General features: G+C 41.7%; 1 protein-coding gene across 8 annotated transcripts; it reads right to left on the bottom strand.

Moving 5' to 3' along the window:
* Positions 1-6,697: 6,697 nt before the first annotated feature.
* rgl2 (ral guanine nucleotide dissociation stimulator-like 2) lies at positions 6,698-99,641 on the bottom strand. Of its 8 annotated transcripts, none has more exons than XM_060900423.1 (21): positions 99,433-99,641; positions 98,439-98,608; positions 58,892-58,939; positions 53,802-53,882; positions 53,037-53,203; positions 51,208-51,261; positions 50,781-50,971; positions 49,333-49,448; positions 45,285-45,500; positions 42,478-42,581; positions 33,201-33,285; positions 29,107-29,163; positions 28,930-29,016; positions 28,817-28,849; positions 28,588-28,709; positions 22,657-22,746; positions 15,858-15,951; positions 15,348-15,575; positions 14,642-14,756; positions 9,470-9,680; positions 6,698-7,551 (listed from the first exon to the last, which is right to left on the bottom strand). In XM_060900423.1, exons 2-20 carry the CDS (start codon positions 98,595-98,597, stop codon positions 9,499-9,501), a joined length of 2,229 nt encoding a protein of 742 aa, XP_060756406.1. In that variant the 5' UTR covers positions 98,598-98,608; positions 99,433-99,641; the 3' UTR covers positions 6,698-7,551; positions 9,470-9,498. The 8 variants fall into 8 exon arrangements, with proteins under 8 accessions (XP_060756406.1, XP_060756407.1, XP_060756405.1 ...); XM_060900424.1 differs by having other exon boundaries at positions 9,517-9,680; positions 99,433-99,640; XM_060900422.1 differs by having other exon boundaries at positions 6,698-9,680; positions 99,433-99,640.
* Between the last annotated feature and the right edge of the window lie 1,996 nt (positions 99,642-101,637).

Genomic DNA, 101,637 nt, shown 5'->3' with positions numbered 1-101,637 from the left:
GCAGTTCGAGTGTCTGTATACCAACAAGGTCGCTTGCGACAGGGGGTGACGTATGCCACTGCACCGGTACTTAAGGTGCGTTCACCCCGGAAGCGTTCTCTTGGCAGTCTTCTCGTCAGCCGTCCGAGTGACGGCCAAGTTCTGGCGGTCATCCGAAATTCATAGAACCGCGGTTACATACGTAACCATCGTTCTATTTCATTTCTACTGACCGCCAGAGGCGGTGCTGTAAGCACCTGGATGACTTATACCAACAGGGTCACGAGGAAGACCTATTTACCCTACGAATGGCTGAAAAGGGTGGCTGTGGCCAGTGGATTGTGCATGGCCACATTTAGCCCTATAAAACCTTGCAAACGTGCAAGTTGAGACCCATGAGGCAGCAGCGCAGATATCAGAGAGTGGAACTCCACGTAGAGCCGCCTATGATGCAGCCACATTCCGAGTGGAGTGGCCTCGGATACGGGGAGGGACCGGGAGGCTGCTGCTAATGGCCTCCACGGTCCAGTTCGACAGTCTGTTTGGACAGAGCGTGGCCGCGCCTATGTCCAGTGTGGCCCACGAACAGTGCATCTGACTGCTGAAATGCAGCAGTCGCTTCGATGTATGCCCTCCGTGCTCGAACTGGGCAAAGAAGGACGCGACCTTGGCCCTGCTCATTCTCCTCAGGTGGTGGTCTGAAGGCTTCCAGGCTGAGGGGCTGATTGGTGTATGAAGAGGAGGAGAAGTTCTTGGCCATAAACGAAGAATTAGGCCACAATGTTACACCCGTGCCATCGGGCTCCATTGTAAGCACTCCCGGCCGATAGATAGGGCGTGTAGTTCACCCGCTCTCTTAGCATTCCTTTTAGCTATAACGTCGGCTGTCTTTAAAGATAGCCACTTGAGCTCCGTCCCCTGTAGGGGCTCAAATGGAGGTTTACACAGTGCACTTAAAACCAGAGGCAAGTCCCAAGCTGGTCTTGGACTGCGTTGAGGGGGTCTTATGCGCTGAGCACCTTTTAAGAAAGTGGCTCACCCATGTGTGGGATCCCACAGTCAGCCCGTCTACCCTGTTGTGCATTGCGGATATAGCCGCTACATACACCTTGATGGTGGAGGGTGCAAGGCCCTCGTCCAGATGAGACTGTTAAAAGCTGAGAATCCCCGGTATCAGGCAACATCCCAGTTCCTGATGTCGTGCTTGGCACCAACTTACAAAGAGCTTCCACCTATTGGCATAGAGCGCATTGGTGGAAGGTGCGCGGGAACACCGGATGGTCCGCACAACGGTCGACTCACATTCTGCTAGCAGTGGGTCAGGCCCTTCAGAGGCCACACCCACAGCTGCAACCGTACTGGGTTCGGATGCCAAATTTGATCTTCCATCTGTGAGAGGAGGTCCATCCGTGCAGGGAGACACCAAGGCTCCTTGTGCAGCAACCCGTACAGGGTAGGGAACCAGACTCTCCCCGGCCAATAGGAGGCTATCAACAGCACCCTGTGACCCTCCTTGAGGATCCTCTCGAGAGTGGGCAGAATTTAGTGGGAGTGGTGGGAAAGCATATAGGAGCTGCTGTGGCCACTCGTGTGCCAGTGCGTCTTGGCCCAAGGGGCTTGACGTTTCTTTCAGTGTAAACCACAGGGGACAATGTGTCATGGCCTGGGAGGTGAAAAGGTCCACCTCTGTCCTGCCGTATTGCAGCCAAATACTCTGCACCACTTCTGGGTGCAGCTTCCACTTCCTTGGACCGGGGTTCTGTTGTGACAGAAGATCCGCAGCAGTGTTCCTCACTCCTGGTGAATGCATTGCCCTCAGGCTCACCAGACGAGGGTAAGCCCATGTCAGTAGGTGCCGAGTGAGCTTTCATCTGACCATATGATGAAATGGGGGAATAAAACCCACTGTTTTGTGAAGGTGGATCTAATGGCTCGATGGCCCCCTTTTTCCAGGAGGGTCATCACTGGGAGAGTGCGGAGGGCCCTCCTGCAGGGATCTGAGAGTGGTGACTGAGCCAACCCTACCTGACGCCTGGCGAGAGTTAAAGACGACATTAGTCTGCCCAGCTCCCTGGACATGAAAGCAAATGCCTGCAGCGAGGCCTCGCTTAGGCTTTGCAGTGATGGGTCTGCTACAGAAGACTGAAGAGCCTGAGACTGGGCCAGGATCAGGTGAGATAACGAATTGCCTATGCGTGCAGCCCGTGCTGCAGTGTCATAGCTCTTCCTGATGAAGTCATCGGTCAAACGACACTGTGGCCGTGGACAGCGAGCGTCGGGTCTCAACGCCTCCATGCTGACCAGACCCTGACTGGACGCATCCTGTATCTCTACAGCTCCTCAATAAAGGGGGCTGAAGGTGGAACAGTGAAAACAGCAGAGGGGGAGTCTAAAAAAGGCACTCTGCATCCGTACTTCAGATGGTGCCGTGTCCAACCCCAGGCGCCATTTTTATCGCGGGCTTGACCATAGTGGAAAGCACGTCCTCCTCTTGAAGCTCCGCGGCCGGGGACAGCACCAGAGGCTGTGGCTCAGGAGGAGTAAATGAAGCAGCAGAGGCAAGAGCATCAGCAGGCTGTGCTTCAGGCGGTTGTAGGTTATAGAGCAAAGCCTTAATCTCAGCAAGCTCTGAAGGACCACAATGGCAAAAGTATTTTTACTTTTGTGTTATCCTCCGTAATATTTATATTTATATTATGTTTACATGTTATGTTTTTACTGCGAAATAAATCAATACAATACAAAAAGAGCCAAGGTGCCCACTTGTTGCGCTAAGGGGTCCACCTTCTGGTACTTGGGCCTACAGGGAGCCTCCCGTGACGGCTGCTTAGGGCGCTTCCTAGACTTAGGAGGCAGAGCGTAGTCGCTCGGTGCTGGGGGCAGTCGAGAGCCCAAACTGCTTTCCAGCTGAGCAAGCCTAGCAGTGCGTCAAGCAAACAAAACGAAATATCCGCGGCAGAGTCAGGCGAACATACTCACCCAACCGCGTTCAGGTAATCAGCAATCAAAGCTGAAAGAAACAAGCTACAAGGCGAGAAAATACCCATGTGCTCGCAGTGAAACTGAAACTTATAATTAGAGGTTGCTGGCTGCCGAAGTCCGAGTGGACTCACTCATAACCGATTTAGTTGAAAATACTTTACTTACCTTAAAGGTTTGAGACAATCAGCACATAAACATGACCGCTGTTTATTCTACTTACCTAAATATGGATTAGGTGATGGTAAACAAGCAGTGTTGAAGTACCAATACAGAGCCAAGCAACCAAATGAAATATCCGCGGCGGAGTCAGGAGCGAACACGCTCACCCAGCCGCGTTTAGGTAATCAGCAATCAGCTGAAGTAAACATGCTACAGTGCGAATCAGAAGCGCACACAAGCACTAATTAAGTATCATACTTGCAACAAAACGATACTTATTAGATCGCTACAAGGCCAGAAAACACCCCTATGATCACAGTGAAACTGAAATTTATAATTAGAAGTTGCTAGTTGCCGAAATCAGAGTGAACTTCACTCAGCAATAAGCTGAAGTAAACAAGCTACCGTGCGAATCAGAAGCGCACACAAGCACCAAATAAGTGTCATGCTTGCAACAAAACGCTACTTATTAGATCGTTACAAGGCGAGAAAACACCCCTATGATCACAGTGAAACTGAAATTTATAATTGGAAGTTGCTAGCTGCCAAAGTCAGCGAACTTACTCATAAATGGTTTCTTACCTTAAGCAAATGGCAAATCGCAGTCTTAAGAGGGCGAAAAAAACCGCAGCTCCAACCCGTTAAGGGTTTGCAAGACTCCAGCGATTTGCTCTTAGAAAATAGTACTACTCGAATAATCTGCTCTGCACGAGAAGATGCAAGAGAACGCTTCCGGGGTGAACGCACCTTAAGTACCGGTTCAGTGACATACGTCACCCCCTGTCGCAAGCGACCTTGTTGGTATACAGACACTCGAACTGCATGCGCATGTGATGGACATCCAGGTGCTTACAGCACCGCCTCTGGCGGTCAGTAGAAATGAAATAGAACTATTATTCTTTGGAATGACCCAAGTGAAAGCAGCTGAAGTCCCTAAATTTTTTTTCTAAAATAGAATCCTGAGAATGCTGATGATTGATTAAATTTCCCAGACTCTGGTTCTTTCGGTCACAAAAAGTGACCAAGACCCGCCTACTTTTACAAAACAACCAATCACAGGTGTTTTCCAGCAAAGGTGATGATTTCTCACAGCTATTTGAAACAAAATTTAAAGACAGTTTTCAGTGAGGGGCGGCACGGTGGTGTAGTGGTTAGCGCTGTCGCCTCACAGCAAGAAGGTCCGGGTTCGAGCCCCGTGGCCGGCGAGGGCCTTTCTGTGTGGAGTTTGCATGTTCTCCCTGTGTCCGCGTGGGTTTCCTCTGGGTGCTCCGGTTTCCCCCACAGTCCAAAGACATGCAGGTTAGGTTAACTGGTGACTCTAAATTGAGCGTAGGTGTGAGTGTGAATGGTTGTCTGTGTCTATGTGTCAGCCCTGTGATGACCTGGCGACTTGTCCAGGGTGTACCCCGCCTTTCGCCCGTAGTCAGCTGGGATAGGCTCCAGCTTGCCTGCGACCCTGTAGAACAGGATAAAGCGGCTAGAGATAATGAGATGAGTTTTCAGTGACTTTTTGTGATTGAGAGTTGTTGTTGCTCTGAAAACTTTTTTTTTTTGGTATTCAAAAGTTTTTTTATAGTGTTCAAGCAGATCCCGTCAGGGTGTTTTCACGCTTGGTCCGAATACAGTACTCGAGTCTGCACTCAGGACTGATTCAGGGCTCGTTTGTGGGCAGGGCTCATAATTGCAGATCTGCGTTCAAGTTGAAGAATTTGCGAAGTGTGGATCGATTGTGTAATTCCGTACGTCGCTTTTGTGCACTAAGGTTCGCAAAATGGTCATGTGTTCTGTTGTTCATCATCAATTTTCCTTTGGTACTAACATTCAAACAGCAAAGAACATGTGGATGTGAAGAACGGCACTTTATGGATGAATGGCATGATGTTGTGCAGCAAAGCCTTCAAGCATGGAGCTGATCTTGTAGAGAAGATGATTTTTGGTTGCACAAAATGGCCATGACAGGACGTGTGTCCTTAGTGGCGCTCTCAGTGAAGAAGAAACCTTTATTTCTCACATGCACACTTCAAGCACAGTGAAATTCATCCTCTGCATTTAACCCATCTGAAGCAGTGAACACACATACACACCCAGAGCAGTGGGCAGCCACACCAGAGTGCCCGGGGAGCAGTCAGGTACCTTGCTCAAGGGCACCTCAGCCAAAGGCCGTCCCACGTTAACCTAACCTGCATGTCTTTGGACTGTGGGGGAAACCGGAGCACCCGGAGGAAACCCACGCAGACACGGGGAGAACATGCAAACTCCACACAGAAAGGCCCTCGCCAGCCGCTTGTTTCGAACCTGGAACCTTCTTGCTGTGAGGCAACTGTGCTAACCACTACACCACCGTGCCACCCATAAATCTGATGTAATTGCAGCACTCTGGTCCTATTACAGTCAAGAACCAGAACAACTCACGGAACTTGGGATGGTGTTCTAAGCACAGCGAACTTCCACACACCTGATCTGGAACCCAGATCACTGGGGATCATTTCTCTGGAATATATCTGTGAAGATTCTCAGTTATCCAGGTACATAGTAATCTGTGGTTGGTAGAAGAGAGCAACTGGACTTGCTTGAAGATTCTTGAAGACGTTTCGCCTCTCGTCCGAAAGGCTTCCTCAGTTCTGTCTGTCTAATAGGGAGTATCGAGTATTTATCCTCTCATGGATCGTCATAGAATCCGAATCAGAATGCTGATGGCTGCATTGTAGGTGGCTGATAGATGTCATAGACACCCACCTCTGTTCAGTGATGGTCGTTCCAGGTTGACAAAAATGAACGATCCTCTCTGGCTAAGATGTCTGCCAGTTTTCTGGAAGTCCTCTCATACTCCCGCACCAGTCTGATTCGGATTCTATGATGATCCATGAGAGGATAAATACTTGGTACTCCCTATTACTCAGACAGAACTGAGGAAGCCTTTTGGATGAGAGGCGAAACGTCTTCAAGAATCTTCTAGCAAGTCCAGTTGCTTTCTTCTACCAACCACAGATTACTATGTAACTGGATGACTGAGATTCTTCACAGATATGTTTCTACGCACTTTGGGATGAGTTCCCTTCGACTGGTGTGGGAGTATGAGAGGACTTCCAGAAAACTGGCAGACATCTTGGCCAGAGAGGATCGTTCATTTTTGTCAACCTGGAACGACCATCACTGAACAGAGGTGGGTGTCTATGACATCTTTTATCAGCCGCCTACAATGCAGCCATCAGCATTCTGATTCGGATTCTATGATGATCCATGAGAGGATAAATACTGGATACTCCCTATTAGTCAGACAGAACTGAGGAAGCCTTTCAGATGAGAGGCGAAACGTTTTCAAGAATCTTCGAACAAGTCCAGTTGCTCTCTTCTACCAACCACAGATTTGTCTGGAATGGTTTCGTACTCAAACATTTCAGCCATTGTCTCAAACTCTGGGCTCGATGAGTCTGGAAAAACAAGATCTTAAAGCATGAGGATAAAGCGTTTCTTTATGAGCTGCTTGTTGGTATCGACACACAGGACCATTGTTGTCATACGTTAATAGTTCGAGTACGTATCATTCATCAGAACAACAAAACACACAGAGCTGAAATGTATCAAAATGAAAATTTATTGCATACAAGAATAGGTGGTATACATTTTGCATAAACCCAGCTTTTATCTATACAGAGGTGAATGTACAACATGAGCTTATCCTGAGCAACACGGCAGAAGCGAGAGCACCTGATGATCACAAGGCACTTCACCACAAAAACGGAAAACATCCAGACAAAAAAAAAAAAAAAACAGACCCGAGACCCGGTTCCTCTGCCCTGCGCTGATCCATGAGCTCGAGTGCTTCAGTCCAGATGAGACTTCAAGAGCATTCGGAGCCGATGCACATCAGCAACGCAGGGTTCATCAGAACACGAGAACTCTGACTTAAAGCTAGAACCCATGCCTTACTGTACATGCTTACATTTATAATAGACTTTAAAATATATATATTTATTTACTTAGTGTTGCATTTCTCAGTGAGTTTTGTGCTCTGTGCATCGAACATCTGTAATAATACACCATCAGATGCTGAATTACTGCTTGGCGATCAGATCGTAAAAGACGACAGTGTCGTGTGTGTTGGTGTTCAAAATGTAAAATGACAAAAATATCCGAGCTTTACTCAGAACCTCAGGTTTGCATACTTGGTTACAAAGTGGCAGTGAAAGTTCATCTTTTTTATTTTTTTGCTTAAAGTAAATTCGCAAGCGGAGATGAATGTACATTCGTACACTCAAGTGCTACACGTCGTTTGGTGCAGTTGTGGTTTTGTAGTCGTTTATCATCGCAGTGTTCTCACGGATTAGCTGAAGCTAATAAAGGTATCGCTCCGTTCGAGGTAGAAAGCCGTAACACCTGCAACGTGGCATCGGCATCGTTCTGGTTCTCATCGTTGTCTTAGCTGAACTTCTGAAATGCAAAAATGAGTGCAGTGTTTAACCGAGGCAGCCGATTCATCTCAACCTCCACTTAATATTCATAATCACGCTAAAGGTATACTCCAGTGAGTTGAACCTCATATCAGGGCCATTCTCAGAAAATGTGACATTCAGCTTTAAACATGAAGGTTTTTTTTTCTCTAAAACCATTAATCCTGATGCTCTATTATATATTTATTTTAAGAAAGAATTTAACAGAGCAGTAAAAAAAAAAAAAAATTATTCAGAGAACTTGTCTGCATTTGCAAAAGTTTTATTGAGCCTAAATATACCAAACTGTCATTACCACCATGTGGATCCTAAATGAGGATTAGTGAACTTTGAATGAAAATAATTCCTTTGTTTTTCATTTTATTTTCACTTTTCTTTCTGAAATATTACCTCCATACCTTCACTTTTTATTGTGAAAAATATCATGATCGTTGCTTCAACGGTTTTTGGTGTACAGCTTCAAATATATGCGTAAGTGTGTACATTTTTTATGTCTTTACCGTTACCCAAACGATAAAATCATGCTGCAACTCAAGGCTTTGACAATAGAGGGCAGTGCAGCGACATGAGGACGGACCAGGATGTTGAAAAAAGCAGCCATTTTGAACAAAAATCACTGGTGCATGAGTGTTGGAATCCAGAACACTGATCAGGTAAATATGAAATTTCGAGATGTCAGGGAAATGAACTGTCGTTGCCGTTATCCCGGAATAATGATGATGCTGCATTTTGAAAAAGTTTCGTTTGCCAAGTAGCAAGTTAAGATGGGATAGTAAACACATAATTTATCTTTTTTTCTGCACTCAGTGACCCAAAAATGCCATGAGATGTCTTTACCGTTACTCAGTTACTCTATAGGGTAACGATAAAGACAACAACTGGGCATTATTTTTTCATCATAATGATATCTCTTGCTTTGTGAATTCATGAAATATGCTTTATTGTCCATTAAATATATTTACAGGGATTGTAATTAAAATTAGTGTGTACAAAAAAGTTTTAAAATGTCTTTACCGTTACCCATCACGTTTTCTGAGAATGGCCCAGAAACACAGTGTGTCTCATAGGTCTGTGATTCCCATGGACTAAAATTTCCTTGTACTGATGAAACAAAGGAATTTTTTTTTAGTTTACTCTAATTTCGCTTGTCATGGAAGTCTAAGGGCAGTTGTTTAAAGTAACAAACCTCCAGCAGATCGACAGAAACAATAGAGTTGTGAAGACAAGACAGATGTGATTGAAATTCTTAGCCAAACAAAAAGTAGTTCCAGTTATTATACACTTTGCTGAAGATATTGTGGTGTTCATGAGCCAACAGAGCTGCATGACTCCTGCGAGCTACAAGCTATTCCATCTGAAAAACCCTAAAATGACAAATAATCAGCGTAGGTAGACAGTAACGCGAAAGAAATACATGAAAAAGAAGTAGTAATAATAATAATAATAATTGGTGCATAATTTTTTTTTTTAGAGCTCATCTGTCAAATTATTTTATTTTTTTTAAATCATGGTACAAGAAAGTGATGAGCTTCTTAACTACTAGCGGACACTTTGTAACGTTTTAACCGGTGTGATTACGGTCACTACATTTGTATGCTAGCTTAAAAGCAGGTAGATATAGCTAGCCTCAAAACACACCCCTTTCTCGCACAAGTGAAGTGCTTTTTTGATAAAACATGCATCGTTGCTTAAGTTCAACATCTGCCCTTAGACTTCCTTCCTCTTTTGTCACTTCAGGGAAGTGTGATGAATTTCTTGTCCGTGGTAATCACACAAAAGCAACACATGCTGTAGAAAGAGATGAGGTTAAAAAAATAAAAATAAAAACCCCAAACACTCGAGTATCCCTTTAAGCGTTTGTCCCACACGATGGGACTTGATTCAAAATGTTACTCCACGTTTGTCTCTGCTGAACTGAAAACATGTGTTAAAAGAGTGTTCGGACCAGCCTCCGCCCCTTGGCCTTGATTCGTGGAAAAGTTGCGCTGGTCTCATTGTTCAGCGACGGCGAGCCCACTGGCATGTTTCCTCCTCGCCTCTTCAACAGGAAGTCCACGCTCGCTGAGCTCATGGCGTAGAACACGTTTCCTGTGGCAGGTATTGTCAGCTCTGTCCGTTGGGAGAAATAAAAGGGAGTCGTGTTAAAAGCAGATTACAGTAGAGTGCAAAAGTTTGTGCACCCACAGACAAAATGAAGACGGGAAACAAACGTGAAAAGTGTGTCTTAGTTTCACGGTTTGTTGGTAACAGGATGGCTGAAGAGTGCATGTAGTGAATTAAAATTAAAAAAAATCATCTCATCTCATTATCTGTAGCCGCTTTATCCTGTTCTACAGGGTCGCAGGCAAGCTGGAGCCTATCCCAGCTGACTACGGGCGAAAGGCGGGGTACACCCTGGACAAGTCGCCAGGTCATCACAGGGCTGACACATAGACACAGACAACCATTCACACTCACATTCACACCTACGCTCAATTTAGAGTCACCAGTTAACCTAACCTGCATGTCTTTGGACTGTGGGGGAAACCGGAGCACCCGGAGGAAACCCACGCGGACACGGGGAGAACATGCAAACTCCGCACAGAAAGGCCCTCGCCGGCCACGGGGCTCGAACACGGACCTTCTTGCTGTGAGGCGACAGCGCTAACCACTACACCACCGTGCCGCCCCCTGTAGCTCATCATTTGTACCTAAAATCGCTGTTCTAAACCCAAATTTGATATATATTTCCTTCTTCAAATCAAGGGACTCGGATGATTTTCTCTTGACTTCTCTTTGTATCTTGGATCATTGGCCCGCATTTTGGAAATTGGAAATAATTTGTAAAATAGAGGTACAATTTTCATTATCTCCGTTAGAGGTGTAAACTTCAGGCTTCCAGATGATACGATACGATTTCAGTTCCTGAGGCAGCGATTTGATATTCACGATACAACTGAATCTACCATGATACGATATGAACCCTTTCATTTCCATTTAGTAGCTTCTGATCAACATACAGCAGGACTGTTTTAAAGCTGGACGGCCTTTCGATTTCATAAAATCAGTGAAATGTAGTTCCGTCTGAAATGTGGTGATTGTGATATAGGACAAGTGCGCTCTCTAACAGGCACTCCCCCAATGTACGAAAACGTATATGGGACTCCCCTTTTTTTTGCATAGTAACGAGTAACGAGGACCTTGATAAAAATGCAGTGGAGTGAAAAGTACGATATTTGTCTTTCAAATGTAGTGAAGTTAAAGTCAGAAGTTTCCAAAAAAAATACTCAAGTAAAGTACAGATACTCAAAAAGGGTACTTAAGTACAGAACTTAAGTAAATGTACTTTGTTACGTCCACCTTTGAAAAAACCTAATACAATTGGAAGTCTGTGATTCGAATTCAGTAGCTTTCGGTCACTTAAGAAAAATAATTGGGTGTCGGGAAAATTCTTTTTATGACCTACACTCGAAAAATCTGAAAGGTAGTTGACATTTAAGTATCAATATCAGGGTGCGATTTGTGAAAAAACCAGAAGGGGGGATGTTTTTTTTTTTAATCATGAAACGTCACAAAACTAAGGTAACAATAGGCTAACAGCTCAATAACATCCGATGATATCAAATGAATAACACTGTGGCAGCGGGGGCGTGGTCAAGCATCGGTCTGTGACAGGAGGGCGGAGTCAGGGAAGGTAAGTGGCAGAATCACTACACCTGTCGTTAATTATTGTGTTTGTGTGTCTTCCCAGTGACCGCGCCCTATTTAAGGCGAGAGAGCGAGAGCAGAGGGAGCTCTCGCCACAACTAGACGACTGATGTGTGTGCGTGTGTGCGTGTGCAGATAGAAGCTGAAAAGCTGAATAAAAGCGAGTTGTGTGAAATCAGTTCTGTCCTGCCGTCCTTCTGTTACAGACCGATGCTTGACCACGCCCCCGCTGCCACAAACACTAAATGAAAACAAACACTAAACCAGAGATAGTAAATTCATCTTCCTATCTCTCTGACTAAATACACGAACACTAACACAACAAAGTTCGCATTGCTTGTCGCGTTGCTGTGATGTTTCTCTCCCTCCGGATTAAATGGACAGTAACTCGAAAATCACTAAAATACATGAATACTAAATGAACAGTTTGCTCTGATGGCGCAGTTCATGTGGCCTTTTCTGCTTTCCCGTCGGTGCGCTATCCGCCGCGTTTCGCCCTTCTTTAATCCACATTTCTGCGAATTTCTCAGCAGGGAAGGAACGCACGTCTGGCCCATTAGTCCGGGAGCCAAAGGCCCAAATTTGGCTGAACCTGGCTTTGTCGGTTAAAGTTTTTTTTTTTGCTGTTTGTTGTTGTCCAAGGTCTACTCATTAAGATAAGAGAGGGTGCCCGGTGATATCCCTTGGGCAATTCCGGATATTGGCCCTTTATTGTTGGATGTGCTGCAGTCATAGCCTAAATTCTGACATTTTGACATTCTTCACTTTATGTTCACCAAAGTCTATATATCATACTTATTTTTGTGTTTGTTAACATAATAGGATGAGTTTAAGGCCTGGGGGTGGGGTTCCAGCCATGGTTGGGGGTGTGGCCATGCAATTGGGGGCGGGGCTTATACCAAAAAGCCCTTTATTACTCTATTACTTTGGTTGTTAATGCGAGCCTTAAATTATTAGGCATACACTCCATTGTCATCCTTGTGTTTACTTCTGCAGGGGCATATGAGGGACACAATTAGCTAATTCAAGCCAACTTGTGTAGCTATCTTGCTAACTCTGTCAATCACACTGCCCCCAAAAGATCACAGCACGCATAAGCTAAGCAGAGAAACTATTTGACTGTAGTCATGAAAGAGCAGTGACATGTACTCACTGCTCACCAGTGAACTAGACCCATAGTTTCACAACACTGGCTAGCACACCCAACTCTCACCTAGTAAATGCTAGTCACTGATTTTTTTAAGCTAATACATTAAGCTAATAGATTGCTTATTTTAACGATATTGACTGTTGAAATAGTAATGTCCCTGGTTCCCTAGTAAAATTCAGGGCATTGTCCCCGATTCACCCCCACTCCAAACCACACTGCTCTTCCACTGACTAGCACGACTTTTAAAACGTTGGGGAGTAAGGTTTACTTAACATTCTCCTCTGTACTAGCTGGCATCCAGTACATAAGCATATTTTTACAGACACTAAGCAATGGCAAAGGGTTTAGAGGGGTTTTTTTTTCATCTGAACTCTTAGTTCTTTCCTTAAATAGTTTTTGTGTTTTGTGTGTGTTTGCATACTGTATGTAATTATTTTACATAATTATTGCTCATTAGTGTGTGTGCATGTGTATGTGTGTGCGTGTGCATGCATGCATGCACGTACATGCTTTATGTACTGTAGTTCTTGTATCAAAATTGTTAATTTTGCAAATTTATGAAAGGGTCAATTACAGGTTTGACTAATTTGAATGACAGTAAAGCGTGAATACTGTACAGCCAATTTGGTTAATTGAAAATCAGTATCTTTTGCTATTCTTGTGTGTGTGTGCGCATGCTGCATGCTGTATGCCATTTTGCATGCTTGATATATTGCATACTGTAGTTTTACATAGTGGATCACTGGTGTGAGTGTATATGCATGCTGTATATAGTTCTATTGCATGCTGTATATAGTTCTTTTACATAGTGGATCACTGGTGTGAATGTATATGCATGCTGTATATAGTTCTATTGCATGCTGTATATAGTTCTTTTACATAGTGGATCACTGGTGTGAATGTATATGCATGCTGTATATATTTCTATTTCATGCTGTATATACAGTAGTTCTTTTACATAGTGGATCACTGGTGTGAGTGTATACATGCTGTATATAGTTCGTTTACATAGTGGATCATTGGTGTGAGTGTATGCATGCTGTATATAGTTCTTTTACATAGTTATTGGTCATTAGTGTGTGTGTGTGCATGCTGTATATAGTTCTTTTGCATGCTGTATAGTTCTTACATAGATATTGATCATTATTTTGTATTAACTGTAGAGTTTATGTAATACTTGTATAAAAATCGCTAATTTGGAAAAGTTATGAAAGGGTTAATTAATCCACATTTGATGTATTTGACAAATGTAGAGAAAAATGTGAATACCTATCAGATACAGCCAACTTGGTGAATTTAATATCAGTATTTACACTAATATTATTTTTTTTGTATTTTCTTCCATTATTTGGGCATATAGGGCATTAAAGGGTTAGTATATTAAATTGCCCAAGGGATATCACCGGGCACCCTCTTAAATCTTGAAGAGCTACCTCAAATCTATAAGATAAAGCAAAAAAAAAAACTTTAACCAAAAATTCCGGGTCCGACCCCATGGCTCCCGGACTACATTGACAGCGAGGAAAAGAAGGCTGTCAGTGTGGATACATTCATTCTGTTGCGCTCATCAGTAAGGACGTGATTCATGGCGCTAAATCCACGTTCACACTCTGGATATTGTTATTATCTACAATGTATCTATTTGCTGGGGATGTTCGTGAACATCAAAGCTGCCACTTCGGGTCATTTTGAAAGTGAGTGCCATGTAGACCATAGAAAACTGTGTCACAACATGCCTGTCATGTCAACTTTTTTTTTGGTTTGTTTGTTTTATTGACGGGGTTGTCCCCGAGGATTTTTTTTCAGCAGAGATAAAAACCAGAGGGGGGGATGATCCCCACCATCCCCCCCAGCAAATCGCACCCAGAATATTATGCATAAATCATCTTGCCTGCCGATTAAATTATTTACACTTCCGTTTAAAAATATGAAAAAAAATTACGCACAAATCTTTTGACAGTTGATTTGATTTTAATGGCCACTTCTTAAATTGATTGACCGATTCAAATCATCTGATTGTTACTTCCTTAGTTTCCATGCAAAAACAATGGGGGGCGGGGGGTTTACAAACTTTTGCTCCTGGCTCTCAGATTTTCTATTCCCTGAACTGATCAGACCTAATCGTGAATAAAAAAGTCTGCAGTTAATTATCAAGGCCTGCTGTTTAATTTTTGAATATACTGTAAGATGTTAAGGATTTACAGGAAGTGGTGTGTGTGTGTGTGTGTGTTACCTTTTCCTTCAGGAAGCAGTTGGATGAGCTCATATTTGGAGGCCTCTCCGGGGTCTTGGTTATGCTTCTCTAACGCAGAGCTGATCACAGTGGGACTTTTGTCATTGCTACTCACCTGAGGACAGAGAAATGAAACAAATTGAAAGAAAAAAAAGACGGATAATACAGGAATAATTCAGTACAGAAACTATCACGTGTCAGGTTTCATACAGGAGAAGGATTTACAGTGCGCTAGTGTTTGTAATAGAGAGAGATTAAAGTGTTTATTCCAGTTTAAACTCATTCCCAATGACACTAATGTACTTGGTGCCTGACCTTTGGCGTTACGAGGCTAGCGTAGCTAAAAATCAACAAATAATTAAGCAGTTTGCTTAATTATTTGCACTCTAGTGCAAAAATAGCAGTACATTTTACATAAATGAAAAGTGACTCCAAGCTTATTTTGATCAAATATCAGCAAATCGTAGAAAAAGGAGAAAAACAACGGTCCACATACTGAGCCCTGTGGTACACCTTAAAAATATTGATGTGTTTTTGAGACATGCTCATTTATTTTAACATGATATTACACCACTGCAACAAACAGTTTACATTTTGTAAAACTGGTGGCTATAAGTGTGTCTTACTTGTTAGCTACATTAGCCTTGTACGTTAGTTACATCAGAGTTTACTGAACAATTCAGTGCTGTGGTGAACGAGACAGTACCAGAATGCTTCGATATAAATTCCCGTCCTGTATATCCATCCGTATCTTGACGATTCGCATGTCTGGCCCCGCTCCTGGTGTGTGCTTGGACGGCGCGTTCCCGCACGAGACGGAGCGCCGATGGGTTTTGGAGACGTTATTAGGTGTGGTCGCTGAAGTGGGGGTGGGGTCATTGGGTGGAGGGGAGGATTCAACATCCAGACAGGAAACGGAAGGGGATTTCACGTGCTAACAAAAACAAACAAAAAAAATGGTGGAGGAAATAAGAAGGAGAAGGATAATTATACTTACTGACATCATATAGGAGGCGAGGAAAGGAAAGAGGAGATAAAAAGACAAGGGAGAGCATCAAGAGTTAAATGCTGCTGGAATGGACCTGAAATATTTCTTTACTGAAAAAATATATATATATTTTAAAAAGTGCTGAGTAGAGACGAGAGGAGGTGATATGACTGTAAATAACGCAGCGGAGCGACAGAATTGAATCACGGCGTGCTCTCTGGTCTTTACCTTGGCAAGCCTGGACAGCAGATGATTGACAGGCGAAGGGAAATCAAATATTCCATCAGCATCCATGCCCGAGCTTGTGACAGGAGAGAGAGCGCTGAGGGAGAGAGAGAGAGAGAGAAAACAGAACAATCTAATTTGTTACACACTGCACTCGGGGAAGCGTCTCGTCAGCGCAGCGTCTCCGGGATTTATCCTGAACAAACAGAAGACGCATGGACTTCCCTGACAAACAGCTCTAATAGCAGGAAGGCTTTAGAGACCACACACTGCACTCTCTCAATGAACACTGTTCTTTTATCCTTCCGCAAAAAAACTACATTAATATAACTTTAGTACACGATGTCTGTGTTTTTAAATGTTTTGATGTGTTTTTGGATTAATTCTTACATCCTACTGGGTTAATGCTGATATAAACTGGTATTTGGGTTAAAGTGCCATTCCACCATTGGATGTATTCTTTGGCATAAAATACAATATATTTTGACAACATATATAAATGGTATCACTAGACAGAGAAATCTTTTAGCTTCAAAATGATATATCAAACATAATTTTTTGACAACGACAAGTATATTAATTTTGCGACCAAAGTCACCTACCCTTTTAATTTCCGCGCGTGATGTCATCGGCAGGTTCCCCTTCTTGTGTACCACGTGACGTGGCACATATTATCAGCAATGGCGGATAGAACGTGATAAAAATAATACCAATAAATTTAGCTAATACCAATAAATCTAGCTAACTGAAAGATTAACTCAAAATTTTTCGCAATTTTTTTGGCCCCCATATACGAGGAGAAATGACTCTCTCACTTTGGGGGTCTCCTGGTCTAAAAATAGACCGACACGTGGTACACAAGAAGGGGAACCTGCCGATGACATCACGTTTCACTACCGCGCGGAAATTAAAAGGGTAGGTGACTTTGGTCGCAAAATTAATATACTTGTCGTTGTCAAAAAATTATGTTTGATATATCATTTTGAAGCTAAAAGATTTCTCTGTCTAGTCATGTTGTCATAAAATATATTGTATTTTATGCCAAAGAATACATCCAATGGTGGAATGGCACTTTAAGATTTGTCGGTGTTTTTCTATTTCAAACTGACGTCCTCAGTATTGCTGTATTTCTATGAGAAAAACACGAATTCGTATGAAATCAGTTTGTGATGTCGTAAAAAATGTCCACCAATCACAACCAAAAGTGACAACACACACCCCGGAAACTTTCAGCCTGAGAACCGTGGCTACGAGGGTACTTCTTCAAAAAGAAAAAAGTTCTCGGCCTCGTTCAGAAAACGTCACAGGAGAAAGATTGTTCTTGTGTTATTTTTCTACATCGTCTCCTTTAACTTCAATGCACTTGATCCAGGCTTCACTGTCCCTTTCTCGAAGAAGGTCACATCTTGAGCCTCCAGATTCTCCCGAACAGCATGGATCACTTCATCATCACTCTGAAAATGGCGACCATGCGAGTGTGATTTCAGTTTGGGGAACAGATAGAAGTCAGACGGTGCCGGGTCGGGTGAATAAAGTGGACGGGGCGACAGTTCAAAGTCACATTGGTCTGTTTCTGCCCCGCCTCCTGTGCTGTGTGGACGGGCGCATCGTCCTGGAGCAACATCATGGAACCTGGAGCCAGTTCAAAATGTTCCTCTCCTTCTTTCTTTGATTGCTTCTTTCATTGGAGTTTTGTGGACAGTGCACAGGCTTTTTATTCTGTCCACATTCACTGGATATGAGCAATCATGCGCTCTGATTGGCTGCTCTACTACTAGGATATCAGCTCATATACCGTGAGTAGAGAAAAACAAAATGGCGGAGCGTGTTGCTGAAACAACCGAGGATGAAATAAAAACTCGAAAACAAATACAAAAATAAAGCAACAAAACATGGAATGAAAGTATTTAATGGTAAGAACATATCTATTTTTATTTTTCAAGAATTATTATTATCGCATTTTTCACAAATTGCTCCGGTCATTTCACCGGTTTGTTTACATTCTAAGCAGAAATGATTTTGTCAGAGGTTTTGAATAAAGTTTTTATTTATCGAATTTGCAAAAAATAAAAATAAAATGCTCTGTTTCTCAAAATCCAGTGAATGTGGATAGAATAAAACAGTTATTCCGCTCAATCTCGTCATACACGGATTATAGACAATTGGGTGCTACGTGTCTCATCGGCTATCAGCTCATGTACGCCTGGGAGTTACGCCCCTTGTTTTTTGAATTTTTGAAGTCCCCTCGTATCTCAGTGTGCACTAATGCTGTATGAGTGAGAGAGTAAATGAAAGCTATCGGTCAAACTGCGCTTGGATCCGTCGACTAAATATTCAACATCCGGTCCAAACTGCAGCTGAAAAGCCGACGTGAAGCAGAAACGGTCCACCAGAGACCTCAGGACTTTTTCTAAAGAGGAAAGTTCAAGATGCAAGTTCACTAAACTGATATAATGTTCATAAACGAGGTTCTTATTAAAAGTGTAATAAATCTGTATTCGTTTTATTTTGTGGTCGAATGCAACTTCTGTCACACTTAGACTTCGAACGTCACAAACGTCCAGTTTATTGTGTTGAAAAAACATCTTTGTTGGGTGTCTGGAAAACTGAGCAAGGTTGCCAGATATGTGTGACAAAAAAAAAATCCCAATTAACAAGCAGATCAATTCAACCAGAACGTCAAGGACGTAGGAACTCATCTGGCCTCCCATCAAAACCACCAAAACATCAAACGGAACTGAAATGTGACAATGTGAGAGAGGACCAACCTCCATGACAAACTGTTTACAACAGGAACATCAACAAAGGACTACATTTTGTTCCCTGATGGAAGATCGACCCAAAACATCCATCAGAACTGAATTTGCATGATAAATAATAATAATCAGTTCAATTTAAGCCAGTATCTCACTGGGCTGCGACAGCTTGCGACAAATTGCGAGCGTCATTCGCGAAAGAGTTTCAAAAGTGTCTTGAAACATTCGCGGGGCTTCTCGGTTTCCTTGTATGAGTCGCAAAGTGTCGCTCCTTCGTTGCTGAAATTTTGAACACGTTCAAAAAATTAGTGCGACAAAATTTCTCTCGAAATAGCCGCAAATGGGGGCGTCGTGGCTCAGGTGGCTAAGGCGCCATACCATAAATCCGGGGACCCGGGTTTGATTCCGACCCGAGGTCATTTCCCGATCCCTCCCCGTCTCTCTCTCCCACTCATTTCCTGTCCTGTCTCTACACTGTCCTATCCAATAAAGGTGAAAAAAGCCCAAAAAATATCTTTAAAAAAAAAAAATTAGCCGCAAATGCATCGCAAAGCCATCGTGAACCCTTCTCAAGTCAGTTTCCGTGAGGCTTCCTCTACTTCCCTGCCTGCCGAGGGAAAGCCGGGCTGCGACAGCCTGCGACTAGTTAGAGACACAACAATTGCGGTAAAATATGCGAATATCAATTCAGTGTGATTCCAAGTGAAAATTGTCGCTAATTTGCATATTTTATCGCAATTGTGTCTCCAACTAGTCGCGGGCTGTCGCAGCCCAGTGAGATACTCCCCTTATATAGCGCCTTTCTCACACCCAAGGTCACTTTACAATTAGAGGGGGAAAAAAAGAGAGGGGGTCCACCAAAAGAGGGTCAGGATGTAATTCCAATGGCGCCACTACCACAGTCCCACCAGGCGCACAAAGATAAATCCCACACCGCCTGTACAGCCGCCGCAACGCCACCGGGCAACATCGCTCAGAACACCGCACCAAGCACAAAAGCACCGCCGCACAGAGTGCTGGATAACCCCGATGTTAAAATAGCAACAAGCTCACTGAAGTCCATAGCAAGGAGCACAGACATCACCCACAGCACACCAAGGCCTGAAGGGAACCGACGCCAAAACTGGGTCCGGAGCTACGCCACAACCAGCGGACAGAAACACTCAAACAAAAAACAAACATCAAACTACACAAACACAAAAAAGAAAAGGGAAAAAAAGAAAAGCTCCGGTGAAAAGCGGCAGCCAAACACGCACAGCGTACTCTCAAGCGGAAATGGAAAAAAATGAGAGAGGAGATACAATTCTAGTCAGAAGAAAATGTGTTCCGTGGCCTAATGACTAATTTGTTCACAAAAAACTGACAATACAACGACCGAGTGTTGTGCAGAAGGCCGAGTTCTTTCAAAGAAAACGATCAGAACTGAAATCCATTGAGAGCTGAAAGAGGGAGGAGATACGATTCAACTGAACATAAACAAAATTGTAAACAAATTGTTTACAACAGGAAAATCAACAAACAAACGACCAAGTTTTGTTCCTCATGGGAAGATCGACCCAAAACATCAACCAGAACTGGAATCGGATGAGAAATCAGAGAGGAGATACCGTACAATTCTAGCGAGAGGCCTGGAAAATTTGTTAATTTGGTCTAATTACGAACTCGTGAGCAAAAAATCTGACAAAACAACAACCAAGTTTTGTGCGGCTTGATGAGTTCTTTCAAACAAAACAACTGGAATGGAAATCCGTGGAGAACTGACGGAGGAGATACGATTTAACTGAATTGTGGATGACGGACGCCACGCCGTGGCAATCAGCCTTATGGACAGATGAGCTAAAGATACATCTTCCTTCAATGGTTCTTTCACCAATAAAAATATTATTAAAAATTGCATTTTCTATTTTCAATCCATTCAATTGCTTTGGGTTTTCTATCCTGACGCTTTGACGTCTTCCTTGGTCGATACGTTTGTTTTCCTTTTGTTTTTACTTGCACCAAGTTTTAGACACCAGTGACTGGGAATAACCCCCATCTCATCCCGGACTCCATGTTTATTTCCTTCTTGAATGAGTTATATAATCCTGTGCATTGTTTCAGGTGACAGCTCTCTTATGAGGCCGGGTTTCCTTTCAATTAGTCAAGTCCAAGGTGACCGCATCATCATTTTTTCCTCAACGTTGACTGAGTGCATAATTTTTCCCCCCAACCTGATCTGTAAAAAAAATCCCATTAATTAGATTAATTTAATGCAATTTGTTTGATGTCGGTTTCACAAACCCAGAATGTTCAGCTATTAAACAAAAATTGTTTTGTGTCATATCTGCGATTTGTTTATTTGCTATGAATTAAAACAGCTGGCTGAAGATCCTCCATATGTGGTGGTTCCAGGCTTGTAGTACTCGAGTCCGACTCGGGCCCTAATTTTAAGGACTCGTGACTCGACTTGGACTTGAGCACTGATGACTCGGACTCGTGCATTAACTGCATCCGGACTCGTAAACTGGAGACGAGGGCTCGGATTTTTTCTTTATTTTTTGTCACATGCCATAATAATTTGCCATAAGATATTTATATCTACGTTAATTTTTATACTAATTTTGTGTAAGAATGTCACACCTGCGTGCCTTGGCGCGTGCATCAGATTGACTCTCGGGCGCGCTCTGGGCAGCGTGCGCTTCAAGCGGACTCTCACGCGTACACCATAAACAACTCGCACCTGCACAGGATTAAGGCACAATCAGCGCGCTGATATAAAAACTGTGAAAACACACTTACTTTGCGAAGTATTGAGTTGCGTTGCTGACACATTATCAAGCCTTATTTCCTTGTTTGGGTTCCTGATTTCCTGTTTCTCGTCTTTGATCCTGCCGAGTCTACGATAGCCTGTTTGTGTCTCGCTCGACCTATCGCCTGTTTCACCGTTTTACGATTTTGCCTGCCGTTCTGGATTGTTTACCGTCTTCACTTGTATTAATAACCACACCTTCTGCACTTCCATCCGTCTCCGACAGAATACTTCACACTCCCTGATAAAGAGAAGCGCATTCACCTGTTCATACGCCATGTTCAGGAACAAACTAAGGTTAATGGCGCTGAAACAGACACCGTCACATGGTGCGGTTGGAGTCTTGGACTTGAAATTTTTTTTTATGACTTGGACTTGGTGGCGGCACGGTGGTGTAGTGGTTAGCACTGTCGTCTCACAGCAAGAAGGTCCGGGTTCGAGCCCCGTGGCCGGCGAGGGCCTTTCTGTGTGGAGTTTGCATGTTCTCCCCGTGTCCGCGTGGGTTTCCTCCGGGTGCTCCGGTTTCCCCCACAGTCCAAAGACATGCAGGTTAGGTTAACTGGTGACTCTAAATTGAGCGTAGGTGTGAGTGTGAATGGTTGTCTGTGTCTATGTGTCAGCCCTGTGATGACCTGGCGACTTGTCCAGGGTGTACCCCGCCTTTCGCCCGTAGTCAGCTGGGATAGGCTCCAGCTTGCCTGCGACCCTGTAGAACAGGATAAAGCGGCTACAGATAATGAGATGAGATGAGACCTGGACTTGAACACTGGGGACTTGATACTGGACTCGGATTTGAGGTTTCGTGGCTTGACTACAACACTGGGTGGTTCCTTAATTTTTGGCAGGGGTTTGTAGAATTATTAGACTGTTATAAATATATATATTTTTATAAATGCACTGGAAGTTTAAAAATGTACCAAATCAGTGGGAAAACAAGGCACCTGGCAACGCTGACTACGTAGTCTAAGGAATGTTCATGATGCTGACGTACACAGTTTCACCAAAAAACTAGACTCCATTCATTTCCTGAAGTTTAGTAAATCGAAACGAATATATCATGAGTCATACTTTTTTGTGCTATCCTTCATTCCTCAAACGCTATTCGATGACAGAGAGAAGTGCACTCATTTTTCACACAGAATGTGATCTAATTACACTCATAAACAGGCTCACAGCGTAGAACATCGATTCCTGAACGGGTCAGAGAGTGGGCAGGTGAATTATAAAGTGTGTGTGTGTGTGTGTGTTGGATGCTTACTCAGGACACTCCGTGATGACCACGGTCGGATGCGTAAGACGTCCTGGACTCGGTTCCCCCTGAGGCTCGATCTGATTGGACAGTCTGTAGCTGCATCAAAAACACTAAATGTCATTATACAGTTAGTAATCTCACTGCAGAACCATCCCGACCCTGTCCGAGTCCCTGTACATATTCAGCACCGTATAAGAGCACCTACCCGTACCTAACCCTTCAAAGTAGGCCGAGTTTCCCTGGGGATTGGAAAACCAGTGATGGACATGATTAGTGTACAGTAATTCCCCGACATTTCAAAACTGCATGCGTAACCCAAGAAGGTCCGAGGGTGCCAATACTTTACTAACCTTCGCAAAAGTACAGAAAAATAAGTGACTCCTTTTGTGTGCCTTCAAATACGTATTCTCAAATCTCATGTATAATGCAGTAGGTACAGTAGGAACTACAGTGCTATTTTGTGGTGAGCGCATACACTCACGGGCCACTTTATTAGGAACACCCAGACACAATGCATCAAATCAAGAGCTTCAGTTAGTGTCCACGATGTTCAAACGCCAGAATGAGGAAAAACTGTGATCTCGCAGTGAAGTGTGACTTTCTTTCTTTCACTGTGGTATGGGTGTTGGTTTGAGCCAGATGAGTGTTTTTGGTTTGAGTATTTCAGAAGCTGCTGCTGATCTCCTCCTGGGGTTTTCACTAGGGCTGCGTACCTAAACGTAACATCAGGTACAGGTACTGGTACAGAGGTTTAGGTACAGGTCCGGACCTGTACCTGAATAATTTGACAAATTAATGTGTTCTTCTAGCCTAGTAAACTAGACCCACCCGCCTAGCGGCCAAAAATATTTTTGCCTAGCGAGTGGGTCTAGCCTCGCACCATATCAACAAAACACCCCGGGCATCAAATCGTGCCCGCCAATCACAACGCAAGGTTTTTGTTTGGATTCTTTGGGCGGGCTTTTGCAGGAGTGACGACAAAGCTGCGCGACGCTGGAGAAAGCACAGCAGGAAAGATGGCTACGGCTAGAGAACAGCGCGCGTTTGACTCCGCTTTGGAATCAGTTTTAGAAGAATTAGACTTGGAGTTTTCGTTGAAACATGAGCAGGAAGAGGCTCTCCGCTCATTCCTTTTCAAGAAGGGCGTTTTCGCTGTTTTGCCGACCGGCTATGGCAAAAGTCTGATCTACCAGCTGGCTCCGCTCGTAGCCAAAAGGATGGGGCTAGTTTGTGCAGTACGAAGAATTAATAAACAGCTTTGAAACATTACTTTTTGATTGTTTCTTATTTTCCCGTTATTTTAAATTTAAGGGAAATTATTTCACCAAACACCACTAAATAAAAACTCTCAAAAACAGTTTAAGCAAACCCATGAAAAACACTTGAAAAAAATAAGAGTGTATGTTAAAGTGCTGATGACACGTTTTTGACATCTTTGGCGATGTTTTATAACATAAAAAGTAATTCCCGATGATCCATATATTAATTCACGAAGGCGCCTATTTTACAAGTTATGATAAAAAACGCGGCTATTTGGGCAAATTTGACGGGGCTGCAGCACCCAGGAGACGAATGAGGAGGAGGAGCTATATGACGTCAGCGAAAGAACCTTCCTCCGAACTTACCAGTTTATTGTTGATGCGACAGGTGTTCAGTTTGTCATTATTAGTATTATTATTATACATTATTTTTTATATATATATATATATATATATATATATATATATATACAGTGGGGCAAAAAAGTATTTAGTCAGCCACCAATTGTGCAAGTTCTCCCACTTAAAAAGATGAGAGAGGCCTGTAATTTTCATCATAGGTACACTTCAACTATGAGAGACAGAATGGGGGGAAAGAATCCAGGAAATCACATTGTAGGATTTTTAATGAATTAATTGGTAAATTCCTCGGTAAAATAAGTATTTGGTCACCTAAAAACAAGCAAGATTTCTGGCTCTCACAGACCTGTAACAACTTCTTAAGAGGCTCCTCTGTCCTCCACTCGTTACCTGTATTAATGGCACCTGTTTGAACTCGTTATCAGTATAAAAGACACCTGTCCACAACCTCAAACAGTCACACTCCAAACTCCACTATGGCCAAGACCAAAGAGCTGTCAAAACACCAGAAACAAAATTGTAGACCTGCACCAGGCTGGGAAGACTGAATCTGCAATAGGTAAGCAGCTTGGTGTGAAGAAATCAACTGTGGGAGCAATTATTAGAAAATGGAAGACATACAAGACCACTGATAATCTCTCTCGATCTGGGGCTCCACGCAAGATCTCACCCTGTGGGGTCAAAATGATCACAAGAACGGTGAGCAAAAATCCCAGAACCACACGGGGGACCTAGTGAATGACCTGCAGAGAGCTGGGACCAAAGTAACAAAGGCTACCATCAGTAACACACTACGCCACCAGGGACTCAAATCCTGCAGTGCCAGACGTGTCCCCCTGCTTAAGCCAGTACATGTCCAGGCCCGTCTGAAGTTTGCTAGAGAGCATTTGGATGATCCAGAAGAGGATTGGGAGAATGTCATATGGTCAGATGAACCTAAAATAGAACTTTTTGGTAAAAACTCAACTTGTCGTGTTTGGAGGAGAAAGAATGCTGAGTTGCATCCAAAGAACACCATACCGACTGTGAAGCATGGGGGTGGAAACATCATGCTTTGGGGCTGTTTTTTTGCAAAGGGACCAGGACGACTGATCCGTGTAAAGGAAAGAATGAATGGGGCCATGTATCGTGAGATTTTGAGTGAAAACCTCCTTCCATCAGCAAGGGCATTGAAGATGAAACGTGGCTGGGTCTTTCAGCATGACAATGATCCCAAACACACCGCCTGGGCAACGAAGGAGTGGCTTCGTAAGAAGCATTTCAAGGTCCTGGAGTGGCCTAGCCAGTCTCCAGATCTCAACCCCATAGAAAATCTTTGGAGGGAGTTGAAAGTCCGTGTTGCGCAGTGACAGCCCCAAAACATCACTGCTCTAGAGGAGATCTGCATGGAGGAATGGGCCAAAATACCAGCAACAGTGTGTGAAAACCTTGTGAAGACTTACAGAAAACGTTTGACCTCTGTCATTGCCAACAAAGGGTATATAACAAAGTATTGAGATGAACTTTTGTTATTGACCAAATACTTATTTTCCACCATAATTTGCAAATAAATTCTTTAAAAATCAGACAATGTGATTTTCTGGATTTTTTTTTCTCATTCTGTCTCTCATAGTTGAAGTGTACCTATGATGAAAATTACAGGCCTCTCTCATCTTTTTAAGTGGGAGAACTTGCACAATTGGTGACTGACTAAATACTTTTTTGCCCCACTGTGTGTATATATATATATATATATATATATATAAGTTATTATGCCTTCGCGTTGTGTTCCCGGCTTTTGCTCCGAAACCTACAAGGATGGGGTAAGTTTATTCAAGTTTCCCAGAGATCCCGAGCTGCATGCGAAGTGGGTGAAGCAAGTCAGGCGCACTCGTGACAAGTGGGAGCCCTCACCAACATCCGTCCTGTGCTCTGAACACTTCGATTTGGATTGTTTTGACACCCTTCCCAGCTTAAAAGAATCTCTTGGGTGTTCAGTTCAGCACAAACATGTGTTACTACCATCAGCAGTGCCTACACAGTGTTGCCAGATTGGGATTTTTCCCGCCCAGTTGAGCAGTTTCAAGTGCATTTTGGTGGGTTTTGAACATATTTTGGGCTGGAAAACGTCAGCAGTATCTGATACTGCTGAAGTTTTCCAGCCCAAAATATGTTCAAAACCCATCAAAATGCACTTGAAACCGCCCAACTGGGCGGGATTCCTCCCAATCTGGCAACACTGCCAGTATTCCGGAGGGGGTCTACTAGTCGCTATGCCGGATCCAAAGACAGTCCTCCTGTCAGAACATGTGTTGTGAAACGACATAAGATAAAGGTACGTAGAGCTATAGATTCTACATGATAATCATAAATGTAATCATAAAGTCGGCGTGATATCAGTCATGTATTTGCTTGTGAAAGCTTGCGGCTTTCATGTAACTGCCGCCTAGCAACGAGAGGCAAAGGGTAAAGAGGGGAGACTATCATAGATTCTATTCGGAAGAGATCAACACAATTCTAGACTCCCAGAAGAGGAAGAGCTAGCACTAGAGAGTTCACCGGCGTTTTCATGCGCCATTTCCATTGAGTAGAACCAGAGTAGAACAGCCAGTGAACCGCAGCGTGTTCTTCCGCTGACGTCACAACATGGCCGCGAGCCACGGACCCAGTTTTCTTGCGCTGTGCAATTAAAAGTTGGATATTTGCGTAACAACAGCTTCTTTTCACGTAATTAGAACAGAAATCTAACATGTTTGCCATGTTGTATAGTTTATTTAAGAAATTGCATAGAGTCATGTTCGTGTCATCAGCACTTTAAGTATGTGGTACAGACTCCAAACTTGTGGTCATTATCTCCAAACTTCTTAATATCTAGAACCTGTTTATTAATTAATACGCATTTTGAAAAATGATTTATTTCAAGGCCTCCCCCACTGCTTTCTGTCGCTCTGACTACGTCACAGTCACTGTTGCGCTGATTGGTCAGAGCGTTGGCCTATACGCACAGAGACAGTTTGAAAGACAGCGGGTTGTTCCTCCCACACCCTTCGGAAATGTCTACGGATCAAGGCCAGACTAAATATTCACATTAAGTCTGGCTTGCCAGGCTAGTGTTCTTCTGAACTTCTTCAATAATGACAGAAACATTAATAAACTGTTGACAACTTGTCAGTATCTTTATCCAAAGAAAACCGAACATAACTAGGTTTCCTGCCTCACTTCTCAGTCACCCTCTCAGTCTCACACTCAGTTAACTTGGGACAAAAAGTCATAAGTTGTCTCACAGCGAGACAACTTGCGTTCTGGCCCCCTGAAAGCTTTGTTACGTGATCCCAGACCTTACTGGTCTTCCTACGTGGCAGGACAAACAAATTCATTCTGCGCAGTCCGCGGCCTTTAACTTACGCGGCAAAATTATACAAAGCAACAAAGGCTGCCAATGCCAGCAAAGGAAAAATGGCTGACCTGCTTTTGAGTCTTTTTGACCAATCAGAACGCTGGATCAGCCAAGATCTCGCAATGTCTCGTGAGAGTGTGGCGAGAGGATCTCAAATCAAAGATGGCTCTGATTTCAAGTTTCAGCGCGGCATTTTATGTCTTTTCCAGTGCTAAATTTTCGTCTTTGTGGTAGGATTTACGCATCTTCAGTCACAAAATAAGCAGATACTTGGTGTAAATTTATATCGGTACAGTACCGGTACTTCATGATCTGGTATTTTGGACCTGTACCGAATCAATTTTCACGGTACAGTACCGGTACGCAGCCCTAGTTTTCACACACAACAGTCTGTAGAGTTTACACAGAAAAAAATGGTGCGAAAAACAAAAAACATTGAGTGAGTGAGTGACAGTTCTGTGGGTGGAAACAAACGCCTTGTTGATAAGAGAGGGTCAGAGATCAGAAAATGGACAGATTGGTTTGAGATTTTTTTTTTTTTTTGCCAGGAAGAAATTCACATATTAACTCATATAATCACTCTGTACAACCGTGGTGAGCAGAAAAGCATCTCAGCATGCACTCCTGCAGCCAAGAACAGGGATCTGAGAATCAACAACAAGCAGTTCCTATTAAAGTGGCCGGGGAGTGTATAGCTGTTTGAGATTGGACCGAATGTCAAGACGAATTCTGGTGAAGTGATGAAAGTGAAGCTCACTGTGATGTAACGTTCGGTAAAAACAAAGCTCCAGCCAGAGACAAGTTTTAAACCAATCAATGATTTGCACTACTTCTAGCCCCGCCCACTTGTCTCTGTTATGCAGTGGTAGAAGAAATGACGAGAAAATTCAGCAGTGAATTTACAGCGGTGGAAATCTAATGACTCATTAGATTAGCGCTCACCTTTCCTCCTCGGTCAGCGTGGGGACGCTGTGGTACCAGTACACGAAGGACTCGTCTGTTCGGAACGTGCTGTTCCTGCAGGACGACTGGAGGAGACGAATTTTGGCCAGAACCTCAAATTCCTTCAAAGACCAAAAAGAAAGAAAATAATCCATTTCCGCGCAAGATCTCAAAAATATGTTCTCAAAACATATTAAGCAACGAAACAGTAAAAAGAAATAAAACTCACTCGTCGCCGTTTGTCGAAGTTGATATAGCCATTCTGAGGGGAAAAAAGTATTTTTTATGAATATTTTATGGATATTTTCGTATCTGATGCGTTCTTCGTCCTGTTTGTCTCACCTCTAGTCTGTCTTTGACTGCGGCGTCCAGCATGGTGAGGTCGGTCAGGAAGATGCCCAGGTACGGCACGGTGCCCTGAGCACTGGACTGCAGAATAAAAACACAGTTTTACTCGTTTCTCTGCGTTTAGACGAGTTTAAAGTGGGAGAGTTTCAGCTTACTGGGATGATCACTCACCATGTGTCTCCTGTTGTTGATTTTAGTGTCTACGTTGGCAGATTTGGAAGTGCCTTCCTGTGCAAAACAAAGGTGTTTTCAACAAGGGGACGTGTGATACAGTTCTGATTTAATTCTGGATTCTGACTGGTCAGAAGGTGTGGATTCATTTTCTCTAACAGCAAGTAATCAGAGGAACTAAATCGTTTTAGTTCCACAGCATTAAATATCAGGCTTGTAGTACTCGAGTCCGACACGTGCCCTGATTTTAAAGGGGAACTGAAGGCAAATTTTTTTTATCATCAAAATTCTATTTATCTCACTTTATTAAATATCGGAATGCATTTTTGATCGCTATTTTGTCGCTGCTATAGCAAGTTCTGAGTGTTTGAAATATGCTCTGTAATATATCAGTCCGTATGTCAAAGCAATGGCCGTAAACGAGATTCGTTGAGACCTGCGCGAGACATCGTAGGACGGAAGTAAAACGTACAGCGGAAATCAAACTGACCAACATCTGCCAACGTTGTCAAAAGACGCGCGCGCCCTCTTTCGAATGCTGACGTAATCAAGCCGGAAGTTTTGTTTGTTTTGATAGCAATCAGGAAAGTTTAAAAAAAGTCGGCAGTAATCGACATTTAAACTAATTTTTGTGCAATATTTTGTTTGGAAAACAGTTTTCAAAATGGCGGCACTGACACCTGGCTGACGCTTCACGTTTCGAAGTCTCGCACAAGTCTCGTGAAGATCGCGCGGATAAGCGACGCCTGCCGTGGACCAAACGAACTAAATTCACCATGGCTAAAAACCGAATAGTATCATATTTAATTGCAATTAGTTGCCAATACAAGCCATGATATAAGGTTACTAAAACCGAAAACGTAATTGAACAACACGTTAATTAAGAAATAAAGCAAGTTTAAAAATGACTTCAGTTCTCCTTTAAAGGAACAGTCCACCGTACTTCCATAATGAAATATGCTCTTCTCTGAATTGAGACGAGCTGCTCCGTACCTCTCCGAGCTTTGCGCGACCTCCCAGTCAGTCAGACGCAGTCAGACGCGCGGTCACTCCTGTTAGCAATGTAGCTAGGCTCAGCATGGCCAATGGTATTTTTTGGGGCTGTAGTTAGATGCGACCAAACTCTTCCGCGTTTTTCCTGTTTACATAGGTTTATATGACCAGTGACATGAAACAAGTTCAGTTACACAAATTGAAACGTGGCGATTTTCTATGCTATGGAAAGTCCGCACTATAATGACAGGCGTACTAACACCTTCTGCGCGCTTCGGCAGCGCATTGATATCTGAGCTCCGTATCAATGCGCTGTCGAAGCGCGCAGAAGGTGTTAGTACGCCTGTCATTATAGTGCCGACTTTCCATAGCATAGAAAATCGCTACGTTTCAATTTGTGTAACTGAACTTGTTTCATATCACTGGTCATATAAACCTATGTAAACAGGAAAAACGCGGAAGAGTTTGGTCGCATCTAACTACAGCCCCAAAAAATACCATTGGCCATGCTGAGCCTAGCTACATTGCTAACAGGAGTGACAGCGCGTCTGACTGACTGGGAGGTCGCACAAAGCTCGGAGAGGTACGGAGCAGCTCGTCTCAATTCAGATAAGAGCATATTTCATTATGGAAGTACAGTGGACTGTTCCTTTAAGGACTCGTGACTTGACTTGGACTTGAGCACTGATGACTCGGACTCGTGCACTGACTGCATTCGGACTCGTAAATTGGAGACGAGGACTCAGATTTTTTCCTTATTTTTTGTAACATGCCATAATAATTTGCCATAAGATATTTATATCTACATTAATTTTTATACTAATTTTGTGCAAGAGAACGCGCAATCACCTGTTCATACGTCATGTTCAGGAACAAACTAACGTTAATGGCGCTAAAACACCTGGAGAGACGCCGCTAGGATTGTCCACTTTGCTTATACAGACTTCTCGTGCAGTGGGAAAAAATGCACTGCTGTGTGTTCCATATGTAGAAGAACTATCGAGGAGACGACGGGGACGACCTCGAACTTCAATCGTCATTTGGCGAGACTCCACCCAGAGAAGGAAGTGACATGCTATGGTCATTGCTCTGTTGATAGTGGGCGGGGCTTGCTGAGCAATGAACTAGCTTTTTATCTGTAGCCTGTTAACTAAAACGGGGCAGTCGAGCAGGAACGTTAGTCCAACACAGTAACAGAGACGCTTTCACATAAACAGACACCGTCACATGGTGCGGGAGGAGTCATGTTCTCGGATTTGACTCAATTTTCTTTAATAGGGGTGTGTTCACACGGCACATATTTGCATCGATGCTGCACCGATGTATTTTGTTGCGATATATCTTACACCGGTGTAAATTTTGTGGAGCGTTCACACGTCACAAACCTGCTTACTAGAGAGAAGCGTGTTCGCACCGGTGCAGCCCCACTTGCGTTCACACGGCAGTTTTTGCGACCGTGCTATACGATAGTAATAATGCAGAAATGAAATATGCGCATGCATGAAAATGTACTTCCTTTTCCCGGTTGTCATGGCATCACCAAGCGCCGGGAAAACAACGTGGATGAAGACACCAGTGTTGCCAGATACTGCTGACGTTTTTCAGCCCAAAATATGTTCAAATCCGCCAAAATGCACTTAAAACCGCCCAATCTGGCAACACTGGAAGACACGCAGTTCTGTTGTTGTTGATATTCGCCATTTTGGAAGCGCAAAATACCAGGATGCAAATTATGCAATGCCCGTATGTAATCAACTCTCCTCACGCGTAGCGAGTCTACCCCTGTAGCGTTCAGACGTCCCATTTTATATCGGTGCTGCCCCGCAAACTAGCATTTACTCCGGAGTCAATTTCTTAAACCACCTCCCGAGCAGGGTTAGATTTGCACCGGTTTAAGCAGCTTTCAGGGGCGACACCGGTATAACTTTGTACCGTATGAACGCTCTACCGGGGCAGCCCCGGTGCTACACCGGAGTAAAAGTTGCCGTGTGAACATGACTCGGACTTGAACACTGGGGACTCGAGACTGGACTCGAGGTTTAGTGACTCGACTACAACACTGTTAATTATTCTCTCCACATTCACTGGATGAGCAATCATGTGCTCTGATTGGCTACTCTACTACTAGGATATCAGCTCATAAACCGTGAGTAGAGAAAAACAAAATGGCGCAGCGTGTTGCTGAACCAACCGAGGACAAAATAAAAACTCTACTCCAAAACAAAACCCCAAAAATACAAAACAAAATATGGAATAAAAGTATTTGATGGTAAGAAGGTATTTTTTATTTCAAGAATTATTATCGCGTTTTTCACAAATTGTTCCTGTCATTTCGCCGGTTTGTTTACACTCTAAGTGGAAATTATTTTGTCGGACGTTTTGTATAAAGTTTTTATTTATCGAATTTGCACAAAATAACAATAAAAATGTTCCGTTTCTCAAACTCCAGTGAATGTGGATAGAATAAAACAGTTATTCCACTCAATCTGGTCGTACACGGATTATAACACGATCAGCTCATGCACGACTCGATTTCGTGGAATAACTGTTAAATGTAACTCCTGTATTAGTGGATATAAAAGTACGATGTGTCCTACTTTTTTACTCAATAAAAACTGCACTCATTGGCAAATTGCTGTCGTTTCAGAGGAATAAAACACTTCAGGACGTGCTCTGGTGTCGCAACAGTCACTCTGCAGCGTTTTGCTCTTTTTTTTTTTTTAAACCGAAGAAGTGCGTCCACGCAGGGAAGTGAATCCAGCGTTCCTCCCTCCTGCTTTTATCATTTTGTCGTTTAGTGAATCGATACAGAAACTGAGCGCCGTATGCAAAAATAACTGCACGCTCAGCTCATAAATCCGAAAGCTCCTGACACACCAGGGTGTTTTTCAGTCTGCGGATCACTCATGCTCACACATCAGCATTTCAAAGCGGGTATTTTTTCCTCCGTTACATCTCTGATTAACACAAAAAGACGCCGCCGAGGCGCTGCGTGTTATTCATCCGTTCACACGACGGATGCGTTTACGTCACCTCCGACACGGTGGGTGTAAATCCGTGTCATGGGAACGTAAGCCGTTGTGTCTGTGGACATGACTCACTTCTTTGAGCAGCTCTCGGCTCTGTGAGTAGTTGTCTTTCTCGGAGAAGATGGAGGCCAGTTCCTCGTAGCGCTTCATCGCCTCCCTGTCAGTGTCACAACACACACACACACAGCTCTTAGTCTTCCTGATTCCAAACCACTTCACATCAACTCACACATTTCTGAATCGATATATGAACGAATAAAAAAAATTAAATATGCCCCTCAAGCCATTCCGTGTTCCTGTTACACACTGACAGCGCGTTAAACTCTCCGACTGTTCGGTTATTCATGTTCAAGCACATTATTCAGGAGCCGATATGAATTATTCAACATCTACATTCAAAGTAATAACAGTCAGGAGCGTGAAGAATGTTCTGAAAAAAAAAATCACACCTGTAGTTTAAGGACGTGAATTAAAAACTAAAAGAGGGCGGAGTTTCCACGTTCAAACGATTCACTGCATTATTGAAATGAGCTTTGAAAAATCTTCCTCTTGTCAGTTTAACAGACTTCCAGCACTTCCTTTAAATACACTGTATTTGTTAAATAAATCACCTTCAGTGATAAGTTACAACCGATTTGCAGCTTTAAGACGATAAATAAAATAAATAACCCACGTTTTGAAAACAGACGGCTTAGTGGATGGAGTTTTTCTTCATCTCTAATTCCCCATCATCGCTCTGATCCTTTTATATTCATCATTTAATTACTGTGACGTGAATAAACAGTGTGAAATGATGACGCAAGATTAATAGTGCTGAATTAATATTATTATTGGTTAATGCAAGCTTTAATTAATATAATTTTATATATTATATTAACATTTCTAACCAATTCGATGAACTTAAAGCTAGACGGCCTATCAGTGAAATGTAGTTCCGTCTGAAATGTGGTGATTGTGATATCTGTTTATTTCTGTAATATCTCACAAAATATCAGGCCATTCTGTGGCTGGGAAGTTATTTAATTTGAAGGGATTAAAGCAAATAATGTGCATGAACTCGCTCGCTTGGCGCAGTCAAGCAGACAGAGGAAGTCCGTGTGCGCATGCGCAGGTTTCCCTTTGAGCGTGCACTGACAGTTCCATCATTCTGTCGCTAAACGAACAGCTGATCACACCGAGGTGCTCGCTGAGCGCCAATATTTATTACTTTGGTCCTGCGTTTCCTTTCCTTCGTATATAACATAACGTCTTTTCTTCTCGCTTTCTTTCCGTTCCTGTAGTCGCTCTTTCACGGTTCATTTGCACACTCACGTCCTCCATTTTTCTCTCCTGTTTCAAATTTGTATCCCACAATGGCTTGCGTGAACGGGGAAAGCCCACCACGGGATGCATAATGCATGACGTAGTATCTTGAATTGCGTCATGGTGAAGCAGGAAAAAATAGAGAATTTAGGGCCACGTGGAGATAAATTCATTAATTGTTCTATTTTAAAAAAAGAATAAAATTGGAAGCCTGTCATTTGAATTCAGTAGCTTTCGGTCAGGGGCGGCACGGTGATGTAGTGGTTAGCGCTGTCACCTCACAGCAAGAAGGTCCGGGTTCGAGCCCCGTGGCCGGCGAGGGCCTTTCTGTGCGGAGTTTGCATGTTCTCCCCGTGTCTGCGTGGGTTTCCTCCGGGTGCTCCGGTTTCCCCCACAGTCCAAAGACATGCAGGTTAGGTTAACTGGTGACTCTAAATTGAGCGTAGGTGTGAATGTGAGTGTGAATGGTTGTCTGTGTCTATGTGTCAGCCCTGTGATGACCTGGCGACTTGTCCAGGGTGTACCCCGCCTTTCGCCCGTAGTCAGCTGGGATAGGCTCCAGCTTGCCTGCGACCCTGTAGAACAGGATAAAGCGGCTAGAGATAATGAGATGAGATGAGCTTTCGGTCACTAAACAAAAATAATTGGGTGTCGGGGAAAATTCCTTTTATGACCTACACTTGAAAAATCTGAAAGGCAGTACAGCTTTAATAAAGTAAAACATTTTTAGAAACAGGATTTCTAACTGGCGCTCTATTTTTAGATCTAAGTAAGGCGTTTGACATGATTAATCACAACATCTTGCTTAATAAACTCACTACTGTTGGTGTTCGTGGTCAAGCACTGGACTGGTTTTGCAATCTGTCAAACAGATCTCAGTCAGTCACTATAAATGGTCCCTCTTCAGATATGATGGAACTATCCCTTGGAGTACCTCAAGGTTCGGTCCTTGGACCGCTTCTTTTTATTGTGTTCATCAATGATCTCCCAAAGCCAATTCATTGTTGCAAGGTTGTTCTCTATGCAGATGATGCAGCCCTGTTCTTTGCTGGTGAGTTACTTTTCAAGGAAAGTCTTCTTGCCCTCAATAACTGGTTTTCTCTTAACAAGCTGAATGTAAATTGTACCAAAACAAAAGTCATGTTTTTTGGTTCTAACCAATGACTTAAAAGATCTCCAAAGCCAGGATTGTCATTCGTAGGAGTTACAGATTCTTTCAAGTCCCTAGATCTGACCTTATGACCTGGCATAATCGTAGTGACGATCTGTCTGGAAAAGTAGCTACCGGTAAAAGATTAAACCTTTTGAGGACGATTAGAAAGTATCTCACTTGCCTCTTTTCCACCAAATCAGTTCCAGGGCTGGTTCGGGGCCAGTGCTGGTGCACAACTCGTTCAACTTGCGAGCCAGCTGAGAACCAGTTTGCTTTTCCATCGCTTGTGGTGCTAAGGGAAGCCACGTCATTACGTCGCTGTATACGTCAGTTACGTCGCTGTATATGTCAATACGTCGCTGTATACGTCAGTTACGTCGCTACGTTTGCATAAACCTTGGCGCGAATATCGAAGTAAAAACAACACGGAAGAAGCAGCAGCAACAGCAGCAGCAACAACAATAATAATAATGGATGACTTCGTGTTTATACAGCTGCGGCTTCTCGTCGCTTAAAAATGGCGATCTTTCGCGGTCTTGTTATTGTTGTTGGTCTTAACAACTCCGCCCCCCCGCTGACGTAAGCGGTTCTTTCCTCTGGCCCAGCAGAGAGTCGGTGCTAGCCTGGAACCGGTTTTTCTGGCCCCAGAGCCAGTTCTTTGTCAGTGGAAACACAAAACCCGGTTCCAAACTAAGCACTGGCCCCGAACCAGCCCTGGAACTGCTTTGGTGGAAAAGGGGCAACTGTGAACACGTGTAACTAGCTTCATGGTTCTTTGGTTCAGCCTCTTTACGAATACCGTGATGTGTTCTGGTCTAATGCTGACAACTTAGACAAGCCTCGACAGATTACTAAGGTTGCAGAAGAGAGGAGGAGAGGTGCCTGCGTTATTCTACAAAAGAAGACCAGAGAAGAACGATCTGAAAGCTTGTTCAGACAGTTGGGTTGAATCCCTTTCACTCATCGCTGGACTTTCTATAAATGCCTCAATAAATGTATTCTAATGCATGAAAGGACTTTACCCATCATACCTCAGGAACATGTTTACCTGCAATTCAGAAGTACGGTATAGAACTACAACACTAGAAACGAATCTAACATTCACATTGTCAAAATATCATCCAAGGAAGGTTATAGGTCGCCATATCAGACGCTCGCTGGTTGTGATGTGAAAATTGTCCATGCAGACGCTCATCTAAGTTTCCAAACCTGTCATTGCTTCACTCTTGAATATTTTCTATCATTAAAAAGCTTATAATCTCTGCTTTCCAAAGAAATGTATCTGGTTAAGATCTGTTCAGGGCTTTGGGAGGAACGGCAGGTTGAAGTCGGTACAACAGAGTAAAAACTCTGCTCGCGGGACGTCGGGAAACTGCCGCTGCTTTTTTTTTTTAGTCACGGGAAAGCGCTCAGGCTCTCTCTCTCTCTCTCTGTCTCTGATCGGTTTTCCACTGGATTACTCGTCAATATCAATCAGATCACTTTTATAGGGATGTTCTCTCGCTCTCACTGTTTCTGATGAAGGATTCAGCAAAATTTTTCGCCTGCTAGTTTTGATGTTATGATTCACGGGAGAGTTTTCATAGCTTTACCTACTTATTTTATCAAATCAAACTGATTCCTGTGAATAAATAACTATTTTAGAATATAACTGGAATTGTTTTGATGAAAAAGATTGAGATCTTAGTGGTCGGAATGAGATTTTAAAAAAACGGAAGTCAGAAACGCGAGTGTCAATTTCAGTTCAGTTAATGTGAATTGTTTATTGGATGCAGATCAGACAGTTTTTTCAAGGTTCACCTTAAAAGCTGTAAATATTAATTGAAATAATCATTTATATCCTTTCATATAAACACTAGTCGGCTCTACTGAGAAATACAAAGACCTACAGAGCACAAAGAGGGGATTAGAAATAATCTTTTATTGCTTTTTTATTTTGATAGAGAATGGTCGATGTGAGACATTCAGTGCTTATTGATACATATTTTATAATTAACACTGATTTCTCCTTCTTTGTGATGTATAAATGAGAGTTAAGATCAACTTTATATTGCACAAATAAGGTGAAACTTTGAAGAAGAGAGTGTACCCATTTAACATTTTACATAATTAGTATAATTAATGCTAATTAAATACTAATTTGCATAATCGTTTTTTACAAATTTTTCAAACTTTGTATTCTGTATACAACCGTCTATGTGCTGCCAATTTCCATGTAAATATCTTTAAAAATAGAAAAGTTATGAAGAAAAAAACATTTGATCTCATTGGTTAATGAGGCCCATTTTGGACCATGTGACCCTCAGACAGAATATTACGGCCGTTTTCGACAAATTCTGTCGGTTTTTTTTTTTCAACCTTTGATTTGTAATATCTCAAGAACGGATAAACGTATTTTAATTCTGTAAAAAGTATGTTGTTCTGAATTCAGTCAGAGCAGTTTCAAGTAAATTGGACTGAATTTGAATTTTCACCTGATCCTTCAAATATTCTGCTACTAAATTATTCAACAGTGTGGATTCTATAGATTAGAAACTCTTAGTGTGTTTAATAATTTTGCTCAAACTACTGGTTATGTCTCATCTCATTATCTGTAGCCGCTTTATCCTGTTCTACAGGGTCGCAGGCAAGCTGGAGCCTATCCCAGCTGACTACGGGCGAAAGGCGGGGTTCACCCTGGACAAGTCGCCAGGTCATCACAGGGCTGACACATAGACACAGACAACCATTCACACTCACATTCACACCTACGCTCAATTTAGAGTCACCAGTTAACCTAACCTGCATGTCTTTGGACTGTGGGGGAAACCGGAGCACCCGGAGGAAACCCACGCGGACACGGGGAGAACATGCAAACTCCGCACAGAAAGGCCCTCGCCGGCCACGGGGCTCGAACCCGGACCTTCTTGCTGTGAGGCGACAGTGAGCGCTAACCACTACACCACCGTGCCGCCCCACTCAAACCTCTAAGTTATTATAATTTTCACACTATTTCTTAAACTTTCAATTGTCAGTACAAATTGCTGTTTTAATATTTTTATCCACATTATTACATTTTGTTTTATTTTATTCATCATTATATATTTGCCTTAATACAAAGAGAGTGTATTAAGAAGGTGGAAAGAGTACTTTGAGGATTTATTAAATGAGGAGAATCCAAGAGAGAAAAGGTCAGATTCGTTGGAGACGGCACGTCAGGAAGCAGAGTTGGTTAGTAAGGATGAGGTGAGGGCAGCCATGAAAAGAGTGAAGACTGGGAAAGCAGTCGGACCAGATGGTATCCCGATTGAGGCTTGGAGATGTTTGGGTGAGACGGCTGTGGAATTCCTAACGAGATTGTTGAATAAGATCCCAGAGAATGAGAAAATGCAAAATGAATGGAGAAAGAGTGCGCTAGTCCCGATATACAAGAATAAGGGAGATGTACAGAGCTGCAGTAATTACAGAGGAATAAAATTGATGAGCCGCACCATGAAGCTATGGGAAAGGGTATTGGAGGCGAGATTGAGAAGAGAGGCAGCAATCTGTGAACATCAGTACGGGTTTATGCCAAGGAAGAGCACGTCGGATGCAATTTTTGCTTTAAGAATGTTAATGGAGAAGTACAGGGAAGGCCAGAGAAAGCTACATTGTGTGTTTGTAGACCTGGAGAAGGCATACGATAGAGTGCCGAGCGATGAGTTATGGTATTGTATGAGAAAGTGTGGAGTGAATGAGAAGTATATCAGAGTGGTGCAAGACATGTATGAGAACAGTGAAACAGCAGTGAGGTGTGCAGTTGGAACGACTGAATGGTTCAAGGTGAAGGTGGGACTCCATCAAGGATCTGCTTTGAGTCCTTTCTTGTTTGCCATAGTGATGGATAGCTTGACGGACGAAGTGAGGCAAGAGTCGCCATGGAACATGTTTGCGGATGATATTGTGATATGTGGTGAAAGTAGAAAGGAGGTTGAGGGTGTTTGCACACTTGGTCCCTTTCAGCCATCTAACCGAACTCAGATCGACGACTCAGCATTTTTTGCGCATATGTGAACACTCCAACCGTACCCAGACCCCTTTAAAGCGAACCGAACAGTACGGTTCGCTAAAAATCAACGGTACGGTTCACCTAATCTGCGCATTGTGAACAAAAAGCGCACCGGGTTCACGTCGCCTTTTTCACTGTAGTTTAACCTTCTTCGTTTGCCGTAGTTGGTCATGTGACTGTAGCAGGGAATCTCAACTTCCTTTTGGAAGCTGAATTGTTGCCAACATCAGACGGTTTATCATTTTTTGTCGCAATGAAGTTCTCTTAAGCCATGCCCTTCTTCTTTGTAGTCTCCTCAGCCGTGTTTTGTGCTCATAGATAGCTGGAATAAATTTATTTTCCTTAATCTGCACTATTTTGATCAAAGAATACAGCAGGGTAAGCATGGCAGCAGACATTTTGATTCAAGAGAAAATTACCCAGAATTCCGTGCACTGGGGGTCTGAGGGCTCTAGAGGACCTGGTGTGAACAGAAAGAGGACTGAGGCCCCATCAAAGCTTAACTGGACCAGAAAGAGAACCCAGTCCTCTTTGTAATAAATTCACAGTGTGAACACAAAAAGAACTGAGTTCTTTTTCTGTTGGTCCACTTTTTGGTCCACTTAAAGAGGACCGAGTCTGGTTCCTTTAAAGGAACAGTCCACCGTACTTCCATAATGAAATATGTTCTTCTCTGAATTGAGACGAGCTGATCCGTACCTCTCCGAGCTTTGCGCGACCTCCCAGTCAGTCAGACGCGCTGTCACTCCTGTTAGCAATGTAGCTAGGCTCAGCATGGCCAATGGTATTTTTTGGGGCTGTAGTTAAATGCGACCAAACTCTTCCGCGTTTTTCCTGTTTACATAGGTTTATATGACCAGTGATATGAAACAAAGTTCAGTTAGACAAATTGAAACGTGGCGATTTTCTATGCTATGGAAAGTCCGCACTATAATGACAGGCGTACTAACACCTTCTGCGCGCTTCGACAGCGCATTGATACCTTCACTCCTGTTTTCCCCCTCTCCCCCGCCCCCCTGACTAGACTGTGTTCCAAGGAGTGCAGGCTACTTGTCTTGGTGGTCACGTTGGTTGTATTGACGGAAGTTAGGGGGGGCGGGGGAGGAAAAAAAAAACAGGAGTGAAGGTATCAATGCGCTGCCGAAGCGCGCAGAAGGTGTTAGTACGCCTGTCATTATAGTGCCGACTTTCCATAGCATAGAAAATCGCCACGTTTCAATTTGTGTAACTGAACTTTGTTTTATGTCACTGGTCATATAAACCTATGTAAACAGGAAAAACGCGGAAGAGTTTGGTCGCATCTAACTACAGCCCCAAAAAATACCATTGGCCATGCTGAGCCTAGCTACATTGCTAACAGGAGTAACAGCGCGTCTGACTGACTGGGAGGTCGCACAAAGCTCGGAGAGGTACGGATCAGCTCGTCTCAATTCAGAGAAGAACATATTTCATTATGGAAGTACGGTGGACTGTTCCTTTAAAGGGGACCAGGTGTGAAAACACCCTGAGTTGGGGTTGGAGAGATAGAGGTATGCATTGGAACGAAGGTGAGCAGCAGCAAAACAGAATACATGTGCATCAATGAGAATGGGGATGAGAGTGTAGTGAAGATGCAAGGAGTTGACGTGAAGAAAGTTGGGTTCAACTGCGCAGGAAAATGGGGGCTGCGATAGTGAGGTGAGAAAGAGAGCGCAGGCAGGGTGGAGCAGGTGGAGAAGGATTTCGGGAGTCATTTGTGATCGGAAAGTCCCAGCGAAAGTGAAAGGTAAGATGTATAAGAGAGTAGTGAGACCAGCTGTGATGTATGGATTGGAGACCGTACCCTTAACAAAGAGACAGGAGGCAAAGTTGGAGGTGGCGGAGTTGAGGATGTTAAGGTTTGCGATGGGAGGTTGGACAGGATAAGGAACGAGCACATCAGAGGGACAGCACATGTGGAGAGCTTGGGAATTAAGCTAAGAGAGATGAGGCTGAGATGGTCTGGGCACATCCTGAGAAGAGATGCAGAGCATGTTGGAAGGAGAATGTTGAGGATGGAGCTGCCAGGCACACGAAAACGAGAAAGGCCAAAGAGGAGATACATGGATGTGGTGAGAGAGGACATGAAAGTGGCAGCTGTGGTAGAGAAGGATGCGGAAGACAGGGAGCAATGGAGACGAAAGATCCGCTGTGACGACCCCTAATCGGGAGCAGCCAAAAGAAGAAGAAGAAGAATGATATATTTGCCCTTAATTTATATTTATGTTATGCACAGCTTTCATGTAAATAAATATCAGATTCTGAAACCCTGTGCCTAATAAAGTTGCTTATTATTATTCTTAACATAAATCTGATCGGTTACATTTTGTTTATATGAATTTCTAGGAGAGCTAATAATTGTGGGCGGCACGGTGGTGTAGTGGTTAGCGCTGTCGCCTCACAGCAAGAAGGTCCGGGTTCGAGCCCCGTGGCCGGCGAGGGCCTTTCTGTGCGGAGTTTGCATGTTCTCCCCGTGTCCCCGTGGGTTTCCTCCGGGTGCTCCGGTTTCCCCCACAGTCCAAAGACATGCAGGTTAGGTTAACTGGTGACTCTAAATTGAGCGTAGGTGTGAATGTGAGTGTGAATGGTTGTCTGTGTCTATGTGTCAGCCCTGTGATGACCTGGCGACTTGTCCAGGGTGTACCCCGCCTTTCGCCCGTAGTCAGCTGGGATAGGCTCCAGCTCGCCTGAGACCCTGTAGAACAGGATAAAGCGGCTAGAGATGATGAGATGAGATGAGATGAGACTTTAACTGTGTATCAACAAAGTAAACTCCCCAGCCCTGGTGGAGACTCTGACAGCTCCTGGAGATTTTCTTGAGTCTGTGTGATCAGAGACGACTCACTCACCGGTCCGTCTCCTGCCACGTCTTCCTCAGTCTGTGGATGGGGTTACTCTGCAGCGCTGACACGATGGCATACAGTGACGAGAAGTTCTTCCTGATTCTGCACGCCTGCTCAGGAGACAGGAAAAAATAATCAACAAAAAATAAAGATATGCGGGGATCACATGAGTCCATGACAAGCACAGAAGATTTTCAGGGCTGTTCAGAAAAGTCAAAAGGAACAAATCTAGACATCTCCAAATAAAAAAAAAAAAATTACAAATAAAAAAACCCTCAACTTGGAATTCCTTCTCAGGACCCAGAGATGGACAAAGTCCCCAACGTCATTACTGAAGTCAAAGTGCAGAACCCGCTGTTCAAATGTGACTCCGATACAAGTGAAAGTTCTCCAGTCAAATTTTTACTGAAGTTAAAGTACTGAAGTACTCGCTTTTAAAAATACTGAAGTATTAAAAGTACATTTTCTGTCAGTGCATCGTTGTATTATTGCCACAACGCTTACAAAACCTAACGCCTCTACCAAAGACAGAAATGTGAATTCACAAAATGAACGCATGCTGTGCCATCATGGTGGTTTAACATTAAGCTAGCTAGTCAGTGAAGCTCCACCTGACATGTGAGCAAACTCTTTTCAAACTCGAAATCATATTGTGTAGCTAACGCTACTAGAAAATAAAGATTTCTACATTCTGTTTATTTGGTAAGATTATGCTAAAACATATTTCTGAAAGGACTTCAGATAAGTTAACGTTATTCATGTTAGTGTAACTCCGTGTTTACATGCTAACTAACAGTGTCCAAGTTAACTAGCTACGGTATGTGTTAACGTTAGCCGTGGACAAGGCTACGGCAACTTGGTCGGAAAATCCATAGAAAGTTATTTGACTAACCAGACTGCATAGCTACGTTTGCAACGTTATCGCTAGCTCTAAAAGCACAGACAACTTCATTACAAGCTTTCTCTTGGAATAAAACGTTTATATCCCTCAATATGCTTCCGCAGGTCGGACAGCGAGTTTTTGTCGGCTGTAATGTGGTTCGTTTTTGGCAAACAAAGCAAACATTTAAAATGAAACAAATTTTTAATCCTTTCAGAAAACTGAAACATGGGTTCGAGGTAAAGCCATGAGTGCGTGCGTTCTCCAGAAGAACCGCCTCCTTCCATTCTGCCATCAACTGATCGTGTTAAATAACGCTGCTGAGAAATCACTGAACTTGATTTTATCCAGTCTATGGACGTGACGTGACCCTAGTGATTACTGATCGGCTCTCAGTGTCACCTGCGAAAAAACCAATCACGTTTTAGAAAAGAAAAGAAAAAACATCCACTTTCAAAGCTGCTTCATAGTAACGAGTAACGAGGACCTTGATAGAAATGTAGTGGAGTGAAAAGTACGATATTTGTCTTTCAAATGTAGTGAAGTTAAAGTCAGAAGTTTCAAAAATAAAACTCAAGTAAAGTACAGATACTCAAAAAGGGTACTTAAAGGAACAGTCCACCGTACTTCCATAATGAAATATGCTCTTATCTGAATTGAGACGAGCTGCTCCGTACCTGTCCGAGCTTTGCGCGACCTCCCAGTCAGTCAGACGCGCTGTCACTCCTGTTAGCAATGTAGCTAGGCTCAGCATGGCCAATGGTATTTTTTGGGGCTGTAGTTAGATGCGACCAAACTCTTCCGCGTTTTTCCTGTTTACATAGGTTTATATGACCAGTGACATGAAACAAGTTCAGTTACACAAATTGAAACGTAGCGATTTTCTATGCTATGGAAAGTCCGCACTATAATGACAGGCGTACTAACACCTTCTGCGCGCTTCGGCAGCGCACTGATATCTGAGCTCCGTATCAATGCGCTGCCGAAGCGCGCAGAAGGTGTTAGTACGCCTGTCATTATAGTGCGGACTTTCCATAGCATAGAAAATCGCTACGTTTCAATTTGTGTAACTGAACTTGCTTCATGTCACTGGTCATATAAACCTATGTAAACAGGAAAAACGCGGAAGAGTTTGGTCGCATCTAACTACAGCCCCAAAAAATACCATTGGCCATACTGAGCCTAGCTACATTGCTAACAGGAGTGACAGCGCGTCTGACTGCGTCTGACTGACTGGGAGGTCGCGCAAAGCTCGGAGAGGTACGGAGCAGCTCGTCTCAATTCAGATAAGAGCATATTTCATTATGGAAGTACGGTGGACTGTTCCTTTAAGTACAGAACTCAAGTAAATGTACTTCGTTACTGTCCACCTCTGTCAGGAAGATCTCGATCTCTTCAACCCAGAGTTCAGCGTATGACGTCACGTCGTGTCAACATGGCTACTCAAATCATCAACAGTAAATAAAACATCACTTTACTTTGCTTAACTTTTTAAGAACGAAAGAACATAATCGTAAACTCATGATCACTAATGTTAGCTAGCTAGCTTATTGCTAACAAAACACAGACTTTCATACAGGCATCCATGACTGTTCCAACGTTATCGCTTGAAAAAATCGATGTTTCCCAGTTCACACTTCAGAGTTCAGTCGACTGCAACACGTGAGTTCATGTTATCACTCATGATGTCTATCATCCCAAATCACATACTAGTGCACCAAACAGTGTGAAAACAGTGTGCTCGGAGCTCTTACTTTCTATAATGAAGTGAATTCTGTGTAGAATGATGTCATATTTGGGACTTTCGGGAATTTTTTTTTTTTTGTCACAGCTAAACTGGTGTATAATCCGAACACATGGCCCGGATCGATAAATCCATTGCTAAGCAGAGAACAAACAACCGAGGATTAAAGTGCTCATGAAGTGCTCGAACCTCGGCGACACTGATCCATTTCTCCAGAAGGCGCGTCCTCTGCTGGGTTTTCAGCTCCGTCTGCCACAGGCACGAGGCGGTCACAGCGTTCGCCAGACGATTAAACTGTCGCACTGTGGCTCTGACCGACCAGCACACGCCCTCATGGCCCTTCTTATCTCTCTGAGACCACAGAGAGCCCAGACAGTGATACGGCACCAGCTTCAGAAACAGCTCCTGGAGGATCAGATTAACGCTGGAAATCAGCCAGAGATAAACTGCCTTCGTGTGAGGTGCTTTAACGAACATTATTTACTGCATGGCTTGAAATTAAGAAGCCGTAACCTCAGGCGTTAATCCATGATAAATAAAAGTAAAAATAATTGACAGTTATTCCACGAAATCGAGTCGTACTGTACACGAGCTGATCGCCAATTAGCTGCGTAGCACCGAGATTGCGTGGAGTAACTGTTTTATTCTATCCACATTCACTGGAGTTTGAGAAACAGAGCATTTTTATTTTTCTCAAATTCGATAAATAAAAACTTCATACAAAACGTCCGACAAAATCATTTCCGCTTAGAATGTAAACAAACCGGCGAAATCACGTCGCAATTTGTGAAAAATGCGATGATAATAATTCTTGAGAAATAAAAAAGATACGTTCTTAACATCAAATACTTTTATTCCATATTTTGATGTTTTTTTGGGGGGTTTTGTTTTCGAGTAGAGTTTTTATTTCATCCTCGGTTGGTTCAGCAACACGCTCCGCCATTTTGTTTTTCTCTACTCATGGTATATGAGCTGATATCCTAGCAGTAGAGTAGCCAATCAGAGCGCATGATTGCTCATATCCAGTGAATATGGATAGAATAATCACAAACGTAACCCCTGTAAGAGTTTAATGTTTGCTTAAATGGTAAATAAAGACACCTGGAAAAATAGAGTAAATTCATATAAACTACCGTATTTTCTGGACTGTAGAGCGCACCTGTATATAAGCCGCATCCGCTCTATTTTTAAAAAAAAATTTAAAAAAAGATATACAAGCCGCACCGGGCTATAAGCCGCAGATCTCTATGTTGAAAAATTAGATATTTACTGCATGTACAGAACGATTTTGTACTGTAAATGCACATGTATGTACCTGAACAGATTCTTTCCGAACAGTGCCTTTTAACACGGCAGCAACTTTGCTGATTAAAACGGAACAGAACCAAGAGAAAATAACCGGTATTTATTTACCTTCATTTCTCCTGTGTTTGAAACCACAAGTCACTTTAATCATCTTCGCTGGATTTGAAAATAATTACCAGTTAGTAATTTGTCGTGCGTGTTCTATCTGCTAAAGATCTGCTAATTCTTCTTTGCATTGATTTTTCGTCTATCTTATTTTTGATTCTACTTCCGGTTAGAGCGCCCCTAGCGGTGGAAGAAAAATCCACAGAATAGCCGCACCTTTGTATAAGCCGCATGGTTCAAAACCTAGGAAAAAAGTAGCGGCTTATAGTCCAGAAAATACGGTATTAAATTCATGAATTAAATTACAAAATGTACTCGTTCTTTAACTATTACTGTTAATACGGCTATTACAATTACTATTACTGCGACTAACTGCGATTTCTATCGCTACTACTACACTGCAACCCCAGTATAACAAACGCCTTGCTTCGAGGGCGTCCAAATAGTTCGTTATACCGAAAAGTTCATCATAGTGAAATGAACCCACTTGTCTCACCAAACACTTACGTTACGTCTGAAATTTTCGGCATATTCTCTCTCTTGATCACGAATTTCTCCTTCCGAGTCACTATCGCACTTCACTGACTGAGTTAAAGGATCACGAACGGAGGCGTGATTGATTTCTTTGTCTGTTTTGGAAATGACGGAGGTTACTGGCGTATTGTTCATTGTCAATGTCCGCCCGCTGACTCATTCTGTTTTCTAAATCTTCACCATTCAGTTCATTCCTGTGTCGCAAATCACTGATGATGCCATTTATGTCGTGCCGCAGGGCTTGGTTGAGCGGGGCGGGGGGTATAAAAACGCCACTGGTGCGCTTTAACTAGGCGTTAAGGTTCGTGGTATCAGCAGTCATTTCGTCAATATTATCAATTCTTTGATCTCGATAATTGTTAGTGATCAGCACCAAAATGAGGCTCGTTAAAGGTCCCATGGCATGAAATTTTCACTTTCTGAGGTTTTTTAACGTTAAAATGAGTTCCTCTGACCTTCTTAAGTCACCCCAGTGGCTAGAAATTTCATAATGTGTAAACCAAACTATGCCCGACATTTGAGAATGGCGCATCAAAACGGCGCGTTGATAAGCTCTTCCCTTTACTACGTCAGCAAGGGAGATGATCCCCACGCCCCCCCCTCTGGATTCCCACCCACTGTATGGATTGCCCCGCCCAGCTCAAAAGTTGCCACCAAACATGGAAGTTGCGCTGTACATGGATGTGACAGCACAGAAAGGAGTCTGTTTTTACTGCCGACAGGAGAGCCCCTGAAGACGCAGTGGCTTAATTTTATTTACTCCAATAATACGCCGTCGAGTCTACCTAAGACGGTGTATGTTTGTCGGAAGCATTTTCCTGAGGAATGTTTCCACAACTTGGGACAGTACAGGGCAGGTTTTGCACATCAACTGTCACTGAAGCCTGGGTCCGTACCAAGCATCCCTGCCGCATCAGCCACAAACACCGAACAAGTAAGTGTATAACTGTTAAGTCGTTTTGCCGTGTTTTAAAATCGGTGCCACGTTAGCCTTGCAAAGGCTACATTAGCTGTGCAGCTAACCGCTTCCTGCAGTTAGCCAGGTACTCTGCGCTACAAAACCAAAAAGCATGCAGCATGCTCTGTTATAATAGCCAATCAAAACAGTTTTTACAAAGACACCCACATTCTTTTTTTTAAGTCACTCGTTCATTTTATTTGTTTGTTTGTTCAGTAAAAACCCAAACATTTGTTGAATTTATTTTATTTCCTCGCGTCGCACCTTAATGACGTCAGCGCGCGGTATTTTTCCCTTCGTGGTTTGTTCCTTCTCTCTCGCCATAGTAAGACACCCACATCCGCTTGTTCTGACCCACTGGAGGTAGCGTCACAGTGCTGTTAGCCAATCAGAGGTAACATGTTTACATGTCATGAATATTAATGATAAGACCCGCCCCCACCCTCTACCCTTCCCCGCCTCCTGCTTCTCATTAGCAAAACGACGCACTGGGAAAAGCGCTGAAATGGGGCTTTCTCCCAGGAGGCTATATCTACGTGCTGAGGGTTCATTTTGAGAAAGGCTGTGGATATAACATCCGGAAACCTCCACGAGCCCGTTTAAAGCATCAACAAACCACCATGCCATGGGACCTTTAAGCCTTTGTTTTATGGCGTTAACTTGACTGTAGACTTGATTCCTTATTGTTTGTCTCTGGTGGGAAGACGAGTGCATGGTTCAGTGTGTACATAAACAGGTGAATGACGGATGTAATTACAGGAAGAGTGTTTATTTACAAACAGGCAGGCAAACAAGACAAAAGCATAACACAAAGAAAGGCAGGGTTGGGAAATGGGCCATGGTTACGCGAGGCACAAACAGAACGGTGGAGGCAAAGACGAAAGGCGGAGTCCAAATACACAAAACAACAGAGATAATAAGGCTTGGTACCGTAATGTGAGACACTTGGTACAGTGTGTATATTTCAGGAAGTCTGTGTGTTTTAAGTGTTTATAAGAGCATGCTGTGATTGCGCGCTAATCTGGAACAGGTGCATGGTAATGTAATTAGTACTAATGGTGCTGTGTGCTCTGAGTACCAACGCATGTGGATGTGACACAGAGATGTTTTTTTGAGGACTCTGACTCACTGTCACTAAAGATGGGGGACACAAACTTAGTTCATTATATGCGAAAGTTTGTAGTAAAAGAGTTTGTTATAGTGAGGTTGCAGTGTAATTCTATTACTACTTAGGCTACTATCACTCCTACTGTTACTACTACTGATGATGATGATAATAATAATAATAAAGACAAAGTGTGCAGGACTGATCAATGTATAGATGGAGAGACTCACCGTTTCGATCTTGGTCAGCTGCTCAGCTATGATGCTCGATGGAAAAGCCAGGATGTTCGTGGCGTCGAACTTTGACGGGTCGGGAGATGGCGTTTGGAGAAAAGCATTTGCAGCATCTAAAACACAGCAGGTATGTTCATCTACGCTGATCAGAAAACCATATTTAAATATATTTAAATTTAATCAAATTTAAAGTTAACACAAAAAACAGGATTTTGTTGTTTTTTTCTTTTAAAAAGTATAACCACATTGACGTGTTGTCCTGAAATTAGAAAGTCTGTAAAACCAAACAACTGGGATTGTGGCGCAACTTCTAAATCTAACCCAAAATTATTGGAACCCTCCATAAATACCGGTATATAAAATGAATACCAGGTGTAATGAACGATATTTGAGCTGTAAAGTGGAGGTTGGACACAGTAAAATTTTATAATAATAATAATACGATTTATCATGTGACCTGTACGGACCAGCGTACCGTACATCCATGCTCTTAATAAAACCATCAGGAAAAGTCACGTGACTGGGCAGATAAGGATTTTTGAATCTGGTCTGGAAAACGCCGTATACGGCCCCGGACTCGTTTCTCTCGTTTCCTTCTGCCATTTTCATTTTATTTATCTTACAGTTGTCGTCATCAAGGTAGCGATGAATACTTTGTGAAAAGGAAGACAAAGTGTCAGGTTGGTCGTTTAAATTTCCTTTTTTCTTCGCCTGTATATAGAAACTACATAGCAAGCTGTCGAGCTCATTCGAGCGGATGACTGTTCTGTCTCTTTCCTCCTGAACTTCATCAAGGAATCTTTTGAAAACGTATTTTCATGTCGTATTTAGTTGTTGTTGTCCTTGTACAAACAGGTGAATTTCTTTACACGAAAGTACCTTTTTTTCATTTCCTTCGACAATTTCAGCTTGTTCAGTGAGGTCTGTGTCTGATAAATCACCTGGATAATAAAATTCACTTTCACTGTGCTCAGCTGTGTCGCTCATTTATCAAAGTATTTGTGGATGTTAGTGAAAAAAGGTCAAATGGTAAAATGCTTACGGACAGAGTTAGGTCGGGCCGGGCGGGAAAATATTTGGCTCTTGGTCATTTGTATTGTACGGACTGAAGCGCGGACTACCAGTAAATATCTTCCCGTCCAGCCCTCCCACTCAGTCAATAAGTACATAATGTTACTGTATGTTTGGGGTTGAATGGTAAATTACAATCTGTAAATGACCTCCTGACGGACGTAGCCTAGGTTTTGGAGAAAACTGTATAATCTCGGCACAAACTGTATTATTTTTTCTCAACAGTTCCTGGATCACTAGTTGCCATCTCAATGCTTATTTAAAGGGTGCCAATAATTCTGGCTTCAAATGTATGCTTTTTTTTAATTTAAAGGTTCTAGAGAAAACATTATTTCTTCATGTTCAAAAAATAGAATAAAAAGACGTCTCTTGACCTGAAGTAGTGTCAGGAATTAAGGACTTGTCGCTGAGCTCCTCGGCGATCTTCAGCAGCTGACTTTTGACCTCTGACCCCGTGTGGTCTGGCAACAGGGTAGTGAGACGGAGCAGGCATGAGGGATCACCCAGCGAGTGGAAGTCCTCTGGGTATTCGCTCAGCCACGTACTGAACACGGTGCACACTGCTCTGAACACGGCAAAGGTGTGTGTTAGAAATCTCTCTCTCTCACACACACACACACGCACATGTAAACAGGTATAAAATGCATAAAAGGCATTTATTAAAAAGTTGTTTTTATTAACAGCTAATATTCCCGGATTAATAATCCATAAACAGGTGATAAAGCGACATGAGGAATACTGAATGTATCCAATTTTTATGGAGTTGTGTAGTACTGAGTTCATTTCAACAAAAGCGCTCACTTGTTGAACGTCTGGCGTGTGGGACTGCCGCTGTCTCCTGGTGGATTTCCCAACCTAAATAACAGAAAATACAAAACAAACATCTCTGTAGATAAACGTCATGCAAAAACACTGACGTTCACATCTGTCCATCAAAGATAAGTGGCACTACAGTGGTGCTTGAAAGTTTGTGAACCCTTTAGAATTGTCTATATTTCTGCATAAATATGACCTAAAACATCATCAGATTTTCACACAAGTCCTAAAAGTAGATAAAGAGAACCCAGTTAAACAAATGAAACAAAAATATTCTACTTGGTCATTTATTTATTGAGGAAAATGATCCAATATTACATATCTGTGAGTGGCAAAAGTATGTGAACCTCTAGGATTAGCAGTTAATTTGAAGGTGAAATTAGAGTCAGGTGTTTTCAATCAATGGGATGACAATCAGGTGTGAGTGGGCACCTTGTTTTATTTAAAGAACAGGGATCTATCAAAGTCTGATCTTCACAACACATGTTTGTGGAAGTGTATCATGGCACGAACAAAGGAGATTTCTGAGGACCTCAGAAAAAGCGTTGTTGATGCTCATCAGGCTGGAAAAGGTTACAAAACCATCTCTAAAGAGTTTGGACTCCACCAATCCACAGTCAGACAGATCGTGTACAAATGGAGGAAATTCAAGACCATTGTTACCCTCCCCAGGAGTGGTCGACCAACAAAGATCACTCCAAGAGCAAGGCGTGTAATAGTCGGTGAGGTCACAAAGGACCCCAGGGTAACTTCTAAGCAACTGAAGGCCTCTCTCACATTGGCTAATGTTAATGTTCATGAGTCCACCATCAGGAGAACACTGAACAACAATAGTGTGCGTGGCAGGGTTGCAAGGAGAAAGCCACTGCTCTCCAAAAAGAACATTGTTGCTCATCTGCAGTTTGCTAAAAATCACGTGGACAAGCCAGAAGGGTGTTGGAAAAATGTTTTGTGGACGGATGAGACCAAAATAGAACTTTTTGGTTTAAATGAGAAGCGTTTTGTTTGGAGAAAGGAAAACACTGCATTCCAGCATAAGAACCTTATCCCATCTGTGAAACATGGTGGTGGTAGTATCATGGTTTGGGCCTGTTTTGCTGCATCTGCCCAGGACGGCTTGCCATCATTGATGGAACAATGAATTCTGAATTATACCAGTGAATTCTAAAGGAAAATGTCAGGACATCTGTCCATGAACTGAATCTCAAGAGAAGGTGGGTCATGCAGCAAGACAACGACCCTAAGCACACAAGTCGTTCTAGCAAAGAATGGTTAAAGAAGAATAAAGTGAATGTTTTGGAATGGCCAAGTCAAAGTCCTGACCTTAATCCAATGGAAATGTTGTGGAAGGACCTGAAGCGAGCAGTTCATGTGAAGAAACCCACCAACATCCCAGAGTTGAAGCTGTTCTGTACGGAGGAACGGGCTAAAATTCCTCCAAGCCGGTGTGCAGGACTGATCAACAGTTACCGCAAACGTTTAGTTGCAGTTATTGCTGCACAAGGGGGTCACACCAGATACTGAAGGCAGAGGTTCACATACTTTTGCCACTCACAGATATGTAATATTGGATCATTTTCTTCAACAAATAAATGACCAAGTATAATATTTCTGTCTCATTTGTTTAACTGGGTTCTCTTTATCTACTTTTAGGACTTGTGTGAAAATCTGATGATGTTTTCGGTCATATTTATGCAGAAATATAGAAAATTCTAAAGCGTTCACAAACTTTCAAGCACCACTGTAAATCAATCCATGTCTACTGTATCTCTACTGTATACGAGAGCGCTGTTTTATTTATTTTCGGTCTTTACCTGTCCGACAAGATGTCCAGCACCCTCTCCGTGGTGGTGAAGGAGCGGTAGGTGGAGAGGAAGATCGAGATGAAGGACATGTCCTCCATGGAGAAGGAGTGGAGGAGGTGAAGGACCAGCTTCTCCTCTGTCCCGGCTTTTACAAACTGCGAGCGGTGACATGACGACTGGAACAGAAAAGTGTGTCAGTGTGTGTGTGTGAATGCAGTGTGTAAGGTTTAGTTTGTTCAGAGTACTCGAGTAGACAAAATGATGAATGCAGATTTCATTTTGCAGCTCACGTCAAATATCTATTGAAGTCAAAGACCAGGAGGTGAAGCTGAAATCCGAGACGGTTGTTACCTCCGCCAAGGAGGTTATGTTTTCGGTAGCGTTGGTTTGTTTGTTGGTTTGTCTGTTAGCAACATTACGGAAAAAGTTATGAACGGATTGCTCTGAAATTTTTTCCAGAGGCGTGACTGGGCACAAGTAACAATCCATTAAATTTTGGCGGTGATCCGGATCACCTTCTGGATCCTGGAATTTTTTAAAGGATTCTTGGCGGAGGGCTGCGCTCTCCGAGTGCTTTTCTAGTTTTAATTTTGCATGAATTGTGCATGGCTCAGATGAGCACAGCAGCATCTCTAACAGCAATCGCAGGATGAAAAAAAAATTTCACGTCCTCAGTTTGTAGAAAACAAGAGCTGTGATGATTCCTGACAGAGCGAAGAGCTAAACAGTTAAACATTTGCTCGTGTATAATTTAGTGTTGTGTGTTGGTTTTACTTGTGTGTTGGGGGCACCGTGGTTTGGCTTCACGATCACCGTGTAGATGATGCCGTCCTCTTCCTTCTCAGAAACTGTGGACTGATACAGAGACGGAGACAAAAAAATTAAAACGCAACAATCACTGAATGTGAGCTGTGGACTCTGTAGTAGAAAAACAAACCGTTAAATATGACATCAAACACGTGTTAAAGGATTAAAATGGCTGAGGAACCATGGCAGGATTCCTGAATAGGGATGAATGTGAATTTAAGGTCCGGTCCCACAATACTGATATCTACAACTATAAAGATAACTATAAATAAATCGTTCTCCTGCAGTTTATGTGGTCGGTGCTCACACCAGACCGATAACGATCCCTATAGCCCAGGCCTGGGTTTATCCATATCGGTGAGATTGCTTCTGGAGTGATTTTTCCAGGCCTGGACCTGATCCCATAAAACATCTGACCAATCAGGTCATTGTGACGCTGTCTTAGAGCACGTGCTCTTTTTTCCTCAGGTATCTTTGTACATCCTTGTTGTATCATGAAGTCGCGGAATACGGATTCACAGAAAATAAAAAATATAATACAAAGCATGGATCTTTTATTCACAGATATGTGATTTTCCATGAAGTAAATGAATAAACATATAATATTTATAATTTATAATATTTTTGCTGCTGCATATTTTAATATACGTTTATATTTAATTCTGTGCTGAGCCAAATTGCAACGAATTTCATTCTGTGTACACTTGTTGCATACTGAATGGATGAGTAGCATGCTATAGATGCACAATGGTGTAACATAGGGAAAAAATAAAAAATTCAGGTTTTGATTTTATGTACTGAAATAACTATTACGGGCGGCACGGTGGTGTAGTGGTTAGCGCTGTCGCCTCACAGCAAGAAGGTCCTGGGTTCGAGCCCCGGGGCCGGCGAGGGCCTTTCTGTGTGGAGTTTGCATGTTCTCCCCGTGTCCGCGTGGGTTTCCTCCGGGTGCTCCGGTTTCCCCCACAGTCCAAAGACATGCAGGTTAGGTTAACTGGTGACTCTAAAATTGAGCGTAGGTGTGAATGTGAGTGTGAATGGTTGTCTGTGTCTATGTGTCAGCCCTGTGATGACCTGGCGACTTGTCCAGGGTGTACCCCGCCTTTCGCCCATAGTCAGCTGGGATAGGCTCCAGCTTGCCTGCGACCCTGTAGAAGGATAAAGCGGCTAGAGATAATGAGATGAGATGAGAAATAACTATTACGCACAATTTTTACAATATCTGTATAAATTAGTTGTTTTTACCCATTTTATCCTTGAAATCAGCATTTTAATGATTACCCATAATGCATTGTTTATCGCGCTAAAACAAGCAAAAACGTCATAAGACAGTGGAAATACTACCTTTACTTCCTTCACGTGGCGTCTTTCTCGATCGCACGTGCCTAGAAGCGTACCTTCTAGAACATTCCTGGGTGGTCACGGACTGTCACGTATCCTAGTTCGGTTGTGAAACTCGCTAGGATGGAGTATTTTCGCGAGTTTAGTGGCAAACTTTTGCGCCGCAATTTCTCTATTCTCGAAATTTGTAACCTGAAACCCTGCAAGAAATGTTTCATAATGTTTGGGATTTTGAAAAATGCTTCTAGCAAATTTATTTCGCTGTATTTTTCCCTGAAACTTGGCATAAATCATCCTTAAGTGATGAGCGTGACATTGTTATTTTGGTATGGGTCACGGAGTTAGTTGGAAGCGGGAGAAATGGGAGTTTCTCAACTACAGCAGCACTTCTTACCATAGATGGCTGGCGTGTTTCACAGCGTTGGGATTTACTAAATCGACTAAATCTCTAGATCTACTGAAGCTACGAGGATATAAATCACCAGGATTCTAATTTACTGGGTGAGAAGTTTTTTTTTTTTTGAAAGGTTTATTTGTGCTACAAGTCCATGAAAGTTGGAATTGTTCGTGAAGGGGTTAGTTAGATTTTGGTAGCGTGACGCGCACAACAAGCAAAAGAAAAAACAAATTTTCTTCCGAATTTCCTTGCTTTATCAAAATTATTTTTTGATACATTAAAAGACTGTGTTTATAATAGTTAAGCAATTTTTTTATAGAGAATATTTGATCAAAACTTTCAAAACAGCATTCAAAGTGATTTTTCACGGGTGTAAATGTAACGCGTGACGTCCATAATTACGTTAAATTTTAAGAACTAAAATTCTGTTAAAAATTCTAGATTTGTGCTATCATTCTGGGGTTTTGTTGAATAATACTTTAGGGAGTCCTCTTACAATGCTAAAAATTCAATGAGTTTTGGTGAAATTCTAGAAAAGTTATTTACATTTTAACGCGCCTGATGGCGATTGTGCTCACAAAGCGTGCTACTCATAATGACGATAAAGGTTGTCTGTGTCTATAAATGCAGGTAAGATATTTTAATTATAAACTTTGGCAGTCCAAACATTTAATTGACTTCAACTAAGACTTCTTAATTTTTTTTTCCTGTGATGCATTTTTTATCCGTATGAAATCGGTAACCATAGTCAAGTGAAGTTTATTTGTATAGCGCTTTTAACAATAAACATTGTCGCAAAGCAGCTTTACAGAATTTGAATGACTTAAAACATGAGCTAATTTTATCCCTAATCTATCCCCAATGATGAAGCCTGCGGCGACGGTGGCAAGGAAAAACTCCCTCAGACGACATGAGGAAGAAACCTCGAGAGGAACCAGACTCAAAAGGGAACCCATCCTCATTTGGGCAACAACAGACAACATGACTATAACATTAACAGTTTTAACATGAAGTCAGTTTCGTTGATGTACTGATATACTGAAACATCCGTGACCGATTCGTGCATGCATTTATTTCCCTGAGTGTCAGGACCAAGCGATATTATAGTGGGGATTATAGTTGTGGTGTTTCTGCTCCAGACTGGAACTAAATGCTACGACTTTCTCTTTCCTCATCAAACTGCCTAATATTGTGGCTAATGCTAACACCAACTTAGCTGGTCAAATTAGCTAGCTAGCTAAATCACGGCTAATAAACTAGCTCACATACGTCACAGATTTCAGTGTCAGAGTCTCAGTTTACACTGTTATTTTAATATAATTGAAGTAAAATCACTCAAACCTGTCAGAATATAATGTTACCATCGATTTTATTCTTCAGTCACATTAGCTAAGTTAGCCACCCAGCAAAAGGATCATGGAGGTCAGAGTATACACTACCGTTCAAAAGTTTGGGGTCACCCAGACAATTTTGTGTTTTCCATGAAAAGTCACACTTTTATTTCCCACCATAAGTTGTAAAACGAATAGAAAATATAGTCGAGACATTTTTCTGGCCATTTTGAGCATTTAATCGACCCCACAAATGTGATGCTCCAGAAACTCAATCTGCTCAAAGGAAGGTCAGTTTTATAGATAGTTTTCACTGACGTCACGGCATTCCGGGGAACGCCCCCCAGCCGCCATCTTGTGGGGCAAACAAAACGGACCATCGCCACTACCGGCTACGTTATCTCAGACGAATTTATGAAGTTATATAGTCAGTTTTCTAAAATAAAGATCAATGTCGGCAAAATCAAGCAAACGGAAGTATATGGATACATTGGACGACATCTCACGACAACGGTATGCAGCCAAACTGGCCTTGATTGGGGGAATTGACCCCTACGAAGTGGACAAAGATGCATTTTCAAGTGACTATGCAGGGCTGCCATCCATATCGTACCCTGATATTGTGAACTATTTCATGAATAGTAAAAGTGCCTACACACTTGACGACCTCAAAGCATACAAGTCGCTGGAGTCATACAATTATTTTGTCTGTGGCTGGGTCCGTGAAGTCCACCATATAAAAACAAGTGAGAGCCGTGTCCTAATTACAGCCAAGGTATGTAAACATTGGAACTTTAGAGCTCTCAACACTGCATATAAATATGTGTGTGTGTATAATATCGAGTTGATTTAAGACAAATTTTACATCCATTAGTGGTGTTACAATACCATGTCAGTATAAACTTTGTAATATAATTAACTGGTATGTAGGCTTGTTACATTTTGTGTTTGTTATGATAAATATGACAATTTATAGGCCAGTAATAATCATATGTTTGCAGCCTTGTACCAAATGTATGCTGTTTCTTTGTTTGCTCGCCTTCGTGCTCCCGTACAGTGGGAATTCCATAAAAGCTCCGCTTGACTTCATCATTTGACCTATTACGACAGCCGTGAATACAACAGGTGTGCACCATTGCTAGCTTTAAATAGTAATAATGTAACTATAAATGTAAATAATATATAAATAAATGTAACTCGCGTGTTACAATGTGTGCTCAGTGACCCGTACGGTAAGCTTGCCCCGCAAGATGGCCGCCACCAGGGAATCCCCGACTCTGTGACATCATGTGAAAACTATCTATAGCTTCTCTAAAGAGCTCAACTGTTTTCAGCTGTGCTAACATGATTGTACAAGGGTTTTCTAATCATCCATTAGCCTTCTGAGGCAATGAGCAAACACATTGTACCATTAGAACACTGGAGTGAGAGTTGCTGGAAATGGGCCTCTATACACCTATGGAGATATTGCACCAAAAACCAGACATTTGCAGCTAGAATAGTCATTTACCACATTAGCAATGTATAGAGTGGATTTCTGATTAGTTTAAAGTGATCTTCATTGAAAAGAACAGTGCTTTTCTTTCAAAAATAAGGACATTTCAAAGTGACCCCAAACTTTTGAACGGTAGTGTACAACAGGACTGAGAATGTCTCGATGACTTTTGTAATATGTTCACGGATTTGATCCAAACACCAACGTGTATAATCAAAATCAGTGAGTGTCCTAGAGGAAATTTTAAAACTTTATTTTTTTATTTTTTTAAGTTTTTGAGTTTAAAAATGCTAGGAATCAGATATAACATGAGGGATAATGGGTCAGATCAGCTGTTTAGTGTCTTGTCCTGTATTTTCTGATACAACAGTGGGATATTTGTCACCGTTGGTCATTAAAGACAAAGAGTTTGATCTGCTCCTGTTTGAAAAACTGGATAAAAACAGTCAGTTGTGTCAAGAACCTTCTTGTAAGGAGAGAAACGTGGGCTCACCAGGTTGAGTGGACAGTACCAAGTGGTTTTCATGGGGGAGGCTTCGACCTGAGGAGCACATCAGGGACGTGATTGGGATTAAAAGTGATTTGTGGTGTATTCACACTGCATTAATCCTGACATGAATACAAAAAGCCAACAAACAAAAACAATAGAGTCGTGTTTTTAGGATTAAACATGAACTCGGAGAGAAGTGTGTGTGTGTGTGTGTGTGTGTGTGTGTGTGTGTGTGTGTGTGTGTGTGTGTGTAAAAATGGCAAAATGAGTGAAATAACACGTCCATACGGAAGCCGCGAGAGGCCCTTCATATAATCCTTTTTTTTATTCACCTTGTTATCCCGAGATAACGACATAATTAATTCAGGATCTCGAGAAAACAACACAACTAATTCGAGATCTCAAGAAAACAAAACCGTTATTCCGAGATAACGACATAATTAATTCAGGATCTCGAGAAAACAACACAACTAATTCGAGATCTCGAGAAAACAAAACCATTATTTCAAGATCTCGAGAAAACAAAACAATTATTTCATGATCTCGAGTAAACAGCTGAGAAATGGTTCATTCAGGTGCGCCAAGAGACTTGTGATATGCTGACTTTGGGGCTATTTCTCATTCTGTATAGACGCAACTTTGGTCATTAGAATATCTGGAATAATCGATCACCTAATAAGGGAATATTTTGATCAGGGGTTGACACAGGGAGAATATTGCCTTATTAGGTGATCGATTATTCCAGACATTCTAATGACCAAAGTTGCGTCTATACAGAATGAGAAATAGCCCCAAAGTCAGCATATCACAAGTCTCTTGGCGCACCTGAATGAACCATTTCTCAGCTGTTTACTCGAGATCATTAAATAATTGTTTTGTTTTCTCGAGATCTCGAAATAACGGTTTTGTTTTCTCGAGATCTCGAAATAACGGTTTTGTTTTCTCGAGATCTCGAATTAGTTGTGTTGTTTTCTCGAGATCCTGAATTAATTATGTCGTTATCTCGGGATAACAAGGTGAATAAAAAAAGATTATATGAAGGGCCTCTCTCGGCTTCCGTACGTCCGGTTTCTTGTGTTTGGTTTAATAATAGAGGGCGGAGCCAATGCAAATTTAGAATAAAATATTAATTAGGCACAACAGTGTGGTTTTCCTTACATTCCCTTACAACACACACATGTTCATGTGCTTGCTTTTATTCACATTCATATTCTGCTTTGGACAGAATTTTTAAATTGACAGCGCTGTCAAATTCGGATTGGTCAGAAGGTGTTGATTAATTCTCTTTAACAGCAGCTCTGACAGTCGTGCAGCTGCAAATTACAGGTTTATATTAATGCACTTGTTCTAATGCGTCTAATATCATGTAAATGTAATGTGTTGTAATCAATCGCTCATGTGGTGACGTTTCCTGTCAGGAGGCTTTGTTTAACATTTCTGGAAGGAGTCTCCAGTGTCAGTGCTTTGTAACACTCAGAGGTAAAGCTGCAAGATTTCCTACATCTTCAGGCATGTTTTCTTGTCTTTTAACGTCGAGAGAGAGAGAATAAAGAGAGGCTGGTGAGGGAACGGCTGTTTATAGCTGCGTAAGGGACAACAGGAACTCAGTTGTTTCGTTCACTGTAAATGGATTAAAGGTCGGTCATTTTTGAGAGTAATACCACTTCATCAGACCACCCCATCAGACCACCCCATCACTGAGTGTTTTACTGTAACAGCACCACACACACACACACACACACACACACACACAGTGTTTTATTCCTTAATTATGTTTAACAGTTATTCTACAAAATCAAGTCGTACATGAGCTGATAGCCGACAAGGAGCGTAGCACCGAGATTGAGTGGAATAACTGTTTTATTCTATCCACATTCACTGGATTTTGAGAAACAGAGCATTTTTATTTTTATTTTTTGCAAATTCGAAAAATAAAAACTTCATACGGCGGCACGGCGGTGTAGTGGTTAATGCTGTCGCCTCACAGCAAGAAGGTCCTGGGTTCGAGCCCCGGGGCCGGCGAGGGCCTTTCTGTGTGGAGTTTGCATGTTCTCCCCGTGTCCGCGTGGGTTTCCTCCGGGTGCTCCGGTTTCCCCCACAGTCCAAAGACATGCAGGTTAGGTTAACTGGTGACTCTAAATTGAGCGTAGGTGTGAATGTGAGTGTGAATGGTTGTCTGTGTCTATGTGTCAGCCCTGTGATGACCTGGCGACTTGTCCAGGGTGTACCCCGCCTTTCGCCCGTAGTCAGCTGGGATAGGCTCCAGCTTGCCTGCGACCCTGTAGAAGGATAAAGCGGCTACAGATAATGAGATGAGATGAGAAAAACTTCATACAAAACATCCAACAAAATCATTTCCGCTTAGAATGTAAACAAACCAGCGAAATTACAGGAACAATTTGTGAAAAATACGATCATAATAATCAGAGGTGGACAGTAACGAAGTACATTTACTTGAGTTCTGTACTTAAGTACCCTTTTTGAGTATCTGTACTTTACTTGAGTATTTTTTTGGAAACTTCTGACTTTAACTTCACTACATTTGAAAGACAAATATCGTACTTTTCACTCCACTACATTTCTATCAAGGTCCTCATTACTCGTTACTATGAAGCAGCTTTGAAAGTGGATGTTTTTTCTTTTCTTTTCTAAAACGTGATGGGTTTTTCCGCAGGTGACACTGAGAGCCGATCAGTAATCACTAGGGTCACGTCACGTCCATAGACTGGATAAAATCAAGTTCAGTGATTTCTCAGCAGCGTTATTTAACACGATCAGTTGATGGCAGAATGGAAGGAGGCGGTTCTTCTGGAGAACGCACGCACTCATGGCTTTACCTAGAACCCATGTTTCAGTTTTCTGAAAGGATTAAAGATTCATTTCATTTTAAATGTTTGCTTTGTTTGCCGAAAATGAGCCACATCACGGCCGACAAAAACTCGCCGTCCAACCTGCAGAAGCATATTGAGGGATATAAACGTTTTATTCCAAGAGAAAGCTTGTAATGAAGTTGTCTGTGCTTTTAGATCTAGCGATAACATTGCAAACGTAGCTATGCAGTCTGGTTAGTCAAATGACTTTCTATGGATTTTCCTGCCAAGTTGCCATCGCCTTGTCCACGGCTAACGTTTACACATAGCTAGTTAACTTGGACACTGTTAGTTAGCATGTAAACACGGAGTTACGCTAACATGAATAACGTTAACTTATCTGAAGTCCTTTCAGAAATGTTTTTCAGGTTTTGTAAGCGTTGTGACAATAATACAACGATGCGCTGACAGAAAATGTACTTTTAATACTTCAGTATTTTTAAAAGCGAGGACTTCAGTACTTTAACTTCAGTAAAAATTTGACTGGAGAACTTTCACTTCTTTCGGAGTCACATTTGACCAGCGGGATCTGTACTTTGACTTCAGTAATGACGTTGGGTTCTTTGTCCACCTCTGGTAATAATAATTCTTGAAAAATTATCAAATACTTTTATTCCATAATTTGTTCCTTTTTTTTTTTTTGCATTTTTTTGGGTTTTCTTCTTCTTTAGGATTTTTTTGGCAGTTGGCAAACCAACTTAAAGGTGCATTTCTGCCACCAATTGGGCTGGAGTGTGGAACAGGACCTATGGAGGGCGGGACAAACAAACAAAAAACTATATTCTTTTAGCTATTTCTGTTTCTTTTAAATACTTGATAACAATTGTTGTGGTTTTGTTTTCAAGTAGAGTTTTTATTTCGTCCTCAGTTGGTTCAGCAACACGCTCCGCCATTTTGTTTTTCTTTCCTCACGGTATATGAGCTGATATCCTAGTAGTAGAGTAGCCAATCAGAGCGCACGATTGCTCATGTCTAATCAGTGTGGACAGAATAACTCCAGTTAATTAATTATACACCTGTGGAAAGTTTCAGTTTACGTTTCTTTGAGATTATTCTTTATAAATCACTCACGAAATGTCACCTAACTTCACACACTTGTTAGTAAAGAAGTAAATCAGTGCCAAAGTGTGTAATTTCACTTGAGGCATTTGAGAATCCTTTTCCTGCACAACAGCTGGTGAGTTAATCCCAGACTTGAACTCACAGCACAAATCTCACGAAGCTCTGAATACAACCAAAAGCATGCCACCGTCACAAAGCGCCGCTTTCATTCAAACAATTCCTTCTTTCACACTCAGTCCACTTCGAACAATGGAAAACTGTACAGTGTTTAACATGACGGCTCTGAGAAAGTGTGGCATGGTGTGGACGGAAATGTAAATGTGTAAATGAGTTGCGTGAAATGTTTTGCGTCCTGTCTGCAGGAAATGAAAAAGAAAGAGGAAAAAAGTGCAGAAGTGTAGAAACATGGTCATGTATTTTGCGATGGTGATATCGAATTGCTCCAGGCACCAGACTGGATTTTCCATCATGAAGTATTCATGAGACACAAACCATGACATCACTTGACACACACACACACACACACACACACAGAATCACAAGCATTGATAATGCTATTAGTCACACTTTCAGTACAGCGTTTACGGTATATACAGCACTGTGACAAAATAATTCAGTGAACTGATTTTTTTTATTAATTTATAAATCAGTAATGCACTTAAACGATTCAGAACACTGAAGTGCTATTGACCCTTTGACAGAAATTATGTTGGGACGATCTAGACTCCTACAACAGAAGGTTTTCCTATTAGACCGTTATCCAAGAAAAAAACATTTTTGGAAGCTAAGAACCTTTAATTATCCAATCCTTTACCTAAAGCGTACCAAGCATCAAGACACTGCAGCTAAATCTTAAAGCTGTGCTGCCTTTCAGATTTTTCAAGTGTAGGTCATAAAAAGAATTTTCCGTGACACCCAATTACTTTTGTTCAGTGGACCGAAAGCTACTGAATTCGAATCACAGACTTCCAATTTTATTAATTTTCTTTAAACAGAAAAATTAATTGATTTATCTCCACGTGGCCCTAAATTCTCCATCACATCACGTGGTGGGCTTTCACGCAAGGCATTGTGGGATACAAATTCTGAAACAGGAGAGAAAAATGGAGGACGTGAGTGTGCGAATGAAACGTGAAAGAGCGACTACAGTAACGGAAAGAAAGCAAGAAGAAAAGACGTTATGTTATATACGAAGGAAAGGAAACGCAGGACCAAACTAATAAATATTGGCGCTCAGCGAGCACCTCGGTGTGATCAGCTGTTCGTTTAGCGACAGAATGATGGAACTGTCAGTGCACGCTCAAAGGGAAACCTGTAGATGGCAGTAATGCAACACTGTGGATGCCAGCTGCTGTAAAACCCAAAAGAAGAAGAAGAAGAAGGTAAACCTGCGCATGCGCACACGGACTTCCTCTGTCTGCTTGACTGCGCCAAGCGAGCGATTTCATGCACATTATTTGCTTTAATCCCCTCAAATTAAATAACTTCCCAGCCACAGAATGGCCTGATATTTTGTGAGATATTACAGAAATAAACAGATATCACAATCACCACATTTCAGACGGAACTACATTTCACCGATTTTATGAAATCGAAAGGCCGTCTCGCTTTCACGGATTCCAAATCGCACCCCCCCCCCCCCCCCTTTTTTTTTTTAATGAATCCCTAAAACCATTTGAACTCTTTTTTGTTTTCTCAGAGTGAATGTATTTCCTGGGTATTTACGGGATGTTGGACAAAATTATTGTTTATTAGTTTCTTCTTCATACCTACAACTTGTCACTTAAAATGGAGCTCTTTGTCTTTGTATTTTACTAATTTTTTTTTTATTATTATTTTTTTATTATTATTTGCTATTATATTATCTTTATCATCATCTAATCATCATTTAATATTTACTATCAATATAAGCAACATTTTACTTTATAATTGTTATCCATAGGTACTAGTCATACTTTTTGAAATCAAATTTTATAATCAAATTCCAGTCTAGTCTATACAATACATTTTCATTGTCTACTAGTTTAGTCAATTTAAGTCAATTTATTATTATTATTATTATTTTATTATTGTGGTTGTTGTTATTATTATGATTATTTTCACCATTTACATAGTACAGTGAGTCAATATTAAGTCAAATCATAACGTTGCCATTGCTGTTTTACGTGTTTTAATGGGACCACAATGGAAATAAGTGCTTGCGCTTTCTTGTGTAATCCTGATTTTAATGTATTTTGTACTTCATTTTACATTATGATCGAATCAAATCAAATCAAATCAAATCAAATCAAATTGGTACCTGGGTTCTTCAGGTGTTCTTTAAGGGTTCGTTGATTGAATAGTTAAAGGGTGTCGCTTCCGAATGTAGAACTCTTTCTGACAGGGACTGAAACACTGTTGTTGGGTTCAACGTTGTACCTTTAAAAAAAATTTCAAATGAACCCAGAATAATCAGAAAGGGTTCTAAATTCGAGCGCATTTTTTAAAGAGCAGTGAGCATAAAAATAAAATAAAAAATGATGAATAAAGTCATTTAGGGTTACGACGACGATGATGATGATGTACTGCGTTAAATCTGGATCAATTTTAGTGCAAATTTCTAAGTTGTTCGAGCATCTGAGGTTCATCTGCACAGTTTGTCTCTCACTTTTATCTGTCTTTGGAAGCGCAGTACCAGACAAAAGTTTGGACGCATCTTCTAATTCAATGTTTTTTTTTTCTGTATTGTTATTCATTATTTCATTAAAAGTCACTTCATGTCTTAAAGTAATGATGGATCCCATTTCTCTTTACTGAGTTGTTCGGTTCTTGATATATACGCATTACTACAGTTGTAGATGTTATAGGGCTGTTTTTATTATTTACTATTTACAGTTTGATGATCTCAAACACATTAAGAAGGCAAGAAATTAACTCGTCCACTAATTAACACACCTGTTGATTGAAAAACATTCCAGGTGATGACCTCATAATGCCAATAGTGTGCAAAGTGTCATCAAGGTAAACGCTGGATACGCTGAAGAATCTAAGGGCCCGTTTACACGAGGACGCTGTCGGGTAAAAACGACTAAATATTTTATCGGAAGTGCCTTTCGTCTACACGGGGACGGCGTTTCCGAGGCTGAAAAACGGAAAAAATTGAAAACGCCTTCCAGAGTGGATAAGTTAAAAACAGCCCCCGTTGCATATCCGTCTAAACTACCCAATACGCGAAACTCTGCTCGGATCTGCTCACGTCGGGTACGCGTTTACGTCATACATATGTCATATACTGTACATGCCAGCCCGGGAAGTAAAAAAGTAAGAGCATGTCTGATTACATCGATCCAACGGACCTTCAAGCTGCTCTGGCAGCTTTAATAAACGTCCAGGAGTCCTTCGAGCATCTATACCGAATCTGCACATATACCGTTAATGAACAGAGGCGGGTATAGTACGCTCTTACTTTTTTACTTACTTTCTTACTTACCATAGCCAGAGTAGTCAAAGTTTTCGCGGCGCAGATGTGCAGATCAGACAAGACGGAAGACGTTGCGCATGCGTGCAGACATAGCGGAGGTCTTTCACAGCACCACCTAGCCGCCTGGCATGCACATCCAATTGAATTCCACACATTTATGCGTCACCGTATAGAGAGCTTGCAGTCACGTGACCGGAAAGTACACAGCCGCCATCTTGTCGGTAAAAAACACCGCTGAATACTGCTGCACTGGTGTACAGAATGGATCAATTTCAACCGACGGACTACACGGCTCATTTTTCTAATGAACAGATAACTAGATATATGTCTAAAATAAACGATCTACAGATTAGTGACCCTTATGGCTTACCGGACGGAGTTTTCACGACCGTGTCAGTGGATACTGAACTGCCAGCGGAATACCCGGACGTGTATAATTACCTCATTAACTTTCCCTCGCTGTTCAGTGGTGAAGCACTGCGTGCTTATAAATCTCTGGACAGTTATCTTTACAGAAATTCAGGATTTGTCAGCGACTCAGATGTGGCATCTTGTAAACAAGAATCCTCATTGGACGGGTAAGTCACTTAAGTATTGAGTATAGCACTGACCAGCCGATTATAGAATAGAATAAGGTAATTCCAGCTGTAATTCCAAATCGTCCGTCTTGTTTACCATGGATCTGGCGTTGGAGAGATAGAGGCTTAGCAGTGGAGGTTTGAGTGGCTGTTTTCTGAGCTTAGTCAACAGGCCGGCTCTGCCTGCAGCCTCGCTTTTGCTTCTGCTCCCGACGCCACCTCCTTCGCTTTGCTTCCGATAACAATCCACGGAGACCCCGCTGGTCTCGCTATCTCGTCCGGAATGTTGTGCATGCGATGGAAATCGCTACAAACTGTCATTTTCTGCTGGAAACCAATGTCCAGTAAGTCCATACGGTTGTAGTGGATATTGAAGTCCGGACACGCAAAAATACACACAAAAAACATAAAAAACGTGCACAGGTATGGAGAGCTTGTAGCCGCAGCCGTTGTAGTAGAATTGTATATAGTAGGGTTTTCCAGAAGAAAAGGTAGAAGTAAAAGCAGAAGTAGAACCAGAAGGCGGAAATATGGTGTTTGACCGACAAGATGGCATCTGTCACAATCTGGATCGGTTGTGATGTCACATGCAAGTGCTCCATAGACGCAGATTTCCTCCTTGAAAACGGTCGTGTAGACACGGAAAAAAGTGAGAATGAAAACGGACTTTTGCGTTTTTGTTTCAGACCGTCCCCGCGTAAAGTGGGCCTAAAAGATATTTGTTTTTTAACACTTTACTACATAATTTCATCTATGTTCCACATGTTATGTCATAGTTTTGATGTCTTCGGTATTGTTCTACAATTCAGAAAATAGAGAAAAACCTATGAATGAGCAGAGTAGGGGTGTACAAACTTTTGACTGGTACCATAGATATCCCAAAACAGCCTCCATGATTCTTAGCACGTTTCTTTTTACATTATCGCAATAGTACTGTATCTATTCAAAGTTTTAATATGAACTGACAGTGTGTTTGTAATAAAATCTATCAACGTCCGCTGTATTTCATCTCCTGTGTTTATGATGCAAATCAGGCCGAGGTTCAAAGTGCAGCTAAAGTTCTATCATTATAAATAGCGAGACTCTTCTGGCCTGTATGCAGTAGTGTATGACAGAACGGTGTAGTGAATGAAATATTACTTAATCTCACAGCGCGTGCTGTTCATACAGTCCTCAAAGAAAGGCGTTCGATCAAACCTGTGTATGAATGAACACAGAAAGGAAAAACGGTCATTAATCCTTAAAAATGCACAAGCTGCTTGACATGCACCATAAAGTTCTGCGCCTGGCTGCAGTTCACTTCTTACCGACACAAAAACGGGAATGCTAACTTACTCAACAAGCCCAGACTGGTGAAGATCTGCCAACTTCCTGGAAATCCTGCGCAGCCTGTGACAAAAATAACAGTGTCTCCTGCCGAGCCTTGCATCAGCTGAAGAAACCTCACTTACTCTTTTTATCTTGACTTTTCTCTCTCTCTCCTGGGATTTCTCTCTTTTCTTCTTCTCTCTTTCTCTCTCACACACACACACACACACACACACTACAATGTGGAGCTGCACAAACACACCTGAGCTTGTAGCTAAGACAACCCTCTAGGTTCATGTTGTAAGGGCACGCCCATAAGACACACACACACACACACACACACACATGGCCTCAAGCTCCGTCACTCACTCTCTCTCTCTCTCTCTCTCTCTCTCACACACACACAGAGTGGGTAAACCTGCCAGACGAGAGCACACACCAGACCGGACACAAAAGGCAGATTGTCCTTTTCAAGACATTATTTTTCTATCCCTTTTCTTCACACTAATGTCCTTGGTGAAACACTGACGCAGGACGTGAGCTCCAAGCGTTTATTGTTCTCCTTTTAAACTAAACCCTGTGATCCTTTACAAGCCGACAGCGTCACCTCTGGCTTACGCCATATAAAAGAAAAGCCAGTTAAGCGGCGCATGTTGACACAGCAGTCGTCTCTGTGTGGCTTTAATTTGCATGGAGACCGCGTCTCTGTCAGCTCCGTGTTGATAACACTTCTGTAGCGTCAGGCAGCTGTGAATATATCAGCTAGAGCTGTGCCATTAATCTTATTTTAATCAAATAATTAACCCCTTCAACACCCAGTCTCGTTTCTACACACCTGCCCTGTTCGAGTTTCACCGTAGTTACTGAGTAATAAATGCGGATTTTAAAATGTTCACAAGCTAAAGAAGAAAACAGGAAGTCCGGGAATATTTCACGTGTTTTATTCCTCTTGTACCACAACAACCTGCCAAAGATGACCATTGTTTTTTAGCTCGATGAGCTTATGCAATCAAAAGTTTGGGGTCACTTTGAAATGTCCTTATTTTTGAAAGAAAAGCACTGTTCTTTTCAATGAAGATCGCTTTAAACTAATCAGAAATCCACTCTATACATTGCTAATGTGGTAAATGACTATTCTAGCTGCAAATGTCTGGTTTTTGGTGCAATATCTCCATAGGTGTATAGAGGCCCATTTCCAGCAACTCTCACTCCAGTGTTCTAATGGTACAATGTGTTTGCTCATTGCCTCAGAAGGCTAATGGATGATTAGAAAACCCTTGTACAATCATGTTAGCACAGCTGAAAACAGTTGAGCTCTTTAGAGAAGCTATAAAACTGACCTTCCTTTGAGCAGATTGAGTTTCTGGAGCATCACATATTTGTGGGGTCGATTAAATGCTCAAAATGGCCAGAAAAATGTCTCGACTATGTTTTCTATTCATTTTACAACTTATGGTGGGAAATAAAAGTGTGACTTTTCATGGAAAACACAAAATTGTCTGGGTGACCCCGAACTTTTGAACGGTAGTGTGTATACATGTTATTTCACCTCCCTCACTGCCATCACCAGGAACTACCTGCAGGCCAGGACAATGATTACATTTTAACATAGCCTATGGAAATCCAAAGTTTACACATTATCATCACGCACAGAAATTGCAAAACTGCAAAACTAGTTTTAAAACCGCTAAGTTCCAACTGTTAAACATGGCGAGAGGCTGGGCGACGTGTGTGTGTGTAAAGTGTAAACCAGTGCATCCTGACTTTCTAACTATGCCTGTGTGTTGCGTGAGCGGCAGTCAGTCAACAACTCTTTGCAAAGTTTCCTTATGAAACACTATGCTCGCTGAAATTATAGCAGGGAACGCCAGATTAAACATTAAAACTGCCTTCTGAGCACTGTATCTACAGGCTACCACCGAAAGAAGGAGGCTACCAGAAAGGCTTCTCTACTCTGTACGATTTTACTTTCACTACGACATTACTTTGAACAGACTATCAAAAAATTGCAAGGTGATATGATAAAGTAAGGCACAGTTTACTTACAGTCGTTTTTTTTTTTAAAACGATGCAATCGTTTTCTGCCTTTTGGCACCCTTCATCATGCCGTGTTGGGGTCCTGAACTAGCAGGAGCTGTCCCCGATATGCCTGTCAAACTTGTTGTGGGTAACCATAGCAACCAAGCTCGAGCTCGCAACCTGTGCAGTCTGCGCAGTTGCAACTATGTATGTACTGCTGTGCACCTCAATAAACCGAATGGTAATTAGTCTTTTGATTTTTCCGTGAGGTTTGCCTTATGCAAAGAAAGACAGCATAGACGTTTTTTCCTCCCTATAAGTGGGGGGGACCGAACGAGGTGAATTTAAATCTGGGTGGGACGAATCCCCCCCATCCCCCCCTCTATCTGCGCCCGTGCGTGTCGTCCATCCGTCCACAATTTACAAAAATCGCTACTCCTCCTACAGGATTGATTGAATTTTGATCAAACTCACAAACAATATTCCCCAGGTGGGTGTGCATAAAAGTTGTCAAGATGGTGGCGCCACCTGTCATATTTACGATTTTCTGGGCGTCGGAAATTTTTTGGTGTGACTTCTCACATTAAACGCTACTCTTCGTAAACTGTTGCGGTGTTTTCACTGCAACTCACCCAGAAGACTTTAAAGACATATATTCCAACAAGAGTTGTTCACCAGGTGGCGCCACCTACCATGGCTGAGGTTACAGAGGGGTCATGCGCAATTTCACAAAAATTGCTAGTCCTCCTACAGGACTAATCAGATTTTGATCAAAATCATACGGAATGTTCCCCAGGTTGGTGTGTATAAAATTTGTCAAGATGGTGGCGCCATCTGTCATATTTAACATTTAATGGATGTTTGAAAATTATGGGTGACTCATTACACCAAACACTACTGTTTGTAATTTGCTAGAACATTTTCACTGAAACTCACCCAGAAGACTCTAAAGACATAGTCCCACAAGAGTTGTTCACCAGGTGGCGCCACCTGCCATGGATGAGGCTACAGAGCGGTCATGTGCGATTTCACAAAAATCGCTGCTCCTCCCACAGGATTGATCAGATTTCAAACTCACACACAACAACAGTGGATGGTATGAGCTCCAGCCTCATTGAGGTTATTTTATTTAGTAAAGAATAACCCGTCATACATACATTAATTAATTAAAAACATTTACTATTGTGGAACGTCTGTGTAAAACAAGTTAGTTCCTGAAGAATGGTTAAGAGCTTCTTAAAATTCTTATTATTTCAGAATATATGCAATCCTCTGCCTAATGGAGAAAAACCGTGTGTGTGTGTGTGTGTGTGTGTGCATAGTCGTAACATTCTTATCTGTGTTATGGATTAAATGTTTTGAGAAAGACCTTTTTAGTGAGAGTGATTGAAAGTGTTGTTTTTTTGGGCAGCCAGAGAGAGAGAGAGTCTGGTCTCGGACAACGCCGGTGTATTCATGAAACCTCTTTAATAAAATCAACCTCATCAATCTCTCTTAAAGTGCCATTCCACCATTGGATGTATTCTTTGGCATAAAATACAATATATTTTATGACAACATGACTAGACAGAGAAATCTTTTAGCTTCAAAATGATATATCGAACGTAATTTCTTGACAACGACAAGTATATTAATTTTGCGACCAAAGTCACCTACCCTTTTAATTTCCGCGCGGTAGTGAAACGTGATGTCATCGGCAGGTTCCCCTTCTTGTGTACCACGTGTCGGTCTATTTTTAGACCAGGAGACCCCCAAAGTGAGAGAGTCATTTCTCCTTGTATATGGGGGCCAAAAAAATTGCGAAAAATTTTGAGTTAATCTTTCAGTTAGCTAGATTTATTGGTATTAGCTAGATTTATTGGTATTATTTTTATCGCGTTCTATCCGCCATTGCTGATAATATGTGCCACGTCACACGTCACGTGGTACACAAGAAGGGGAACCTGCCGATGACATCACGCGCGGAAATTAAAAGGGTAGGTGACTTTGGTCGCAAAATTAATATACTTGTCGTTGTCAAAAAATTATGTTTGATATATCATTTTGAAGCTAAAAGATTTCTCTGTCTAGTGATACCATTTATATATGTTGTCAAAATATATTGTATTTTATGCCAAAGAATACATCCAATGGTGGAATGGCACTTTAAGTCTTGGTGCCTGCTTGCAATTCTTTATTGAAAGGGAAACTAAATTTATTTCACAATCTAACAGTTCCTGTTCTCACTTTCATTATAGCAGCGATAAACGTTCCCTCCCTCACCAGCCTCTCTTTTCTTTTTTCTTTCTTGTGAAGACAAAAAAGTAGTTTATCACATTAATGGGAAACTATGGAGCCCCCTAAGGGTCATGGTGGGGATTTTTTTGGAGCTACTTTGTGTTCTCTCACAATACTTTTGCGATAACTCGTAATAAAAGTTAGGGTTGGAGTTAGGGTTAACACAAAAGTACTGCAAAAGCAGCTCAAAAAAACCCCCAAAAAACATCCCCACCATGACCCTTATAGGGCTCCGTAGGAAACCCCTCTGTCCTGAAGACTTCCCTGTAGTAGAAAACATTACGTGACAGATTTGTACATCACTATTTCAATAAAATGTTTTTTTAAGGTGTTTAAAACACTCAATCAGAATGACCCAAAAGCTGTCTGTTTTAATATTAAATTAAAAAATTGTTAGAATGTAAAATATCTGTTTAGTAACACTATTTTCGACAAATATTTTGTCAATAAAATACAGCACCCTCCACAATTATTGGCACCCCTCGTTAAGATATGTTCTTAGGCTTCTAATAAATTCATTTTTTTTTTAAATAATATCGGACAACAATGCAAAGAAAGAGACAAATCCAACCTTTAATTCAAGTGCATTTATTCAGTGGGAAAAAAATCCCACATTAAGAAATAATTATTTTACATGAACTCATGTGTGCCACAATTATTAGCACCCCCGATGTTAATACTTTGTACAACTCCCTTTTGCCAACAAGACAGCACTTAATATTCTCCTATAACATTTCACAAGATGGGAGAATACAGAGAGAGGGATATTCGACCATACCTCTTTGCACAATCTCTCTAAATCATCCAGAGTCCTGGGTCCTCTCCTGTGCACTCTCCTCTTCAGCTCACCCCACAGGTTTTCAATTGGGTTGAGGTCTGGGGACTGAGATGGCCATGGGAGGAGCTGGATTTTGTGTCTGGTGAACCATTTTTGTGTAGATTTGGCCACATGTTTAGGGTCATTATCTTGCTGAAAAACAACAAGGTTTCCGGGGCCTTTGGAAGAGAAACAGGCCCGCAGCATCACCGATCCTCCCCCATACTTCACAGTGGGCATGAGGTGCGTTTCCGCGTACTCATCTTTTGTGATGTATTAGAGTGTTTGTTGCCAAAAAGCTCTATCTTGGTCTCATCTGACCAAAGCACACAGTCCCAGTTGAAGTCCCAGTACCGCTTAGCGAACTCCAGATGTTTACGTTTATCCTTGTAAGTGAGAAAAGGCTTTTTCCGTGCATGCCTCCCAAACAGCTTGTTGGCATGTAGATAGCGCCTGATGGTTGTTATGGAGACTTTGTGACCCCAAGATGCTACTCTTTGATGCAATTCTCTAACAGTGAGCTTTGGAGAGCTTTTTACTTCTCTTCCCATCCTCCTCACTGTGCGTGGTGGCAAGATAAACTTGCATCCTCGTCCAGGCTTGTTTGCCGCTGTTCCAGTTGTTTTAAACTTCTTGATGATTCCTCCGACTGTAGATACGGGCCGGTGTAGGCGAGCGGCTGTTTTCTTGTAGCCATCGCCTGACTTATGAAGGTCGACACACATCTGCCTTACTTGAATGGTGTGTTCTCTTGTCTTTCCCATGTTGAAGAGCGGATAAGAGAAATAGGCCTCTGTGTCACATCATATTTATACCCCAGGGAAACAGGATGTGATGAATTACTAATTAAAGGTTCCTAGATACTCTGATCAACTTTATAAACTACAGTAGAAATGACAGAAATGCTTCAATTACATTTATTTTCGAGGAATTGTTATGGGTGCCAATAACAGGTGATTTTATGAAAAATAATTATTTCTTAGTCAGGGATTTTTTTTTTAATTCACTTTAAGGGTTACGTTTTTCTACAATTTTCAGTGTGAGATTATGCTTCTGCAATAAAAACTGAATTTATTTTAAGGCTTTTAACACATCGTAACCAGAGGAGCCAATAATTGTGGAGGGTGCTGTAGCTAAAATTAGTTGTGATGATCATTTACGGCGTTTCAAAGTCATCAGAATGCAAAACAATACGACTTTTTGAAAGAAAAAGAAAGTTCATGGGTTCTTGCGAAAGTGAAAGGTTTTAACTTTCAAAAAGGGTTCTACTTCAAAGCCCTTCTGACAGGAAAGTATTGAGGTGTAGAGTTTAGTGTAGAGTACATCGAACATGAATAATACTTGAGGCTAATGATCTGGCTAGCTAGCATGAGCGTGTAGCCATTAAGAGCTGCTGTTAAATCTTTTATATCCATGATCAATGTAAAGGTGCAGTAACCATGGAAATGAGACAATACATTCATTAATAGCTTAGATTCAAATTTATGGAGCGAATGTTTCACAAAGAACTATTGTCAAGGACTACTTGATGGTTACACACAATGATAGCTAATAATTAGACAGCAAATAGCCTTGTACACCAAACTTTGTGTCTTTTATACAAATAAATGGCACAGTGACCAGGAAAATGAGACAAATGCGTCAGAAATACCAACATTTTCCTCAAATCTGTTTGCAATCTATGATTTTTTTAAGATTTTGAAATCTCTTTTACGTTTTTTTTTTCCTTCAAGTAAAGCTAACAATACAACTAGCTAGCGCTTAGCCCTTGGTTTTCAGTCTTTAAAATAAACAAGTGGTCCAGTGTCAGTGAAAATGTCAGAAATATCAACATTTCCCTCAAATGTGCTGGTAAGCTGCTACATTTTAGGATTTTAAAGTGCATATCACGGGTAAATTCAGGAGCAAGATCAATGTAATTCTCCTATTTTATATTAAACTTTGGTCAAATACAGGTAGTCGTCGACTTACGACTGCGTTTGGTTACGACTGACCGGTCGTAAACCGATCTGGTCGTAAGTCGGCCTGTGTTAAATGAACGCAAGTATATTGTGATGTGTAATGATATTGTAATCATCTTAAAGTCTTATTTTATCAACATTTTCTTATTTCATTACCTCGGCTCATTATTTGGTTTAAATCAAACACTGCATACGACACTGCGTACAGTACAATTCGTTTAATATGTGCAAAACAAAAAATACGAAATACAGGTGTGAAAAATAGAAAACATTTTAGCTTGAAACGTACCAAAATACAAATGTAAAACATAGCAAAATACAAAACTTAGTGACCGCTGGCATCACTGGTGCTTGGCTGTGGGTCGTCTACATCATCATCAGCTGTTGCAGCGCTCGGGCTGGCGGGAGGATTTGCTCGTTTCATAAACCAGGAGCTGGGGCGGAAACTGTCGTACGCGGAGAGAGGCTGGATGCTAGGCAGGGCCAGGAGCTGGGGCGGAAACTGTCGTACGCTCAGCTAGCTCAGCTGGGAAACACTTGCCAGTCATAACCAGACGGTCGTAAAATCGATCGGTCGTAAGTTGCATAGGTCGTAAGTCGATGACTACCTGTATCTGTAACATTTTGCATTCTCTGCAATTTTTTTACCTTGCGCAATACCAGAAAAATTCAGTTGAAATCGAGCCATTTGAGGCGAATTGGTCCGCCTCTGAAAAAACTTGGCATTTCGGATTTCCCGGCAAACATTGATTTTCGTGACGTCGCGTGCGGGACACCTCCTTCTGAATCCTACGTCAGTGCTGGTTTGTTTATGAGAAAACGGCCTGGTGGTTTTCTGCAAATTTCTTCAACGTTATCGCGTAATTATTAAAATGGTTAACAGATGTATCGTAGGAGGGTGTAGCAACACCAATCTTGATGGGATTAGTACTCATCGTTTTCCAAAAGACCGGACAATGAGAGAGAAATGGGAGCGCTTGGTCTACACAGGCTGTGCACTGAAACCATGCAAAGCTCTCGCAGCCTGCTGGCGCTTCCGCAGGTGACGTCACGAATCTGGCTCCAGACTCCGTTGGGATTTTTCCAGACGTGTTTTGTTATTTTATTTTCTTCTGCTGTAGACAGACGGCCTTGTGCAAAATTACCCTTCTGGATGAGTGTGTAAAGGGACGTACTTTCATGTAAAAAAACACGAAATTGGTCCAGAATATGCACTTTAAGCTCCAAAAAATTTTTTACAACGTTTTTCAAGTGAAATTAGCAAATGACTGACGCTAACAATATAGCTAGCTAGCACATAGCCAAGGGTTATAAAGCTTAGTTTCAAGTGGAACAGTGATCATGAAAAAGGGACAAACGGGACAGAAATAGCAACATTTCCTTCAAATGTGTTAATAAATTACTAAAAATAATACCCGAGTGTACACTGTGACAGAAGATAGCATCAGCTCGTTAGCTTTTCTTCTGTCTTTTACAGAAATGCTCAGCTGTAGTTTATGATTTGTAAAAAGTGTGGGAACAACAACAGGGTTGTTGTTTTTTTTTTAAATAACTAACCACACAGACTTGATGAAGATGATTTATTAAAAGCACACTATCCAGCATGGATTTAACACTTAAGCGCTTTCCTTTCTATTAGTTCACTGAGGTCCATTAGATTAAACCATCTAAAGAGTGAATTCAGTTTATTCAGCACCGGGGATTTTGCTGTGTACGAACGATACTGGATTAACACCTCAAACCTCTTAAACCTGCTTATGTTCAATGAAAGCTGTCACGGTGAGATACACGAGGGTAAGGAGAAGTATAATCGGCCCGAGAGACCCATTCGGAGGTTTACGCTTCACTCTGAGGTCTCGCCTTCGAATTGTGGTTAAACATCTGCACCTGCTCTGAGCTCGTGTTCAGGCTTGGTGGTTATTGTGTCTAGTGATATTTGAGGCACTTATATTATTATTATTATTATTATATAGGATCTTCCTGGGCGGCACGGTGGTGTAGTGGTTAGTGCTGTCGCCTCACAGCAAGAAGGTCCTGGGTTCGAGCCCTGTGGCCGGCGAGGGCCTTTCTGTGCGGAGTTTGCATGTTCTCCCCGTGTCCGCGTGGGTTTCCTCCGGGTGCTCCGGTTTCCCCCACAGTCCAAAGACATGCAGGTTAGGTTAACTGGTGACTCTAAATTGAGCGTAGGTGTGAATGTGAGTGTGAATGGTTGTCTGTGTCTATGTGTCAGCCCTGTGATGACCTGGCGACTTGTCCAGGGTGTACCCCGCCTTTCGCCCGTAGTCAGCTGGGATAGGCTCCAGCTCGCCTGCGACCCTGTAGAAGGATAAAGCGGCTACAGATAATGAGATGAGATGAGGATCTTCCTCTGGTATTGCCGAGTGCTGATCAGGTATATGAAATGACAAATTACAAATACTCTACTGTAACTTAAGAGTTGTGCATTATTAGGGTACACTGTGATAGCAGACTTGTATACTAATAGGTATTATTATACATACAGGACACTTTTTCGATGGAATAAAAACATGTGTTCTATTCCCTTCAAGCAGGTTCCATTCATTTGGTTTGATAGCATGCAATATTGTTAGCATATCGCTTATCCTACGTGTATTACATCACTCTGCCCAATGGAGAACGAGCATTGAATATGGTTTACGATATTGCATGGTTGTCAAGACAGCATGACGTCACATGTTGGAGCTGATGCGACTATTCAATGAGAGAGTTTTCTGCTGTGCGTGCATGGAACCATTTCAGTGTTCGCCAGGAAAGAGAAAGACGCATTGAATAGCCGAAAGGCTACCAAAACTTCATTAGATATTCTTCACGCATATTTACAAGAGAAAAACATGCCAACGGACATCAAAAAACTGGAAAAGATCCACGTAAGAGATGTAAAACTTCTGCTCTCGTGAGCAGCTGCGACAATTTGTAAACAAACATGGCCGCCAGGTTTGCTTTGTTAAATATGGAACATTTTGAGAGAATCTTGAAAGACAAAGACGCGTTGAACACCTGAAAGGAATGTGTATGTATAATTATAATAATAATAATAATAATAATATTGTCTGGATTTTTTGTGTTTTTTTTCATCTTCGACTCGTTCAATATCATGCTAGCTGAATGGAATATACTGTATCTCATATACCACTCAACACCAGCCAATATTATTTAAATGTTTTTTTTTCTTACCTGAGTGCATATTTCAGTGCTGTAACTCCGCTTTCTTCCCTTCCAACTGTGCTCGCTGCTTTCCTGTCCTGAGTTTATGAGTATGTTCGTTGTTTTGGTCTTCTTTACACTTCGGACAGTTTATTCTCCCAAGTCAAACAATAACAAATCATACCGAGTGCCGACAGTAGAACTGCTGTTAACCGCGAATAATCATGGAGGTTCTGGGTGGAGAAGTGGAGGAAGATTTAAACAGCATTAACGCGACAACATCAGAATCTCCAAGGCTGAACCTGTAAGAGCTTTTCACAATTCAACCTCGAATTTGAAGAAAGTTTCAGTTTCATGCTAATTACTCTAAGTAAGCCAGTTTTATAAGGGGTTTAGTGCTCACAATTAAAATACTCATGACTCTGAGTATTTTTAAACAAGCTACTCTTTTACTAATCGTGAGCTGGCTGAGTGGTTTGCATATCCACCTGCTGACCGGGAGATCATGAGTTCTGCTTGTGGTCAGGTCATACCAAAGACCATCATAAAAATACCATCTGGTTAGGCACCGCAATGCAGATGCGAGTAAGGAGTCAAAGTCTCACAGGTACCAGAAGACCCGCCCCCCACTGTAACCCAAGCTATGTAACAGGTGAGAGGCCTATGGAGCACTTGCATGTGACGTCACAGCCGATCCAGATTGTGACAGACGCCATCTTGTCGGTCAAACGCCATATTTCCGCCTTCTACTTCTACTTCTAGTTTTACTTCTACCTTTTCTTCTGGAAAACCCTACGATATACAATTCTACTACAACGGCTGCGGCTACAAGCTCTCCCTACCTGTGCACGTTTTTTATGTTTTTTGTGTGTATTTTTGCGTGTTGTTCGTCTGTACCGGACTTCAATATCCACTACAACCGTATGGACTTACTGGACATGGGTTTCCAGCAGAAAATGACGGTTTATAGCGATTTCCATCGCATGCACAACATTCCGGACGAGATAGCGAGACCAGCGGGGTCTCCGTGGATTGTTATCGGAAGCAAAGCGAAGGAGGCGGCGTCGGGAGCGGAAGCAAAAGCGAGGCTGTAGAGCCGGCCTGTTGACTAAGCTCAGAAAACAGCCACTCAAACCTCCACTGCTAAGCCTCTATCTCTCCAACGCCAGATCCATGGTAAGCAAGACGGATGATTTGGAATTACAGCTGGAATTACCTTATTCTATTCTATAATCGGCTGGTCACTGCTATACTCCATACTTAAGTGACTTACCCGTCCAATGAGGATTCTTGTTTACAAGATGCCACATCTGAGTCGCTGACAAATCCTGAATTTCTGTAAAGATAACTGTCCAGAGATTTATAAGCACGCAGTGCTTCACCACTGAACAGCGAGGGAAAGTTAATGAGGTAATTATACACGTCCGGGTATTCCGCTGGCAGTTCAAAATCCGGTCGTGAAAACTCCGTCCGGTAAGCCATAAGGGTCACTAATCTGTAGAACGTTTATTTTAGACATATATCTAGTTATCTGTTCATTAGAAAAATGAGCCGTGTAGTCCGTCGGTTGAAATTGATCCATTCTGTACACGAGTGCAGCAGTATTCAGCGGTGTTTTTTACCGACAAGATGGCGGCTGTGTACTTTCCGGTCACGTGACTGCAAGATCTCTATAGAAACAGAGATCAGCTCCACCCGATGTGCCTGAAGGACCTTGTTAGTACTGGGACAAGAGACTGTCCGGGAAGACCAGGTCCTGACATGGGACGGACTTTGACTCTTTTACCTCAGTAGTTTTTAAAGCGAGACGGCCTTTCGATTTCATAAAATCGGTGAAATTTAGTTCCGTCTGAAATGTGGTGATTGTGATATATGTTTATTTCTGTAATATCTCACAAAATATCAGGCCATTCTGTGGCTGGGAAGTTATTTAATTTGAGGGGATTAAAGCAAATAATGTGCATGAAATCGCTCGCTTGGCGCAGTCAAGCAGACAGAGGAAGTCCGTGTGCGCATGCGCAGGTTTACCTTCTTCTTCTTCTTCTTTTGGGTTTTACAGCAGCTGGCATCCACAGTGTTGCGTTACTGCCATCTACAGGTTTCCCTTTGAGCGTGCACTGACAGTTCCATCATTCTGTCGCTAAACGAACAGCTGATCACACCGAGGTGCTCGCTGAGCGCCAATATTTATTAGTTTGGTCCTGTGTTTCCTTTCCTTTGTATAAAACATAACTTTTTTTCCTCGTTTTCTTTCCGTTACTGTAGTCGCTCTTTCACATTTCATTTGCACACACACATCCTCCATTTTTCTCTCCTGTTTCAAATTTGTATCCCACAATGCCTTGCGTGAACGGGGAAAGCCCACCACGGGATGCATGATGTAGTATCATGGTGAAGCAGGAAAAAATGGCGGAGAATTTAGGGCCACATGGCGATAAATTCATTAATTGTTCTGTTTAAAAAAAACCTAATAAAATTGGAAGTCTGTGATTCGAATTCAGTAGCTTTCGGTCACTAAACAAAAATAATTGTGTGTCGGGGGAAAATTCTTTTTATGACCTACACTTGAAAAATCTGAAAGGCAGTACAGCTTTAAGATGGGTGTTTTTACTCTTCTCACAGTACATTTTAAGGAACAATATTTTTACTTGATAATGATTTTTCATTCCTGTTTCCAATCCTGATGCTGATCAGCTTTAATGGCTCTGCTGGTGTTTCTCCGTACTTTTGTCACCTATTGTATGTTCACCGGAACAGTGAGGGTATAATGGCTATTCCAGTTCAAAGTTTTCCCTTCAAGCCACGTGAGGTTAGCGGGGAGTCTCCCGACATGCATTCCTGATGAAGCACTCACTGAGATTCAAAGTTTAAATAACAAAAATGTAATTTATTAAACTTCAGACTCCGGTTGACTTTCCAGAAATAAAGAACAAAGGATAGGAAATAAAGCTGTACTAAACAATGGATGCAAAATGAGAATGAGGTTGAAAAACTATCGCCTCTCCTCCATCTACTGTAACCTCCAGCAAACAATTCCAATGAGTCTACTGAGGACTGCACAGTCACGCCCAAGTGACACGTCAAGGAGGAGTGGCTACACACATGCAGGTAGGCATCAGCAGGTAAAGGGCAATTCCAGCGTTATGGACGTGACACTTGAACTCAAAATGGCAACAAATGACCCAGTGCATGTTTTATTGTCTCCCAGTATTTAAACAGGTGTTGCATATTTTAAGGCTGTACCATACTGGAGAAGTGATAGAACAAGAACAATTCCCATAGTACATCTAGGGCATGCCAGAAAACGCCAATAAAAGATGCGTTATGGATGTGACAGAAAAAGTATCACTTTTCTTGGGTGACTGTACATTTTTATCAAACTCTGTGAAATCGTAAACCTAATGTCGAAATGGAGATATCCATTTGATAGAGGGGTCCAAGGTGAATATTAAAAAATCTTTGTTTAAAATATTTTGTATTTCATGCAGAGTTTCGGAAGGAAAAGTCAGCGTTATGGATGTGACGAAATTCCGTTATGGATGTGACGCGTCTGAAATAGACATGGCATATGTTTAGAAAATCAGCAATTTAACCACCATAACCCTTTGAAAAACTCTCTAAATATCAGCTAAAACTATCAAAGTTCTTAAATAATATTTAGGATGGCTATTGTTTTGCTGTTTTGTGGATTTTAGCATACATTTCTGTGGCTTGTGGCAATAATATAGAATTGTACATGATCAAAGTTGATTTTAGCTTGGGTTTTACATTATAAGAAAGAAAGACTGACAGTGACATATTAGGTTGGTTACAAACTGGTTCAACTTATTCATATCTGTAAAATACAGGCCTAGGTGATATCTCTGGGAGTGGTTTTGATGCATTACATGTTGCTTTATTTTTGCATGGTGAGGTTGACATTTACATGGAATTGCCCTAAAGTAAGGTGCAATATCAGTCCAAGTATACATTGGATCATATTAATACACAAATTAAAGGCATAAATTCTTATTAAAATTGTATAAATTCAAAGTATAACAGTTCAAGTAAATGTTCTTGCAGGTTCTTATAAACTAAATTCAAAATACCCAAATCTGGCTGCAAAAGGGGGACCTTGGACTTTCCCTCCATTGGATGGTTCCATCCATTTTACACACATGTTCATAAATCTTTTTATTCAGACAGTTAAAAAAAAAAAGCATTTTCAAACTTTTCTCTCTCCGCACCTGTCTGTGAATCTGCGATAGACTTGATTTGATTGGGCTGCACAATTGGGCAAACCATGTAATAGACGAATCAGTTAGTGAATCAAAATGAATCGTTTAACCGAAATTCAATCAGTAGACAGATTTTTTAATTTTTCATCTTAATAATTCATCGTAACAACTGTCGTAGAATAATAAGCGTTTGGACAGATGAAAGTCCACCATCATGAATTGGGGCGGGGCTACAAATACTTCTAATCACAGCTTCGAATTATTAATAAGGCAAAGATTTTTGAGCCGTGATTCAATCATTAAACTTTTTTTTTTTTTTTCTTGAACGAATCACTTGTCTCAACAGACCACTTGTAGTTGCATGAAATCCCAATAATCTTGTTTATGGATGTGTTTACAGTTAAAAGAAACAATAATTTTGTATTGATTGATACTTTCAGATGAATAACTACATCTAAAACCAAGAGTTTAGTGCCGTACAGAATGTAGGTCTGATTGCGTTACATATTAATTATACAGTAGTTATAATTAATCTAATGAAATTGACGTTATTATCTTTGATGGTGGGGTTTCACCTTGAATAAAAGTCCCACAGTGCAAAAACAGCCTTGTGTGTCTCTCTGAGTCTACAGGAAGTGCATAATAAAGTGTGGACAAATACAGGAAACAGGACATGTTGTTGTGTCATGGTGCCTCTCTCGCTCTCTCTCTCTCTCACACACACACACACACACACACACACATCACCGTCATGTACACTACTTTAGCAGCAGTGATCGTGTTTTAAACAACATCACAGATGGCTATTTACAGATCCTCTCTCCATGAATCCATTCTCTTTGTCTCACTTCCTGTTTCTTAAACTTGCTTTCCTCTGTTCTCACACTGAACTTTTCCCTAGTTGTTCTTATTCATTCCCTCGCTCGGTGAATCCGAGTAACAGTCCTGATCCAGGTTTTGCGATCACGTTCTTTAATATTTAATCCCGGATTTGCATTAGGAAAATCGAGTGGTCTCAGTCTGAGAAGATGAGATGCACCATGGTGCCATTAGCCTGAAAAAACTCTACGTCAACATCTAAATATACACTACCGTTCAAAAGTTTGGGGTCACTTTGAAATGTGCTTATTTTTGAAAGAAAAGCACTGTTCTTTTCAACGAAGATCACTTTAAACTAATCAGAAATCCACTCTATACATTGCTAATGTGGTAAATGACTATTCTAGCTGCAAATGTCTGGTTTTTGGTGCAATATCTCCATAGGTGTATAGAGGCCCATTTCCAGCAACTCTCACTCCAGTGTTCTAATGGTACAATGTGTTTGCTCATTGCCTCAGAAGGCTAATGGATGATTAGAAAACCCTGGTACACTGTAAAAAATAGAATTACGCTTTGTTCAAGTAATTCCATATTCACAATTGAATGGACAAGAAAATATGAATAATTATTAACGACCAGAAAACTCCACATCAAACTGATAGGGCGCACCTCAGTGATGTGTAAATATACAATAGTGAATAATCTGAATTGAAAATACATAATTGCCACAGGTGTTTATTCAGCGCATGCTCTTAATGACCAAGACATGGGGTTTCCTCTCCCAAACGCAAGGGCTGGGCAATGCGGTTCTCTCTCCGGTTGAAGTTCATGTTGACATGTTGAACCTTATGGCATTTAGGTTGTGCAGGCCCATGTTCTGAACCAGCCAATGTGTATTTAGGCTGTGCAGGGTCATGTTCTAAGTCAATCTGCATCTTAAAGTGCCATTCCACCATTGGATGTATTCTTTGACATAAAATACAATATACTTTATGACAACATGACTAGACAGAGAAATCTTTTAGCTTCAAAATGATATATCGAACATAATTTTTGGACAACGACAAGTATATTAATTTTGCGACCAAAGTCACCTACCCTTTTAATTTCCGCGCGGTAGTGAAACGTGATGTCATCGGCAGGTTCCCCTTCTTGTGTACCACGTGTCGGTCTATTTTTAGACCAGGAGACCCCCAAAGTGAGAGAGTCATTTCTCCTCGTATATGGGGGCCAAAAAAATTGCGAAAAATTTTGAGTTAATCTTTCAGTTAGCTAGATTTATTGGTATTAGCTAGTTTTATTGGTATTATTTTTATCGCGTTCTATCCGCCATTGCTGATAATATGTGCCACGTCACACGTCACGTGGTACACAAGAAGGGGAACCTGCCGATGACATCACGCGCGGAAATTAAAAGGGTAGGTGACTTTGGTCGCAAAATTAATATACTTGTCGTTGTCAAAAAATTATGTTTGATATATCATTTTGAAGCTAAAAGATTTCTCTATCTAGTGATACCATTTATATATGTTGTCAAAATATATTGTATTTTATGCCAAAGAATACATCCAGGGGCGGCATGGTGGTGTAGTGGTTAGCGCTGTCGCCTCACAGCAAGAAGGTCCGGGTTCGAGCCCCGTGGCTGGCGAGGGCCTTTCTGTGTGGAGTTTGCACGTTCTCCCCGTGTCCGCGTGGGTTTCCTCCGGGTGCTCCGGTTTCCCCCACAGTCCAAAGACATGCAGGTTAGGTTAACTGGTGACTCTAAATTGAGCGTAGGTGTGAATGTGAGTGTGAATGGTTGTCTGTGTCTATGTGTCAGCCCTGTGATGACCTGGCGACTTGTCCAGGGTGTACCCCGCCTTTCGCCCATAGTCAGCTGGGATAGGCTCCAGCTCGCCTGCGACCCTGTAGAACAGGATAAAGCAGCTAGAGATAATGAGATGAGATGAGAATACATCCAATGGTGGAATGGCACTTTAACAGTTAGAAGGGCCATGTCCCCCCCTTAAACATGAATGCTTTGACATGGATGTAGCTTGTGTTTCAGAGCAGCTAGATTAGAATGACAAGACGCCCCAATTACAAGTGCACTTATTATTGCACTGTACCGTAGCTTGGCCTGTGAAACCAAGTTCAAGTACTGAAGGGCCATGTTTTGATTAAAGAAATGAAACCCCATGTAGCCTATTCATGCTTAAAAAGACGGAAAATAGATTGAACTCGGGGGGCATGCGCTGTAATTATACAAATACTTGATTTTGTTCAAAAGTGCTTATTGAAATAAAGTTTTTAAAAAAGTGTGAAGTTTATTGTACATTACTGAAGTTTTGTAATTGTGTAGAACAATGAAAAAAGGCATGTATAGTTTACTGATAAATTGTGATAACCTCAATTGCCTTTTTGTACTACTGTGAATGCCACTGTTCAGCAAAAAGAGAAATCTATGTTGGCAGAATGAGGAATTGAAAATTGACTTAATTAAGAATTCTTAATAAAGATAACAGTGTTATCATAGTTTGGATTATCATGGGCACATCATTGGCAAAACATAAAATTCTTAATGCAGACGGTTGCCTTGAAATTTCAAGTATTCTCAACTATTCTTTTTTTACAGTGTACAATCATGTTAGCACAGCTGAAAACAGTTGAGCTCTTTAGAGAAGCTATAAAACTGACCTTCCTTTGAGCAGATTGAGTTTCTGGAGAATCACATTTGTGGGGTCGATTAAATGCTCAAAATGGCCAGAAAAATGTCTTGACTATATTTTCTATTCATTTTACAGCTTATGGTGGGAAATAAAAGTGTGACTTTTCATGGAAAACGCAAAATTGTCTGGGTGACCCCAAACTTTTGAATGGTAGTGTATATCATCATGTAAGTAAATCTTACACGACAAGAGCTCTTTAATATCCTTAAAAAGGAAATAAACAGTTGTCAGTGTTGTAGTCGAGTCACTAAACCTCGAGTCTGAGTCCAGTCTCGAGTCCCCAGTGTTCAAGTCCGAGTCATTAAAAAAATTTTGAGTCAAGACCACTATTGATCCGAGTCGAGTCCGAGAACAAGACTCCAACCGCACCATGTGACGGTGTCTGTTTCAGCGCCATTAACATTAGTTTGTTCCTGAACATGGCGTATGAACAGGTGAATGCGCTTCTCTTTATCAGGGAGTGTGAAGTATTCTGTCGGAGACGGATGGAAGTGAAGAAGGTGTGTTTATTTATACAAGTGAAGACGGTAAACAATCCAGAACGGCAGGAAAAATCGTAAAACGGTGAAACAGGCGATAGGTCGAGCGAGACACAAACAGGCTATCGTAGACTCGGCAGGATTAAAGACAAGAAACAGGAAATCAGGAACCCAAACAAGGAAATAAGGCTTGATAATGTGTCAGCAACGCAACTCAATACTTCGCAAAGTAAGTATGTTTTCACAGTTTTTATATCAGCGCGCTGATTGCGCCTTAATCCTGTGCAGGTGCGAGTCATTTACGGTGCGTGCACGAGAGTCCACTTGGTGCGTGCGCTGTCCGGAGCGCCCCCGAGAGTCTATCTGACACACACGCCAAGGCGCGCAGGTGTGACACTCTTACACGAAATCTTATGCCAAATTATTACCGCATATTACAAAAAATAAAGAAAAAATCAGAGTCCTCGTCTCCAATTTACGAGTCCGAATGCAGTTAATGCACGAGTCCAAGTCCAAGTCTGAGTCATCAGTGCTCAAGTCCAAGTCGAGTCACGAGTCCTTAAAATTAGGGCCCGAGTCGGACTCGAGTACTACAAGCCTGAGCGAAGAAAACCAAACTTGTGTCAAAGATTTTAAGTTAATACAACCTTAATGTAAGTTTATAATATTAGTAGATAGTTTTATTATTTATTTATTTATGCTTTGAAACAATTAGGCTATGACAATATTATGCTGGATACCTCGCTAAGTAGTGTTATTTCTGTCGAGATGTGTGGTTGTATTAAAAAATATATATAATAATTAACATTAATTTTGGCATGTTTACAAAACTAGAGCACAATTTGAGGCATCTTGCTGGTTCAGAAAAATAAACTCATCCATTTGTTTTGAATTAAAGCTGTTATGACTGTGATTTGATGAAAATTATTATCAGTAACCTTAAATCTTAAATAATAACAAGATCAAGGATAAAATTAAATATTCGATACTTTATACTAAATAATATAGTTAAATCACAGGGCTGGCTCACTGTTCACGTGTGATTTTTTTTTTCATGTTTCTGAGCAATTAAAAAGCAACAAATACTATTTTTAAAACCTTGGAGTTAAATTAACTCAGCCTTTTTACCAGCTTGAACAAAAACATGAGTACTGTATGTACAACCCCGGTTCCAAAAAAGTTGGGACAAAGTACAAATTGTAAATAAAAACGGAATGCAATGATGTGGAAGTTTCAAAATTCCATATTTTATTCAGAATAGAACATAGATGACATATCAAATGTTTAAACTGAGAAAATGTATCATTTAAAGAGAAAAATTAGGTGATTTTAAATTTCATGACAACAACACATCTCAAAAAAGTTGGGACAAGGCCATGTTTACCACTGTGAGACATCCCCTTTTCTCTTTACAACAGTCTGTAAACGTCTGGGGACTGAGGAGACAAGTTGCTCAAGTTTAGGGATAGGAATGTTAACCCATTCTTGTCTAATGTAGGATTCTAGTTGCTCAACTGTCTTAGGTCTTTTTTGTCGTATCTTCCGTTTTATGATGCGCCAAATGTTTTCTATGGGTGAAAGATCTGGACTGCAGGCTGGCCAGTTCAGTACCCGGACCCTTCTTCTACGCAGCCATGATGCTGTAATTGATGCAGTGTGTGGTTTGGCATTGTCATGTTGGAAAATGCAAGGTCTTCCCTGAAAGAGACGTCGTCTGGATGGGAGCATATGTTGCTCTAGAACCTGGATATACCTTTCAGCATTGATGGTGTCTTTCCAGATGTGTAAGCTGCCCATGCCACACGCACTAATGCAACCCCATACCATCAGAGATGCAGGCTTCTGAACTGAGCGCTGATAACAACTCGGGTCGTCCTTCTCCTCTTTAGTCCGAATGACACGGCGTCCCTGATTTCCATAAAGAACTTCAAATTTTGATTCGTCTGACCACAGAACAGTTTTCCACTTTGCCACAGTCCATTTTAAATGAGCCTTGGCCCAGAGAAGACGTCTGCGCTTCTGGATCATGTTTAGATACGGCTTCTTCTTCGAACTATAGAGTTTTAGCTGGCAACGGCGGATGGCACGGTGAATTGTGTTCACAGATAATGTTCTCTGGAAATATTCCTGAGCCCATTTTGTGATTTCCAATACAGAAGCATGCCTGTATGTGATGCAGTGCCGTCTAAGGGCCCGAAGATCACGGGCACCCAGTATGGTTTTCCGGCCTTGACCCTTACGCACAGAGATTCTTCCAGATTCTCTGAATCTTTTGATGATATTATGCACTGTAGATGATGATATGTTCAAACTCTTTGCAATTTTACACTGTCGAACTCCTTTCTGATATTGCTCCACTATTTGTCGGTGCAGAATTAGGGGGATTGGTGATCCTCTTCCCATCTTTACTTCTGAGAGCCGCTGCCACTCCAAGATGCTCTTTTTATACCCAGTCATGTTAATGACCTATTGCCAATTGACCTAATGAGTTGCAATTTGGTCCTCCAGCTGTTCCTTTTTTGTACCTTTAACTTTTCCAGCCTCTTATTGCCCCTGTCCCAACTTTTTTGAGATGTGTTGCTGTCATGAAATTTCAAATGAGCCAATATTTGGCATGAAATTTCAAAATGTCTCACTTTCGACATTTGATATGTTGTCTATGTTCTATTGTGAATACAATATCAGTTTTTGAGATTTGTAAATTATTGCATTCCGTTTTTATTTACAATTTGTACTTTGTCCCAACTTTTTTGGAATCGGGGTTGTATACAGTATGTATCCCTCCATCCCTTGAACCCAGATGTGTCTGGGATAATGAACCCTGAAGGACGTTTCCAAAGGCCGTCAGTTTGTCATAAAGTTCCTGCAATGCACTTCCCTCTGACATCATTTCAGTTTTACCAGAATTGCACATGCTCATGGTGACACACTGCAAGCCGATCTGGGTCATCATCAGCCTGTTTTTAGCCAAACCGAGGCTCTAGACGTACATAAAAACGACCTGAGGTTTACTTCTAACTTGCACGTTCGCCCTGGCGGTTTTATTAAAGGCTGAGCCATGGTGCAGGATCCAGTTTCAGCATGTTGACTGTTCAAGTCCCTCTGTCATCTGAGTACACTGCTTACAAAAGAGCCACTGTATTACACACCAGACCCTATTGCTTTAGACCCATGAGGCAGGCACCGAGTCATGTGACCCGACAGAAGGGAAACAGCCGTGGCGATCTCTCTGCGCTGAGTTAGTGTGACTTCTTTTTTTAGGCTGCAGACTCAAAGTGTGAGATGAGCTTTGAGCACAGAGACATAACAAATCAGACACTCTACGTACATTGCAAACTGGAACTGGGAAATGCTCTTTTTGTGATGTGTAGTTAAATTTAAAGCAACTTCAGACTGTTTAACTTTCATTTCATTACCTAGTTAGTCATCTAAAAGCTTATTATTCACTAATTACCATGAATTATTCATACACTGTAAAAAAAAAATAGTTGAGAATACTTGAAATTTCAAGGCAACCGTCTGCATTAAGAATTTTATGTTTTGCCAACGATGTGCCCATGATAATCCAAACTATGATAAAACTGTTATCTTTATTAAGAATTCTTAATTAAGTCAATTTTCAATTCCTCATTCTGCAACACAGATTTCTCTTTTTGCTGAACAGTGGCATTCACAGTAGTGCAAAAAGGCAATTGAGGTTATCGCAATTTTTTTTTTTTTAGATTTTTTTGGGGCTTTTTTCACCTCTATTTGGATAGGACAGCGTAGAGACAGGAAATGAGCGGGGGAGAGAGAGACGGATCGGGAAATTACCTTGGGTCGGAACCGAACCCAGGTCTCCGGATTTATGGTATGGCGCCTTATCCACCTGAGCCACGATGCCCCCGAGGTTATCATAATTTATCATTAAACTATACATGCCTTTTTTCATTGTTCTACACAATTACAAAACTTCAATATTGAAATAAAGTTTTTAAAACCCACATCGTGGGTATGGCGTCGTGGCTCAGGTGGATAAGGCGCCATACCATAAATCCGGAGACCCGGGTTCGATTCTGACCCGAGGTCATTTCCCGATCCCTCCCCGTCCCTCTCTCCTGCTCATTTCCTGTCTCTACACTGTCCTATCCAAATAAAGGTGAAAAAAGCCCCCCAAAAAAGTCTGATAACCTCAATTGCCTTTTTGTACTACTGTGAATGCCACTGTTCAGCAAAAAGAGAAATCTTTGTTGGCAGAATGAGGAATTGAAAATTGACTTAATTAAGAATTCTTAATAAAGATAACAGTTTTATCATAGTTTGGATTATCATGGGCACATCGTTGGCAAAACATAAAATTCTTAATGCAGACTGTTGCCTTGAAATTTCAAGTATTCTCAACTATTCTTTTTTTACAGTGTACAGCAACTATAGTCATACAGTACAAATACACTTGAAGAGTTTGGTTCCAAAACGCTGTATATCCAATTCCATTGCTTCGAGAAAAATCACTTTTTCTGATTACGGGAAGTGATAAAAGGAAAACCACTGTATCCTGTTTTAAAATGTATTGACTAACTCTTTAACTCTTTCACGTTACCAATTATATAAGACTTGTATGCGATCTCCAATATGAACGGAAAACGACCCAAAAGTGTCCCGCATGCGCAAATTGACACGTAATAAGCACATCTACGTAATACATAAACAAAAAAAAAGCGCACTCTTCAAGTTTAATTTCTTTTTTTGTTTGTTTGTTTGTTTAATTATCTGGTTAGTGTTAAAGTGTGAGGTCTCGTGTGTGTTTTTGTTTCTGAACTGAAATGAAAACGTGTAGCCTGGTAACGAGGGTTGACTCCTAAATGTCTCTCTAATTTCTTTATAAGTGCACGACATGTTACTAGGAAGTAATGGATTTTTAAACTCTATATAGTGTACTCGAGCTTCAGTAGGCAGTCATTTGGGATGCGGCCGCTGTATTACCAAACCCTTAATTCAGGCTTAATAATTTGCACATATTTATTTCGTCATATTAATAAACTTTTTCTACATTTTTATAAATATTTATTTAGATTGTTTATAGCCAGCTGAATTCTGCAACTTCTCTCAGCGCTGGCTCAAGGTGCAGAAACACCAGTGCAGTTTGCGATGGAGATGAGGCGAGACCTGGCGATGTGGTTTTTGTGGCGGTGGCGGAACTCGCACAATAATCTGATTAATGTGGGCAGCAGACTAATGAGACCGAAGGTGTCAAATTACTGGAAATTTCCAGAACAATTTTATAATCTTGTAATACAGGATGGTTTAAGTTATAAATCAGTTATAGAAACTGTTTTATTTAATCAGGCTAACAGATCAACATCCAGGTCCCTACCAAATCCACCATTAGCTTGATCAATTCTATAAAAGTCTATTTAAATTCTGAAAACTGTACAAATGTTGTTGTATTCCATCAAAGAGGCGGGATTAGCCAACGCAGAATAGTGACGTTTGTCTCTTGTTGATGACGTGTAGGTCGCATGAATGCGACCTGTCCGGTCAGACTGCAGTCGCATGTGAAAATATTGGATATGCATCGGAATTAGGACCACATATCCAAGCGGCCTGGGTCGCATGTGAAAAAATCGGATCTGTGTCGTTCAGATTGTCAATAACAAATCGGATACAGGTCGCATATGGGCAAAAAAATCGGATATGGGTCGTTTCAGGGTGCAGTCTGAACGTAGTCTAGTTCCCAGAATGAAGAGTGTTTAAAGTGAATTTAATGCCTCTAAACCACACTTTTTTCCTTGTACAAAGCAACAATCATTATGTTGATTGATCATATGTTCTCGAACCATAGCTGATCCAAAAGGCCATAAACTGATGGAAAATCAATAAGATCGGCTGATTTTCACAGAATCTGCCGAGACTTAACCAGAAGATCCAGAAGAGGTGTGTGACATCACACGTGCAACAATCCAGGTATCGATTTCATTCCCGTGCGTAGGAGCGGTTAGACCAGTCTCGATATGGGATCACGTTTTGGAGAGAATTCTGATAGTGATTGGGATTCTTATATGTCGGATGAAGGGGTGGAGGATTATCAAGGATATTCCGGAGTAAATGGTTATCTTTTCAAGCCCCCAAGACAAGAAACAGATGCCAGTTCACTCAGTCTACCACAGTCTTCCTCTGTAGTGTGCGCAAGATAGATAGATAGATAGATAGATAGATAGATAGATAGATAGATAGATAGATAGATGTGCAGAACGTGGTGGTTACCTTTCATCATGTTTTCCTGAACAAAACTAAAAACAAATCGAGTCTTGCAATATTGCAATCTGAGAGCATTTAACACCTTTCAGTTCATAATTAATGATGATGATTACAGCGCTGGGGCGGCACGATAGTGTACTTGTTAGCGCTGTCGCCTCACAGCAAGAAGATCCGGGTTCGAGCCCCGTGGCCGGCGAGGGCCTTTCTGTGTGGAGTTTGCATGTTCTCCCCGTGTCCGCGTGGGTTTCCTCCGGGTGCTCCGGTTTCCCCCACAGTCCAAAGACATGCAGGTTAGGTTAACTGGTGACTCTAAATTGACCGTAGGTGTGAATGTGAGTGTGAATGGTTGTCTGTGTCTATGTGTCAGCCCTGTGATGACCTGGTGACTTGTCCAGGGTGTACCCCACCTTTCACCCGTAGTCAGCTGGGATAGGCTCCAGCTTGCCTGCGACCCTGTAGAACAGGATAAAGCGGCTACAGATAATGCATGGATGGATGGATGATTGTGCTCACGCATTTTTCTTCCTGTTAAAGTGCATCAGATATGATAAGATCGGCTGTCACGAGCGTGTAAATGTTGCTCATAATCCTGCGTCTGGTGCACTGTGTGTGTGTGATAATAAGGGAATTGATGAACTGTCCAAATGTCAGATCAAATGTCATTTATTAAATCAGTGGGTTTCGTTTTTGCTCCAATAATTCCCATGTGGTCGGTGGTGATGAATACTTGATGAATCAGATTTTTTATATTATTAGTAGGCGACACGAAATCTGCCCGCTTCGTTTACACAAACTTCACCCATTGTCACTTTAGATTAGTGTCATTTTGCGGAAATTTGTGAACTGATGTTCTGCTATATATAGATTTGAACATCCAAACACAACGCAGCACTTTCACATCGTCATTTATGTAAGATTCCAATAACAATTTCCAATTTTAGTGAATAAACAAGCACGGAGTCAGGTGAACCGAAATGACCCAGATAACCGGGGTTCCACGCGTGACGTCATGCGAGATTAGCCCTGAGGCAAGGCTACCTTCTTCCGGGATCCAGAAGCCGCGATTTATCGATAGCTTTGTGCTTGATAATAAAATAACAAATAATTAATATTATTCCCCCCCGCTTTATTAATTCATTTTGGTCGTTACTAATGATATATATTCATTTTAAAGCATTACAATAAGGCATTACATACACTTTAAGGGGTTAAATATATAATGTAAATATGTACACTCTTACAAATAGGATTTTTTGCATGGCTAATTCTTCCACACAGAACCTTTTCGACTTGAACTTTTTAAAAGATCAAAAACAAACAGCTCTTTGCACCACAAAATGGTTCTACAATCCTAAAATCAAACTGGCTCCCAAAAATTCATGACAGACATGACAGAATGTGTGTGTACAGTCCGCTATTGTAACATTTATCACTTCAAAACTCACAGTGTTTCTCAATATAGCGGAAACCTGTGGAAATTTGGTTCGCGCGCAATGCTAATGTGTACAGTATATACAGTAGGTGTAATTACAGCCATGAGGAACATTTTCTTAGTAATTAACCAACATATCTGAGGTAAATGTTGACGTTTATGACAAGTTTGTATAGTTTTCATCATGACTAAGTCTTTATTTTTGTTATAAAAGACTTAAATAGAAGTCCCAATGGCTATGTCTCAGCTAGCTAACATCTTTTTATGCTCAGTGTTTATACTTTTCAGTTGCCTAGCAACAGAGAACACACAGTAAGTGTTTTTCCATTTCTATTTGATCACACCAATAGTCTTTTATGGTCATATAATGGCCCTTTAACTAAGGTTGTCTGTAAAACTATTGTTGGATCGTTAAAGTTTAAAGTGGAAAGCTTTCTTACGGTAAATATATCACCTTGTGGTAAATATATCGCCTAATCCCACGTTTTAAAAAGCTTAATTTCAGAAATGTAAAAAAAAAAAATTAGCATTTGCATGCATTTGCATATTAGGACATGATTATATTTTATGATGCAATAACACTTGCCTTCTCGTTTCTTCATACTTATCTCATGAAAAAATAGCGCCCTGCCTCTTTTTCTCAAAAAAATGCAAAATTACAAATTTCCTTAAAAAAAAAAATCTAATTAGAGTATTAAAACTGTATTCTACAATGTTTAAATTGACTTTGAATTTTATAACATTAATATCCAAAAAAAAGTACAAACAATACACTACCGTTCAAAAGTTTGGGGTCACCCAGACAATTTTGTGTTTTCCATGAAAAGTCACACTTTTATTTACCACCATAAGTTGTAAAATGAATAGAAAATATAGTCAAGACATTTTTCTGGCCATTTTGAGCATTTAATCGACCCCACAAATGTGATGCTCCAGAAACTCAGGCCCTGTCCACACGGCAACGGATTCAGGTGAATCTGATAAAATTGTTTATCGTTTCGGCCTGGCATCCACACGGCACCGGCGTTTTGGGTGCCCCAAAACGAAATCTTTTGAGAACGGGTTCCAGAGTGGAAAGATCTGGCAATGGCGCCATTGCGAAGTCGTCTGGATGAGGAGAACGGATTTGTTTACGATGACGTCACAACCACATGTGCTTCACGCCGGGTAGAAGTGTAACGAACTCGATGCGAGTTGTCAACAAATCCTATAACTTGGTTCATGAAACGCGCTTACAAAATATTTTCACTGTGAATATTTATTGTGTAATGGTGCAAAGTGAGAGAGAGAGAGTGAGAGAATAGCCCTTAGGGCAGAGTCAATCCCGCCAGCAAAAATAGGGGAAAAAAAAGGAGCAATCTCACCTCTTCAGATGTTGGTTTAAGTCCTACAATACATTCCTCAAAAAGGGCGTAGAAGAACAAATTAATCCATCAACGTGTAGCATTCAATTTATTCCGGACCATTAAAGACGCCGCCTTCCGCGTAGAATCATATGTCATCCTCGCCGCCATATTGGATGGGGCAAAGCAGAGAATAAAGATGCCTCATTCATGTGCTGCGTTTAACTGTACCAACGGGTTTGCCGTCCAAACGAGATCACATGGGATTACCTTTCACAGGTGAGACTGGAAAAATACTTTTCATTGTATTTGGTCATTATAACGTAATTTTACGAACAGATTTTTCTGACTGTGGCTAATATGAAGTCTCGCGCATAATAGTTTATGCGCATGCGTCCTTACTTCTTCTATTATTCTGGTGTCTCCGATGGGAACGTCTTACAGCGCACCTAGAGATGTGGCATGTGTATTGCATCGTTTTCAGCAAGCGTTGCGTTGCCATATGGACCTGATATTTTACTGATCCCATGTGGACGCGATATTTTTTTTTAAAATCTCGTTGCCGTTGTCGTGTGGATGTAGCCTCAATCTGCTTAAAGGAAGGTCAGTTTTATAGCTTCTCTAAAGAGCTCAACTGTTTTCAGCTGTGCTAACATGATTGTACAAGGGTTTTCTAATCATCCATTAGCCTTCTGAGGCAATGAGCAAACACATTGTACCATTAGAACACTGGAGTGAGAGTTGCTGGAAATGGGCCTCTATACACCTATGGCGATATTGCACCAAAAACCAGACATTTGCAGCTAGAATAGTCATTTACCACATTAGCAATGTATAGAGTGGATTTCTGATTAGTTTAAAGTGATCTTCATTGAAAAGAACAGTGCTTTTCTTTCAAAAATAAGCACATTTCAAAGTGACCCCAAACTTTTGAACGGTAGTGTATTTTAAAATTATTTCCAGGTGTGGCTTTTTTTTTTATTTTGAAAATAAAAATTAAACCGCATAGAAAAAAGGATCTACTGGGGTTGTACCTACAAACATAACAAAGAATATTTTAAAGTTATGGATTAATCTTTGTTCTAAATGTGTTCTTCAGTAATCGTGGTGAAAATCTAAGAATACAAATGATAATATGATGAATCTTATCACCACGTATTAGCTTAGACCATGAAATAGCTTGTCTTTTTGGGTCATCACATCCTTCCACAGCGAGCCTGAGACTCCAGCAGCTGGGTTATGAGCAGAAGGACTTAGCTCGCTTGCTTGAGGCTGATAAGAGCCGTACAGCCATGTTGTTTGAGACGGGGGGGAAGAGGGGGCAACAAACAACATATGGGGAGAAAAGCTCAGTTTGAGCAGCCATATGCTCACAATCTGAACTTCCTGTCATGTTCTTCACGCATGGAAGCTAACACGGGCTGGACTGCGTTGGATACGGCTCTCGATATTTCTTGGAAAGTGGCCTGCATTACTGTGTTCCTTTTGAAAGTGCAGGGGGTCCCTGAGGCCTTCTGAAACCCAGCAACTGCAGCAGAGATTCTGTTGCAACAAATTAAAGGTGCCGTTTGTAATTGTGAAAAGTGTTTCTAGGCCTGTAATAACTGTGTAATTTCAAAAATTACTTAAAATGGGGTGATACTGTGAGATTTAGCTGTGCTATAGCCCTGATACTGTGTTGTTTTTGAGAAGTTTAATCTCTAATTTTAAGCTGGATCAGGTTGTAAACCTTCGCTCAGTTGTGTGCGTGAGTAAGTGACTAAAGCCTGAACAAATTCGTGAACAGACAGAAACAAACTTATAGTGCAATAAACACATGAAAAAAAACCCTAGCAAGCAGGTAACAGCAACGGCGGTAAAACTGGGCGGGAAAAGTTAATCTGTATTTCACAAAAACCTGATTACTTTTGTGTGTGTTGTTACATGCACTTTTTCACGTGAGCTTCCTTTCGACAAGTCACAAGTTGGGTTGTGTGTGATCTTCACGCATTCGTGCTTTTCCAGTTGTTATAAAAGTCTTAACGTTTTTTCAACAATCTGTGAAAAATTTACAAAGACAACAGTGTAGCATAACCTTGGCGTTAGAAATCACAATATTGCCATACACGTAATCAGGCTGGGCTGCACGGTGGTGTAGTGGTTAGCGCTGTCGCCTCACAGCAAGAAGGTCCGGGTTCGAGTCCCCGTTCGAGTCCCCCACAGTCCAAAGACATGCAGGTTAGGTTAACTGGTGACTCTAAATTGAGCGTAGGTGTGAATGTGAGTGTGAATGGTTGTCTGTGTCTATGTGTCAGCCCTGTGATGGCCTGGCGACTTGTCCAGGGTGTACCCCGCCTTTCGCCCGTAGTCAGCTGGGATAGGCTCCAGCTTGCCTGCGACCCTGCAGAACAGGATAAAGCGGCTAGAGATGATGACATGAGAACATAATCAGGCTAGTTCTTGTTTTAATTTTAGGTATTTGTTTTGCATTGTTCTGACCCTGAAATTAGCTCCGCCCCCAGTCTGTGCACAATCACTCAGTTCTGCTGATGTTCTATGATACAGAAACTAATAGATGGGGTGTGATCGGTTTCTAAATGTTTTGAATTCGCTTTGAAAGCAGCACAAGAGGGACACTAAAAGTTACAAACTGACGCTTTAATTGAGAATTCATATGAAATGTTTTAATTTAACAGAGAACCAGTATCTGTCACTGTTACAAATGCTCAGCTTTATTACTTGTAATGATGATGATGATGATGATGATAAGAAGGAACAGCTTGGATGATGGACAGCCCTTACAAACATTTCAGTCTCACCTGAGAGGAGGTGCATTCTCTGGCATCCGTCTCCTTCGCCCACTGACCAGGAGGACCGCCGGCGTCCGGCGGGAGGGGACGGTAGCCGATTAGAGGGACATCTTTTGACCCCACCTCTGGCAGCTCCACCCCGGCTGTCCTCATATGCCGGTGGAGCATGGTGCTAAGGGCTGTGTCACAGAAACACACATGTTGGTTGGGAGAACTAGGAGAGCCTAGACCATGCGTGATAAGCCAACAGGGCCCGAGGGATCATTTGTTTACACGATTTACATTTCCCTACCGCGGGGAGCGAGCTCACAATTTGAATTCCGATCCCTCCTTGCCTTTGCCAGTTTCCTTCTCTGGTATTTTGATTACGGTGCTGATAGGGGTCATTTGGGAAGATAAGAACGATACAGAGACTGAGCTCTCACTTTGGCCAAATGACAAAATTGTAAGATCCAGGCTTTATAACCATAGTTCTCGTTTGCTTGCATATTTATATATTTATATGACTCACACAGAGTGAGTCAGTGAATACTGAAATACTACACAGTGACCTGTAAGTCCTGAAAGCACATTTTGCACACATCTGTTATTCGCGTGTTTGCAGTTTTGCAAAAGACAAAAATATTCATGCATGACTTGGCAGAAGTCTGTATTCCTCTGTTACTGTAGGTCACACCCCAAATGAATCTAATGTCCTCTTTGCAAGCTCACAGAGGTTCCTGCTGACATCATTCACACGGGAAGTTCATATAAACTGTAAACTGTTAGGCTTTATGGCACACCAGTGGCTTTATAGAAGGAAGGAGAAAACTAAATCCAGACAGGGACACGTCCTGCATTATAATGTCCTCAAAATACATCAAAGCATGAATAAATACCTGCAAATCAGAGTCAAGAGTCAAGAGTCAAGTCAGCCTGCTCACTCTGACAGTCTGATGCCTGTAATCTAACCAAGAAAGCAGAAATGCCAATAAAATAGAATAGAATAAATAGAAAGAAATACCTGCTAGTGTCGGAGCACTGCGTCCATCCGGTGTCTGAGTCAGTAGTGACTCTGAAGTCAGTGACTCTGAGCCTCCATTATCTCTCTCCCACCTCCTGATCGCCTGTCACTGTGTTATCGTCTGACTGCAGCACAGAAGGGAAGGTCGTGTTGAACAGGACACACACACACACACACACACACACACACACACGCCCTCAGGCTGCTACTATGGTGACGGCGCACTTCCGGTCTTGCTGCACGCCTGGCAACCGGCCGGCGAATGAGCAGCCGGGCCGCGCGCGCGCCTTCACTCAACTTTCAGAGCGAATCGATACTTTGCAGCGAATCGAAACATTTGAATCGATTCCCAGAACGATTCATTTCCAGCATCGGGTTTAATTTTGTGTTACAGTTCGATATATTGACCGTATCATGAACTAGTCTACAAATATCGCGGTTTGACGATATTACTGCTGGCTACTAATCAATAATTTAAAAACATACAAGCCAACACAGAGCCCTAAAGTCCCAAAAAGGTGATTTAAAAAAAAAAAAAAATCCTGTTTGCACAATTTGCTATCTTGTGGGAACAAGAAAGGTACTAAGATAAGATAAGATAGCCTTTTATTTTTTTCGCGGTCCAGTTTCCATCAAATCCTGCGCTCTGATTGGCTGGCGAGCGGGTCCGTATCCTACGGACCCCGGTTACGGACCTCTGGCGACTCGCTCGTTCACAACAACAACAAACATAGTAGCATTTTTTGTCAACATTTATCTCTTTTTTTATAAGATTTATTTATAAGATTATCAAAAATCTTATACATTTTTGCCAGCATTTCTCAGGAGAATAGCATTAATTTTACAGCATGGATAGCGATGACGACAGTGTTCACAGCGAAAGCGAGTTTTACTACCCTGAGGAAGAAGAAATAAAAGAAAACATTTCAGGAGAAAGCTAAAAACCTGTAACTGTTGCTAACACTGAGCAAAAACATGGCTGAATCCTGAAAGACTCCTATTTATATAAATAGGGGACTACATAGGCGACAAAATGTAGTTTTTTTCCTGCCATGGAAGTGCACTTGTATACCGAGGAGGAAGCCATTTGCATTGCAGTCGTGAATGAGGATTCAAAATGGCGGCTCGGCTCGGCCTTGAATACTGACCTCAGCCCAGAGGGCCTCACTCAGTACTTTCAAGACCTCGGTCACGGTATTTCACCATACAGACCTCCCAGCTGATAAATAACATATATTTATTATCTCACAAGGGGAAATTTACCTTGTTACAGCAGCAAAAAAAAATAAAGAGAAAAAGATAAGGCAGTGAAGGAGTAGTGCAAAAGTACTAAGTATACAAAAAAGTATATATATAAAAGAAATGATCTGAACAGTAAAAAAGAAGTGATCTGGACAGTTTTGTTGATTATTGTGAGGAGTGACTGGTGCTGTGCTTGGTGAGGTGCCGGTTGTACAGTCTCACAGCAGTAGGGAGGAAGGAGCTGCTGTATCTCTCCTTAACACACCACAGACGGAGGAGCCGGTCACTGAAGGAGCTGCCCAGTGCTGCTACTGTCTCCTGCAGTGGATGGGATATTATCTTTACAAGGAACTTTAAGCACTCTGTAAATCAAGGGAAAAGTTGCGTACAAATTCCTTGTAAAGTCTCTTTGCACTTCCTTGTACTTGTAATAGACAAGGAAGAGAGAGCGGCTGTGAGGGAAAGTGACATGCTGAGCAAAAACAAAAATGTAACTAGAGTTGCCAGGCCAAACAAACCTCACCCGGTCGCACTTATGATGAATATGAAGGAAGATATTGCGAAAAAAAAATAGGTACCCTATGGGTCCATGTGGCTACTGCTTATAAATAAAATAGTTTTCTGATCGCATGTCCATACAGTAAATATAGCATATATATTTACTCTATGAGGCAGTGGCCAGAAAAATGAAACGTAATCCAAAAATGAACAATTTAAAAATCACAGAAGTAAAATTATACCAGTGGCACGGTGGTGTAGTGGTTCGCACTGTCACCTCACAGCAAGAAGTTCCGGGTTCGAGCCCCGTGGCCGGCGAGGACCTTTCTGTGCGGAGTTTGCATGTTCTCCCCGTGTCCGCGTGGGTTTCCTCCGGGTGCTCCGGTTTCCCCCACAGTCCAAAGACATGCAGGTTAGGTTAACTGGTGACTCTAAATTGACCGTAGGTGTGAATGTGAGTGTGAA

The sequence above is a fragment of the Neoarius graeffei genome, chromosome 19 (genome assembly GCF_027579695.1).
Source record: "Neoarius graeffei isolate fNeoGra1 chromosome 19, fNeoGra1.pri, whole genome shotgun sequence".
Classification (NCBI taxonomy): domain Eukaryota; kingdom Metazoa; phylum Chordata; class Actinopteri; order Siluriformes; family Ariidae; genus Neoarius; species Neoarius graeffei.
The sequence above is the reverse complement of the archived record's forward strand: the minus strand, read 5'-3'. Positions and strand labels throughout refer to the sequence as shown.

What these genes read in the sequence shown, in the direction of transcription:
- rgl2 (XM_060900423.1), bottom strand. Translation starts at nt 98,597, where the DNA reads ATGCTCCACCGGCATATGAGGACAGCCGGGGTGGAGCTGCCAGAGGTG. An exon ending in GGTACTGTCCACTCAACCTG is followed by an intron (nt 53,883 to 58,891) that starts GTGAGCCCACGT and finishes TCTCTGTATCAG; the next exon opens with TCCACAGTTTCTGAGAAGGA. An exon ending in TCAACAACAGGAGACACATG is followed by an intron (nt 29,017 to 29,106) that starts GTGAGTGATCAT and finishes TTTATTCTGCAG; the next exon opens with TCCAGTGCTCAGGGCACCGT.